At 44.9% G+C, this 118491-nt stretch overlaps 1 protein-coding gene across 2 annotated transcripts; it reads left to right on the plus strand.

Annotated features, from left to right (window-relative positions):
* The first annotated feature begins 10253 nt into the window (after positions 1-10253).
* Cfdp1 (chromatin remodeling protein CFDP1) lies at positions 10254-97498 on the plus strand. Of its 2 annotated transcripts, XM_021170342.3 has the most exons (7): positions 10254-10458; positions 19474-19591; positions 22737-22944; positions 24328-24455; positions 33922-34041; positions 86184-86342; positions 97187-97498. In XM_021170342.3, exons 1-7 carry the CDS (start codon positions 10395-10397, stop codon positions 97275-97277), a joined length of 888 nt encoding a protein of 295 aa, XP_021026001.1. In that variant the 5' UTR covers positions 10254-10394; the 3' UTR covers positions 97278-97498. The 2 variants fall into 2 exon arrangements, with proteins under 2 accessions (XP_021026001.1, XP_085699689.1); XM_085843563.1 differs by lacking the exon at positions 33922-34041.
* Positions 97499-118491: the final 20993 nt, after the last annotated feature.

A 118491-nucleotide genomic window follows, 5' to 3' on the forward strand; every position in this document is an offset into this window, starting at 1 on the left:
TAAATGTTCTGTGGCTTGAAATGTTTTCAGGAAGAAACCATTTGAATGATAAGAGAGTGTGTTCCACTTGGATGCTGTTTCTGCTGTCTCTCTTGCTCTTCTTGTCTCAAACTCGAGTTGTTTGCCACAGTTTATTTTGAACACATCACCTTGAAGAATTTCCTCCCACTAAGGACTTTCTTGGACCCTGCTTCCTGCATCTGAGTCTCCCTTCTCATCCTCTTTTAAGTTCTGAGATAGAGAGGCAACCTCCAACCAACAGCTGATTTCTTGATGCCTTAGTCGGCTTTTGAGGTTAAAATTAAGTTCCTGTGTGAAAGCGTAATGATTATGAGCAAGATGCGTCTCTGGGCTGCACACTTCCTCTGCAGCAAGACACCACTTAGGAAATGCAGGAAGTGGCAAGCCAGCAGTTCATGCAAGTAATGGTGTCTGTCCTTCCTGTGTCCTTTAGGTTTTTAAATTGTATGTCGGCTTTTGATTCCAATGTCTTTTGTGACTGCCCTGGTTTCCTGTAAGTTATTGTGACAGTCAGGACATGCCAACCTTCCCTGAGAAACTCTTTCCTGGAATGTGAAGCCCTGGTGCCATTAATGGTCCATGCGCAGAAGGTTTTGTGAACCTGTATTTCTTTCTTGTGTACTGTGTAGGGCTGGTTATGACCAAAATCAGTTTAACTTTTTATATTAGGTTATTGCACTTAACTGCTATAGTCAAAATGATCAAATCTTTGTACATTAGAGATTTATTTAAATATTATTTTTCTACTGACATTTCTAATGCTAGTATAAATGTTTATTATCAATAAAGAATTACTTTAAATTCTTTGAGTTGGGAATCTTGATTTGTTTGTTTGTTTTTAGATTTCATTTGATGCAATGTCTTGCTATGTATCCATGGCTAGCCTCCATCTCTTCATGAAGCCCAGGCTGGCCTTGAATTTGTGGCAGTCTTCCTTTCTCTGCCTCTGAGGTACCGGGGTTGCAGGCGTTGCCACCACACTCGCCTCTGCAGTTGCTTTTTCTTTTTTCTCCCGACTCCCACCCCCCACCTAGTACTACATTACTACTGTTACCACCACCTCCTCTTCCTTCTCCTCCTCTTCATCCTCTTCTTCCTTCTCCCTCCTCCTCCTCTTTTTTTTTTTTTTTTTAGTTTTTTTTTTTTTTCGAGACAGGGTTTCTCTGTGTAGCCCTGGCTGTCCTGGAACTCACTCTGTAGACCAGGCTGGCCTTGAACTCACAAATCTGCCTACCTCTGCCTCCCAAGTGCCCTCTTCTTAACTTTAGTTTTTTTCTCTATTTATTTACTTCTAGACAGGACGTACTAAGCAGCCATGGCTGGCCTGAAACTTGTTTAAGGCTGTTTTGGAGCTGAAATCTGCTGGCCCTAGCTTCCCAAGTACTAGGACTAAAGGCATGAGCTACCATGCCTGGATTCCTCCCCCCACCCCCCAACCCTCCACTTTTAATTTATTTACTGGTCGGAGCATGGGCATGTGCTTGTCATGGCCTGTGAGTAGAGGTTAGAGGACATCCATTTTTAACCACTTGGCCATCTTGCCAACCCCTGGGATTATATTTCTATTACAATCTTTTATAATGAAATTTTATATGTTTAACTGTATCTCTCTTATGTTCAACTTCATAGCTCAATTATTTTTCAGAAAATGTGGTTATTCTGTGCTTAAAGTGAACATCACTCATTAACTCTACTAATCATGTCGTTTATTCACATCAAGCAGCTTTATATGGGGCCTGGAAAGATGGCTCTGTGGATAAAAGGTTTGCTGAGCCAGCACGAGTCCCAGAGCTCAGATTCCCCTGCCTCACTAAATAAATATCGCGTGAGGAAGACAACTAATGTCAACTTCTGTCCTCCACATGTATGCCTAGCGCACACTAGAACATCCATGTGCACCATATATGTGATAAAAAAGCTTCTGTATGACCCTGTGGTAGGGTAGCTGAGTAGTATGCAAATAATTTACAGTTTCAGTGGTTTACTGGAAGAATGCCACAGATTTCTATAATTTAATGTCCTCAGTGACTAGTATACCTCTCCTATTTTCAGCAAGTTTGGTCACTCAGTTTGGGGTAATTTATCATCCATTCTTTGGTTTGAGACAGGGTTTTACTATTTTCTCTGTCTTCAAACTCGCTGTGTAGACCAGATTAGTCTCAAACTCAGAGATCTGCCTACCTCTGCTGAGATTAAAGGTGTATGCTACCACACTCGGATGTAATGTGTGTGTTTGTTTGTTTTGAGACAGGGTTTCTCTGTGTAGCCCTGGCTGTCTTGGAACTCACTCTGGTCTCAAACTCAGAAATCCTCCTGCCTCTGCCTCCCAAGTACTGGGACTAAAGGCCTGCATCACCACTGCCTGGCCCAGATGTAATGTTTTTAAGCAGTACATTTGTATACAGTAAGTACAAGAATGTTGGCTTACAGCTTGGTAATTTTTTACATGTGTGCACTATGTGACTACTGGTCAGATCAAGAAACATGTGTCTGCCGTCCTGGGAGGATACAGAGCATCACGTATGGACCATCAGGGTTCAGCCAGAAATCCCCAAGCGTCTGCAGATCTGAGACATATTAAAAGAGCTTCCAGTTTCCATAAGTGACAATCCACACTTGAAAGTGGAGTCTGGAAAAAAAAAAAAAAAAAAAAGCCAGGCGTGGTGGCACACGCCTTTAATCCCAGCACTAGGGAGGCAGAGGCAGGCGGATTTCTGAGTTCGAGGCCAGCCTGGTCTACAGAGTGAGTTTCAGGACAGCCAGGGCTATACAGAGAAACCCTGTCTCGGAAAAAAAAGAAAAAAAAAAGTGGAGTCTGGAAGATGAAGAGCTGAATTTGGCAGGATGATCCCTTAAATTATTGCCAAGATACCAGGGAGCCCAGCATCTTACAAGAGTTGGAGACTGAGCACTGATCTAACAGCATTACCCCTGAGTAGAGGGACCCTTGTCACTTGGCTCTAGCCTATTTTTGTTCGGCTGGATGCTGACCTCCTGTCATATTTAATCATTTTTTAATGAGAAGCTGAGACTCTAGACTGTTTGAAACCTATCCATTTTAAGTGCTGACACCCCTCCCTTTTTTTTTTTTTTAAATCTTTTTTATTTTTGTTGCTAGAGATCAAACTCAGAGCCTTGGACTCATACTACCCCCTTGAGTTATACACACTTGAATGTAGAATGCTTCTAGATGGACCAGTGCATGTTTTAGACCTGCCAAGAACCACTTTTAAAAAGCATCCAAAAGCCAGGGAGGGGCTTAGTTGGTAAAACGCTTGCTACACAAGCACAAGAATCCAAATTCAGGTCTCCAGCATCCATCTAAATGCTGAGCAGGCTCAGGAGATGGAAGGAGGGAGTTTCAGGATAAGGTAGCTAGCTCTGGGTTCGAGTCAGACCCAGTCCAAAATAAGATAGTGAGATTGAGGAAGCCATCCAATATCAACCTCTACTCTCTACAAGTGTACACACACACACACACCTGCACACCCAGACTTATGTACACGTGTACATGAGTATACATAACACAATAAATAGCGAGGCATGGTGAATCAGGCCAGTGATCTCAGCATTCTGAGCCTGAGACAAGAGTATTGTCAGGCCAATCTGCCCTGCAGAGGCTCTTTCTTTAAAAAAAAAAAAAAAAAAAAGACGTTATTACTTGACACTATGCAATAGTTCTCATACTGGTTGGGAATTTGACTTCCATGCAGTGTTAGAAGAAATGGGGGAGGATTGCTGGCAAATTTCAACTTTTCTTCTTTGGAGAGTCCCTGTGTGATGGGCTACACACCCTATTAGTCACAGGAGTCGGGTTTGAGATGGGGTTTATACTATCCAAGGAAAGTAAGACCAAGAATAGTGAAATTCAAAAGGCTAGGTTTAAATTTTGCTAATGTCTATTACTTTCAGATAAAGTTTGCTTTTAGGACCAGCAAAGTATCTCAGTGGGTAAGAATACTTGCCACCAAGCCTGATGACCTGAGTTCAGTCCCTGGGACCTGCAAGGTTGAAGGAGAGAACTGAGCCCTGCGCTGCAGATTGTCCTCTGATCCTGCATGTTTATGCTGCAAGCACAAGCAAGGGGCACACACACCAAATACGTTTTAGACCCAGTGGTGGCCATGTATCTTTAATCTCAGCACTCTGGAGGCTGAGGCAGATGGATCTCTGTGAGGTCCAGGCTAGCCCCGTCATAGTTCCAGGACATCCAAGGCTACACAGATAAACCATTTCTCCAAAAAATACAAAACAAGCAAACAAAACGTTTGTAAAGAGCTGGAGAGATGGCTCAGCAGTTAAGAGCACTGATTGCTCTTCCGAAGGTCCTGAGTTCAAATCCCAGCAACCACATGGTGGTTCACAACCACCCGTAATGAGATCTGATGCCCTCTTCTGGTGCATCTGAAGACAGCTACAATGTACTTAGGTATAATAATAAATAAATCTTTTTTAAAAAAGTTTTTAAAAAGGAATGTCTGTTTCAAGGAATCATAGGCCTAAATGTAAGAATGAGCACTCGGATCCCAGAAGGATACTCGGGGAAGAGACATGATAGTGGCTTAGGCAGCTTTGTTAGAACACTAAACAGACACAATAATAGACCAGACTTCATCAAAGTTAAAAATTCATGTTCAAAAGGAATTACCAAGAAGTGCAAGGAGACCTAGGGAGATTGGAGAAACTATTCTTTAGATACAGGGTGGGGGTGGGGGTGGGGGTGTGTGTGTGGACAGATACACAGAATACAGAAAGTACTTATGCTGTCAGAAAAACCAGTTGTAAAATAGTCTAAGACTTTGAGGAGATTTTGTGTGCGTATAAGAGAAAGACGGTCTTGTTATGTAAATCAGACTGGGCCAGGAACTCACTATGCAAACCAGGCTGGCCTTGGAGTCACAGAGATCTGTCTGCTGTGCTGGGGTTAAAAGCTTGTACTACCGCACCTGATTAAAAAGGCTTTTTAAATTTTTTAAATTTTTAAATTTTTTTTTAGAGCATATACAATGAGCATTAGGGACATGATATTTAACATCTTCTGTTATTGAGGAAATATATACCAAGATGCTATTTCATAGTCTATGAAGACAGCATAGGGTGTTGGCATGGAGGCAGACAAATGACATCTCATACGTTGCTGCTGCTACTGCTGCTACTTGTTCTCCCCTTGAACAACAGCCTGGAAAGTTCCCCAAGAGGTAAAATATTATTGTAGGAGGGCCCAATTCCACATTGGGACATGCCATGCTAGTTATAAAAAGGCAAGTACCACAGACCACCTACTGTATGATTCTGTTTGCATAAAATGTCCAGAACAGGCAAATCCATAGATACAGGTGATTGGGTGGAAGCGGGGGTGACTGCTAACGGAGAAAAGGGTCTTTGCTTGGGTGTGGTGAGAGCTTCCTAACACTGATGGGGTAGGGGCCTCTCAAATGAGCTATATGCTTTCAGCGGGTAAGATTTTGATGTGTAGATTGTGTATGTCTATAAGCCTATTTTCTTTAAAAGTTTGCTGGTACCAGATTACCCTCTAATCGCAGCTATGCCTTTAAATAATTCTAGAAGTGGGTGACCCAGACTCTGTAGTCAAGAGCACCAGCATAAGGGGGCAACTTGGGGCTGGAAATCACGTGCTGCTTCACTCAAATAGCCAATAGTCCTCAATGTCTTGCCTGTGTTTGTCTCTGGGTATCGTTTCCCATAGTGGATCATGATGATATTTTAATCTGAAAAGTGGGGCTGGAAAAATGGCTCATCGGTTAAGAGCATTGACTGCTCTTCCAGAGGTCCTGAGTTCAATCCCTAGCAACCTCTCACAACCATCTGTAATAAGATCCAATACTCATTATCTGGTGTGTCTGAAGAGAGCAATGGTGTATTCATATACATAAAATAAATCTTTAATCTGAGAAATGGCAGTTTATATACAGTTTTATGGACTCAGCTGAAGGAAAAGACTGATGTGCCCATGTGTGGTCTAGAACACGGTAGATTGAAGTTACTTACAGGTGAAATGGTATAAAGGGTTATCTATCTAACGTTGAATTAGAAAATACTGAGTGCCACTGGGTCAGGTCTCTGAGTCTCTGGTCACTTGTCAGGGGACCAACACACAAGTGTGTGTTAGATTGTTTTGTTCAGAAGCCTTATAAATACAGGGCACTTTCTAGTAAATACATTTTACTCGCAGCATTTAGATGTAAGACACTGTCCTGTGCTGAAGCTGTACTTTTTCATAGTCATGAGGTAATGAGAAACAGTATAGAAAGCATGACACAGGCTGGAGAGATGGCTCAGTGGTTAAAGAGCACTGTTCTTCCGGAGTTCCTGAGTTCAAATCCCGGCAACCACATGGTGGCTCACAACCAACTGTAATGAGATATGATGCCCTTTTCTGGTGTTTCTGAAGATAACTACAGTGTACTTACATATATTAAATAAATACATTTATAAAAAAAAAAAAAGCCGGGCATGGTGTCGCATGCCTTTAATCCCAGCACTCAGGAAGCAGAGGCAGGCAGATTTCTGAGTTTGAGGCCAGCCTGGTCTACAAAGTGAGTTCCAGGACAGCCAGGGCTATACAGAGAAGCCCTGTCTCGAAACAAACAAACAAAAAAAACCCCAAACAAAAAAGCACGACACACTGTGCAGTCCTCACAGTAAGCACAGTGGTGTGCACAAATGAATTCCAAGAAAAAAACAATCCAAAGAGTAAGCTCTTAAAACGTCCATTGCATGCACCAGCAAACGTTTGCTGCAAGGACCCTGATAGAGCTGTCTCTTGTGAGACTATGCCGGGGCCCAGCAAACACAGAAGTGGATGCTCACAGTCAGCTATCGGATGCATCACAGGGCCCCCAATGGAGGAGCTAGAGAAAGTATCCAAGGAGCTAAAGAGATCTGCAACCCTATAGGTGCAACAACATGATGAACTAACCAGTACCCCAGAGCTCTTGACTCTAGCTGCATATGTATCAGAAGATGGCCTAGTCGGCCATCACTGGAAAGAGAGGCCCATTGGACACGCAAACTTTATATGTCCCAGTACAGGGGAATGCCAGGGCCAAAAAGTGGGAATGGGTGGGTAGGAGAGTGGTGGGGAGGGTATGGGGGACTTTTGGGATAGCATTGGAAATGTAATTGAGGAAAATACCTAATGAAAAATATTTAAAAAAAAAAGAAGAAGAAGAAAAAAAACGTTATATATAATAATATTGAAAGCTTCTGTTTGCTGGCTCAGCGGTTAAGAGAATTGGCGGCTCTTCCAAAGATCCTGAGTTCAATTCCCACCAATCATAGGGTGACTCACAACCAACCACCTGTAATGGAATCCGTGACCTCTTCTGGTTTGTATGAAGACAGCTACAGTGTACTCATATACATTAAATAAATAAAAAGATTTATTTATTATTATATGTAAGTACACTGTAGCTGTCTTTAGACACACACCAGAAGAAGGTGTCAGATCTCATTACGGATGGTTGTGAGCCACCATATGGTTGTTGAAATTTGAACTCAGGACCTTCAGAAGAGCAGTCAGTGCTCTTCCCCACTGAGCCATCTCACCAGCCCCCAAATAAATCTTTTATCTTTGTTTGTTTGTTTGTTTTTCGAGGCAGGGTTTCTCTGTGTAGTCCTGGCTGTCCTGAAACTCACTCTGTAGACCAGGCTGGCCTTGAACTCAGAAATGGGTCTGCCTCTGCCTCTGCCTCCGCCTCCCAAGTGCTGGGATTAAAGGTGTGTGCCACGACCGCCCGGCTCAAATAAATCTTAGAAAAAAAAAAAAGTAAGACAAGAGCAAAAACAAAAAAAACAAACTTGATGCCGATGTTCGGCCGTACTGCAGGATGCAGTGGGTCAGCTAGCCCACTGTGGCTAACCTGCTCAACTTTGGCTTGCTTCCTGAAAGCCAAGGGACATATAGGTGGTGCTTATTCTGGTGGAGAGGAAGAGCCGGACACGTCAGCTTCCAGCAGTTCTACCCGAGGTGTTCGGTTTTCGCGGCTTATGAGGTGACATGATGACGTGATGACGTAAGCATTTTCCCCTCCCTCCCAGTCCTGCCTGAAAATTTGCACCATTCTTTTCTGCTTTGTTTCCTGCCTCATTCCTTTATCTTTTCTTTTTAAATTATTTTTTAAAAATTGAGTATCACAGCGAGGCACAAACCCAAGTCTTTAATCCCAACACTCAGGAGGCAGAGACAGGCGGATCTTTCAGTTCACCGCCAGCCTGGTTTACATAGTGAGTTCCAGGACAACCAGAGCTGCACAGAGAGACCCTGTTTCAAAAACTCCTACCCCCTGCCCCTCTAGAAAGAGTATTACTATGTAGTGTTGACTGACCTGGAACACTTTATGAAGATCAAGCTGGCCTTGAACTCACAAAGATCTCCCTGTCTCTGTCTCCTGAGTGTTGGAATTAAAATCGTGTGCCATCACCACACAGGGCTTTCTGCCTCATTCTGTTAAGCATCTCAGCATAAGGGCCAGAGGAGGTGACATGCTTAAATTTGAGGGCACAAGTAAGCATTGGGTCACATTCTTTTACGTCACCCTCCCCAGCCCCCTTTAGATGTATTCCACACTGATATTTTGATGGCTGTGAACTTTTAGGCTGATTCCCATTGCCATCCCATTGGTCAACTCCCACCAGGTTTTACCCACTCATCCAGAGCATTGGTTGGTCCTCCTGATGTCTCTGCTAAGATTTCCTATTGGTTGTTCCTACCGATTTCTCTGCTAAGATTTCCTCCACATCTTCCTCCTTCATGTGCTCCAAGAGTTCGATTATTCTCAGTACAGTATGCATTACATTTTCATCACAGTTTAAAAAATAATATAATAATATAATAATAATCCCGAGTGCTGGGATTAAAGGCGTGTGCCACCACGCCTGGCAGAAGGTGATTTCTGAGGGACTAGGGGCATGGCTCAGTGGGCGAAGGTGCCTGCTGCACCTGTACTACGTACATGCCTGGTGCCCATTGAAGTCAGAACCAGAGCAGTAGTGAACCGCCATGTTGGGGATGCTAGGAACCGAACCTAGTTTTGCTGCAGAAGCAACAAGTACTGTTTTTTGTTTTTTTTTTAAACATTTATTTATTATTATATCTAAGTACACTGTAGCTGTCTTCAAACACACCAGAAGAGGGTATCAGATATTTTTATGGATGGTTGTGAGCCACCATGTGGTTGCTGGGATTTGAACTCAGGACCTTCAGAAGAGCAGTCGGTGCTCTTAACCACTGAGCCATCTCTCCAGCCCGCAACAAGTACTGTTAACCTTTGGGCTGTCTCGCCAATCCTCACATACAAATTTTATTTTATTTTATTTTATTTTATTTTATTTTATTTTATTTATTTATTTATTTTTTTTTTCTGAGACAGGGTTTCTCTGTGTAGCCTCTGTAGACCAGGCTGGCCTCGAACTCAGAAATCCGCCTGCCTCTGCCTCCCGAGTGCTGGGATTAAAGGCGTGCGCCACCACGCCCGGCTTCACATACAAATTTAACTGCTTTTCCATCCATCTTTCCCGTTGTTTCAAATGTGTCAATCTAGCACTTTGTGTAGTGGCTTCCCTCACAGATAAGCGGATTTCCTTTTGTCTTTTAGTGATTATCGGATTGTTGATTCATTAATGTTGAACTTACTGCCAACAGTACTTGTAACTCAGGCCTGAATGTAGCATACTTAACAGACAGAGTTTCTCAGGAAAGAGCGTCGCAGTCTTCTTGCACTTAGAATATTAGACAGAGTTTCGGTAGTGTTCTTGGGAGCAATTTTAGGCAGCAAAATCACCCAGAAAAAAAAAATGCAGGGGAAAAGGCACTAAACTGCATTAAAGGATTCGATTCTAGCGAGAGAATTGAATCAAGAAGGCGGAGCCTCAACTTTGCTCAAAAGTTGATGGGAACTTTAGCATCTATCTCTTCAGCTCTCAGTTTTTACTCGCTGAGCATATCCGGGAGCGACATTTTAATCTCTGATTTTAGAGTTTCAAAAAATATTAGCTTGTGAGCAAATTTCAAAATAAAAAGACAAATATAAAGAGAAAGAACTATTTCCGCAGATAAGCCATTCTCCATTAAGGATGCACGGTACGGTTGAAAACTACAAGCCCCAGCATGCATCGCTTCTGAGAGGTGGGGGTCCGGAATCCCACAAGGGCCGGGTGAGTGTAGACTGACCAATCGCACCAGCCGGAAGTGTCGTCTCTGACCACGTGGCACTGCCTGCGCATGTGCGCTCGCCTCTTGGGCGGCCCTAGCTGCTGGTCCTGTACCCCTATGGTCTCGCTCTATATCTAGCTTCGCTATTTGGGGGCAGTGGCCGCAGTCGTGTGGGTAGCAGGCCCCAAGTGACAGCAGCATGGAGGAATTCGACTCGGAAGACTTCTCCACATCGGACGAGGATGAGGACTACTTGCCGTCCGGTGAGCGATTCGGCCTGAGGCGAAAGGAGGGTGGTTCCCACGCTTCACACCTCACTCGAGACTCTCCCGGACGGTCCCCAGGGCGTGGGCCTCGTGATCGCGAGGCCCCCGCGGGGCGTGGGCTCCGGAGTTCCGGAGGACCCGGGTCCTCAGGCGGCCTGGAACACGCATGTGTCGGTTCTGCATAGCTGCTGTCCTGGGCCGCCGCCCCCTCGGAGCGCGGGAACAAGCGCGTGAAGCCCGCAGGCTGAGCGTACTACCTACCCGCTGGTTCTGGAAGCCGACCCGGACATTGGAGATTGTTTTTAGGGAATTGCCAGCTTCCTCCTCCAAGTCCGAAACTCAGTTGTCCGCGTCTGGGTTCGGAAGGGATCGGCTTGTTAGAAAATCCATGTGATAATGTGTTTTGCCTCTTTGCAGGAGCTACCCATCGCCCTCTTTTAAGAACTTTTTCAAACGTTTTATTTTTAGAGATTTTATGGCACGTATATCAGTGTTTTTCCTGAATGTCTGTCAGTCTCTGTGCATCATGTGCGTGCCTAGGGCTTCTGGGACTGGAGTTACAGGTGGTTGTAGAGCTGAGCCATCTCGCCAGCCCCTTATTTTTGTGTATGTATGGTGGTGCATTCAGGTGGCCAAAGAGGACAGAAGGGAGTATCGGGTCCTCAGGTGAAGGAGTTACACTCAGTTGTGAACCGCCCAACTCTGGAACCAAAGTTCCTTTGGAAGTGAAGCGCACACTCTTAATGGCCTAGCTATCTTCTTTTCTTGGGGTGGGGTAAAGGTGAACACTAAGAATCCAGCTTATGCGAGGTCCAGACAATTTTTTTTTTTTGGTCGTTTTGAGACAGGGTTTCTCTGTATAGCCCTGGCTGTCTGGAATTCACTTTGTAGACCAGGCTGGCCTCGAACTCCAAAATTCGCCTGCCTCTGCCTCCCAAGTGCTGGGATTGAAGGCGTGCACCACCACCACCCAGCTCAGACAAATCTTTTAAACATTTATGTGTGTGTGAGTGTTTTGCCTACATGCACATCTATTTGTATATATCTACATGTATATTTAGTGTCTTCAGAGCCTAGAAGAGGGCATAGGATCCCCTGGAAGTCGAATTATAGACTATTGTGGACCCTTGAATCAGGGATAGGGATTGAAAGTGGACCCTTTGAAAAAGCAGCCCGTGTTCTTAACCTCAGCCAGCTCTGCCAACCAGTATATCTTAATACCAAAACGTACCCCCTTCTCATCTTGTACCTTGCCCTGGCTTAGGCGTTTCCATAGTTATTTATTCCAGTATAGTTGCTTAGGCGAAAAGCAACTCTAGGAGTTGTGGATGAGAAAGCTAGCTGTACAGCTTACGATCCTGAGTTCAGATGCCCAGCACCCACAGAAAAGCTGGAGGTATCTTGTGGGTGCCTCTAACTGTGGCCTTTTGAATGTTGACAGGCGCAATCCCGGGATCTCACTGGCTTAGTGAGCTTCTGTCCAGTGAGAAACACTGTCTCAAAAACATTAGGTATAGAAAGTTCTCTCACCAGGGTGGCCTAAGACCATCCAGACACAGATGTTTATATTACAATTCATAACAGTAGCAAAATTAAGTTATAAAGTAGCAACAAAATAAAGTAGTAACAAACAAGTTATAAAGTAGGCAGACAACTGAGTTTTGGAAAGCTGGCAATTCTCTAAAAATCTATGGTTTGGGGGGGGGGGGGCGGTCACCACAACATGAGGCTATTTATTAAAGGGTGGCAGCATTAGGAAGACGGAGAGTCTAAAACAAGATGCCTGCCCACATCTTCCTTAAGCACCACAAACACATACATATCACACATCATTCTTATTTATCCATCCAATCAAAAAGTTATGTTGTGCTAGGTATGGTGATATAAGCCTCCTGTAACCCAGAAACTTGGTGGGTTCTGAGGCAGGAGGATTGCTGTAAGTTTGAAAATAGCCTGCTCAACATTGTGAATTCCGGGCCCGCCAAGATAATGTAGTAAGACCCTGTCCTGGGAGAGCAAATGAGTCTGGGGAGATGCTTCAGTTGGTAAAATGTTTGCCTTGCAAGCATGAAGACCTGAATTCAATTTATAGGATCATGTGGTAAAAATGCCTGCTGTAAATGCTCAACACTTACGTATACTATCAGTGCTGGGAAGAAACAGCCGGGAGGATGCCCTCCTACCAGCCGTCCTAGCCTAATCTGTGAGCTCCAGCCCAGTGAGAGACCTTTCTCAAAAGAGGTGGACAGCTTTCTTAGGAATGACACTCTAGGTTGGCCTCTGGCAGCACAGGAAGGCATGCACATGAGTGCCGCAGGGTGTGGGGTGTTCAGTAAGAACTTAGATTCCTTCCAGGTGGTTGTCATGGGTTGGAAATGGAACTCCAGTTCTTTCTGTAAGAGCAGCAAGGGCTCTTGACTGCTAAGCTGATTTTTACATTGCATTTTATGTTCGAGTGTTTTGCCTGCGTGTGTGCCTGTTGAATGTCATGTCAGATATTTAAAGTCCGTTTAAGGAGACTGCTCTCTCCTTCCGTAGTCTGACTTTGCTAGTTTCTTTTGACTTTATTCCTACTTACTGAGTTTCTTTTTTTTTTTTTTTTTTTTTGGTTTTTCGAGACAGGGTTTCTCTGTGTAGCCCTGGCTGTCCTGGAACTCACTCTGTAGACCAGGCTGGCCTCGAACTCAGAAATCCGCCTGCCTCTGCCTCCCAAGTGCTGGGATTAAAGGCGTGCACCACCACGCCCGGCCCACTGAGTTTCTTTTTAGCACTCAGGGTTCATTCTCCTGTTTCCACCATCCATTCTCCAACCTTCAGGCCCTCTCCAGTTCTCCTACCTGCCATTGTCCCTGTTTTGATTAGATAGGTAGTCCCTGTTTATCTTCTTGCTGCTTCTATGGGCGCCTTGGTCATTGCTGACCCACGTGATTGCTGTAACTGGACTACCTTTCTCTGGTATTAATGAATGTTTTGTTTTACAAGTTGTGTGTGTGCTCTAGCGTGTGTGCCGGGGTGTGCATGTACGAGTTAGAGGATAACATGGAAGGATTGAGTCTCTCCTCCCACCATGTTGCTTCCAGAGCTAGAGCTGTGGTTGTCAGGCTTGGTGGCAATGCCTATTGGTATATTCTCTGTTCCCGCTTTAATTTAGCTGCCCGTGCACTTAGTGTTACTTTGACTCTAGGCTTTCAAAATTGCCAAAGTCATCTCCTAGCATACTTAGATTCCTTGGGTTTTTAATCTCCATCTCTTGGAAGTTGATCTCTGCCTTGGCCTTGCTTTATCTTGGTGTGGTTTCTCTCTGCCTTTTGGAACCTTAAACCTCGGGTCTTTCAGCGACATGACTACTTTTTTGGGTCTCCTTTATTCCTTCTCTGTATTCTCATGTTCTCTGTCTCTCTGTCTGTGTTTCTGTCTGTCTTTGTCTGCTCTGTCTCTGTCTCTCCCTCTTTCTCTCAACAAGGTGTCATATATGCCAGCTGGCCCTGAAGTCCGTATGTAACTGGTGTAACTTTGAGTTCTGATCCTCCTCCTCCACCTTTGCAAGGATTCTAGGTGTGTGCCACCGTGCCAGCCTCAGATCTCCTTGTGTTTACTGTGCCTGGTCTTGGTTTTTGCTGTGTTCCACCAAGATGAGAAGAGAATATGTAATGGCTTCCTGAGGAAGGATGCCTGGCAGAGACATTATCCAGAGACCTGGAATGTCTGAACGTTACCTCAGGCCTGTTTGATGGTTGGTTGATAACAGAATTCTAGGTTGGAAGCAATTTTCCATCAGAATTGTGACCGTGTTGCTTCACTTGCTTGATGCCGGTGTTGCCATAAGTCTGTCTTGTGGGCTGGAACTGCAGCTCAGAGATGGAGGGCTTGTCTCACCTGTGCAGTATCTTGGTTTGATATCTAGTGGATCTGTATCTAGTGGATCTGTTTGTCTCAGAAGAAATCTCCCCTTTGCTCCCATTTTCCTGATGCTAGAGATCGCTATCATCACCATCATTAGACACTGGCATGTCTTTGCAGTCAGGGAGCCAGATTTGCTGCTCCCCAGACTTTTGTTTCTGTTTAGTTTCTCTGGAATCTTAGATTTTGTTTTTTTAAAGATTTATTTATTTATTTCATGTATGTGAGTACACTGTCACTGCCTTCAGACACACCAGAAGAGGGCATCAACTCTCATTACAGATGGCTGTGAGCTACCATGTGGTTGCTGAGAATTGAACTCAGGACCTCTGGAAGAGCAGACAGTGCTCTTAACCACTGAGCCATCTCTCCAGCCCTGGAATCTTAGTTATTATGTTGAGCTGGGTTAGACCTCCTGCACTATGGTAGTTACTGTCCCCTTCTCCCGGTACTTTGCCTCCACCCAGAGAGGTTCTCTTAGGGCTCACCTGGCCCCAGTTGCTCCACAGATGCTTGCATGGATTTTGTTGGGCATTGTACCGAGTCTGTAGGCCAGTTTGGGGAGAATTGATAACTTAACAATCTTTACCAGTCTGTGATCAGTGTCATGTCTGTGTAGGTCTTTTATTTCCAGTTGCTTATTGGTTGTTAAAACATGAGAACACACTACTTTGGCATGCTAAAGTATTGCATTCTTCAAACTTGTTAAGCTCATACGTCAGGGTTTTGTAGATTCCACAGGATTCTCGAGGTAGATAATGATGTCAAGGCTAAGTTTTTTGTGATTCTTTTACGTTTCTTTAGCTTGACATGCTGTACTTGACACTTGTGATGTTGAGTAGGAAGGATGAGAAGGAACATTCTTCTCTAGCTCTCTGCTCTCAGTTGTGAGGAAGCTCAGAGAAGGACCTCAGTGATTTACCATTTAGTAAGAGGTTAGCTAGTTCCCATTCATGAATGCCCTTTGTGTGCACATACCTTTTAAACCCTTCACTGGTAACTCACTACTAACTCACACATTGCTTCAGGACGTGTGCTTTTGCATGTCCATTTTGAAAAGGCTGAGGATCAGAAAACATAAGCAAGTCTGGATGCTCAGCGTGGTGGCACACGCCTCTGATTCCAGCACTTGGGAGGTAGAAGCAGGCAGACAGAAGGCTCAGAGATGAATTTGAGGCTAGCCTGGTTTACATAGTGAGTTCCAGACTAGCTGGGGGTGCTTAGTGAGACTCTGTTGAGAGGAAGGAAGGAAGGAAGGAAGGAAGGAAGGAAGGAAGGAAGGAAGGAGCAGCTGAGCTAGCTGAGCAGGCGTTACTTGGGCATCTCCCTGTAGCGCTCCTCACAGGTACCTTGCAAAGTTTGGGAGGTGAGCAGCAGCTGGAGAAGGCCTAGCCGCATGTGCCCAGGGCTCCTTTCACCCTCTCCCTCCTGCTCCATGTATACCCTGTGAGCCACAGCCATAGCAATGGGTACCACAGCAACAAGATGAGAAAGGAGCGGAGAAAGAATACTTGTCATAGATGACTGCAGATGATGAAGATGGTTTATGGGCCATGCTCCTCTGAGCCCCATGCTTCCTCTGTTGTGGAGGGACGAGATGAGGGATGAAAGCTAAACCTTGGGCAGTAGAAGCGGGAATAATGGCATGGGAGAGAGAACCTGAGGATCCTTGCCTGCATCACATCATGCAGCAAAACTCTTACATCCAGTTTTTAGTTTAATAAGTCCCATTGACGACATATTGAGAAGATTCTGTCGTGAAAAAGCTGGGGCCAGTGTTACTTGGCACCTGGGTGTGATCCCACATTTCTGTAATCTTATCATAGAGGTGGGAAGATCAGAAGTTCAAGGCCAGTCTCAGCTGCATTGTGAGTTTGAGGCCAGCCTGGGGTACATGACTGTCTCAAACAAGACCAAACCCAAACAGAAATACTCCTGGAAAGAAGGGAAAGGAAAGAAAGTGTGTAGCTAGAAAGGTGTATTTTATGGTTCCAGGGCTTTTTGTTCTCGTCTGTCTCTTCATTTGTTCTCTCTGAACAACTTAGCCCCATCCATGCTTTCTTGCTTGCTGGTTGTTTTTGTTTGTTTTTTTTTGGTTTTTTTTTTTTTTTTTTTTTTTTTTTTTTGGTTGTTTGAGACAGGGTTTCTCTGTATAGCCCTGGCCGTCCTGGAATTTACTCTGTAGACCAGGTTGGCCTCGAACTCAGAAATCCACCTGCCTCTGCCTCCCAAGTGCTGGGATTAAAGGTGTGCGCCACCACCGCCCGCTTGCTGACTGGTTTTATGTCAACTTGACACAAGCTAGAGTCATTCGGGAAGTGGGAACCTCAATTAGAAAACGCCCCCAGCAGATCAGTCTGTTGGCAAGCCTGCGCTCTTTGATGACTGATGGGTGAGGTGGGTGGTGGTACTCCTGGGCTGGCGGTCCTGGGTGCTATAAGGGAGCAGGTGAGTAAAACGCATTTTTCCATGGCCTCTACATCGGTTCTTGAACCCAGGTTCCTGCCCTGACTTCCTTCATGGTGGACTGTAAGTTGTAAGATGAAATAAGCCCCTTTCCTCTTCAAGGTGCTTTTGGTCATGGCGTTTTATTTATCACAGCAATAGAAACCCTAGTTAAGACAGCGTCCAGGATGAATGAAAATATGTCTGTCAAAACCGAAGAAGTCTACGCTGAGTCTGGAGAGATGGCTCAGAGATTAGGAAAGTGAGTTGCTTTTGTGGTAGACCCAAGTTTGGTTCCCAACATCCACACAGGGCAGCTAGCAATCCCTGGTACCTCTGGCATCTGCACTCACATATGCACATAGCCCTACACCCCCCCCCCCCCCACACACACACACAAGCACATAACATTCTAAAACGTCTTTTTTTTTTTTTTTTTTTTTTTTTTTTTTGGTTTTTCGAGACAGGGTTTCTCTGTGTAGCCCTGGCTGTCCTGGCACTCACTTTGTAGACCAGGCTGGCCTCGAACTCAGAAATCCGCCTGCCTCTGCCTCCCGAGTGCTGGGATTAAAGGCGTGCGCCACCACGCCCGGCCCTAAAACGTCTTTTTAAGAAGTAATGTGTATGGTACTACCTCTAGAGCTTTTGATGTGCCCAAATGCCAGCAATGCTGACTTTTGTCAACAATAAATTTGAAAAATGAATATAATTCCTATTCATATTATCACTTTTCTGATTTGTTATCTGACAGCTTGATATAACTGAAGTTTTACTCCTCTTTTTTAGAATGTTTGTGTGTGTATATGTGTGTGTGTTTCTCTGTCAGAGTTGAGGTGTATTCACAGGAGTGTAGGTACCCACATGGGCCAGAGGAGTTGGATTCCTCTGCATCTGCACTTACAGGTGGTTGTGAGCCTGGACAGATCTTGGGAATTGAACTTGGGCCTCCGAAAGAGCAGTCTATGCTCTTAGCCTCTGAGCAGCCATCTGTCTCTCCAACCCTCTGTTTTACATAATTATGGAATCTATGATATGTGATCCTATGATTTTGTTTTCCTTGAGATGTTTTGTTTCGTTTGACACAGGGTCTCTCTAGACAGCCCTAACTGTCCTGAAACTCTCTCTGTAAGCCAGGCTGGCCTCGAACTCACAGAGGTAACACCTGACTCTGCTTCCTCGGTGCCGGGATTAAACATGTGCACCACTAGGCCCAGCCCTGATTTTTAAGTTTCTGTTTTGTTTTGTCTTTTTTAGACAGGGTTTCTCTGTGTAGTGCTGGCTGTCCAGGAACCCACTTAGTAGTCTAGACTGGACTTGAACTTAATATGACATAGTTTTTTTTAGTTTTTTTTTTTTTTCCAAGACAGGGTTTCTCTGTATAGCCCTGGCTGTCCTGGAACTCACTCTGTAGATCAGGCTGGCCTCGAACTCAGAAATCCACCTGCCTCTGCCTCCCAAATGCTGGGAATAAAGGTGTGCACCACCACTGCCGGACTAATATGACATAGTAATTTGACATAGTTTTAACTAGTGTCCTGACTTCTGATACAGCTGGATGTTGTCTCCACCTTTTTTTACTTGCCTGAATTAAGCTAACTTTTTTCCTCCCCTCCAGGAAACCCTTTATATTGTAAATCATATTTTGAAACTACCACTTGAATTTCAGTGATGTTCACTGTTACTTCAGTGACATTGCTTCTGCATTATTTAATAAATAAATATTTATCTTTTTTGTTTTGTTTTGTTTTTCAAGACAGGGTTTCTCTGTGTAGCCATAGCTGTCCTGAAGCTCATTCTGTAGACCAGGCTGGCCTCGAACTCATGGAGAGCCTCCTGCCTTTGTGTCCAGAGTGCTAGGATAAAAGCCATGGACTACCACACCTGGCCAGAAATATTTATCTTAAAAAGGGGATGGAGGGTTTTTTTGCCCTTTTTAAAGGTTTATTTATTTATTTATTTATTTTTAAGATTTATTGATTATATGTAAGTACACTGTAGCTGTCTTCAGACACTCCAGAAGAGGGAGTCAGATCTCATTACGGATGGTTGTGAGCCACCATGTGGTTGCTGGTGAACTCCAGACCTTCGGAAGAGCAGTCGGGTGCTCTTACCCACTGAGCCATCTCACCAGCCCTATTATTTATTTTTATGTATATGAGTACACTGTAGCTGTACAGATGGTTGTCAACCTTCATGTGGTTGTTGAGAAATGAATTTAGGACCTCTGCTCACTCTGGTTGGCCCCACTCTCTCTGGCCCAAAGATTTATTTATTCCTATAAATAAGTACACTGTAGCTGTCTTCAGATGCACCAGAAGAGGGTGTCAGGTCTCATTATGTGTGGTTGTGAGCCACCATATGGTTGCTCAGGACCTTTGGAATAGCAGTCAGTGCTCTTACCCGCTAAGCCATCTTGCCAGCCTTTGTTTTGTTTTATTACTACCGTTGTTTTAGAATTTTTTGTTTGTATGTTTGAGACGGACTCATCGAGCCCAGCTGGCTTCAGCCTCTCTTGGTAACCAAGCACAAGTCTGAACTCCTGGTTCTCTTGCATCCACCTCCAAAGTTCTGAGCATCAGGTGCACATAACTGGCTCAGACTTCATTCTTAATATTTTGTGAAAAATCTTCATTGCAATTGTCTGACTGCCCTGTTCTTTGATTTCAGGTGGAGAGTACAGTGAAGATGATGTCAATGAATTAGTAAAGGAAGATGAAGTGGATGGTGAAGAGCAGGCTGAGAAAACCAAAGGGAAAAGAAGGAAGGCTCAGGGCATTCCAGCCAGGTGATGCTGCCCTCCAGAGAGTGCTCTCATGATAGATAGCTGTCTGTCTGTCTTTTTTGTTTGTTTTGTTGTTGTTGTTTGAGACAGGGTTTCTCTGTGTGGCTCTGGTTTCTCTTTCTCTGGCTGTCTTGGAACTTGCTCTGCAGACCTGGCTGTCCTTGAACTCACAGAGATCCATCCACCCACCTGTCTCTTCCTCCTGAGTGCTAGGATTAAAGGCCTATGTCATCCCCACCCCTCTCTTCCTCTCTCCCTCCCCTCCTCCCTTCCTCCCTTCCTCCCTTTCTTCCTTAACATTTTATGTGTGTGAGAGCTATAGCACAGGCTGGTCTGTGTAGCCTAGGCTAGCCTCCAGCTTCAGCCTCCAGAATTGTAGGGATTATAGGCATGAACCATTTGCTCCTAGCTTTATTGCCAGGGTTTTAACCCCTTTCTGTATGAGGGAAATATTTGTTGATACTCCAAAATTAAAATCAAGGCCTTCAACCAGTTTTAAAAAGTTTTAGGCCTTAATTTTAAAATCACTAAGTAAAATGTGCATGTGGTTAAAACAGTCTTGTTGCTATAAGATATAACCTCTGGTCTTACCCTGATAAGCTGTTACCTTAGATGGTATCATACTCAGTGTGGGTACATAAATGGCAGCATACTATAAATCATGCTCACGCTCACTATTGGACAGGTCTCACTATGTTGCCCAGGTTGGGCTACTCCTAAGCCTCTTGTCCAGGCTGGCCTCGAACTCGTGATCCTCCTGCCTCTGCCTCCTTCAGCAAATCCTACCGGCGTGCGCCACCACTACCGGCAAGCCTCTTGTCTTGTCTTCTGAGTAGGAGTGTGATTCCAGGGAGGCCTTACTGTGGCAATTCTCACTTAGCCCATTGTTTTAAAGGCAGCATGGCAGTCCATTCAACACACCCTGTTCTTTCAGGGACTTTATGAATAGACCTGATTTGACTTAACCATCCACTTACTGAGGAACAATTAGATGGTATAGTCTTGGGCTGGAGAGGTGGCTCAGCGGTTAAGAGCACTGACTGCTCTTCCAGAGATCCTGAGTTCAACTCCCAGCAACCACATGATGGCTCACAACCATCTTGTAATGGGCATCCCATGTCATCTTGTGCTGTGTCTGAAGAGAGTGACAGTGTACCCACATATATGAAATAGAAATGGCCGGAGCAGGGCTGGAGAGAGAAGGGTCGGAAAAAATAAAATAAAAAGATTGTATAGTCTTTGCTACAGCAAAAGGTTGTAGAAGACACTGTTAGAACATGTTATTACATACTGGTACAAGTTTTTTTTTTTTTTTTTTTTTTTAAAGATTTATTTATTTTCTGTATATGAGTGCACTGTAGCTGTCTTCAGACACACCAGAAGAAGGCATCGGCTCCCATTACAGGTGGTTGTGAGCCACCATGTGGGTGTGGGAACTGAACTCAGTCAGTACTCTTAGCCACTGAGTCTTCTCTCTAGCCCATGGTACATAAAGTCAGATTTAAAGGTGTAGAACTGTTTGATCTAAGGCTATATAAATTATATTCTTTTCAGTTGAACTTTTAAATTACCCCCTATTCCCAAACAGGCCATGTTCGGAATCACAGACCCACAACATTAGAAAATCATGATGGGTTATAACTCAGATGAAGGCATCTTCTATAGGATGCCTGTAGACTCTTGTGTTGCTCTTGTTTCTGTCTTGGGCATTGAAGCAAAAGCAGATTGCAGTTTTGAAAACAGAGAAAGTGAACATTAAGTGCTATATAGTATATCCACAAGTTGAAGTAGTAGAAATGTACTTTTTATAAGCCCCGGGCCCAGTTCTCTTTCCCTGTGTTAGGATTTTCGTTTCTTTTGCCAGAGACATTGTAAGTGCTGTATTGTTTAGGGTGTTTGGGAGAAAATGGTAACAATGAACTTGAGAGTCAGTAGACTTTGTGTTTTAAATGGAGTGGCTTTTAGAAGTGAAAAATATTTAGCACATACGTTTGTAAAACCCTTTTTCTGAAAAGATTAATGAGGTAATCTTGGGTAGCTGTTGGGTTTTTTGTTTTGTTCTGTTTTGTTTGTTTGTTTGTTTGTTTTGTCTGTTTGTTTTTCTTCTTAGTATGTAGTTTGGCTATCCTGGAACTTACTATGTAGACCAAGCTGGCCTCCAACTCACAGAGATATTCAAGCCTTTGCTTTCCTGAATACTGGGATTAAAGGTGTGTACCACCATGCCTACCTCAGGTGTTTCTTAGTAAAAATATCAGTCTAGACACAGGATACTAAAATTTAAGTTTCAAGTGAACTCAAACCACCCCATTTTATTTAATATGGGAGCAGGTAATGAAAAGACACTGCTTGCTAAAGAGTTCACACACACAGTGTATATATATGCTGTATGTCATGTAAGTACTTTGATTGCTCTCAAAGTATACACTTGCAATGCAAAGTAACTCCTTAATGGGGAGTGTCCATGTATGAGTTTCTGAGGGGCTGTTATCTACGGGGAGACCCGAATTTTAAATTTTCATTAAATATTCCTGCAGGATATAGTTAAACTTTGTAAGTACTACTAGACTCAATGTGTTTTATTATTTAAATAAGAATTTCAGCTATCCAGATTATAGAGTGAAGATTGAAATATGTTTAAAATATAATATTTAACACTCTGAGAATGCCTAGGGTATTGATTTATTGTTCCTGAGTCTCAAAGAGTAACATCCCAAGAACTTGAAAACACAGAAATGTGTAGGTATTCTTTTCACTGTATGGTATAGTTCTAAATTGTAACATTGTTGCTGAAAAAACATACTTAAAACCAAATTTAGTCAGGGCTGCAGAGATGGCTTAGTAGTTAAGAATAGTTACTGCTCTAGCAGAGGACCTGGGTTCAGCTCTCAGCATCTCCATGGTGGCTTGCAAGTACTAGTGACCTTAGTTGACTTCCGCAAGCTCATGTACTTACATGCACACAGGAACACAGACATACACATAAATAAATGAATAAATATCTCCGTCTCCGTCTCTCTTACTGTGTTATTAGTAATCCCAGATGTAAACTTTGAGATGTGTAAGGTGATCCATGGATTGGGGAGAGGCAGTGAGTGACTTGCATTCTGTCTTGTCTTCCTTTTTCTGGGTGGCTGTTGGTGAGTAGGAAAAGGAAACAAAGTGGCCTCTTGTTAGACGAAGAGGAAGATGGCAAGGAAGACTCTGGAGGTAGTAGCAGTGAAGAAGATGAAGAGGAGAAAGAAGGAGGCCTTGGGTCAGAGAATGCAAGGAAGAAGAAGGAAGATGAGTTGTGGGCCAGCTTCCTTAATGATGTAGGACCAAAGTCAAAAGCAGCCCCAGGTTCACAAGCTAAGGTAAGCTTAGAGATTGGTGGGATAAACACCTCTCCAGAAACACCCTCACTTCCCTGGGAGCTTCCTATTGTTTTAATTTGCAAACTGACTTGAGATTTGAATCTCAAATCAAAAAGCAAACTAGATGACTTCACTAAGGGAAAAACAAAGCCTTTCTTTCTTTCTCTCTTTCTCTCTTTCTCTCTTTCTCTCTTTCTCTCTTTCTCTCTTTCTCTCTCTCTCTCTCTCTCTCTCTCTCTCTCTCTCTCTCTCTCTCTCTCTTTCTTTCTTTCTTTCTTTCTTTCATTCATTCTGTTTTTCTTTCTGTTTTGTTTGGTTTTCCGAGACAGGGTTGTTTCTCTGTGTAGCCCTGGCTGTCCTGGAACTCACTCTGTAGACCAGGCTGGCCTCAAACTCAGAAATCCGCCTGCCTCTGCCTCCCGAATGCTGGGACTAAAGGCGTGCACCACCACTGCCCGGCACAAAGCATTTCTTTTTTTTTTTTTTTTACAAAGCATTTCTTAACAGTTGAAAACACAAGCTGTTTTAATCAGGTAAATTTCCAGCAGACCAGTATAAACCTTTATAAAAATTTATTTGTTGGGCTGGAGAGACGGCTCAGTGGTTAAAAGCACTTATTGCTCTTTCAGAGGTTCTGAGTTTAATTCTTAGCATCCAAGTCAGGTAGTTCACAAAAGCCAGAGGGGATCTGATGCCTTCTCTGGCTTCCAAAGGCACCAGTAAGCATGTGGCTCACCGACACACATACATCTAAATAAAAATGAGTAAAAATTTAAAAGAATTTACTTGTTATTATTTTAATTATGAGCATATGTCTGGTTATGAGTTGCCGGACAGAGGTGCTAAAAACTGGGCTCAGGTTCTCACTGAAAGCTCTTAGCTGCTAAGCCATCTCCCTCTCCAGCCACTCCACTATATCTGTTTTATTTTATATTATTTTTTATGTGTATAGATGATTTACCTGCTTGTATGTCTATGCACATACACCATGTATGTAGTACCATGATAGCCAGAACAGGGCATCAGAGTTTTTGAACCCACCTATAACTTATGGGTCCTGGAAATCTAACCTGTGTCCTGGAAGAACAGTCAGTGCTCTTAATCATGTCATCTTCTCAGGCCTTCCCATAGTGTTTGACTGATTGGAGATGAATCGTGAGAACAGCCCTAAGCAGCATGTTCATGCAGTTCTTTTAGCCTTATACTTTGGTGAAAGTGATCTCTGGCTGTCTATCTTTTATTTTATTTTATTTTTTTCAGGTATGGTTTCACCGTGTAGCCCTAGCCAGTCTGGAACTCTATCTCAGAGTCTCTGTCTCCTGGGTGCTGGGCTTCAAGGTGTGTGCTACACAGTCTTGCTTCCATTTCTTATTCTCTTTTTAGGTAGCCAAGGAGACTGAAGAGATTAGTTCAAATAGACCGTTGGTCAAAGCCGAGGAGCTAGATAAGCCTAAAGAATCAGAAAAGGTGACGATTACCAAGGTGTTTGACTTTGCTGGCGAAGAAGTAAGGTAAGAGGGTTCCGTGGTGGAAACGAGTGCTTTCTCGAGGCAGAGCTTCAAGTCCTGCTTCCCATCTGTCCTTATCCCCACCCGGCTTCCTGCTGTTTTGGCTGCGTATGTGCATTTGGAAGTTTGTGTTTCCATTGCTCATTGCCATGCTTTGTGCTTCGAGTGACTCGTTTATCTCGTTCCATTGCTGAGAGTTAGCAGCCTGGTGAGCTCCCTAAGGCAGCCAAGGATTGAAAGTACTAGGAGAGAAATCTAGTGTCTGTATCATTTTGTCCCCTTAGTATGGTCTGAGCTGGTTAATGAGTTTATTTATCTTAGTTTATAAAAGCAGCGTATTTTAGAGGCTTCTGAGTCATTCAGCCTCCTGGATGCTTTGTTTAGAGGTAGGATCTCATTATGTAGCCCTTGCTATCCTAGAGTTCACTATGTAGACCAGGTTGGCCTCAAAGTCACAGAGATCCACCTGCCTCTGCCTCCTGAGTGCTGGGATTAAAGGCGTGCGCCACTAAGACCAGCTTGTTGGTATTTTGTTTGATTGGTTTATTTTGGGGGGAGTTATTTTGGCTGTTTTAAGTAAGAACCACATGTCTAGAATTTTCAGACCCCTCATTTATTTAAAACTATAGTGTAAAAGCAGTAGTGCTATAATTTAGAGGCCCTGAGAACAGAATTCAAGCAATAATTTTGTAAGTTTATTTTCTTTGACAGTAACAGGTTAGATTTAGATATGCTCTGATAATACAGTTTCCTCTGTGTTTATTGCTTTCAAAAGCAACTCCTGTTTCCCAGTTGTTGTATTCTTCCCTCTCTGTGTGTGGTATAGATCATAGAACCTCTCGATGATGCTGGAGTCCTCAGATTCTTATATCCCATATATAAAATGACATGGAGTCAGTATATAACTGTCTTAGTCATGGTTTCTATTCCTGCACAAACATCATGGCCAAGAAGCAAGTTGGGGAGGAAAGGGTTTATTCAGCTTACACTTCCATACTGCTGTTCATCACCAAGGAAGTCAGGACTGGAACTCAAGCAGGTCAGGAATCAGGAGCTGATGCAGAGGCCATGGAGGGATGTTCTTTACTGGCTTGCCTCCCCTGGCTTGCTCAGCCTGCTCTCTTATAGAATCCAAGACTACCAGCCCAGAGATGGTCCCAACCACAAGGGGCCTTTCCCCCTTGATCACTAATTGAGAAAATGCCTTACAGTTGGATCTCATGGAGGCATTTCCTCAACTGAAGGTCCTTTCTCTGTATTGGTTGATCCATAGAATATAATCCACTAATACACAGTGTTGCCTATTTATGTCCAGTGAAAATACAGAGCAGACTTTTGAAAAATTGAAGTTTTGGAGTTTTGGTTTTATAAATAGTATGGAGCTTGTACAACTCTTTTTTTTTTTTTAAGATTTATTTTATTATTATACATAAGTGCACTGTAGCTGACTTCAGACGGACCAGAAGAGAGCATCAAATCTCATTAAGGGTGGTTGTGAGCCACCATGTGGTTGCTGGGATTTGAACTCAGGACCTTCGGAAGAGCAGTCAGTGTTCTTACCCACTGAGCCATCTCTATAGCCCCGGAACACAGCTCTTAAACTTTGTTTAGACTGGGTCTCAGTGTAGCCCAGACTGTTCTGGGAACTTACAATGTATCCTAAAGTGGATGAAGTTGTGATAATCTATCTGCTCAGCCTCCTAAGTGCTGAGACTATGTGCATAAGCTACCATGCCCAGCAACACTTACATTTAATTCTTTTATGTGTGTGGGCCTTTTGTCTGGGTGTATATCTGTGTGCCGTATACACACCTGGTGCCTGAAGGTGTCAGAAAAGGGTGTCAGAGCCCCTGGAACTGCAGTCACAGCAGTTCTGAGCCACCGTGCAGGTGCTGGGGATAGAACCCAGGTCCCCTGGATGAACATTCGGAGCTTGTAGCTTCGGAGTCATCTCTCCAATACCAAAGTCACTCATTTGAAAATTTTTCTCAAAAACATTTTCTTTTTTGAAGTATCTTTAGAGCAGTGTTGTAAGAACAGGATTACAGTGAACACCCACATGGTGAACACTCTCACTCAGGTTCATTCATGTTCAGTGTTCTGCCTGTCCTTATGTGAAGGTGTGGGCATGCCTGTCACAGCGTGTGTATGAAGGCCAGAGGACAGCTTGTGACAGTTGCTTCTCTTTCCTCCACGGCGTACTCAGGAGTCAACTCAGTTTGCCAGGTTTGGCAGCCTTTACCTACTGAGACATCTTGGCAAATCTTGATATAAATGATTCACCTTGACAGTTGGACTGTCCTTTTTAATGCAGTGATAATAATGGCTAAGTGTGAATAATGTGACCTGTCCAACTGATGTCCTGGTGCTCATAGTTACTGTACCTCCTGTCTTAAGTCAATAACAGGTGGCTTTTGTTTAACACATAGTTTTGAAGGCCGTATTTTGAGTAGAATGATTATGTTACAGCCTTTTAGGCCTCAGTTTTCCCATTGATATTCTTTCTAGTTGTTCTTACATAATCAGGACCTAGTTCAAGATTAAATAGTGCATTTGGTGTTTTAAGGGTGCAGACCATTTCTGTTGGAGAATCAATTTAGATTATTGCTTGCCTGGTGTGTTTAGTTTCCAATTAATCACCTTAGATTAGAAGTTCTCCACCTTCCTGAATATAGCTCCTCATGTTGGTGTGACCCTAACCATTGATACTTCATAACTAATGTTGCTACTGTTATGAACTGTAACATAAATATTTGATATGCAGGATACCTGGTAAGTGACCCTGTGAAAGGGTTGTTGACTCCACCCTCCACCCCCAGGGGTTGTGACCCACAGGTTGAGAACCACTGCATTAAACAGAACTGCGCTGGCAGCACTAGCCATTCTTCAGTATCCCAGCATTAGTGTTGAGTTGAAGAACATGGGCAGCATCTGTGAGAACTCCCCATTGTAAGGCACTCCCAGTAATTAGTCACTTTGAGATCTGTCACATAATTATTGATGATATGAATTAGTAATGGATTTTGCCTTTCTTTTTTTTTTGGTTTTTCGAGACAGGGTTTCTCTGTGTAGCCTTGGCTGTCCTGGAACTCACTCTGTAGACCAGGCTGGCCTCGAACTCAGAAATCTGCCTGACTCTGCCTCCCGAGTGCTGGGATGAAAGGCGTGCGTCACCACGCCCGGCTGGATTTTGCCTTTGAAAAATCATCCTGCAGCTATCCAGTACGGAATTACAGAACATGAACAGAAGACCATCAATGTTTAGCAGTCGGTCCCAGAGGCTGTGATGTGCGCCTTTAATCCTAGCATTTGGATGGCAGAGGCAGGCGGATCTTTGTGAGTTCGAGGCCAGCATGGGGTACAGAGTGAGTTTCAGGACAGCTAGGACTATGCAAAAAACCCCTGTCTCAATAAACCAAAAAAGAAAAAGAAAAAGGAATGAAGCGAAACTTTTTTGGACACGGCAGGGCATTTGCACATGAGAAGGCGCAGCAGCTGTGACAGCACGCACACGACCTGCACAGGACCATCCAGTCAGAATCCCAGTGTGGGAAGTGGGTCACAGAGTTGAACTAGCTAAGAATCTGCTGGCCGTTGATGGCTGCTGAGAGAGGCACGGCCAGTTTTCTTTAAGGATGTGGCCCCTGAGAGACTACCTATTTTTCAGTAGGTTCCCTATACCCGGGCTTACATTAGCAGCACTGAGCGGGCTCTCTGGGTTTTAAGAAAGAAAAAAAAAATACACAAGGAAGTTGGGAGTGGATATGATAGAGCGGTGGTAAGAGAGAGTCTGGAAGAGAGGAAGTGGGGATAAACTTAGTCAAATCACATTAAATGCCTGTATAAAAATATAGAGAGTGTATTAACATACCACAGAAAATACAAGTTAAAAGCCAAGACATTTAGAGGCAGAGTTGAGGACCGGCCAAGTCTATAGAGCAAGTTCCATCTAGGACAACAAGGTGAGACTATCGCAAAGCCTGTATTGGCTTAGATCACTTCCCACATGTAGAGATCTACAGGACGGTCTTCATAAAGAACAAAATCAACTGAATTACTGTTGCTTTGAGAAATCAGTAAATTTCTCATGAAATTATGAATTTCATAAATTTGTTTATAAATGTTAACATTTAACATGTCCCTGATTATTTTTCCTTCCTTCCTTCCTTCCTTCCTTCCTTCCTTCCTTCCTTCCTTCCTTCCTTTCTTTCTTTCTTTCTTCTTCTTCTTTTTTTTTTTCTTTTTTGGTTTTTCAAGACAGGGTTTCCTCTATGTAGCCCTGGCTGTCCTGGAACTCACTCTGTAGACCAGGCTGTTCTCGAACTCAGAAATCCACCTGCCTCTGCCTCCCAAGTACTGGGATTAAAGGCGTGCACTACCACGCCTGGCTTGATTATTTTTCTTTTTTGAGACAGAATCTAATGTAGCCCAGGCTGACACTGAACTGAGTCTCTGGCCTGTGGCTTCCCAGGTGTTGGGATTATATTCATGTGATTCTACTCTTGACTTTTTTGTTTGTTTTTTGAGACAGGGTTTATCTGTAGCCCTGGCTGTCCTAGAACTCACTCTGTAAACCAGGCTGGCCTCACTCAGAGGTCCACCTGCCTCTCTGCCTCCTGAGTGCTGGGATCAAAGGCGTGCTCTCAATCTCCACTTTTGTAAATATTGAAGTACTCAGGGAGCCTGCATGTGTACAGTTTGTCAGAAGAGGGCAGCACCATCTGTCAAATAAAACAGGATAAACAGAATAAAAGCACTTTGTTTTCATTAAGTACACACTCAGCACATGCATCTTATTATAGTTCTTAGTAAAACATAGTCATTTAAAAACATTATATATTATTGAGATTTGTAACAGAACAAGTGAGTGTCTTCTCAAACTCCTTCCCCATAAAGAATACAAACGCAGGCTAGAGAGAAGGCTCAATGGTTAAGAGCACCGACTGCTCTTCCAGAGGTCCTGAGTTCAATTCCCAGCCATGTGGTGGCTCACAACCGTCTGTAATGGGATCCAGTATTCTTTTCTGGTGTGTATGAAGACAGTTACAGTATTCTCATATACATAAAATAAATAAATCTTAAAAACAAACAAAGGGGGCTGGTGAGATGGCTCAGCGGGTAAGAGCACTGATTGTTCTTTCGAAGGTCCTGAGTTCAAATCCCAGCAACCACATGGTCGCTCACAACCATATGTAATGAGATCTGATGGCCTCTTCTGGAGTGTTTGAAGACAGTTACAGTGTACTTACGTATAATAAATAAATAAATAAATAAATCTTTAAAAACAAAAACAAAGGAATAAACAAAAAGACTAGAAAAGCTTGCTTAGGCCTGTGGTGGTGGTACACTCCTGTAACACTAGCCCTTAGGAAGGGGAAGCAGGACGATCAAAGCCAACCTGGGGCATGCATATATAATTGTTCATATACAGATATAGTATATACAATCATTTTATTATATGTTATATATGTTATACATATTGTATATATTTAAACCTGTTAATAGATGCTGTGTTGGCCAGACTTTGTTCATTTGGTTTTTTTGAGACAAGATTTTTTTTTAGGCTGGCCTCAAACTCAGATCCACCTGCCTCTGTCTCCCAAGCACCAGAAGTCAAGATGTGTGCCACCACTGCCAGGCTATTGGCAACTTTTTTAAAAAGCACATTATTTAAAATACCATAAAGAACTTTCTTGAAGGATCTTAGGAGATTTGAACTTTGACTACCCAGGCACAAACTTGGTGTTTATCTTTGAGCATATCTTTTAATTTCTTGACATCTGTTTCTTTCCTTTTTTGTCTTTGTCTCAAGAGCATCACTGCACATTAAGAAGTATGAGAGGGCTAATGGGAGAAGTGTCTCAGTGTGAGAGTGAGGGAGTGTGAGCTTGAAGTTAGTCGCTTACTTTCCTTGACTTTGTTGTCATGTTTTGTTTGTCTTTCTTCACTGAGAGCTATGTAATTTTTTCAGCCTTGGGGAAGGGAGGAAGATGACCGTTCTTACCCTTTTCTCTGGCAGAGCCAGCTGACCCTGTGAGCTCAGATTTTCCTAAATGATTCACCTTTTGGAAAACTTCAGTCATGGAAAAGTTCCATCCAAATAAAGACTTTTCAGGAAGTTGAGTGAGTGAAAATGAAGTTAAAATGGAATTTCTATAGAAAAACAGGTGAATTAATTATTGCTAATAATAGCCTTTTCCTATCAGGAGTCCCTCTCATGCATGAGATGATGATAAGAACCATTTTCTTATTTAAAAGTACTGTGATAGCTAAATCCTTTACTGTTTCCTAAAAGTGAAGTTACTTTCTGGCCCCTGGGGAGGCTGAGCACAAGAGAGGGCCAACTTGGAGCTCTCTGGGAGAGCCTGTCTTGGAAAACAAAATGGCAGAAAGAGTGGAGTTGCTCTGGGGATGTGACCAGCAGAGAGCAATCTGCTGTTTCTTTGTGTCAACTCTCAGGGTCCTTAAGAAGTACCTCAGGCCACACAGTGTTTCCCGGTTGGTGCTGTAGACACTGGCGGGGAGATGAAGAAGGGCAATCCCAAGGCTTAGATTTCCCCACGCCTGCTCTGGGGCTTGGTGTGTGTCATGGATTGTCGCATTGCTTTTGTTGTTGCTGTGTTTCTGGACTCTTGAGTTTCTAGTGGCAGAAGCCAGATCATGTTTCTTCATGTGTCCTGTTGTATCTGGAGTGCTTTCCAGAACTTGTTTACCTTTGAAGTTTGCTGTGTCAGTCAGATATTGTGTGGCTCTCTGCTGAAGCTCATCCTTCAATTCTAGACTTTTTTTTGTTATATTTTTCCCTTTTCCTGAAGTGTGCATTATTTGAATTTAGACTAGGCTGTACTACAGTTGGGCAACAGCTGTTCCTCAGTAGCAGACAGTCAAGTGTCTATTCCTTGGCAGTACTATGACCACTATGGGTTGGTTAGCACTTGGCCTTGTCCCTCAGCCCTCTGGCATATACAGCCTGTAAGGGTGGTTTTGTACTTAATTCCTTTAGTTTCAGGATGGGGCTTTATTCTTCATGCCTGTCCTCCTTTGGTTCTCATTTTCTCTGAATGTACCGGATCCCTCAGGATCAGCAGTGGTGGGACACGGCCCGTGTTTTGATGTAAGAAAGGCTTTGTTGTTCCTAATGCAGACTTTGAGCTGATTGTGGCTGCCTGCCTCCTCTCTTCCACCTTTGATCATTAAATTTAATTAGCCTTTCTAGGGTTCTGTAAAACAAATCGGCTTTCTTGTTGTCATCCATCCCACATGGCTACAAGCTCCAGAGATCAGAGGAAGCCGGTTAGTACTTCCAAACTTGCTGCTCTCTTTTTGAGTCAGAATCTCATTTGGCTGAGGATGGCCTTGACCTCCTGCACTGCTGCTCACTGTCCTAGTGTGAAGATGTCACAGGCATGTACCACCATGCCCAGCTGTCTTTCTCTGTTGTTTCTCTGCTTATTACTGTTGTGGAGTTGGCCGCAGTAAAACTGTGTTAGTTCTTCATTAATCTCTCCAGTCTTCTGTAGATTCTGTACAAGACAAGGAAACCTAAAGGATCTATTCTGAGTCTGGTATTTGGAGTTCAGCATTAATCCCAACGGTTTTGATGCAGGTTTACTTTGGGTATTGATTTAGCAGAATAACAGATGACCCTAAAATTTACTGGCTTGCATGAAGCAGCTAGCTGCTCTATTGCAGTTTCTCACAGTTCCAGAGGCCTCTAGGTCCAGCTAGGCAGTTGCTCAGCCTCTCTTGTTCCCTTTAGCCAGTGTTGGGACCATCTTAAAGAGCACTTCCTTCCGGTCCTGATGCTTAAGAACTCAGATACCTTTATGCTAGGAGTGGTTCCTCAGACTTCCGGGTCTGTGCCTTTCCATGCGATCTGTGCTGTCTAGTGGATGGAGTTCTAAAGATACATTCTCAGGGAAGAAAGGCTGCATGCCTGGAGTACAGAGTCACTTTACAGCCACTTGCACAGAACTCCCTTAGGTGACAGTCATAAAACCCCATCCAGTTTGAAGGAGTTTGCTTAATGTTCTGGAGGAGCACATGGGACAGGAAATGTGTGACAGCCTGTTTGGAAAATAAATACAATCTGTTGGCAGAATTTTCCTAGCATTGCTGTGTAGACTCTGGAGAGTTGAATACGTCGAGTAACTGCTTAGATTTCAGTTTTAATCCTTAGGGATGTAAATGAGCTTCCTGTCAGGATGACAGTGCTGTAGGCAAACCTTCCCAGTATCAGCTATAAGCAGCGTAGGTGGTAAGCATTGGGCTGTTGCTGGTGTGTCTCCGCTGTAGCTGGACATTGGCTTGTCTCAGCTTGGCTCCACACTTAACTTTGTGGCACTTACAGAACACACAGTATTAAGTACAGCAGAAAGGTAGCCTTTGTTAGGAAATTTATCCTTGAAGGTGGTAGAGACTCTCACAGATGGATTTTATAGGGTTTATTCTGTCATTTTTGGCTAATCTTTGGTTGCATATTTATAATACATTAACTGTAGTTTTGGATCTGCCTACTGGTAGATTGGAATTTAAGGAAAATTCCTCAAATGTTTTTGTTGCTCTGGCATGTCAAAACAGGCATTACATATTTCTCCTCTTTACCTGGAATATGGGGCACCTTAAGTTTGTTTGTTTGTTTCTTTCTTTCTTTCTTTCAAACTTTTTGTGGGATACAGTGCTTTCAGTTTGAATTGAGGTAGGATTGTATTACATTCGGACACTCCCTAGGCAGTTCTACTTTGCCCAGTTTAAAGAAAGTGCGTTTTTGTCTTGGAGTTTTAGGTGCAGGGCAGGAAGGCGCTTCCGTGGGATATTTCCATTTGTTTGCCTTTCTTCATGAAATGATGGCAGTGCTTTTGTCCCTGTGTTCCATCTCCATCTCACTGTTCATTGGCTGTCTGAGTCAGTGCTGATCTGGGTAGTGAGGGAGAGTGCAGGCAGAGAGTGCAGGCAGGGTCTCTGTAGATCCTTGTTAGTAACTAAGTGACCTGAGATGGGGCTGGGGTGTGTGTGGAGGGAGTCTTCATGCTGGCAGGTAGAGTGGGAGATTTGAAGGTGAACATTGAACACATTGTTGTTTTGTTTGTTAGTGTCAGTCTGGGAAAATGCCTATTTATAGAACTGTTTGAGTGAACTTTAATCATAAGACTCAGTGGCCACAATTTATTGAAAACTCAGTGGTATGTTCCTAGTTTTCATTTATTTCATTTGCTATAATTTTTGCTTCTTTTTAAAAAAAACTATTAATTTTATGTACATTGGAATTGCCGGCATGTATGTTTGTGTAAGGGCGGATCCTTTAGAGCTGCAGTTACAGACAGTGGTGAGCCGCCATGTGGGAGCTGGGAACTGAACCTGGATCCTCTAGAGGAGCAACCAGTGCTCTTAACTGCTGAGCCATCTCTCTATCCCCCCAGTTTTTGTTTCTTATCCCATTTGTAAGTTTGTTTCTCTTTCCTTGAACTAGGGTGACTAAGGAAGTAGATGCTGCGTCGAAGGAAGCCAAGGCTTTCCTCAAGCAAACAGAGAAAGAAAAACCACAGGCTCTTGTCACTTCACCAGCGACACCACTCCCTGCTGGGTCGGGGTGAGTATGTGCCTCAGTCCCAGGTGTAGTTGGCACACTGGGAAAACTGTTCGCTGTGCGAGGACTGGCTTCTAACTGCGGCTGTCTCTACGTCATTGTGATTTAGGGAATGAAACTCTGCCTTGTTGGAAGTATTTATTTACCCAGATGGAGTTTGCTAGAAAAATTAGCATGGATTACTTATGTAATAATCCCAGCCTGAAAGAAGCTAACCATAAAGCTGAACATGTAAATGGCATACCTAAAAATTATTACTTCTGCATGACAATATGAGCAGTTCATCAGAAATGTTTAATACATTTTGAATTGAGTACTTAGTTCCAACCCCCCTGATGGCAAAGGAACATCAGAAGGTCAGGTGGGCTCAGAGATCTACATCTGTAGTCCCAACTACGTGGAGACTGAGATAGGTAGATTGCCTAGGCATCAGAGTAAGCCCCTATCAAAGAAAACAGTCAAAAAATTATTTTAAAAAAAAAAGTTCTTTTGATCTTTCCATACGGTATTTTAGTTGAAGATTAGAATTCCTTTCTCTTTGAGAAAGTGAAAGTTCCTATCTTAACATCTGTAAAAAGGAAATAAGAGGCACCAAGGCTGTAGGCTCTAAGGAAATGACCATAGACTTCATCACAGGGGCATCTTTGACCAGCCAACAGAGAGTTCTGAGTAGGCCAGGCTCCTATGTAAGCTGATTTCTGTGACCTTTTAGATGGGGACTGTCACCTCATTAAACATAGTCACCTTTGCTTTGAACAGGAAAGTTGGTGTTTGTTTGTTTTTAAGACAGAGTTGTACTGTATAGGCATGGCTTTGCCCAGAATTAACTATGTAGAACAGGATAGTGCCAAACTTATCAAAATCTATCTCTTCCTCTTGAGTGTTAGAATTAAAGGTGTGGGTTACCATACCTGACAAACAGGAAAGTTTTATTTTACATTTTTTTCCCTCCCATTAAAAATCCACCAGATTTCCTGTTAAACTGTGTAGGTAAGTTTTCATCTCTTTAGCCTGGCTCTGATTAATGGTGTTAAAGTGGTGTACATTGTAAGAGAGGGTACACTTACTTAGCAGAATTCATGACAACGGTATATGCAAGTCATTTATTTATATGAGAAGTGGTTCCAGGGGGAGGGGGAGGAGAGGGAGAGGGGAGAGTGGGGTGAAAGGAAGAAAGGCCTCTCTTAGATACTGCTAACTAACTGCCTTTTTTGTTACATATCAGAGGTATTGATTGTCCTGAAGACTGGCTAAGCGGACTCTTTCTAAACAAATCTGGGCTGACTGGTTATCATCAGCATAGGACAGTCTCTTTAAATTGAGGAGGATTCCTCCCAAACCTGAGCTGTACAGTCCTGGCATAGCCAAGGGTCAACATGGAGGCTCTGCTGACAAAAGGGCTGAGAAGAATGACTACAAGAGGAGGGAGCAATCCTCAGGCTGCACGGAAGAGCTCCTGGGGTAGAGGGCAGCTGGGGAAAGGTGCTGTCACTGGCAGCTATTCTAGTGACTCTCTTACACAGGGGGCAAATGAGCTCTGTGCTAATCAACTTCTGTGAAAGCTATAGTGGAATATACCAGAGTATAGAATATCTAAGTGTCTGAGTAAAAGCGCAAGAGTATGGGACATTTAAAATCTCAAGTGGCCCTTCAAGGGCAGTCTGCTTGTTTTTCTCACCTGTGTCAGAAAACTGCTTGAAATGATGCCAAAGGAAGTCATCTGCTTTGGAGATTGAAAGTAGACTCTTTTTATCCTTGAAAACTTTAGACTCTGCAACAGATCCCACATGTATGGAAGGTCTTTTCGAGGGAAGAATTTTCAGGAGTCATCTAATATATAAAAAGAAAAGTAATACAGTAAAATGTTTGCCTCCCCCACCCCCTTTGGGAATGGCTTCAGTTTATAGAAACTGTGTTTTCCTTTTCTCTAAACAGATTTCAGCAACACAGGAAAACCAATGCAGAAGAGTAAAACATCCTGTCGCACATCCTTCAGTAACAAATAAGGACAGATGCAGGGGGCAGTGTTTGTAACTGAAAATGCATTTCCTCTGCATGTTTAAAATAGCCTGCTGCTTAGGCTATAAAAAGCCAGCGTTTGTGTGTCAGGAATGGAGCAAACCCTCTTTTAATTAGAGGACAGTATCAGGCTGTTACATTTGGTAGTGCAGTGCACAATGCTTACTGTGTCTAAATTCCTGTGGCTTCATCATCCAAGCCTCTTGATCTCTCTCTTCCTCTGTGCACTGAATTCTGCATCTAGCTTACACCAGCTGGTAGCTGGCTGGGCTTCAACCTCACACTTGCTCTTTTCTTCCACTCTAACATGCGTTACTCACCCCGTTAGTCTCATCGGAACTCATAGTCCTTGCGAAAAGCACTGAGTTGTTTTTCTCATGTGGTTTTATCTTGTCTTGCTTCTTGGACATAGAAAAAAAGACTTTGTTGTTGAATCTCAAACAACCTCCTGGTGGTATCAGATTAGGCAGTGTTTGTCCCCAAAACAGAAAAGATTTGTCATAGAGCCGTATGAAGATTTAAGTCTCAAATTGATAAGCTGGGTAATGGACTGTAATCCTAGTATCTAGAAGTGAAGGCAGTAGGATCTGGGAGTTCAAGGCCAGCCTTGACTACATGGTGAGTCTATGGTCCATCTGGACTACATAAGATTTTTTCACTGAGCCTGGCAGTGGTAGTGCACACCTTTAATCCCCAGCACTCGGGAGGCAGAGGCAGGCGGATTTGTGAGTTCAAGGCCAGCCTGGTCTACAGAGTGAGTTCCAGGACGGCCAGGGCTACACAGAGAAACCCTGTCTCGAAAAAAACAAAAAAAGAAAAAAAAAGTGTTTTGTTTTGTTTTGTTTTGTTTTTCACTGAAAACCAGCAGTAAATAACACTTGATCCAGTGGTTTGTCAGTTGTCGGTGTCCCTGACTCTCCCAGGAACCTCACATTTGTGGATAGTTTTCTGTCTAAACAGCTAATGTGATTTTTTCCCAGAGCCCTCAGAAGTTGGTAATTATGAACTTAGCTTATGTTTAGCTTTTAAATAAGCATAATCATTGAGTTTTGATAAAGAGCAGTGACCAGTTCTCTCAAAGTAATAGAAATCAAGCAGCTACAATATTGGGAGGAAATGTTTCTAGAATTTGACTGTCTTAGTTGGCTTGGTTTTTGTTTTAGTTTTGGATATGTTCATATTTTTCTCTCCCATGACATGTTTACAGTTGAATGTATATTAAAAGCCTGTATACACTCTAGAGCTGAGTCCCTTGAGTGGCTCAGTTCAAGAAGCAAGACTTCCAGCAGGGTCCCAACAAAACTGTCTAAGATATCATGAATAAGAATTTATTGGTACTTACTAATAATAGAGGAAAATAGATACTTTAGCAAACATGACCTCGGGTTATATGAGAGATCAGAAAGTGATTTTCTGTAAGAAAACAATGCATTGTTTGTTTAGAAGTGTGTACTTGGAATCTTTGTTTGTTTTAATTGCAGAATCTTACTGTATAGCTAGGCTGACCTCAAGCCTGTAATCTTTGCCTCAACCTTTGAGTGCTGGGTGACAGGTGTGTGTTACCAAACCTGGCCCAAAACAAAAACACCTAAAAGCTTTAATGAGACTAAGTCTGACACTATGTAATTTATCAATTTGAATTTTACCACTTATTAGTTTGTGGCATACACACAGGATATATTCATTGTAATGGGGAGCTACAACCCTAGACCTGTTACCAGTTACTCTGTCTTCATCCTCAACCCACTCATGGACTTTTGGTCCAGGTTTGTTTACTTTAGCGTTTCATGAGTGGAATCCCAATATTTCCTTGTTCTTTTTAGAAGGTGTATTTATATATTTTATATGTATGAGTGTTGGCCCGCATGTATGTCTGCACGTGTGTGTATCTGTGGGAGCTAGACTGTTAGATTCCTTGGAACTGGGTCTAGGTGGTGATGAGCTGTCATGTGGGTACTCAGAACAGACCCTCGGGGTTCTGCAAGAGCAGCAAGTCAAGCCAGGTGGCGGTGGCAAACCTTAATCCCAGCACTCAGGGAGAGGCAGGTTCGAGGCCAGCCTGGTCTACAGAGCATGTTCCAGGACATCCAGGGCTATACAGAGAAAACCCTGTCTCGAAAAACCAAAAAAAAAAAAAAAGAAAGAAAAAAGATTATACTCCAATTTGTTTATGTGGGTGCTAATTAATGGACTTAGGGTGGTTTTTATGTTTGGCTATCGAAAATGTTTTGTGGACATTTATGTACAAACTTTTGTGTTATTGGGTGTTTTCATTCCTCTAGGGTATATCCCTACAAGACTTTGTGGATTAGACAGTAGCTAGAACAAGCTCTATTTTTCTAAACATTTTAATCTGTGTGTATGGGTGTTTTGCCTGTATGTGTTGTGTATCATGTGCCTGGTGCTCAGAGAAGGCAGAAGATGTTATGATTCCTTAGAGAGTGGAGTTAAAGAGATGGTTGTGAGCCACCCTGGAGGCTCTAGGAACTGAACCTGTGTCCCCTGCAAAAGCAGTCAATGCTTTTAACCACTGAGCCATCTCCAGCCTCCTTTCATGCTTTTTTTTTTAATTTTTAATATTTTTTATTACATATTTTCCTCAATTACATTTCCAATGCTATCCCAAAAGTCCCCCATACCGCCCCCCACTTCCCTACCCACCCATTCCTATTCTTTTGGCCCTGGCATTCCCCTATATTGGGGCATATAAAGTTTGCAAGTCCAATGGGCCTCTCTTTCCAGTGATGGCCGACTAGGCCATCTTTCGATACTTTCATGCTTTTAAAATGTTCTTTTTTTTTAAAAAAAAAAAAAGGACCTCTAGCTGGATGTGGACACTCAAGTCTTTAATCCCAGAGTTTGGAAGCTCGCTTGATCCACACAACTAACTCTAGGCGAGCCAGGGATGTTAGCAAACCCTGTCTTAACAGAACAACACAGGAACAAAAGAACTGTGTGTGAAATCTTTAAAGTAAAATTAGAGAGCCGAAGAGGTGTGTCTGCATTATAGACCATGTTTGTTGTGTTCTTATGCCTGAGCTGTGCTACCCTTCTCAGGGTATAAAAACAGCGCAGTACTTTAAAGGAGCCTTTTTGCATGTGTAGAGCAGGCATAGAAAGTTACTGCACTTGCAGAATTCACCCAGCTTAAGGGTGGGAGTGGTTTGTGAAGAGGAGGTGAAGACCTTCAGTAAGAGCTCTGTGATCATCTAGAGAGGACTAAAGTCTGCGGGTTAGTGACGGCAGTGAGCGCTGAACGTGCACCAGAAGTCACCCTGAGAAAGCAAGCACTCAGGTGCACCAAGCCGTTCTAAGACTGGATGGTGCTATTTATTTTTCTCCGCCTAATTAGTCTTTGATAAGAGATTTCTTTGTTTTCTTTGTTTAATATATCTAGATATATTAAATTACAGTTTGGTTTATTTTCAGCTCTGCTTTGGAAAATTATTTTTCCCTCTCATTTTTGTAACACACAGTTTTATTTGTGGAGATTTTTTTTTTGTTGTTAATTACAAATAGACCTGCTAACAGATGGCACAGCCGTGAAGGTGCTTGTTGCCAAGCCTCATGAGAGAAGTGTCCCTCAGGAGTTGTCCAGTGACCTCCACACACAAAGTGTGGTACTCATGATCGTCTCCCTCTGCCCCAACATAAATAAATAAATAAATAAATAAATAAATAAATAATTTAAAAGTTAAAAAGAGAAATTGTGCGCAAATACTTTGCAAATCCTTTGCAAATACTCTGCTGCTCATCCCCGTGAGTTTGTGTGGAAGTTACTCTTCTCATCTGTTCTTTTTTTTTTTTGGTTTTTTTTTTTTTTTTTTTTTCGAGACAGGGTTTCTCTGTATAGCTCTGGCTGTCCTGGAACTCACTTTGTAGACCAGGCTGGCCTCGAACTCAGAAATCCGCCTGCCTCTGCCTCCCGAGTGCTGGGATTAAAGGCGTGCGCCACCACGCCCGGCTTTCTCATCTGTTCTAATGTCAGGAAAGCACACTGTTCACTTGGATCAGACATTCTGTGTCTATGTTCTCATCAAAGTTCTGGTCAAAGAGTCTTGGTACTATTTTGTGGATGGTTATGAGTATACATTTATTAAATTTGTAATTTCAATTGTGGATTTTTCTTACAGGAGAGGCTGAGCAGTTGTATTCTAATTATTTTGGTTGAGGATGAAAACCAGGCTGACCTGCATTTGTTATATCTAGTTACATGGTCCGGGGTTCTTGCCAAAACCCCACTATTCAAGCAAAGCTATTGTAAATGCAAGGTGAAATAATTTTTTTTTTTTAAAGATTTATTTATTTATTTATTTATTTATTATATGTAAGTACACTGTAGCTGTCTTCAGACACTCCAGAAGAGGGAGTCAGATCTCATTACGGATGGTTGTGAGCCACCATGTGGTTGCTGGGATTTGAACTCCGGACCTTCAGAAGAGCAGTCGGGTGCTCTTATCCACTGAGCCATCTCACCAGCCCCGCAAGGTGAAATAATTTAAAAAAAAAATTTTTTTTAATTTATTTAATATGAATGCTCTGCTGCATATACACCTGGAGGCCAGAAGAGGGCATCAGATTCCCTTATAGATGGTTGTGAGCCACTATGTGGTTGCTGGGAATTGAACTCATGACTTCTGGAAGAGTAGCTAGTGCTCTTAACCGATGAGCCATCTCTCCACCCCGAAATAATTTAAATAATTTAAAACTTTGAAAACAGATACGTAGAAAAGCCTACAGAAGAGGCAGGCAGATTTCTGAGTTCAAGGCCATCCTGGTCTACAAAGTGAGTTCCAGGACAGCCAGGGCTATACAGAGAAGCCCTGTCTCGAAAAACAAAGCAAAACAAAACAAACAAACAAAAAGGAAAAGCTTACAGAAGCCGGGTGTGATGGTGCACGCCTTTAATCCCAGCAAGCACTCAGAAGGCAGAGGCAGGCAGATCTCTTGAGTTCGAGGCCAGCCTGGTCTACATAGTGAATTCCAGGACAGCCTGCTGGGCTACACAGAGAAACCCTGTCTTGAAAAACCAAAAATAAATAAGTAAATAAATAAATAAAAGCCTACAGAAGTGGGAGGGTGAGAAGGTGACAGCGTCTAAGAAGCCTGAGTGTTGAAGACCATGAAGCACAGCAGGATTATAAGCTGTAGCTGACACTGGTTCAGCATTGGCTGGCGTGAGGATGAGTGGGAAGCCGGTGCCTTGCCATGCCTTCCACGCCAGCTGTGGAGAAGAAAAAGGACTTCACCCCATGGTCAAAAGTTTGAGGAAAGCTTCTTTTACTATGGTTAATTTAAGTGTCAAGTGGGTCCCTTACTCCTTTCTCTTCATCAGGTGAGTCCTGATGTTATACCAAAAGCCCCCCACCCCCAATTAAAACTTGTACTGAGGACCAGTGAGGTGGCTGAGTGACTGAGCAGGTAGCTGTGCCTGCCATGCCGGCCTGACCACCTAATCCACAGTGGAAGGGAGAACTGCCTCCATCCACAAAGCTCCCCGGCCTCCTACTGTGCACTGCAGTGCTACACACTTACACACACACACACACACACACACACACACACACACACACACACACGGGACTAAGTAAGAACCATAGAAGAAAGGCGTCATTAAGCTGGACAGTGATGGTGCACACCTTTTATCCCAGCACTTGGGAGGCAGAGGCAGGTGGATTTCTGAGTTTGAGGCCAGCCTGATCTACAGAGTGAGTTCTAGAACAGCCAGGGCTACACAGAGAAACCCTGTCTCAAAAACCAAAAGCCTCTTTCCATTCCAGCAGTTCTCCATGCACATCCCTTCTCTGTGTTCAAGGGCAAGGGCCATGTACACTCTGCTCTTAATCACGCGGCCCAAACCCCAGAGTTCTTCATCCTCTCTGCCTCACTCTGCACCAATCAATAAGTTCTTTTAATTTTGTTCTTTTAAAAAATCATTTTGTTGCCGGGCGTGGTGGCGCACGCCTTTAATCCCAGCACTCGTGAGGCAGAGGCAGGCGGATTTCTGAGTTCGAGGCCAGCCTGGTCTACAGAGTGAGTTCCAGGACAGCCAGGGCTATACAGAGAAACCCTGACTCCAAAAACAAACAAACAAAAAAATCATTTTGTTTATTGCCCTCCCCCTTCCCAGTCTCCCTCCCACTGTTCTTCATTCCATTCCCCATCTTCTTTTCCTCTGAGAAGGTGCCTCCCCCAGCCCCAGGGACCCCCCTTCCCTGGGACCTCAAGTCTCTACATGATTAGGCACATCCTCTCCAATTGAGGCCAGACAAGGCAGTCCTCCAATACATTTGTGTTGGGGGCCTTGGACTGGCCCATGTATGCTCTTTGGTTGGTGGGTTAGTCTCTGGGAGCTCCCAGGGATCCAGGTTAGTGGATGCTGTTGGTCTCCCTATGGGGTTGCCATCCTCCTCGGTGCTTTCGATCCTTCTCCTAACTCTTCCATAGGGGTCCCCGACCTCAGTCCAATGGTTGGCTGTATCTGCATCTGTCTCAGTCAGCTGCTGGTAGGTCCTTCTCAGAGGACAGCCATGTTAGGCTCTGATCTGCAAGCACAACATAGCATCAGTAATAATGTCAGGCTTTGATGCCCTCCTCCCCACAAGGAGGGCATGGATCCCAATTTGGCCCAGTCACTGGACAGCCTTTCCTTCAGTTTCTGCTCCATTTTTGTCCCTGCGTTTCTTTTAGACATAAACAATTATGTCAGAAATTTTGACAGTGGGTTAGTAACTCCATCTTTCCATTTGGGCCCTGTCTACTGGAGGTGGTCTCTTCAGGTTCCCTCTCCCCACTGTTGGGGATTCGGCTAAGGTCACCTCCATTGAGCCCTGGAAGTCTCTCACATCCCAGGTCTCTGGGGCTTTCTAGAGGGTCTCCCCACCTCACCCCCAGAAGCTGTATATTCCATTCATTCTCCTGGCCCTCTGGGCTTCTCTCCTGTTTCCATCCCCATCCCTTTTCCACTCTCCTTCCCCAATCCCACCCAGGCTTCTCCCTCCTTTTGCCTTCTGTTCCCTTTCTAAGTGAGATCCAAGCATCCTCATTTGGGCTTTCTTCCTTTCTTACGGTCTGTGGATTGTATCATGGGTATTCTGTACGTTTTGGCTAATAGCCACTGGTCGGTGAGTATGTGCCGTGCATGTCCTTCTGGGTGTGGGTTAGCTCACTCAGGATGATACATTATTACCTTTCAGCTTGGGTGAAGATTTTGTTTTGTTCCTTAAATCTGAGATTTTTTTTTTTTTTTTTTTTTTTTTTTTTTGGTTTTTCAAGACAGGGTTTTTCTGTGTAGCCCTGGCTGTCCTGGAACTCACTCTGTAGACCAGGCTGGCCTCGAACTCAGAAATCCGCCTGCCTCAAATCTGAGATTTTATAACTTTATCTGACTAGAAAATTCTCTGGCATTCTGACTATTGCATCTTTTGTGTTCTGTCTCCTGGAATTCCTGTTAGGCAAGTAGGTTTCCTTTCTGTCTGTGAATCGGTTAACTTCTCTTTGACGTCCAGCTCATTCTTTCTGAACTGCTTTTTGCTTGTTTCCTGTGTCTTCACTGTTTCTTCAACACAATATAAACTTAATTTCAGTAACTGAGTTTTCCATATTTTAGAAATCCCTGTTTAGTTTTCACATTTGCTTTTTCATGGGATCGTAATCTGTTTGTTTTTGTTCAAGACAGGGTTTCTTTGTGTAACCCTGGTTGTCCTGGAATTCTCTCCATAGACTAGGCTTGGCCTCAAACTCAGAGATCAACCTGCCTCTACCTCCCGAGTGCTGGGATTAAATGAAGACATCTGCCACCATTCCCAGATAGGATCTTACTCTTAAAGTCTTGTTTTCTGTGTGCCATCATTTTAGTATATTTCCTTTGTGACGTCTAGCTAAGGGGTTTGTATTAGAAGGTAGTTTTGGGTTACGCTGCTATTCTGATTTTTCTTTTATGATGGTGCTCTTTAAGGTGAGGCGTTAATCTGCATTTTTCAAAACTGGGTATAAATTTATGTCTCTTTGATGCCCTGGCTTGAACCTTGGCTTAGGCTAATTTTGAATGTAAATTTGTGGTTCAGAATCCCTAGAACCCTGAGGTGCTGTAGTTAGGACTATAGTCTGAATCCCCGGTTCATTGCTGACACGGTGCATTGTGTCAGAAGAGACGCCACCGTCCTACAGCCCAAGCAGGGGAGCTCTTTCCTGTGTTCCCTGCGACATTACATGAGCTCTGTCCTCAGTCCATCTTCTCCATGTCGGCACGGCTTAGGCTTGGCTCTCCGGCTCTGTAATACCAAGGCAAGTCATGCTTTGATTTGGCTTACAAAACCCAGGCCCGGAAGTTATTAAAACCCACTCCCAGCCCTCAGTCATTCTGTCGGGTCATGGGCACTGCTGTGGTTTCTCACTTCCTCCCTGAAGTGTAGAGGTTCCCTTTCTTTTTGGTGAAGTTTTTTTTTTTTTTTTGGTTTTTCGAGACAGGGTTTCTCTGTGTAGCCCTGGCTGTCCTGGAACTCACTCTGTAGACCAGCTGGCCTCCAACTCAGAAATCCGCCTGCCTCTGCCTCCCAAGTGCTGGGATTAAAGGCATGTGCCACTACTGCCCGACATTGGTGAGGTTTTAAAATAGCAATATGGGCTGTCATTATGTGGCAAGTGTTTAGTTGGTCTTCGCCATCCTTCCCAGATGCCCTGCTGGTGTTTTTATGTTTCTGAGTGTCTTAGGTTTCTGTTGCTGTGATGAACAATGTCATGACCAAAAGCACCTTGGGAGGAAAGGGGTTGTTTGGCCTCTACTTCCATGCCACTGTCTGTCTGTCCTGGAGAGCTACTTCCATGCCACTGTCTGTCTGTCCTGGAGAGTTACTTCCATGCCACTATCTGTCCGGGAGAGCAATCAGGAAGGAACTGATGGCAGGAAACTGGAGACAGGGGCTTTAGCGTGAGTCATGGAGCTCCTTGCTGGCTCATTCTCCATGCCTTTCTCAGCCTGCTTTCTTACATACCCAGAGCTCCCTGCCCAAGGCAGCACCATCCACAGTGGTGTGGGCCCTCGCATCAGTCATTAATTGAAAATGCCCTTCAGTCTTGCCTACAGCCTGACATTAGGCATTTTCTCAGTTGACGTTCCTTCCTCTCAGATGTCTCTGATTCGTGTTGACATAAAAACTAGTCAGCACACCGAACAACTAGTACACAGTTGTGAATTGCATTTGGTGAAATTTGAGGTGATCAAAACAATCAATCTCTCTCTCTCTCAATCTCCCCCCCCCCCCCATCATACATATATACATGATCTTCAGCATGGTGTTTACACAGAAGCAACAAGTCAACTTTTGCCCCTGGAGACTTGCCATCCTTTATGAGTGTCTCTTGTCCTCCGACAGCAGGTTGGTGTGGGTTCACAGCTTGCAGTGCCAACAGTGCATCGGGATGGCACTTGAGCTGAACCGCATAGGTCAAGCGTGGGCATGTAGGCCTTTACTCACTCCACAGGCTGATTTTGCAATCTCCGCTGTTTCCCTTCTTTCATGTCAACTCGTCGTGGAAGTGTTTCCACGGTAATTTCAGAGTGCACATCCTTATTGGAATTCGCAGAAGCCCTGCCATGTGCCTAGCAGCCTTGTTTCCTAGCCAGGAAACACATGGTATTCCATCAGCCTTTCCTGTGCTTAGCTCGGGCTGTCCTGTGGACAACAGGAAAGCCCTTAAGTTGTTTTCTCCCCTGTAGCACAGGTTCCAGATTAAAGTGTGCTGAAGGGATTTTAATACGTGGTGCCCCGTTACCAAAGTGTTTCGGCTGTGATGAATAAAGTCTTTGGGTGGTACAGCTGTTAGGGACATGAGCTAAAACACTGTGCTGCTTGGTGTGACAGTGGGTTTTGCTAAGGCACTGTAATAATATAAATAATGCCTGTTTGTAGCTTTGGGGAATGTTTCTGAGAAGCTGGGACAGGGAGGTGAAAAGTAGACGCATAACTTTTTTTTGTTTTCTTTTTTGAGACAAGTTTCACTATGTAGCCCTGACTGACCTGAAGCTTGCTATGTAGCCCAGGCTGGTCCCTAACTCATAGAGACTCGCTTTCCTCTGCCTCCTGGGATTAAAGGTGTGAGTCACCATGCCCAGGGAAACTTCTCTGTTTTTTCTTTTCAGTTCAAACGTGCTAATAGCTTCACATTCTGTTCTCTTGAGATTCGACTGGGGAGATTCTTTCCCTAGCCCTGTGTGTTCTGTATCTTCTCATAGCTTCTCTCGCATACTTCATTCATTCTCTCTCTCTCTCTCTTTTTTTCTCCCTTCCCTTCCCTTCCCTTCCCTTCCCTTCCCTTCCCTTCCCTTCCCTTCCCTTCCCTTCCCTTCCCTTCCCTTCCCTTCCCTTCCCCTCTTCTTTTTCTTTTCTTTTTTTAAATTTGGACATTGATTGAAAATAAGGTTTCATCCTTATTTTCTCCTCATCTGTACGTAAACTTATTCATGGTGGACTTAGCAGCATCTGCTGATTGTTGATATTTTGGCCTTGTAGCTTTCAAGACAGGAAGTATGTTCCTTATCATAGGGACCCTTCACTAGTTCAGCTCAGTGGGTTTTGACAGTTGTGTATATCAAACCCCAAGTGTGATGTTTTATGCCATCACTCCAGAAAGTTTCCTCATATCCTGTCCTGCACCTCTGCACCCAGCACCCATGTTAGTTCTCCCTATTTTATAACTTTATGTAAACAAATTGTACATTATTTTGCAGTTTGTCCCTGGCTTCTTTGACTTGGTATTTCTGAGATTTTCCTTGGTGGTATATTCGCACTTGTGGAAGTCATAAAACAACTTTAGGGATTTGGTTCTGTCTTGCTACATTGTGGGTTCCAGGGATGGTTCTCAGATTGTCAGGCTTACTGGAAAGTGCCTTTACCCACTGAGCCACCTCTCCAGCTCATGGTTATTTTTAAATCATTTTTGGGATGGGGTGGGGAATATTGTGTAACCTTGGTAGGACAGGCTTTGACTTGCTCTTAAGCTCCTGGGGCATGCATCGCCACACTCAGCCTCCTGTCTTTCATAGTCAAACATTTTTATTTCCTTTGGATAAATACTTAGGAGTGGGCATGCTAAGTCCGGTTAAAAGTGTTAAATGTTACAACAAACAGTTCTCTAGGATGGTTGTCTCATTTTATTTTGCCATTGGCCCATGAGAGCTCTGACTGGCCATATCCTGTCTACATTTGGTGTGGTCTGTCTTCTATTTCAATAAGTATGCAGTGGTATTTCCTGTCATTTTAGCTTGCATTGCCTTGAAATTTTGTACTGATAATGGCTTTTCACATGACTCTCTGGCATGTGTTCATAGGTACAAAGTCTGTCTTCTAGTCTTACTCATCTTTTTTTAATTTAATTTTTAATTTTAAAAACATTATTACATCTTAGTGTTATTTTATGTGCATGAGTGTTTTTCTCCGTGTATGTATATACATACACCATGTGGATGCCTGGTATCCTAGAGACCAGAAAAGGGGTCAAGCAAGTCCTTGGAGCTAGAGCTGTAGAAAGTTGGAGGCTACCTTATATTAGGCCTCTGCTGTCTGATATAGTGGTCTCTAAGCCATGTGTAGCTGTGGAGCGGTGGGAAGAGGTTAGTCTAAAAGAGAGAGAGCCGCTGGAAGCATAACACATATAATGAAGCATAATGAGAATAAGCAAGTCTCAGTTTTTATAATGATGAGATTCTTGATATATCATTTTAGTTGTATTAGGTTAAGTAAATAATTAAAAATAAGGTTGTTTAGAATGGCTACTGTAGAATTTTAAGTTACATTTCTGTTGTACATTTCTATTCTAGACCTTCTGTGATGATTTGAATAAGTATAGCCACATAGACTCATGTGTTTGAATGTTTGGCCCATGGGGAATGGCACCATTAGGAGGTGTGGCCCTGTAGGAATAGGTGTGGCCTTGTTGGAGGAAGTGTGTCACTGTGGAAGTGGGCTTTGAGGACTCCTATGCTCAAGCCTCTGCTGCTGGTGGATCAAGATGGAGAACTCAGCTCCTCTAACAACATGTAAGCCTGCTTGCAGCCATGTTTCCCAACACCATGATAACGGACTAAACCTCTGAAACTGTAATCCAACCCCAATTATTTTCCTTTATAAGAGTTGCTGTGGCCAGGCAGTGGTGCGCACGCCTTTAATCCCAGCATTTGGGAGGCAGAGGCAGGCGGTTTTCTGAGTTTGAGGCCAGCCTGGTCTATAGAGTGAGTCCCAGGACAGCCAGGGCTACACAGAGAAACCCTGTCTCCAGGGGGGAAAAAAGAAGAAGGGGAAAAAAAAAAAGAGTTGCTGTGATCATGGTGTTTCTTTACAGCAATAAAACCCTAAGGCATCTTCCTGTAAGCATTTAGTAATTAATTAATATATGTCTGTATGAATTATTTTTATTTCTCTTGCATATTTAGGAGATCATCCAGCCACTTTATTTGGAGACGGATCCATAGGAGTATGGATATGTAAGGATAAGCAAGAATAGATGAGGTGAGGGCAGGAAGATGGCATAGCAGGCAGAGGTGTTAGCCACAAAGCCTGTCAGCCTGAGCTCTCTGTCCAGGGTCAGCGTGGTGGAAGGAGAAAACAGAGTCCTGCAGGTTGTCATCTGACTTTCATGTTTACACCATGGCTTGAGCACAGACAGACACATGCATGCATGCACGCAAGTATATGATCAAAGAACGAATACAATGAGATTACTTAGATGTTAAGTGGGACCTGTGACCTAGGAAATGTGCTTGCTTTTTCTCTCAGCAAGTGTAGCTGAGTAAACCGAGGTCTGAAGGGGCTTTTAGAGCAAGCCGTGTATGTGGACAGCCGAGAGCAGTGGCTGCAGAGAGCTGCACTCAGTAGGCTGTCACTGTTTCACCTCCAAGCCAGAACTGTGTGTTCCTGGACGGGGAATTAAGCCTGTGATCTGATTTAAACAATGAGGTCATGAGGTGTTTTCTTTTACTTAAGTTGATAAGGTTAATTTTCATCTTTAGTTAGCAGTTGGCACATATATTGGAAATAACATGTCCTTGCTGGAGATTGTGTTCTTTCTAACGTGTGTTCTGATTCTGGTTGGATCCAGTAGGTAATTGAGCATTACTTCCTTAGAGAACTTATCTGTGTATTTTAAGCCAGCTGACTAGTCTACTGAGGTTGATCAGCAACCATCGTGTAAGCACAGGTGTGTTGGCAGCCCTCAGTGTAAGACAGCCATGTGCACACACACAGCTGGTGCTGCCACTGGAGTGGTGAGTCTTACTAGGTTCTTAGTCCTTGTCGCTCTCTAGACTGAAATCTTGGAGCTGTTGTTATGGGCCTCTTGGATTTTACAGTAGAGGGAAGAGTATGGTGTTGCTGCTTCCTTTGGAAGAAGGGAGAGTGTAATTTTTGTACTTTGGACTGGATAGACTTGGCTGGTTCAACTTTGCTTGATTTCTTAGATGAAAAGATGAAATCATAATTCCTAGCATCCTAGAACTGTTGTGAGAGTAAAATGAGATAGAGTATCTTAATATACATTTTGGTCCAGAAGAGCTCAATAGAACTTACTTTTCTGGACCAGCAAGATGGCTCAGTGGATAAAGGGGTTTGCTGCCAAGCCTGACAACCTGAGTTCCGTCCCCAGGAATCACATGGGAGAAGGAGGGTAACTGACTCCTGCCATTTGTCTTCTGATCTCTACATATTGCTGTGGTACGCACATACACACTTATGTGCATGCACATACATACACACAAATAAATATAACTATAGTTTTTTTAAACTATAAAGAATTATTTTTGTAGTTGGGCGTGGTTGTACACCTATACCCCCAGCACTCAGGAGGTAGAAGTAGCAGGGTCAAGAGTTCAAGGTCTGGGCTGGTGAGATGGCTCAGTGGGTAAGAGCACCCGACTGCTCTTCCGAAGGTCAGGAGTTCAAATCCCAGCAACCACATGGTGGCTCACAACCATCCGTAACGAGATATGGCACCCTCTTCTGGAGTGTCTGAAGACAGCTACAGTGTACTTACATATAATAAATAAATAAATCTTTAATAAAAAAAAAAAAAAAAGAGTTCAAGGTCACTCTAGACAACATAATAGCCTCTAGCCTGGGCTAAAGCTGGGCGCAGGAGCTAACTCAGTGGGTCAGGTCAGGGCACTTGTTCCTTAAGGCTGAGGACCTGAATCTGAACCCCCAGTATCCATATAAAAGCTGGTGCCATGTAACCTAGCATTGGCAGGCAGAGACACATAGACCCTGGAAGGAAGCCTGCCTGAAGTTGTGAGCTTCAGGTTCAGGGAAACCATGTTCTAAGGAGATAAGGGGGTGTGGGGGTGGGAGCTACCAGCACACACATCATATACCACACATACACATTTTTTTAAAAGATTTATTTTTAATTTATTTTATGTATATGAATGCTCTACCTGTGTGCCAAAAGAGGGCATCCATCAGACCCCCTTATAGATGGTTGAGAGCCACCATGTGGTTGCTGGGAACTGAACTCAAGACCTCTGGAAGAGCAGCCACTGTTCTTAACTGCTGAGCCATCTCTCCAGCCCCATACGCATTATTTTTAAGAAAGAATTTTTCCCCCTAGTTTCCTGTTTTCCTAGTTAACATTAGATCACAAAACTGGGAGCAGAGTTAGCATGTCTGTGGGACTTAGATTAAAACCCACATGTTAGTGTTTCCAGCCTCTTCCTACTGGCTTGGAACACGGAAACACTCTAAGGAGCCCACACTGCTTTCCTTCCTCTGTTCATTTGTAGCCTTGTTTGAGTTACTTTACTGGTCCTCCACTAGCTAGCGTTTATATTGTCTGAGAGGGCAGTCCAGACAGATTACTGTGGTCACAATCACTTCTCTCTGTACTCTCCCATCATAGAATTACATTTGATCTTGCTTTTCAATCACATAAGCTACTGCTTTATGACATAAGCTCTTTTTGAGATTAGAGTAACTCTGCACATTGAAAAACTGAGTACTTGTAAAGATAGTGTGGGAAAGCAACACGGCAGCCTCCGCCTTACAACTTGTGTTTACGGCCAAATAATGCACAGCACTGTGTAGCTACGGGTAAAAGTGGTTTCCCTCACAGCACCTGTTAAAAACCCTCATCAACAACACTACCAAAACGAGGCAGTAGGCACTACCGAGTGTTTAGCAGCATTAAAAATGACCAAATAGCCTGGCTTGATGGCGCACGCCTTTAATCCCAGCACTTGGGAGGCAGAGGCAGGCTGATCTCTGAGTTCGAGGCCAGCCTGGTCTACAAAGTGAGTTCTAAGACAGCCAGGGCTACACAGAGAAACCGAGTCTCAAAACCAAAACTGAAACAAAAATCCAAAACCCACCTGACCTGTTGTAACTTCCTGTCTGGTTCAGTGTATGATACGATGTGTGCTCGTGCACTTATGGCACTCAGAACAACCTGCAGAAGTCGCTTCTCCTTCCACCTTCACATGGGGCCATCCTCAGGTTGCCAGGCCTGCTTGTAATGCTGAGCCGTCTTGCCAGCCTGTCTTGGATGGTTTTGTTTAAGGCAGAGTCTCACTATGTAGATCATGCTGTTCTTAAGCTCACAGAGATCCACCTGGGTCTGCCCCCCAGTGCTGGAGTTAAAGTACTGCTCCACCATGCTCACCTTTTGTGTTTTGACACAAAGTCTCTTGTAGCTCAAGTTAGCCTAGGGCTGCTGATCTTCCTGCCTCTACCCTGAAGTGCTGTGATTACAGGCAGGTATGAGGCCTCTTGGCTTAGCATACATGTTGTCAGTACTTAGGGGCTAGGGAGATGGCTCGGCAAGCATAAGGACTGGAGTTGGGGGTTCACAGGAAGGAAGGCCTGGTACAGTGGCATGCTTTTATAATCCCAGCTCGTCTGTGGCTGGGAGACAGACTGGAGAACCCGCAGAAGCTGGCATCCAGCCTGCCGGAGGTATTCAGCAGTGAAGGACTGTGCCTCAAAACAAGGCAGAAAGATAAGGACAGATACCTGAAGTTGCCCTCTGACCTGTATATACAGGCACCTGCACTCACACGCCACACACACTGTGAGTGAATGAATGTGTGTATGCACATATAAGTGCTTAGGTTACTGTTCCCAAACTGTTCTTAGGTCTCCTTTGTATTCATATTCAGATTGTTAAGGACGCCTATGAGGACACTTACTATATTAAGTTAAAATGGGAAAATTTAAAGGATTTTTTTGTAATAAAACGGTAAACTCATCCCTTGTTAATGTGGCTAGTATAATTTCGTGTATATTTTGTAAAGCAAAAAGGACTCTAGTATGAAATGTGGAATTTTATATTTTTAAAATCTCCTTAGTATCTGCTTGCATAGAGGATGGCTCATTCACATCTACCTAGCAGTTCCACTAGATGTCAGAGTTATAGTAAATGCTCTGTGAAAAATGCCAGCACAGCTTGTAAGAGGAAAGGGGAAATATTGTCTAATTGTTGTCACAAAAGGGATTTTAACCTTTTCAACTCCTTGGAAAGATGTGAGGTCTCTATAGGTCCCTGCAACACGGAGTACTGTAGCAGGTTTAGTGATAGCTCTTGGAGGCCTCATTGAAGGCAAAGGATCCTTTGCTGGTTCAGAGGCAACAGAGAGTAGAGTGCAGACTCCCTTTCAAATACCTTTTGAATATTTTGCTTTGTGTATTAATGGCCATTTTAGGGTTAGTTATTAAATAAAACCTTTATCTCCTGGCAAGCAGGTGCTTTAAGTGATAGAGTGACGCTTGGGGGAGGGGGTGCTTTGTTGATTTGTTTGATGCTTTGTTTCGTTTCGTTTTGTGAGCCAGCATCTCTCTCTTTAGCCCAAGCCAAACCAGTAACTCACTGTGTAGTTCAGGCTAGTCTCAACTGTGAGGAAGTCCTCCTGCCTCAGCCTGATAAATGCTGAAATTACAACATTGCATCATCAGGCTGGCCTGCAGCCCTTTGTGTGGGTGGGTCACAGTGCTCCCAGCCTTTGTTCTTGTTTCTGCATAGGTCCCAGATGAGCATTCAGGTTAACTGTGGAAAGTGGCTTCTCGGCTCACTTAAGGTGTGATGTCTTCTGTTCTAAAGATTGTGCAGTCACTTTGGGAGGGGGGGCACAGGCGCATTGAAGTGGTTTTTCCTAGATGAACATGGTGAACATCTTCCTCCCCTCCCTCCCTCCCCACTTCCCTCCCTCTCTTCCTTCTCCAGACTTGAGCTTTGTCGGGGCTGTTATGCAGAACATTTTACCAAGCACTGTATGCCTGGGTACAGGTGGCCTGATGCTCTGTCTTCTTGTGATTCTTGAGTATTCTAGCTGACATGCCACTGGATTGCAGAAGGCGAGTGGCTGGATTTCAGAGCCAGCAGTTTGCACATAAACTGTAAGACTGTCCATTGCCTCAAGATCCATGGCTGTCATAGTAACAGAATCTCAGCTGGACCTTTTGCTGCAGCCTTTGAGGTCCATTGAGAAGGCTCCTACCCTTGCCTCTGCTTCCATGTAGTATCTTTGTTTAAAAGAAGAATTAGTTAGCACTTACCTATAAAACAGCCCTGTGGGATAGAAGGTTTGCTGTCAGAAGTAAGTGGGATTTGTGTCTAATGACTCAGGCCCACAACCCCAGCACTCTGGAAGCCCCCCCCTCAGTGGAGAACTGACCTGAGTTGGAGGCAGCCTGGGACACAATAAGACCTTGCTTAAAAAAAAACTAAACATCAACAACAACAACAAAATATACTCACATGAAAGTATAAAGGTCCACAGCAAACTACTGTTTCCTAGTAAGTGATTCTTTTCCTTTTGACAGAGCAGCACTGTAGCATGTAGTTTCTGCTGCCCAACTTTAAGCTCCGGGCACACTGCACTACTAGCCACAGCCCAGGAGCCACCCCAGATGAAACACACACACACACACACACACACACACACACACACACACACTAACTTATTTTTAATATGCTTTTTTAGCTCAATGGCTGGGCACTTCTAAGCTTGGTGTCCTTACCTCCAGTGCCAACTCAACACCTCTGAATCTGCCCTCGGTTTAGTTGCCGGGTTCCCTTCTCCTTGCTCAGAGGCGCCCTAAATCTGCCCTCAGCTTAGTTGCGCTTCTAATTTCCTGTCTGCTACCCCAGGCCTAGTCGAGAAAGCAGCCAATGGCCACTCCACCTGAGATCTCTCATGGCTGGTGGCTCGCTCTCTCTCTCTCTCTCTCTCTCTCTCTCTCTCTCTCTCTCTCTCTCTCTCTCTCTGAAGCATGGCACATCCTTTCTCCTCCTGCATCTTCTAGTCTTCTAGCCTGCCTGTGGGAACCTGAAAGCCCCTCCTCTTCTGCCTGGTCATTGGCCATTAGCATCTTTATTGATCGATCTAGAACCAATTGAGGAACAGGACCTTCAGCTCCCTGCTCAAAGCATCAGAGCCACACCCTACCCAGTACCAATACAGGTTTGCTTGAAGGGAAGAAATGAAGAGCTACAGGTAGTCTTATGGATGGTGCTCAGGGTTGTGCTGTGGGCGAAGACTGGCTTTTGTTCTTGTGCTGCACATTTTCTTGAACCAAATGAGCATATTTTCTAAAGCAAAACCATACCTACTTTAACAGTGCCTTTCCCCCATACTGGGATTGAATCCAGGCCTTACTTAGACTAGGCAAGCATGCTACTTCTCAGCTATACCCACAGCTCTTATTTTAGAGTATAGTCTCACAACACTGAGCCCAGGCTGAGCTCACACTCAGATCAGTATGCCATGCAGCACTATACATGGCCCAACCATATCTTTACTTGTTAACTTACTTCCAAATATATATTAATATCAAAGAAATACTACTTAATAATATAAAAACAAGTCAGCTGGGTGGTTGGGATGGCATACACTTGTAATCGTAACACGCAGGAGGGTGAGGCAAGAGGGTCATACATTTTAGGCCAGCCCAGGCTAATTCCATGAGATCCTGTCTCTAAAACTTTGTGCTGTTGATGCAGTTACTAACTACTGGATAAAATTCTACAAGCACAACCCATTCTTAAGAAAAAGTTAGTTTGGGTTTGGAGTGATGGAATGTCAGGTAAGAACACTGGCTGCTCATCCAGAGGACACAGTTTCAATTTCCAGAGCCCGGATGACAACAGATACCTGTCTGAAACTCTCAGTTCAAGGTTCTTTGTATTTCTTCTTTAAAATGACTTCTTTGAGCTGGGTGGAGGTGGCACACACACATTTAATCCCACCACTTGAGAGGCAAAGGCAAGTGGATCTCTGTGAGTCTGAGGCTGACCTGGTCTACAGAGTGAGTTCTAGGACAGCTAGGGCTACACAAAGGAATCTTTCTTGAAAAGATAACCTCCTCTCCGAAAACATCTAATATTTGATTTAATAAGAGGTGTGGGAATGATCAGGGGCTGCAGCTCAGTGATGAGTACTTGCCTAGCTCACAAAACCCTGAGTTGAGTGACCCAGCACACCAAAGTGGAGCATGGGCTGGCGGGGTTGGTGGGAAGAGAGAGGTAGGTTAACTACAAAATAAGTATTTTAATATTTTTGATGGTGTTTGCTGTTTTTTGAGACAGGGTCTCAATGTAGCCCAGGTTAGCTTCAGATTCACTGTGGTGGTCTGTTTGTTTGTTTGTTTGTTTGTTTTCTTAGATAGTCTTGCCATATCTCCTGAACTGATCTCCTGCTGTGTGCTGGGATTAAAGACACCACCACTGCCTGGCTGTTTTTCTTTTTTAAGACAGGCTTTTACTATTTTTCTCTTGGCTGTCCTGGAATTAGCTCTGTAGACTAGGCTCACGAAGATCCACCTGCCTTTGCCCCCAGAGGGCTGGGATCAAAGGTGTTAGGCCACCACACAGAGCTCCAGCCAATGCTCTTCACCACTGAGCCATTTCTCTGGTCCTGCAAAACATAATTTTTAATGGTCCTGACTGTCTAGATTTGCTGGCTGTTAACCCTTGTAGGAGAATCTGGCAGAAGGTGAGCGCTAGAGGTTAGTCTTGGTATAGTGATGACAGCTTATAGGTTATAACTCCGCTGATATAGCAGGAAGGACTGGTTGAGTGGTTTTCAAAATGGCCATTTTGTCCTTCCCATCTCCCCCTCCCTCTCCTCTCCTGGGTCTTTTTGCAGAGCTTGGTGCTAATGCACTGACTAGAATCTAACACTTAATCAACAGCATAGTTGTTTCCACAGAGCTTTGCTATTTTAGAACCACGGGTGTGAATTATTCCCTGTTAATAGAACCTGGCTTCCCCTGCTAATGTGTGAGAAGCTAATGTGCACATTGCTCTAAATCAGCAGTTCTGATCTTTTTGTTCTTCAGGCCTCTTCCCACTCTTCAGAATTACTGAGCAGACTTTAAATATTTTATTTGTATTATTTTTATGTATATGTCTGTGGGTGTGTGCAGGTGTGCGTGGAGGAACCGCCCAGGTACTGGCAGACCACTGAACCCTCTCTCAGCCTTGGCTGAGTTTTAATCTGTTGTTTATTGTAAATAAAATTAGACTTGAGAGAAAATGTAAATATTTGATAACTTTTTCTGTTTGTTCATTTTTCTGTGACAAGATCTCACTGCACAGCTCTGGCTGGCCTGAACATTATACTTGTAAACCAGGCAGCACTTGATTTTACAGCAATCCTCCTGCCTCTACCTTTCAAGTGCTGTGATTATAAGGATGTGCTTCTATGCTCAGCTTGCAGTTCATTTTTTAATTATAATAATAAGGATAAGTCTGTTGCATGTTAACATGATATATTTTTATTAGAAAAAAAAACAGCATTGTTGTACACCTCTTTAATGTCTGGCTTACTATGGCATAGCTGGCTTCACATCTGTGTGTGCATGGGATCTGCACTGACAGATTGCTCTCTGCGGCCAGGTAGTCGAGAAAGGAGCGTTTTAGTGGGTTGGATGATGATGTTGGCTGTCCTGTGCTGCTCTTCTGAGGCTGGCCGACATCACTGGATAGCTTCAGTAAGTAACATTGATTATTATACAGCCAATTTCCTCAGAAAACTGAAGTGCTGGGAGGCTGTCCAGTGCACAGTTGTATGTACAAAGTTTTCAGAATGCTAAAGCTCACAGTTTGCCATTGGCAACCAGTGCTGTCAGTCATTCTTGAAGTGACAGACTTCGTTCATTTTTGAGAAATGAGAATATGTCTGTCACGTCTCCAACTGTGAATGAGTATAGATTATCTGCCAGTCACTCTTTAAAAAGAAATGGTGTTCCATTACCTCAGCAGGTAATTCAGCTTACAACTCTCCTTGGAGACCTCTGTTAGCAGCAGAAATGCTTTTTGGTTACTTTCCATTTACAAATATATATATATACACACACACACATATATATACACACATATACATACACATATATATACATATATACATACACATATTTATTTATATATATATATATATTTTTTTTTTTTTTTTTTTTCTGAGACAGGGTTTCTCTGTATCGCCCTGGCTGTCCTGGATTTCTGAGTTTGAGGCCAGCCTGGTCTACAGAGTGAGATCCAGGACAGCCAGGGCTATACAGAGAAACCCTGTCTCAAAGAAAAAAAAAAAGAATCAAGGTTAAGGGCCTGGAGAGATGGCTCAGTGTTTAAGAGGCAGCCATTGATGTTCTTGCAGAGGACACAAGCTTGGTTTCCAGCACCCATGTCAGAAGCCCAAACCCAGCAGTAATCACTCTGGCTCCAGAGGCTTCACACCCTGCTTTGGGATTCCACGGGTACTCGCTCACATATGTACATAACACACGTAACATGAATCAGAATAAAAGAAATCTTTAGAAAAAGAACTGTGGCAGAGGTGAGTGGAGTTTTGTAAATTCAAGGCCAGCCAGGGCTACGTGATGAGCCCTGTCTCAAAAACAAAAATAAGTTGAAAGGTTTGAAACAGGCATTGTGGTGTAGGCCTTTAATCCCAGCACTTGGGAGGTGGAGGTGGTGGGTCTCTTGAGTTTGAGGCCAGCCTGGTCTACAGAACAACTTCCAGGCTAACCAAGGCCTTGACTCAAAACAAAACCAAGGTTTAACTAATTGCTTTTTTAAATTTATAAATTTATTTTCTTACATATGTATAGTTTGTTTTATTTATCTGTTGTTCTTCATTTCTTATAGAAACAAGATTTCTATTTCAGAATTATTTTGAGTAAGCATCATAGGTTTTATCAGAAAAACATAAAATAAGAAAAGTTCCTGAGTGTGTTTACTTAGCTTCTGCATCTCAGCACCTCAGATGGCCTCAAACCTCAGAGATTAACGTTAGGGACAGTACTGTTACGCTATCAGGTTTTCACAAGCATCCTGTTTTTGTTCTAGTGTAGGTACTCTTGCTGTGGGAAGATACTTTGATTTTTTTTTTTAAATCAACTTAATTTGTGTGTGCATGGAATATATGTGGACACCTGTGAGGCGACATGCAGGAATAGAAACCCTGACTAAGACAGTCTCCATGTGAATTGTGTTCCTCTGGTCACGTAACAGCCTGGTTCCTTTTAGTAGGAGAACTTTGAGACAGTAGGGATAAGGAGCCGTTTCCTAGTTGGTTTTACTTCTAGGGCTTATCAATTGACTGAAAATAATACCACTCCTGGCTTCGTTTTTATTTTCTGACTCTAAAAGCAGTCCAGCACTTCTAAACCAGGTTTGGTCACATGAATGAGTCTTGTCTTCTCCCTTCTTACCCCGGGAAGAGCAGCAGAAAGGGTGGCAGAGCTAGATACACGTTCACTTTATCTTCGGACACTCAACCTCAGGGTGACGGCTTCAGCAGCATCCCTGTGTGACCAGTCGGTATTGGCTATATATTATTTTTGCAATTCTGTTTGTCCTTGAAATGTATTTCACTAGAGATGTACCAGGGACTATGAAAGAGCTTTCCCCTCTTTGTCTGTAGTACACTGGATACAGATTAGACTCCGTGGCTGTAGTTTTCCTTGTAGAGAGAGGTGGCTGTTTCCATGTAAGCGTGGCTTGTATTTGCCTCCACAGATGACCCTCCTTGTGTTACAGAGCTCCCCCCACTTTGTTTTCTCTTGTGTACCCTGAAGTCACGTCACACGTTTTCTTACCCGTTGTTCTGCAGCCAAGGCGACTGTGGATTCTGGTAACTTTCTTTGTTAAACTTGGGTCCATTTCTCATCTCTTTAAGACAAAGTAAAGTCCTGCAATAAGCAGACTTATGCGGTGTGTTTCAGTGTGATTTCAGTGTGATTCAAGGTTATCTGGTACTTAAAATATGGCCAGTTAAGATAATAATACTTACTTAAAGAGCTTGCTGTATGTAATTAATTAGGGAAATGCAGATCAAACCACAATGACATTCACATCACTCCCACCAGGATGGCTCATATAATAATTGGGGGGCTGACAGGCTAAAAGGCCCTCTCCCAGCGGACCTGGGCTGGATTCCCCGCACCCACATGGCAACTACAACATGTGTACCTTTCCCTGGCCCCGTGAGGCCCCACAAGGTACTTATGTGGTACGTAGATGTGCATGCTGGCAAAACACCCATGGAAAATAAAATAAAAAGTAAATAATTTTTTAAAAAGATGAGCCAGGAGTGGTGGTTCAGTACTTGTAATCCCAGTGTGCTGTAGCCTGAGACAGGAGGATTGTGTTTCAGGCTAGTGTACACTACAGAGAGGCTGTGTCTTAAGGTGAACATAGCAAGAGTTATCCATCCTCAGAGTGGAGATACTGAGCTGCTCATTATATACTGCTGATGAGATGCCAGTATTTTACGGCCTTTTAGGAAAGAAGCTGGAGTCCTCAAAGCCATAAGCAGAGTTACTGTCCTAGTTAGGGTCACTATTGCTGTGATGAAACACCATGGCCAAAGTAACTGGAGAGGAAAGGGTTTAGTTTAGCTTATGAGTCCAGGAAACTTTCCATCACCGAAGGAAGTCAGGACAGGGACTCAAGTGGGGTTGGAACTTGAAGGCCGGAGCTGCTTTGAGTCTTACTCCTCATGGCTTGCTCAGCCTGCTTTCTTTCAGAGCTAAGAGCCACCTGCCCAGAAGTGGCAGCACATACAATGGGGTGGGTCCTCCTCTCACCATCACTAGTTAAGAAAATCCTCTACAGGCTTGCCTAAAGCCCAATCTATGGTGGTCTTTTCTCAGCTGGGGTTGTTCCCTTCTCTCCGAGGACTCTAGCCTGTGTCAAATTAACATAAAACTGGCCCATGTGGCCCAGCAGTTCCACTCACTGTCCCTGTGAGAAACTAAAGCAGCCACACAGAGACTTGGCGCACCAGATGTGCTGAAAAGTAGTTTGTAATTATGACCATTACTGGTCATTGCCAACTGATAAACAAGTGCTGTATGTTCATGCATAGAAGAATATTTAGCCATAAGAAGGGTGAAGTAACTGGGGACAGAATAGACCTTCTTCAACCTGATGAGGCCTGTGTAGGAAAATCCCATAGCCAGCACATGTACTGAGAAACTGGGAGGGTACCTTCCAGTGAGATAAGAACACGGACAGCATGTCCCCTCCTGCCACTCCTCGTCTGCTTCATTCTAAAGCCTCTGGTGCTCTAGGATCCACTTGAGTTCAGTCTTGAAGTAAGTTTTCAGATCTCCTGAGTCGTCTTTTTTATTCAGTTTTCTATTTGTAATTAAGATATATTGCCTTGTGTGGTGGTGCATGTCTGTAATCACAGCATTTGGGAGGCTGGGGCAGGCAATTTCTGCAAGATTGAAGTCAGTCTGGGATTTATAGTGAGACCCTATCTCAGAATAAATACTTAGTCTTGTTAATATGCTTGAGCTCTTCAGAATCCAGGAGACTGTGTGGCTAAAGAAAGCTCTTCAGCCTTCTCTGTGGCTTGACCACTTGCTGTCAGATGAAAGGAGAGACGAGGCCGGGTGCACTTTTCCAAAACAAACTAAGCTATCTTTCAGGGTAGGACGTCCTGTTGACTGACAGGACTTACAGTGCCTTTTCCAGCAGTGGAACAGGGGCCATGTTTTACGTTTATTGAACTACACTCCTTGTAAGCCAGCTGTAACCCATGTTGCTCCACCTCAAGCCACTCACCATAGGGAAATGACCTTGTTCTACTATTGTACTGCTCTGCTTGCGGTGGGGGTGCTTCCTCCTGTGTAAACCAATCGGAGACATTGCAGTGCAATCTGTTTTGTTCTGGGATGAAAAAAGACTCCTGACCTTAAGCCCAGACACCTACCCTCTAGAGCAGAGGTCCTCAACCCATGGGTTTGTACCCCTATGGGGGTTGTATGACCCTTCTCCAAGGGTCGCATACCAGATATTTACATTACGGTTCATAACAGTAGCAAAACCACAGTTATGAAGTAGCAATGAAAGTTTTATGGTTGGGGATACCACAACCCGAGGAACTGCATTAAAGGGTCACAGGGGTCTGTGCTATACAGGAGGGGCCAGGCAGAAGATGTAACCCTGTTCTTGCCTTTGACTCCCACCGAATGGAAAGTGATGAGAGCAGTGAGTCCTGCCACCTGCCCTCCTCCCTCCGGTAGTCTCTGTTAATAGCTGCCAGTAGAAAGGAGCTGTTCTGCTAAAACTTTGAACACCAAACTTGCAGCTGTTCTCCATGGACGAGTAGGAACGAATACCAGGTAAAAAGAGGACCAGCAAGGGCAGTTACCCTAGGAGAGAGCAGTTTCTCAGGACGCCTAGGGTTTTCCATATAATAAGTAAGGAAGTACTACTTTTCTGTGTCTTTATTAAAATTAAGCATCTGCATAGGTATGTGTGGCGTGTGCACATGCATGGTCACATGTGTGAGAGCACATGTACATATGTGTCCTTGTGGTAATGCAGAGTTGACCTCATGCAGCTTCTTCAGACAGACACTTTAGTGAGTGAGTTCTGTTGTTGAATGTGGAGTTGCTAATTCTATCTCGTCTAGCGAGGCAGTTTGCTCTGAGGGATCGGTATTCTGATTCCCAGGCGTTGACATACAGCCACACCCGCCTGGCCTTTACTTGGGTCTTGAGATCCAGACTCCAGTCCTCACATTCCCACAACAAACAGCTCAGTCATGGAGCCTCGGTTCTCAATGTCTTATAGTGAAAAATAACTCTGGTGTTAACCACGGGCTGGAAAACCTCTAGCACACAGATAGAGAGGAAGCCTCCTAGCAGATGTTGCAGCATGCTGGAGAGTGGAACCCTCCTGCTGTGGGCTGGGACACCAAGGCTCACGGTGCATCTGAAAGCTCTAAGCTAGAATGTCTGTCAGTTAAAGGCCACGGGACTTGAGGTGTAAAACAGACCATGGCAACTGACTTTTTGTAGGGAAATGAACCTCAGCAAGGCCAAGAACCAAAGCAGAGAGGAAAGATCGAGACAATCTTCCAGCCAGAGCTCTTCGCCGTGGGTCCCTGGTGCCTTTTTATTTGACTGCTTGAGAAAAACATAAACCAAGCATGGGGAGAGAATCTTAGCCATGAGGGTAAAGGAAAAGCGGGACGAGAAAAAGAACTTGCATTCTCCAGAAATGCTGAGTCCAAAGCCAGGAAAAGTATAGTATTGTTGGTCAGTTTCCCACAGCCACCCCGTCCCCCGTTTCCTGCCCAAACGGCTATGGATATAAAGTTGAGAGAAAGCTTCCTGCCTGTGAGTGTCAGCACCATGCTGAGTTCTCTGTGTTCTGTCCAGCACCGAGAGCTTTGTCTAGGAGTTGTGTTCTGGAGTCCTCTGTCTACCTGCCAGTCTCTTACTCCAGAAAGAAACACCGGGCTTTCTCTCAACAGCATGGTGATTGTGCAGTCCTGAATGGCTTTCTCAGGTTAGATGTTGAGATTCAACAGTATAAAACAAAGCATTTCTGAACGAGATAGAAAAACCAGTTGGGTTTCCTGACTAGCCTTGAATCTCACTTTGGAGTAGGAATAGGAGGGTCAAGAATGGTAAAGAGAGCCGGGCGTGGTGGCGCACACCTTTAATCCCAGCACTCGGGAGGCAGAGGCAGGCAGATTTCTGAGTTCGAGGCCAGCCTGGTCTACAAAGTGAGTGCCAGGACAGCCAGGGCTACACAGAGAAACCCTGTCTCGAAAAACCAAAAAAAAAAAAAAAAAAAAAAGAATGGTAAAGAGGCCGGGCATTGGTGATGCACGCCTTCAATCCCAGCACTCGGGAGGCAGAGGCACGCAGATTTCTGAGTTCGAGGCCAGCCTGGTCTACAGAGTGAGTTCCAGGACAGCCAGGGCTATACAGAGAAACCCTGTCTCAAAAAAAAAAAAAAAAAAAAAAGGAAAGAAAGAAAGAAAGAAAAGAAAGAAAAAAATGGCAAAGAGAAGAGTGGCTGAGCTGTGCTGTAACAGGAGACTAGGACGCAGTTACTGCAACACTTCCTAATTACAGCTGTCAGCATGTACACACAATTCATTAAAAGCTGGTGAAGTAAACACAGCCTAGTCAAAACATAATTAACTGCAAAGAGGAGCGTTAGAAAGTGCCCTGGGGTAGAAGCCCTGTGCTTGCCCATGATGTCTTCTGGCCAAATGTAACACCAGCCTAAGAAAAGAGTAGTCATCGTGAAAGTATTTTCTTTCCTTCCCAGTCAGGAAGCAGACTCACAATGGAGACCAGAGCTGTCCTGAGCATTTTGAGATGTACAGGAAACAGCTAGCATTACCAGCGGAGCTTTTCCTGCTGCTGAATGAACCCTGAGGCCACAGTGACTTGTCTCGTTAATGAGTTCATGAAGAATCTGGTCCTTGCACTGACCCTGTCCTTAAAAGCTTTCTGTAAAGCTGGAACAACGTTCCTTTAATGTACGAGTTAACTCTTACTGAGCAAATGAGACCCAAAAGTGAGAAAAGAATCGACGGGCAGAGAGGTGAAGCCTGCTGAGGAGCCTCTAAGTCTTGGGTTTTCTATTTGAATTTTGAATCCATTTGCAGGGAGATTTTTCATTCCACTTTTTCTCTTTTTGCAGGACCATAATAAAATGGACTTGTTCTTTTTACTATGCAGTGTGTGTGGTGATCAGATCTAAATGTTGGAGAACTCTGAGGCTAGCACCTACCACTGAGCCTTTTCCCCAGTCCAAACGGCCTTCTATTTTATATGGTGCTTTAATCCCATGGCAGTGATTTTTTTTTTTTTTTAATTATTTAAGAGTGTCTTACAGTGTGTTTTTTATTATATTCACCCCTGTCCCAGCTTCCCAAATCTACCCCTCCTTACAGACCCATCCAACTTCCAACTTCAAAAACAAAAAACAGATCTAGCATCAAGACCAATTTGTGCTGCCCAAATACATTGGATGTGTGGTCATCCACTGGAGAAAACTCCTTCTCTCCCTGCAGCTAACACATGCCAACACAGCTAGGTGTGGGATTCTGTGCTCAGCTCCCCTCTCCATGCTGGTATCTGGTCTGGTTTGAGCTTGCACAGGGCTTTTGTAGGCTGTCACAGCTACTGTTAGGTCATATGTGCAGCTGCCCACTGTGGATGGAGAGGCCTGCTCTTGATAGTTATCTACTGCCCTTAGTTCCTAGACTCTCTCTTCCTCTCTCCCTCCATGGTCACTGAGCCTTCGGGGAGGGGATTGTGGTACTTGTTCCACTGAGGGCTGAGCATTAGTCTGTCTCTTGTTCTCTGCCCTTTGGCCAGTCCCCACCCACTGCAGGTAGAAGTTTCTCAGATGAGGGTTAGGAGGTGCACTGATCTGGCAGTACTCATGTTGAAGGATTTCCCTCTCCCATCATTCAGACAACAAACTTTCCAGAAGAGCAATAGAAGTGATTTGTGTTTTATGTAACTATTTGAGTACAGAGGAGGAGGAAAAGAAAGCATTATTTAACTAGGTAACTTTCCCGTCCGACAGCAGTCTCCTTTAAACCAGGTTATAGTCGAGGAACCAGAAATTATTTCTTTCCCCAAATCATTTCTTTCTCTTAGGGTATCTGGTCTGGTTTGAGCTTGCACAATTGAGCTTGATTATTGGTGGTGTCCTGTGATTTAAAAGAGGCCATGGGGCTGTCAATGCTGTCTCTCATCTAGGGTCATTTCCTAGTCCTACAGATGGAGAAAAACGACAAGTCACTTAGCTTCTAATAAACTGATTGTGCTACTTGTAAGGCTGGTGTTACAGATCTTTAGAAACCCAAGTAGAGTTGACTATGACTCTGTGGCTAATGTGTTTGCCTCCAAGTCTGACAACCTGAGAGTTCAGGCCCCACCGCCCACGTAGGAGAGAGAGAAGCCAGCTCCCACGGTTGTTCTCTGACCACACACACCCATGCTGCACAAGGAACAGCAACACAGAAAGAGAAACCCAGATGTTTGGGGCTGTGGATTTGCTTCATATTCTAGAATATTTGCCTAGTGTATACACAGTCCTGGCTTTTAAAATAAGCACTAAATAAGCCAGCTGGATGTCACATGGTTGTGATCCCAGCGCTGGGGATGGAGAGGTAAAAGGATCAGGGTCAAGGTCTTTCTGGGCCAGCTAGCAAGTTTGAAGCCAATGTGGAATACATGGGACCTTGTATAAAAAATAATACATAAAGAAATGGTAAAATAACTAAAAAGGAATACAGTGAGGACTCTCATTTCAGAAGTCCCAATATCCAGGCAATGTGAGCTATGGGCGAGTCGGAACGTGGAGAAGAGCAAGAACTCCCTCCACAAGAAGAAAAGTTCCGGGCATAGGAAGAGCTGGACATGGTGGTGGTGGTCACTTGCCATCCTAGCAATGAAAGGGTGGGGTCGGGAGTGCAAGATTATCCTTGGCTATGTAGGAAGTTGTAGCTGGAGGAGGGGTCGATCGGGGGAATCTCTTTTGGGAAGATGAATGTATCCTGAATTGTCAGTGAGAGTTAATGAAGCACTGAGACCACACTAACAAGCCACTGGATCATACCGTTTAAGGTGTAAAAAGTGGGCCAGGAACGTGCCTTAATAAGTGCTTGCTTGTTCAATGGTTTTTTGCTGCTTACATATCATCTTCTGAGAACTGTTCAGCCCATTATCATGTTTAATTAATTGATTAATTAATCTGATTAATTTGATTCCTTGCTATTTTTTTGTATTGTGTTTTTTATATATTACCATCTGTCTGATGTATAGCTATATGTATAGATTTTTGTCCCATTCCGTAGGCTCTTCACTTGATTGTGCCCTTTGCAGTGGAGAAGTGTTTAAATTTCATAAGTCTTGTCAGTTATTGGCATTATTTCCTGAGTGGCTGACCTCCCATTCAGAAAATCCTTTTTCTGCTTTTCCTCATCCTGTTTTCAAGGGTTTTTCTGGGATTCACTGAGGAGAAGGAGGAGGAGCTTTTAAGTCGAGTGACTATAATGCTATAGAGGTGACGGGTGCTACACACACGTGGGTGGGTGGGGCCCACAGTTCTGGGCTTTTCCAGGGGGTCTCCAGGTAACTGATAACCCAGTACTTCTGTTCTACACAGGTTCTTGTAAAGCCTTAATAATTAATAAAGCTCTCAGTGTCTCCTGAGGTAAATTGGTACCTCAGCCACTGAAGGGGGACCTGTGCACCAGAGCTTTCTCTAGGTGGGGCAGTCCACAGAGCAGATGAATTAGGAGCACAGCCCAGATCCTTGTCATGGTCACAGCTTTCTCTAACCACCATAACATTCTTCCCATGCACATGAGCTTGTGTGTGAGAAGAGCAGTGTGCGAGGTTATAATCAGAGTGGTGCGAAGGCTGTGAGCGCTTCCTTACCTGGCTGGTTTGGCTTTTAAAGCCCCACCTCTGTGGTTTGGTGGCTCTCTCAATACCATTTCAGGGCTTCCTTTTTTTTTTTTTTTTTTTTTTTTAATTGGATATTTTCTTTATTTACATTTCAAAGGTTAGACCCTTTCCTGGTTTCCCCCTCCCCCCCCCCCCCGAAAACCCCCCACCCCCTAGCCCCAGGGCTTCCTTTTTGATTTTTCGAAACAGGGTTTCTCTGTGTAGCCCTGGCTGTCCTGGAACTCACTTTGTAGACCAGGCTGGCCTCGAACTCAGAAATCCGCCTGCCTCTGCCTCCCAAGTGCTGGGATTAAAGGCGTGTACCACCATGCCAGGCTGTTTCCTTTCTTGATTCCTGTCTGACAGAGGCATCTCCCCCATGTAATCACCTCTTAGGGGTACAAACTATTTGGCCTCCATTGGAACAAGACAGGCCCAGAGACACACAATACTGCTCCTTTGACATTTCCTTCTCCTTTTGTTTGGAGGTGGAGTTTCACTATGGAGCCAAGGCTGGCCTTGAATTGATCATCCTGCCTCAGCCTCCTAAATGCTGGTAGTACAAGAGTGAACCATCACATCAGTGGTGAGTTTGATTTTCAAGCTCCTGTCTTCTGGAGCAGCCCTCATAGATGCAGCAGGCACTCCCCCATGGCCCACTGAAGTAGCCCAGCCAACAAGACCAGCTTTGTGTCAAAGAGCTGGAACTTGTTTCAGTTTTCTTGGAGACTGAATGGCTTGCCTGAAGGGCAGCCTTCAAAATAAGAGCAAATGGTGTGCTACTTGTATACAGTGGACTTGAAGTGGACCCGGGTAGTTGTAGGAGGGTCATTGCCACAGATAATTAACCCCTCATGCTCTGGTGGTCAGTTATCTAGTATGCAGTCATCTACTAAGAAGTGACATCCTGTAAAACCTTTTCTGTCAGGCACTGAAAGAATAGTCTAGCTTCTCACTGTTCTTCATTCCAGCACTATACTCAGTGAGAGTATTTCATCCACTTTTAATGGAGAAAGAGCAATAAGTTGAGTGAGTTTTCCCTAAAAGTGGATTCGAAGCCAGATATAGAAGATGAGCTATCCATCCTGGCCACTCCTGAATCTATACATTCATTGTTTTTTTTTTGGTTTGGTTTGGTTTGGTTTGGTTTGGTTTGGTTTTTCGAGACAGGGTTTCTCTGTATAGCCCTGGCTGTCCTGGAACTCACTTTGTAGACCAGGCTGGCCTCGAACTCATAAATCCGCCTGCCTCTGCCTCCCGAGTGCTGGGATTAAAGGCGTGCGCCACCACGCCCAGCTCACATTCATTGTTTTTAACCTGCCTCTTGCTGGCTTTATGACCACAGCCAGTTATGGCCATTTCCGCTTATGTCTAGGCTTTAGTGTTGGGTAACTACTTGTGTTTCAGCAAAGGAAGCAAGATTGTGCTTAAATGCTGGTCCCCACGCTGTAGTATATTCCTAGTGACGTGTGGCTGCTGGTGCTTTCCTCCTAAAGGATGGTTTAGGGAGGAAGAAAGGGACCCTAGAGGGGTCACGTTTGAGAATGTTTCTACTTGTATGCACACAGATGAAGGGAAAGGGACAACTTGTGAGGTCAGTTTTCTCCTACTATGTGGGTTCTAAGAATGAAACACGGGTGGTCAGGCTTGGCAGCCTTCACCCACACAGCCATCTTTTGGGCCCCAAGTCTGTGTTCTTACTAACTTCAGGGACCCCAGAGCTGGTCCTTAGACTTCTGAGGAACACTAAACAATATGTAGCCGTGTTGGAGGGAGAAGCAGGCAGTAGACATTCTGGGTATTCTATTTATCATGCACTGTCAGAAGCCAGAGCTCCCAGGAACAGGAACCTGGGTACACTGTGTCCCTGGCTTCAGCATGGCTGCTGGCACAGTGGGAAGGAATGCAGGACATTGTGAATGAGCAAATGAACTCATTGAGAAGTGACAGGCACAGATGCCGTGAAAACATCTTCATTTGGGAACTTTGTTTGATGCTGTGGAGAGAATTGCAGATCTGTAAGTGTGATATTTAGTAAGATCGAGCAGGGTGCTGAGTACTGTAGCAGGAGAGGAGAAAAGGACAGCCTCACATTAGGAAGATGATGAAAACACATGGGGCTGCCTCCCTAATTGTTCTCTTTTGGTGGATGTTAAATTGAACTCACATATGCCTGGCATAGAATATACCATTGAGCCACACACTGCAACTGTTTTCCCCCCAAAAGGGGGCATTAAGGTTAATCAAAATTGGCTATCAATGATTTTTTTAAGTTTGTTTTAATATAGGTAGGGTCTTACTATGTAGTCCTGGCTAGCCTGGAATTCTATAAACAGGCCAGGCTAACCTTATAGATAACCATCTGTCTCTGCATTTTGGGTACTAGAATTGAAAGTCTGTGCCACAAACTCTACACACACTCCAGTGTGTGTGCGTGTGCGTGCGTTTGTGAGAGAGTGTATGCTATGCAATGGTAGGTTAGAAGGCATAGTATCTTCTGGAGCTGAAGTTATAGGCAAGGTAAGGCTGAGTCCCTGAACTTGGTTACTGAGAAGAACAGCAAATATTCTTGAGAGTGGAAACATCTCTCCAGCTTCCACTGAATTTTTTTTAAATCGAAATCATATAGTTGTATAGTTTGAAAAGCCAAAATATACCATACCAAGTCACCTGACCAAAACCTGCCTTCTGCTTCCTAGAGGCAGCCACTTAATTAAGACTTGTTATTTCTACTGTGTGTGTGTGTTCTTCCATATTTTAAAATAATGTGCTTCTGAAGTTCTGTTTCTTGTTTTAGAAGTTTTACACATTCTCTGTTATTTTCCTCTAGTTTTTAAGAAGCTCCAACTTGGCTGGATGTAGCTCACTGGGTAGAATGCATGTTTAGCATGCAGAAGGCCCTGGATTCCATGGTCAAGGTAGATGAAGTAAGCAGCTGCTTGCCCCTCCCGTTTGAGACAAGGAGGTTAGATATTCTTGCACTGGCTTCCTCCCTCAGCACCTGTTTTCATAATAGTCATTGTGTGAGTGTTGCTCAGTACCTAAAAGGGTATGGACTGTGTTTCTTTTCATAAGTAATGTACACTTTATTATTTGGTTGGTTTTCTGTGTTTCAGTTTTTCCATATTCCATCAAAGCTGAAGACAAGTTTCTTCTAATGTCTACTGTCTCGTATACTTACTATAGTCTTATATTCTCCTACATTAGATGTTTTAGGTTTTTATGATGGAGTATCAAAGTCAAGTCCTCACAAATGCTAGACAGGTATTCTGATGGAGCCATAATCCTAGCCCCTAGGTTCTGTAATCTGTCCGTCTTTCTCCACCCTTCCTTGTTCCCTTTCGAGTCTTTCCTCCTCAATTCTGAGGTCTTTGTTCTGTCAGCCTTCCTTCTGTGCAGCTTTGTCTAGGCCTGCCTTTTCCCCTTTTGTGGACCGGGGGCCTTTCCTACTCCCCTGCCTGTAGCTTCCTCCCTTTAGGTTTGTTTCCCGGTTGTGGTAGACCTCATCCTTCTAGTGACTTCCTGAGGCCCAGGCATGTGGGAGGTAAAGCGTGCTGGGTGACTGCTCCTTTCACAGCACTGTTGCCGCCCTGCCGGTGAGAAGCCCGTCCTTCCTTCCTTCCTTCCTTCCTTCCTTCCTTCCTTCCTTCCTTCCTTCCTTCCTTCCTTCCTTCCCTTGAGAGTGGAGGGAGGGCTCCTCTGCTAGCCTTCAGTCTTCTGGCTTCCAGGGCTGCCCTTGAGTGTGGAGGGCAATTCAGAATTCCGGGGGTCTTTGTATATGACCTCACATCACCCCTCCTCCTCCTCTGAAAGTTTCTGTTTGCCCTCTTGTTTGTTTCTGAGACAAGGTTTTGCTGTGTAGCTTGCCTAGCCTCTAAGTCATGATAATTCTCCATGTTCGGTCTACCAAGGACTACGATCACGGATCTGAGCCACCATGCCTGGCTCTTAGGAAGTTTTCAGTCTTCTTTTTATCCTGAGGCCCTTACTGGGCACCAGGAACCCCACCAGTGAAAAACAGCAGTTTCTTTTTGCACCTCTTCCTAGCTAGTGTCATTACCTTTCTTGTTCAGCTGTGCACACAGCTCAAGTCCCCAGGGAATAGGAAGTTAGTGTCTGCAAGAGACTCTCACTTTGATATGGCTGGGCATAGCTGCAGGGAATGCTTGCTTTTCTGCATGAAAACTTGAGTGATTCTTTCTGGCAGATTCTGACAAATATTATACAATTGTCTAAGGATTGAGTTAGCTCATTGCTCTGATTATATCCATCAAGTTATATATAACTTTGAAAATAGCCCTGCTTCTCAAAGGCTGGAAGATACAATGTTAGGGACAGAATGCTTATCTAGTGTCATATTGCTAGCAACGCATTCTTATACACATGCCCACATAGAACACTCACCCCATAACACACATACTCAAGCCCTAGTGCCCCTCCAAAAACAAGTAGTTCAGCTTGAAAGACCCACAACGTGAGGACTCTCCCCACGTTCTGACTCAGGAGAGGCGACACCCCAAAATCACCCACAAGAAACGATCTTGCTGCAACTGCAAGAGGATTTTTATTCGAGAGCGTTCTCGGGCCCATGGTCATACACCACGCAGGGGTAGAGGACTATGGCGCCCTGAGTAGCTGAGTAAGGGGGTATTTAAAGGAAGAAACCACAATTCATGGAGGTGGGGAGGGCGTTGTTGGAAAATACCAAAAATACCAGTTAAGAGTCACAAGGAAGTATAAAGTCACAAGTGTCAGGTTATCTCTCAAGACAGTTTCTAAGAGCCCCTAACAATCTAAGAGCCCCTAAAGATAGCACATTTGCATTGCAGGTTCCAGTAATGGTCAGGGTGCCATTCTTTGAATTGAACCCAGGAAGCGGGTAGGTGGAGGAATGTCGCTATCTGTTTTATGACCAGTACCTGGAGCACTAAGCCACAAAGGCTACACTCCCAAGCCTGGGCCCAAAAGCCTCAAATTTTGTTTTTACTTTGCTATACTTTTTTAATACTTCTTCAAGCTGTGTTGTCAAAGTGAAAAAGGCCTGCTACAATAAGGAAATGCTCAGTTGGTTTTATGATTGTTATTACAGAGTTCCATTTTCACATAAAATGAATCTACATTTCTTTCACTTTCTGTAAATTCTGTCCTAGAAGAAGGAAAAAGATTCATGGCCTTCCTTTCTACTCTTCCTCTTTAGTTATTGTCACTTTTGGGACTGTAACGAAGCATCTAGGGTTAGAGTTTATGAAGAGATGGTAGAGCATTCTGCAGACCTCCGGGTGGCACAGGCCAGCTACAGTAGATTCCAAGCTGCTGACAACTGTGCAAGAATGTCTGCCATACATTACAATAAACAAATGGGTTTCCTCTGCATATTTGAAGTCCACAGCTGCCCTGGAAATGGCTAAGGATGGACAATTGCTAAGGCCCTAACCAATGCAGTTTTTCTTAAATGCATTTCACTTGTGAGAGTTTATGCAGATCTACAAATTTGACATTATTTCCCAAGGTTCTTACATTCTCTTAACAAATATTTATTGAGTGCATAGCAGAAGTGGGATGTGTGCCAAGTGTTTAGGTCACATCTGAACAGAACTCACTGAGGACTAGCACATTAGTGCACCATTTATCTCTAGTGCCTAGCAGCATAGTTTCTACCCTCAGCAGTGAGTTGGGCAAGGAGAAATTGGTTCAGCCCTTGTGGAATTTCCAGTCCTAGAGGGAGATAAAAAGTATGCAGTAAATATATACTGACTAAGTAAATATGTGCTGTATAAGTAAGTTGTAGGCTTTGCAGTAACGTGCTTCATGTGTGGAGAAATTAGAAAATGAGAAACGGTAGATCCGGAGCATGAGGATGAAAGCTAAGAGCTAACTAGCGTGGTCAATGTTCTCTCCGTGAAATGATTTGAACAGAGACTTTAGCGGAGGTTAGGAAGCTAACCAAAAGGATGCCTCAGAGGAGAGGAGCTGGGCTGAAGGAGTGGTTTGAGACCTGGCCCATGTGGGCTGGTACCTGAAGTAGAAGTCAAGGAAACAAAAGACAGGGTTTTAGCTAAGATGTGGAAGGTTCCTAGTAGAGCTTGTCTTGGAGATTGCAGTGGGCAGTTGGGTGTGTGATACTAAGTTAGGGAGAATAGTTCAGAATGACATCGCTTCCAAAGCTCTCATGACACATAAATAATAGTACTTATGCCTTGGAAGTGATGTCATCCATTGAGTTAGGGAAAAATGTCCAAAAGTTGACTGTCAGAAACTACCAAAGATCTTCAAAGAAACTAAAATTAACAATCAGACCAAGTCCACATAGAAAGCCATTCTTGGGAATTGGGGGCTGTTACACAATAGATCGACTTTTCTTGGTTTGAAATTCAAGATTTTCTCACAGGTTAAATATACTTAGGGGTTAAATATACTTTGCTGTCAGAGTTGACTTACCTCCAAACAGCAGAGCAGGCAACTCGTAGATACCAAGTCCGCTAATGTTCCTAGCGGTAACAGTTTCAGTCTGGGGACCGGGAAGACGCTTTATCACTTAATACACTTTCTGCTCTTCCAGGGAAGCAGGGATTGGTTCTTAGCATCCACATCAGGTTCACAGTTGCCTATGACTCCAGCTCCATGGGACCCAACACTCCTTTTAGAGTCCCTCAAGACCTACCCAAAATGTGTACAAATACACAGACATATACATAAAAATAAATATTTGAAAAGTTTCAAATTTGTGTGTGTGTGGATTTTAGAGTGCAGTTTTTGAGGACACACGGAGACACCTGGAGTAGTGTGCTGAGCGTTGTGATGCGACCAGTTCTCAGCCACCTCAGATGTGTTGACCTTGGTCCTTCTGCTGCCTCTAGCACATTTCTTCTTGCCCTTCTAATGAGACTGCTGCTGCTTCTCCACAGCCTGCCTGCCTTGTCTCTGCCATCCCTGTCCTGCTCAGCTGCACTTCCTGTGCTCAGTTTTTTAAGAAAGCGACTGCTTGTTTGCATATTTGCCTCTATGACTGAGTTAAAGGAGAAGAACTCTGTCCAGGGTTTGGCTCACCGAAGACATCCCATAGATAGGATTTATCAGTGTTGTATCTCTGGGTTAATTGTCACCCTTCAGTGTAGTTTTTACTCTCATTTTACTATTTGGTTACTAGAGATTCAAAAAAGTTAATTTATCCAGAGTACAAATAAATGAGTAATTACGGGATAGGGTAAACAGTTTTCTTCCTTAGCATAGTAACCAGTGTTTCAAAAGTATAGATCCAAGGTAGTATTGATAACACCTAGAATTACACAAATAGTCCTCAGGCATCGTGCCATCCTATCCATACTCACCATGAGAATTTTTGTGGTGATGACATTGTATTCTAAAATTTGATTATGATAATATATTAAAAACAATTGTGTGTAAGCCTGTGTACCAGAGACTTTCCACGGAGATCTCTGTCCAGGCCTAGTGCGAGAGTTCGGCAAAGTGCAGTGAGTGTGAGCAGGAAGTCGTTTCCGCTGCCATGCCACCCTGCACTGAGTCAAGTTAGGTTGGGCTGGGCCAACAAGAGGCCAACTAGCAGGTGAGGAGTGTGGTGGCAGCGGTTTGGGAGAGCAGAGCTCTTCCGAAGTGTGACAGCTCTTAGGACAGAAGCTCTCAGAGTAGTTCTTGCACACCTTTAATCTGGGTATGATTCTTTTTCTGTTGTTTTTTTTTTTTTTTTTTTTGAAACAGGGTTTCTCTGTGTAGCCCTGGTTGTCTGGAACTCACTCTGTAGATCAGGCTGGCCTCGAACTCAGAAATCCGCCTGCCTCTGCCTCCCAAGTGCTGGGATTAAAGGCAGCACTGTCTTGAACCCCTCCCCACCCCCACCCCACCCCACCCAAAAAAAGCTTTGTGCTGACCGTGGTGGTGCACTCCTTTAATTCCAGTACTTGGAAGGCAGAGGCGGACAGATCTCTGAGTTTGAGGACAACTGGGGCTACATAGGTACACCACATCTTGAACCTCTCTCCCATCCACTCTCCCAAAAGAACATATTGAATTGTATGCCTTAAGTGGGTGGACTCTTTAAAGTATTCTCTGAGAATAAGAATGGCTGGGGGCTGGGGAGATGGCTCAATGGTTAAGAGCACTGACTGTTCTTCCAGAGGTCCTGAGTTCAATTCCCAGCAGCCACTTGGTGGCTCACAACCATCTGCAATGGGATCTGATACATCTGAAGACTGCAACAGTGTACTCACATATATAAAACAAACACATCTTTAAAACCAAAACAAAAAGAATTGGCTGGTCATCATTTCCTGGCATGGCTTCATAGCATAAGGATAGTAGCTTATATTTGGATGATTGCCATCGTTTTTATTCCCAGGAGAACTTTGTTCAGAGTTATCGCAGCTACGTTTGGGTTGGGTTCTGGTTTTCATGAGTGCCCATGTTGAGCTGTGTCATTCAGGTCACTGTGTCAGTGGCCATGCTCAGGCTCCTTCCTGTCTGGACTGTGAGAACATCCATCGATGGCGCTCGCCCAGGTGATCCTCGCAGTTACTACCTAGCCTCATGGTGCCAGGGAAAGCAGGGAGCACAGAACCACTGGTCCCCCAGGAAAGGGAAGCAGCCATAGTCACCTTCAAGGTGCACTGAAGCTTTGTAGTGAGAAGCCATGAGAGCCCCACTCCCTAAGGGGGAATGATGCCACGTTCCCAGAGCAGGTGACAGGTTCATGGGCACAAGTGGAAAACTGAATGCTCTGTTCTTCTTTTTGCTTTTTTGTTTGTTTTCAAGACAGGGTTTCTCTGTGTAGACCAGACTGGCCTCAAACTCAGATCCACAAGGCATGTGCTGCCACTGCAGGGCCAATCACACTTGAATTTTTATAGCAGCCTCTTAGTTGACTTAGTTGTCTGGTGGGTCTGCTAGCTTTGTTTCAAGACCTGCCAGCCAGTGACAGCCTGTGATTGTCAACACCTTTGGAGATGACCATGAATACTAAAGCAGATGCCCTGAGGTATCTAGATGCAAATGGGACCATCATTCAGTACATAGGATTTGTAATGAAGCCTCAGAGAACCATCTAATTTGTATAAGAGAAAACTGCTTTAAAATCTAATGATTGGTAGAGGCTGTGTTTAATCATTTTCTCTTCCTTTAAAGATGGGAATTTGGGGGAGGGGGTCACTGATGCAATGAGTAAACTATCTTCCATTCATTAAAGAAGCAATGTTGTGGTTTACAGATGGCCTGACTGTAGCTATCATCTATGAAAACCATTCCCGCATCCGACAAAGAGGGGAGTGGAGAGAAAAAGGGCAGTGAGGGAGAGGAAGAGTTTTCTCCTGCCAGAACCAAGCTCCATGAGATTATTTCTTTGTTTAAAATCCTTTGCATTTCCTTAGCTGAGTGACTTGGAATTCCAACTACCTTCCTGGAATCACTTGCATAATAGATCTTTGCTCCTCAGGGATCCCTTAAATTCTGGATTAGCAGGGGTGGCATGACAAAGCAAAAGCTGTTGATGGAGCATTTGGCTTTCTGAGGAGACATGGGAGCTGCCCTGGGAGGTAGAAGGATAGGTTGAGGTGAACTACATTACAGTTTTCAACTAGGTTTTAACAGGATTGTGGCTTCTCAAATATACTCACTACTCTAGCAATTGAGTAAGCAAGGCATGTTGTAGGTGCTGGCAAAAAGGGATTTCAGAGTTGGGCCCCCATAGGAGGAGGGCCAGGCGCTTCCTCATCTAATAAAAGGACTGGGTGGTAGTAGTTCACACCTTAAATCCAAGCACTCTGGATGCAGAACCAGGTGATTTCTGTGAGTTCAAGAGCAACCTGGCCTACAGAGCAAGTTCCAGGATGGAACAGAGAAGCCCTGTCTCAAAAAGAAAGAAAGAAAGAAAGAAAGAAAGAAAGAAAGAAAGAAAGAAAGAAAGAAAGAAAGAAAGAAAGAAAGAAAGAAAGAAAGAAAGGAGGGGGGGGAGGGAGGAAGGGAGGGAGGGAGGAAGGAAGGAAGGAAGGGCGGGGGAGAGGAATGAAGGAAGAAAGAAAAAGAGAGAAGGGAGGGTAAGGGAGGGGTTGGGGGAGTCTAGCAAAGATTTGGGGAAATGTCTGCAAAGTGTATTTGAGTTAGGACATAGGCGTTTCATTTCATGTAGTGCCATGCGGTTAGTGTGCCTCCTGTTCCTAATAAGGGGCAGACTGACCTGTTTTAAATGAGGTGTCTGTGGTATGGAACTGAAGGGATTATTTCCACACTGAGGGAGACCACCTCGTGTCCTGACATTTAAACATGACCTCAGCCTTGGAGATGCCTATGAATTTTAAATTTATCTTATGTTGACATCTAGGTTTTTCATGTTTTTTTCTGAGGATACTGCAGTTTAGGCTGCCTCAAGCTGCCTTTATAGATGGGTAAAGCTGCTCCTCTCTCACCTCAGCATCCTAACCCTGAACTATGGGCGCGTACCACTAAGCCTATCTTTTAAAATATTGGCCAGAGGTTGGTTGTTCAGTGTTGTGTTTGCTTTGAGACAGGTCTCATGTATCCCATGCTGAGCTCAGACTCGGTGAGGCTGAAGATAATCTTGAACTTCTGGTCTTTCTGCATCCACTTCCCGGTGCTAAGATTATAGGCATGAGCCGGCCGGCATGCTTGGCTTACTTGATACTGGAAGTTAAACCCAGGGCTTTCTGCATTCTAGGCAAGTGCTGTATCAGTTGAGCGTATCTTCAGCCTCCTCAGGGTTAGTTTGTTGTAAGGAGACAGAATTGGGGGAGGAAGGGATGCTGAAAGTTGTGGAAAAAGCAGAGCACCAGGGCTTAGGAAGTATGCCGAGTCCTCAGTAAGCAGACAGGCAAACAACCCACCATTGAGACACATAGGTCTTCTGTTTTACCTCTCACCCTAGCTAGTTTAGAGAGGTGTGTTCAGCCATGTGGTCCTAACAGGAATAATGACTGTGTGAGTCTATAGCTCTGTCCCTCAGACCAGCACATGCCTGACCTTCATGGGCTTGGCAGGGTCACAGCAGAAAGCTAGGCACTGTTCTCCTTGAGAGATCATTGCCTTTTAAACGCCAGAGTCTGGGCTGCCTGGGCTCCTCTTAGCTTTGTTGCTCGGATCAGCTGGCAGCCCATAAGGAATCAGTATCTGGAAAATGAGTTATGTCTCCCTCCACTGAGCTCCCAGGGCTGTGCAGAAAGCAAAATGTCATCATGGTCTTTCTTAGAAGCTGCCTTTAATAATTTGTTTAAAATTCCATCTCAGAAGTGTAGCTGGTGTCTGTTGTGTTGGTCAGCAAGTCATTGTCCAGTTTAATGTGATAATGCAAATGAGGGCAGCGGTGGTTTGCACCTCAGGGACTAAACACCCCCCCCCCTTCCCATTAAACTGAATGTTTCCTCTCCAAGACCTCACCGCGCCCTCCCGTCCTGTCCTTTCTTACTGCCAGGAAACAGCGGCCTGCCTTTCCCTGTTACCAGGAGGCGTCCGTACCCCTCCCCACCCCAATGACTCCAGGAAGGCAGCTGCTGGAGCAGAGTCTGGAATGGCAGTGGGATTACCTTTTCCTGGGAATGAGTAAAACTGCATTGGAATGGGACTGGGCAGGGGAAATTTAGGCAATGTCCTAGATGTCTGAGAGTCAGAGGCTCTGCCTTCCCAGCAGCTTCACGTCCTTCACCCCTCGAGGTTCATACATGTTGGTGCGTGCGTTCCTCTCGTGTGGCCTGAGAGGCCCTGGCCTTCCTGCTGCACTGTTGGACCTGATCTCATAGTCCTCTGTACTGCTCTCAGGAGGCTGAGAGTTTCTCATGCCAGAGCCTGCTACCCTGGAGGTCGTCAGCTTGTTATCCTACTAGGACCCTGTACGAGTCAGTGTACCACGCCTGCATTCAGACATGGCTGGGCATTACAAGATGAGGTACTAGAAGAAATACGCAACCAGGACTTTCTGGGCTTCTGAGAACATTAATCCTCAATAGAGGGAGGAAGTGTAACTCCAGTCATCCCTGACCATAGGAGCCATACTTAACATCTTCAGTCTGTTCTGACCTTACATCGTGCACTAGAGTGGTGCAGCAGCATAGCAGCCTTACAGTAGCACGCTCGGCACAAATGTTTAACCTCAATCTGTCCCCGAGAGTCAGATAAACCCAGTGAGCCTACAGTCTATGAGACAGCCAGAGTAGACTCTTAAAAATTCATAGTGACACCAAGGCCAGGAGGCAGAAGACTGTTGGAGATGGGAATTTGAAAGGAGATTAAGACACCTCCAAATGTGCTGTGCTGCAAAGCTTATAACCAGGGATTGTAGCCTTGTTAGAGCTTATATCAGCATTAAATTTCTTCAGAATAAATGAGGTGTTGAGTTTATGTAGGCGTGCCTTAGGTGCAAACTGACATATTGAGAGGTGCCGTGGTGTAATGATTATTACTTTAAAATAGCTCCATACTATCCCCCCAAAATAAATGTATACTTAAAAAAAAAAAAAAAAGCATACGTGGCAAGATGTTAATTAGCGAATCTAAGTGAGGCTTATTCAGATGGCAGTGCTGTGTCTCTCGCTTTGACATTTTCAAACCAGAAAGTTTTATAGTATTTCCCATGACCTTTCTAATTATCTTCTTCTTGTTATAAAAACAAGCAGTGGTGTGGAGGTGGAGGGCAGCACCCAAAACTGCCAGCTGACACTGGTTCCCGTTTCTTCCTTCTAAGAACTAACTAAACCCGGCCTCCTTAGCTCCTCAATCTAAGATCGAGGTCAGGGAACTAGGATAGAGACTGGTGCCCATTTCCTCATTAAGTACCATTATAAACAGTGTGCCAGAAAGCCTTTGTTTCTTTGGTTGGCTGGCTGGCTGATTGGTTGGTTAGCTGGCTTATTTTTGGGACAGGATCTTACTATGTAGCATTAACTAGACCAGAACTCACTAGTAGACCAGGCTAGCCTTGAACTCATAGAGACCTGCCAGCTTCTACCTTCTAAGTGCTGGAATTAACGACATGTGCCACAATGCCTGGCCTAAACGCCTTCTGATTGGCCACATGATAATTCAGTTTTAAGAGACTTTTGTGAATCTGAGTAACATTTTTATTTTAAGAAGTTTCTTTTTGTTTCCTTTTATCTTTCCCTGAATGGTGAGAAATTAATTCGGCACCTAAGTTCAGTGTGTAGAGAAAAGGTTACGTTGTCCAGAATAGCTTTACTGAAGGAGACTGTCCCATGGAGACTAGAGCTAGCTGGCTTCTGGCAGCTTCTCAGGCTTTGCGTCTGGCTGCACAGTTTTAGAACCAGAATCTGGAAAATGAGCCATGTCTTCCAACAGCTCCCACAGAACACTCCAGGGGAAATTCCATTATCCCAGAAAGGAATCCTGCACCCTTTGCTCTATTAGCCAGCTTTCATCGCTGTGGCATACCTGAGAGAAATAGCCCCAAGGAAGAGAGGTTTATTAGCTAAAACATTGTTTTACCTTTATGTTTTGTGTGTGTGTGCTCAGGCTGATAGATCTGTTCTTTCTTTCCACCATCTAGTGTCTAGTTTCCCCTGCTTTATCTATTGAACAATCTTCCCTTAGTTAACTTTGGTGTTTTGTGTTTCCCACCATGGTTTCAGTAGTTCAGTCTGTGGTCAGCTTACTTTCAGATACGTGACACTGACACTTAGGTTTCTATCTCTGTGAGAAAACACTATGACCAAAAACAGCTAGGGGGGGAAGGGGTTTATTTCCTTCATACTTCTACAACACAGTTTGTCATCCAAGGAAGTCAAGGGAGGAAGTTAGGACAGGAACCTGGAGGCGGGAACTGGGGCAGAAGCTGTGGAGGTGTACTACTCAGTGTCTGGCTCCTGCTTTCTTATACCATCCAGGACCACTAGCCTGGGGGTGACACTTCCCACAGTGAGCAGGGCCCTCCCACATCAACCATCAATCAAGGCAATGTACCACAGGCTTGCCCACACAACAGTCTGGTGGAGACATTTCTTAGTGGAGGCTTCCTCTTCTAAAATGACTCTAACTTGTGTCAGGTTGACATCTTAGCCAGCACACTGGCAGAAAGGCACAGTGAGACAGGCTGCTCACCTCAGTAGCCATAAGCAGAGAGAAAAGAAAAGGAAGGGTCCAGGGGCAAAAATGCATCTTGAAAAGACACGCCTGTCGCTAGATGTGGTGGCACACAAGAGGCTGAGCAGGAGGAACATGAATTTGAGTCCAGGCTGAGCGACATAGCAAGTCTGATCAGGTTTTTAAAGTAAATGAAGAATATGCCTCCAGTGACCCTCTTCCTCTGACTGGGCTCCATTTCCTAGTAGCTCTTTCAGCTACGAATAGATTGACCCAATATTAGGTTAGTGATCCACTTATCTGCCAACAGCACCAATCTGGAAACCCAGTCCTTTTAGTACTTGAGCCTTTGGGGGACTTGAACTGTTGAGAGGGGCAGTTCACATAACAGCAGCCATTGACTGTCAGCTCTCTAGCCCTTTCCATTCCCCTCTGTCATGGAAATTCTTAACCTAATAATATTTTTAGTCTGCATGGATTTGCCTGGTTTGGACGTTTCCTATAAATGGAATCATGTAATCTGCAGTCTCTTAGACTTTTTCTTTCATTTAGTGCAGTACAACATGGTTCATCCATGCTGAAGCATGCATTTAAGGATTCTCTCCTTCCTTTTTTTGCTTCCTTTTCTCCCTCTTGTCCCATTCTTAGTATATCCCAAGCTAGCTTGGAACTCATCCTGTAGGAGATGACCTGACCATCTGAGTCCTGCTAGGATCATAGGTGTGGGCCACAGTTCTCGGTCTCTTTAGTTATTTGGCTTGAATGCATCTCATTCAAGTTAGGGTTTGGTTAGGGGCAAATTCAACAACTCAGCTTTGAAGCTACAACCCACATCTGTTTTATACATTTCAAGCATCTGCATGCAAACAGAAACACTAGCTTAGTGGAATCTTGATCTTTGAAGAACCAAGTCGTCCTCTGTCATAAACTTGATCAGAAGTGGAAACAGCAGGAAGGTGAAGTGCCATGCCTTACAGTTCACACTCTTGCTGGGAAGTGATGTCCATTTGCCTTTTGCTTTTTGCTCCCCACCCCCACCCCCCGAAAAGAGACTCACTGTGTAGCCCAGGCTGGCTGTCTTCTGCCTTGGTTACTCAGTGCGGAACACAGGAGCATTCCATCTCCTGGCTTATCCTTCTGTATTAAATATGTGACACAGGCATGACAGGCGCTGTGTGTACCAAGAAAGAAGCAGAAAGGGGTCCAGTCTGCTAACACTTGGTCAAACTGAGACTCCCTCTAAAAGCTCTAAACTAGGCAAGTTAGTAAGCACAAATAATAGATCACTCTTTGTGTCGATGCAAACCCACTGAGTTGGTTGGTCTCAGAACAGAAGATCAGCTGAGGACTCCTCTGCACTGAGGAGAGGGGCATTAGCTGTCTTCTGGAGTATGGTGACAATCCAGCAGGCCACACATACTGGATCACTTGAGAACACCCAGGTCCAGGTAAATGTCCCCAAATTAACGGCCTGGTTACAGCAGAATCCCGGAGACTGTGTGGCTAAAGAAAGCACTTTTGCTGCTTTGGGGAGGGTGATTCATGTCTTACTGGCTGTAATTGGATGGCTCTTCCTAGGGGGAGCTCTTTATTCCAAATGATCACCAGCCAGCTACAATGACATTGTTTGTATTGCCAGCTGAGAGTCCACAGCAGGACAGAGCAGACCTCCACACTTAGCCCATGGAAAAGGGCTCATAGCATTGTTTTCTGAAGAGATGGGAGTTCAAGGCTTTTACCATCAAAATAATCACATATTTTAAAAATCTGAAGCCAGCCTGGACTACAGTGCAAGACCCTATCCCAGGGAGAAAACCAATCTGAAATCAGACCACACCAACAAACGCCTTCCCTCTTGGGTTACCACAGGGCAGGCAGTCCATCTGTGGACCACGGTGCTAGTGTGCAGCCAAGAAGCTGCAGCTGCATGCCAGCTTCCTTCTCAACTGTCTGCTGATGGGAGCCACGCTTTTCCTGGTGTTCTGTCAGCATCAGTAATGCAGAGGGCTCTGGGGGTCTGAACCCATGAGGTTCTTTAGGGCTTCCTCCGGACTTTCTGCTTTCCAGCTCAGTGGTGAGGGAGACTTGTGACACTGGCTCCGGTCCTTTACGTCAGTGCTCTGCTCTGATGCTGGGCTTTGAGGAAATGAGTTACCAGGCGGGTAGTAACATCAGCCAGGGATTGGGTCGTACTTTCACTCCTACAGACTTCAGCTAAATCTAAGAAAACCCAAAGGACCAGCAGCCCCAAGCCCTCAACGGGGGATTCCCAGCTTGAGCTTTCTTCACCTTTGTACAAAGTGCCAGACCTGTGCATGGCCCTGGGAATAGTTCATGTGTGTCCCTCCCTTGTAAACAGATGACAGACACTAAGGAAAACATAAATCTCTGCCAAAGAATCTAGTTGCAGATGATTTGTGTATTAGTGGTTCTGCCAGTTTTGATATGAGAAGTGGAGACTTGAGCCCAGCTCTGAATGAGGAAAGGTCACTAGTGCTCTCAAACACAACCCTGTCCTTGCTGGTCCAGTTTTGGAATTAATTTCCTAATCTCTCATTTCAAGCATGCTATTGAGTCTTTTTGTTGTGAGGGGAAATTGTTTAACTGTGCTGTCAAATCTGGGCCTTGGTCAATTAAAACTCTTAACACTCCTTTCACTGTGAGTAAGCCTCCCTGTGGGTGAGACACAGTGAGTAAGATGGCAGGGCGTGGTGGCTCACACCTTTAATCCTAGCACAGCCAGGTAGATCATCTCTTGAGCTCCAGGTCAGCTCTGTGTACAAGAGCAAGTTCCAGACTAGCCAAGGCTACGCTCAAATAGCAAAGGGGAAGGCATGGATCCTGTACGCAGTGAGCTCTAGGGCAGGTAGCCACTTCTCCCCAACTGAGCAGTAGTAGAAATTGGAGTGTGCGCAGCTACAGGGTTTGTGTCCCTGTTCTGTGAGGTCCAGCACAGCAGCTGGGTGTGGAGCACTGGACTTGTCCCAGGCCCACCACTGTGGACTGTGGCAGGTTTCTACCTCCCTGAAGTGGAGTTTGATGAATGCAGGTATGAGATAGGTTACACAGCCCCTCCACAATGTCTTCTTTGGGGTCTTTGAGTAAATGGTCACAGTTTGTCTATTTGTTACCCTTTTTGTTAATTTCTTTCTCATAGCCAAAGAGCAGGCCTTGTGGCTCTTTTGTGTTCCTAATCCGAGCACAGTGGAGCTGCTGTCTCTGTTGAATGATTGTAATCAGGGGATGAAAAGATGATTCTAAATACCTTTTCAACCCAAAAACTCTTCTGTTGGTGTCTGGTTATTGAAATTGGTGTTAAAGATTACAGGGAATGACGGTCTTGTGCCTTCGCACAATCCTACTGATAAGTTCTACCAGCCACTTCGTTAGGAGCCTCCTCTTCAGTTCCTTTCCAGGCTTCTTATAAACAGACAGGTAGCCCAGGGCCTCACAGGATATGCAGCAGCAGACTCTTTCTACAGAGAGCAGTGAGTCAGAGTCCCACTGAGGGCACAGAGCAAAGTAGAACATGGAACGCGTGTATCCTTAACCAGACAGTAGTTACCACTCAGTTGTAGTGAACTCTGTCATGATTACAGGTCAATACTGCTGCACACAGAGAACTAGGATGTTGCATATAGTGCATTTGGTCTAATTTAGAATTATCTTAAGCACAATAAAATTGCTCATAGAAAACTCAAACAGCTTCTCATCTTGAAGATACTCAAGTCCTGCGGTCTCACTTTGTCCTGAGTCTGTATTTTCTGCTGGTTTGACCTTTGTTGTATTTTTTGTTTAGCCTCTCTGAACTTTGCTTATTTATCCAGCTCAACACAAGGACAGTGATACCTACCTAGCCATTCAGAATTGATTTAATAGTTAACAAGTCCAGTGTATCCTAATACACTGGATGTGACCTAGACAGGGACGCTAACATCTTCTGGACCAGTGTCACTAGAGTGAGAATTACCACTCCCACGTCTTATGTCTGGTGTGAGCACTGACCTGTTGGCCTAGGACACAAGTAGCCCATGGCCCATGGTTTCGTGATGGGTTAGAATGATACCAGATCAGCTCAGAAACATTTAACCTGAGCAGGCCAAACTCAAGTCAGATGCACAGAGGCTGGAAAGTTCTGTGAGAGTAAGCATGGCATTGCTAGCGAGCACCACTTGAGTGTCTCAACTCTTGCCTATCTCTGTGAAGCAGAAAGGAACCTGGTTTCTTTCAGCAGAAAACTAATTTACTTTCATAAAGCCAAAAGCAGGCTGTCAAGATGGCTTGGTGGGCAAAGGCCCTTGGCACCCAACAACAGAAGCCTATAATTCTGGTGATGCTGAGAGAGAGAGAGAGAGAGAGAGAGAGAGAGAGAGAGAGAGAGAGAGAGAGAGAGAGAGAGCGCGCAAGCCACAAAGTTGTCCCATGGTCTGCATATTCCTGCCCCCAACCCACAAAAGATAGGGGTTTTGTTTGTTTGTGTGTTTGTATGTTTGTTTAACCCATGTTCTTTCTATGGCTTCTCCTCGTGTCACCTTCTTACAAACTCTAACCGCCTTCTCTTTCCCTTATCTAGTTTGTGTAACATTGACTGGAAACATTTGACCTGCCAAGACTTGACTTTGGCATTTGGGGTTTCTCACACAGCCCATGGTAGATAGCATCACCAGCACGCAGAGCCCAGGCTGTACAGTCTCTGCTTTCGGGATGCTCTCCACCTTCTGGGAAAAACCAGGCCCCAGCTTACAGGAGTTGAAAGGCAGTTGCCTTTAAAAGTCACAGTGCTGTGACTCCTTGCTCATCTGTTCTGGAAACTGTTTCTTACTCTGTGGAAGAGTCCCCTGGGGCTTCAAAGCACAAACGAGGACAGTGACTCACAGTGGCCAGCAGTTAACTGCACCTTGACCCTATGCCGGATGCTGTGTTGGCTGTTTGCATGGACAGTTCCTCGCCATCCATGAGTAAGCATTGAGTGTAGGTTGAGAAACCAAGGCACATGCACTTGAACAGCTAGCCTTGAGTCATTGGGGCAGAGCTGGAATTCGAGCTTGTGCCTGTGTGATTTCAGAGCCTTGCCTGAACCCCTCCATTCTCCTCCCTCCCTGCAAGCAGAGACCTGCCACCCAGTACAAGGAGGTCTGAAGGGGTGAGGGCTCCCTGTCAGCTGTGCAGCTAAGCAGTCATGTATATTAGGCAGGAAAGGCATAGTAGGATAATGCCCTGTCTATAGTTGCTACACAGCAAAGAACATACCCTAGGTATAAGCATGGTTTCTGTTGAGACAAATGGCTTCAACCTGGGACCCTCATGTACACATCAACAACACACACAGTCAGTGCAGAAACCAGAGTTCTCACAGTCATTTTTCTTCCATAGGATAAAAAGAGCAAGTGGTATGAGCAGCCTCTTAGGGAAAATTGGAGCCAAAAAACAGAAGATGAGCACCCTTGAGAAATCCAAACTGGACTGGGAGAGCTTCAAGGAAGAAGAGGGGATTGGTGAAGAACTGGCCATCCATAACCGAGGGAAAGAAGGGTAAGAAGCGGGTCTGTCCTCCACAGCCTTAGAGCTCTGCAGCGGCTTGTTTCAAACTGTTTAAGCAAATAGGGCTTCCTGTGCTTCAGTTACTGGTGAAGCTCTGCTCTAAGATGCGGCAGATCCCATCCGTGAGCAGCAGTGTTCCCAGGACTGTTAGTGAATTACAGCTTCAGTGAACTGTAAGTTGCCTGGTTTACCCACAAGATGGGGTCTGGCTCACCGAGACTGGCTTGTTCTAATCTGAATTACTTGGCCGTCAGATAATCTGGGCTAGTTCAAGTGCCAGGACACTGTCACATTATCATGAATGGTGTGGTGCTAGTTTGTTCCATTGTGTTACTGTAGTCCTGTGCGTGGTAGGACTGTTTGCTGCATGCAGCCTGTGTGACACATAAGAGGCCATTGCTATGCCATTTCCCATCCACTCCAGAATACAGAGGATATTCCATAAGCCAAAAATGATCATTCCTGTTAGTGTTTATTTTGTTTTGTTTTCCCTGTGGGGTTGTTGAGAAAGGATCTCACTCTATAACCTAGTCTAGCCTCACAATCATGGCAATGCTCCTGTCTCAGTACTCCCAAGTACTGGATCACAGACAAGAGCCACCACATCCAGCTCTCATGCATGGGGCTGGTTGTTTGTTGTTTGTTGTTTGCTTTGTTTGTGATGAGTAGAAGAAAATGGAGCTCATTATGTGCTTAGGGAGTACAAAAGAAACAAGCCCGTGGCTTCAAGGCCGCATTTCTCACCCCTGATGTGTGTGGCCCTTCATATGGTTTGGGCCTCTCATCAACCCTGCCTCTCACCAATAAGATCTTCTCTCTCAGCACAGCAGTTATCTCAGCTCCTTTGCCAGTAAAGCTGGGATAATCTTAGACCTTCACTCCAGATGTGCAGATCTTATGAGGTAGTGCAGAGTGTATATATTATGTATAGGGATGCAATGTGCATAAAGCACTTTGAAGAACACCCTTCACTCACATAATAAGTACATGTCATTCAAGTTGTTAATTAGCCTAAGTTAGCCTTTAATCTCAGCATTTGGGCGGCAGGGGTAGATAGGTCTCTGAGTTTGAGGCCAGCCTGGTACATAGTGAGTTCAGGGTAGCCAGATGAGACCCTGTCTAAAAAATAAACAAATAAAGATTAAAAAATCTAAATAAATACACAAGCAAACAAGTTGGTGGGTGGGCAAATAAATGAATGCACATCCTAAGTTATAGTAAGAACAGTGGAGGGGGCTCCTCTTTTTCATAGAGTTCACTATGTAGCCCAAGCTAGCCTGTACAGTCCCCTGCCTCCTCCTCCCTAGTACTGAGTGAGATTACAGGCATGCATATTATACCCAGCTCTTAGTCTCCCTAGTACTGAGTGAGATTACAGGCATGCGTATTATACCCAGCTCTTAGTCTCCCTAGTACTGAGTGAGATTACAGGCATGCGTATTATACCCAGCTCTTAGTCTCCCTAGTACTGAGTGAGATTACAGGCATGCGTATTATACCCAGCTCTTAGTCTCCTAAGTAAGACCTTAACATTATTTGAAGCAACTTAGGAGCATTTTGTTTCCGTGTTTTGCTGTTTGGTTGTTGGTTGATTTGGTTCTTTTACATTTATTTATGGGGAAGGGCGGGCACATGATGGGTTTCAGGCCGTTCCTTACATAGTAGGTCTCAGGGATTGAATTTAGGTCATCAGGCTTGGCAGCAAGCATCTTTACACATTGAGCCATTTTGCTGGCCCTGGAAGTATTTATTTCTAAATATGTCTTAATATTATTTAAATCAATCTGGGTGCTATTTAATATGTTTTTATGAGACATAAAACATATTAAATATGTTTTATTTTTACTTTATTATGAGGTTGCTTAATCACTAGATCCAGGTTAGACTATTTAAACTGTTCAATTTTGCACAGGGATCTAAAATAGCAGAAGGACCAGAGTGCACTATACTGGCTTGCCTCTCCTGAGAATTGATTATGTGGGTTGAAAACATTCGCTGTGTTCAAGCAGATAGAGGTCTGTTAGAGATGAGGGAGTGTTGGTAAAATACAGTGAAAGAGAAAAGAAGATTTAAAACTAAAAGATTTAAAAGACCTACACAGGGCTGGAAAGATGCTTCGTAGTTATAGCACTGGCTGGTCTTCTAGAAAACCAGTTAAATTCCCAGGTCCTGCACGGCAGCTTTCAACAGTCTGTAACTTCAGTCTCAGGGGATCTGATGCCCTTTCTGGCTGCCACTGGCACCAGGCACACATGGTGCACAGATAATGGTATGCCCAATTTGCTAGACCCCCAAGAAGACCACCAAGGACTTGGGATTCAATGCAGACACACAAGAGAATTAATTTGTGAGCTCAGGCAAGCTTGGACTGCGATCATCCCTGAAACAGCAGGGTAGGAGAGCAGTGGAGAGGTTCAGGCTCAGGGTATCAGGGTTCATAAAGGAAAAAACCTTAGCCGGGCGTGGTGGAGGCAGAGGCAGGCGGATTTCTGAGTTCGAGGCCAGCCTGGTCTACAAAGTGAGTGCCAGGACAGCCAGGGCTACACAGAGAAACCCTGTCTCGAAAAACCAAAAAAAAAAAAACCTTGGCTTTATGTGATTGGGAAAGTAGGAGGGGGGAGTGAGCCAAACCTCAAGGGGTATTTCTTTTTTTTTTTTTATTTTTTTAAGATTTATTTATTATATGTAAGTACACTGTAGCTGTCTTCAGACACTCCAGAAGAGGGCGCCAGGTCTCATTGCGGATGGTTGTGAGCCACCATGTGTTTGCTGGGATTTGAACTCTGGACCTTTGGAGGAGCAGTCGGGTGCTCTTACCCACTGAGCCATCTCACCAGCCCTCAAGGGGTATTTCTAAATTTAAAAAAAAGAATTACAGAATCAGGTATTGATTTTCTGGCTGATTGATCAGCTACAAGTGCCGCCGGTGCAGTGGATTCAATTGGGAACATACATCTTGCGGTTGTTCTTTAAACTGGAACATCCAGGTACCTGAGGGGCTGGAAAACTGGAGGGCCATGATAACCACCAGTTTCCTCTTTCATTCTTCTTTGAACTGGGACTTCCCCTGTACCTGGAACTGGAGGGCCATGACAACTGCCAATTTCCTCTTTCAGTATACTTTTTATTTTATTTTATTTTATTTCGAGACAGGGTTTCTCTGTGTAGCCCTGGCTGTCCTGGAACTCACTCTGTAGACCAGGCTGGCCTCGAACTCAGAAATCCGCCTGCCTCTGCCTCCCAAGTGCTGGGATTAAAGGTGTGTGCCACCACGAGTATACTGTAGCTATACAGATAGCTGCTCACTCCAACCCTGCTCTCTCCAGCCCAAAGCTTTATTTATTATTATATGTAAGTACACTGTAGCTATCTTCAGACACACAGGAAGAGGGCATCAGGACCTTTGGAAGAGCAGTCAGTGCTCTTAACCACTGAGCCATCTCTCCAGCCCCTTTAATATACATTTAAGCAAAACACATAAAATAATGATAAAAAATTAAAGTTGTCTACTTAGTGAGGTTGTTTCAGAAACTGAGACGGGATGTAGCTCATTTGGTAGAGATTGGCCTGTTTGGCATGAAGCACTTTGGACGCTGAGCAGAAGGATCAGAAGGTCAAGGCCAGCCTTGATTACTTAGGGAATTCTAGGCTAACCTGGGACCAGCGAGAAAAATAGCGCATAATAGGATGGATAAGTTTAGGGTTTTCGTTTTATTTTTAATTATGTCTATGTGTGCCTTTTGGATGTGTGCACATGTTTCAGATCCTCTGGAACTGGAATTACAGGCAGTTGTAAGCCACCCAGTGTAGGTAGAAACAGAATTTGGGTCCTCAACAATAGCAATACTGGCTGAGCCATCACTCTAGCACGTAGGATGGTAGATTTAAGACTACATTTATTAGATTATTCACATTTTTATTTAATGTGAATAAACTAAATATTCCAATTAAAAGTCAGAAATTAATGGATTAATTTTTTTAAATCAAACCATAATTTGCTGTTTTAAAAAGATTGATGTGAGGCCGGGCGTGGTGGCGCACGCCTTTAGTCCCAGCACTCGGGAGGCAGAGGCAGGCGGATTTCTGAGTTCGAGGCCAGCCTGGTCTACAAAGTGAGTTCCAGGACAGCCGGGGCTATACAGAGAAACCCTGTCTCGAAAAACCAAAAAAAAAAACAAAAAAAAAAAAAAAAAAGATTGATGTGAAATGTGGAATGAAGAAATGTTGAAAATAAAAAGGTTAGAAAAAAGATGAACTATGCAAGTACTAACCAAAAGAAAACTGATACCCTGACATTCATGTTAGACAAAGTAGATTTTAAACAAGAGTATTACCGGTTATTAAAGAGGCAGTCTCTTCATGTGTTAAACATCTGAGAGGTAGATGGTTAAACTGGGAAGCACCACTTACTGTGGTCAGCTCAGGATTCTTAAAGTTAGTCACATCTGTAATAATGGTAATGTTCATAATTCAGTTCACTTTTAATTTTATTCCCTGGAGAACTGCAGGTATGTACGAACAATATGAACACCATCCAAAACAAGAAACAACCCAAAGGTCTGTCAGTAGTGTTACGGTTAAATCAAATATCATCTGTCTACACCATGGGCTACTGCCTAGCAATGGGAACGGACGTAGAGAAATCCCAGAAACATCAACACATAGAGTAGGAAGCAGGCTGTGACTCTACTTAAATGAAGGTCAAAGCAGGCAAAACCAGTAGATGAGTTTTGAAAAAAGCATATCACAAAAGAGTGCACAGAAGAGAAGTCTATTTATGTCAGAATCAAAAATAGCAATAGCAACAACTAGAGGTTAATGGAGATTCCAAAAAAAGGATGTAAGTAGGACCAGAGCTGTTTCTGTGGTTTAGAGTGCCTGCTGCTCTTCCCGAAGACCGAAGTGTAATTCCTAGCACACACACTGGGCTGCTTATAGCTGCCCACGGGGCCACGCCTAGTCCAACAAGGCCACACCTAATAGTGCCACTCCCTGTGGCCAACCATTCACACACAGTGAGTCTGTGGGGATCACGCTATTCAAACCACCACCTCTGTCCCCACCCCACCCCAGTGTGATACACCTTTATCCTAGCCTTCTCATTCAGATCCTGCCTCTCGGTGCCTGCCTGGAGTTCCTGCCTTGGCTTACTCTGTAATGAATTCATACTTGTAAAACAAACAAACCTGCTGCTGTGGTCAGTGTTGCCTCAGCAACAAAGAACTAACGAGGACAGGCCCTGGCCCCAGTTTAGTCAACTGTACAGAGGGAGCCTTTCCCTGTGCCGCTCAGGGTATTAGGGGAGTGGAGCAAATGGGCAAAATGCCTGCCTCCTCCCAGGCCTCTGCTTATAATTCTTTTCTCCCACTTAACTGATCATCCCCAGACTCAGACCCTACTGGAAAGCTGGACGCGTTATTCATTTCTGTCGTACCCAGCTATTTGGAAACATTTTCCACAGTGGTGTGCAGGAGAGCTTGGAGGTATCCCCAAGTCTCTCAGGTGCCTTTTCACTTCCCCAGCCTCCAACCTGGGCGTGGGCCCCTGTTCTCTTCTTTCTCCCCAAGCAAACACTGGTTCTGAGACTTACCCACCATTTTCTGCCAGTGACTCAAAAGAAAAGGGCCTTTCCTGCCGACCTCTGTCAGCTTCTCCAGCTGCTTGCTGCAATCCAGCCTTAGAGCCCCTCCCTCTGTAGTGTACCTCCCCTAAGAAAGCTAATCTGGAATAGCTCCACCCCCTCAGTCATATCACCACTGTTAGGTTTTATTACTGTGCAGTAAGCCCCCAGAGAAGATACCACACCACTGCAGTGTCTAAATGCCCGGTGCACTAGCTAGCAGATGCCCGGCTTTGTCCTGCAGCCTGGCAGTATCAGAAAAGTCCAGCGTAACAGATGAGAATAGGGTTTGTGTAGCATTTTTAGTCAGCAGGATGAAGCGCTATCCCAGAGACAGGTTGTTGTCTGAGTTTGTTCAAGTGTTGAGCATGGCTTTCTCCAGCTCTGCTAACTAACCACACAGGTAGCTTTCCAAATAATGCCAAGGCAGAGGCCACACATGGAAGAGAGAGAATGGATATATAAAATGCACAGTGACGAGAACCACTGGCTGGGTCTTGGCTGCTGCTCTCTGTCCAGTTAAGCCGCAGGTCACAGAGCTCGGTGATTTGGAAATCAAGTATTTGGTTATCTGGACAATGTGAAGGAGTGACTGCTAAATTCTTTTATTCTCGGAAGACTCTATCAGGAGTGTGTCTCCCAGGATCACTGCAGCCTTGCAGTGATATGAGATATGTTAGCTTCAGGGCCAAGCCCAGGCCTGGCAGTTTGCATCTTTCAGTTGCATTCCCAGAGTGGAGGAATCCTGCCTTGTCAGGGCTACCCCAGGATGTGCTGAGTCTTAGCACTACTGTTACCCACCAAGAGCTGAGGTTGATGGATACTGAGCCGTTTGTGTGGCACCAAATACACGCAGGCGCCAGCACTACAGCACAAGTAACAGTGCCAGCCCTGACACTGGCCAGGCGCGGGTCTCTGACAAGAGGTGCTGACATCTTCGCTGATAGTGCTCCCTGCTCTTCCTACCCAGGGTCCTGAATCTCGGGGAAGACTGGAAAGAGGGCAGAGCCTACTGTGTATAACCTGGCTCTGAAAAGGACAACTAGAAAACCACCTAGGGTTTTGATGTTATTAGCATCTTTTGTTAATGATAATAAAGATTGCTTGCTTTGCCAGGTGTGGTAGCCCAGACCTTTAATCCCAGCACTGGGGAGGCAGAGGTAGGCTAATCTTTATGAGTTTGGGGCCAACCTAGTCTACATAGGGAATTCCTAGACAGCCAGAGCTATACAGAGAAAGCTTTTCTTTTTTCTTTTTTTTTTTCTTTTGAGAAAAGTCTTTCTTGACTGACAGACAGATGGACAGGGATTAGAGAGATGGTCCAATAGTTAAGAGCACTGGCTGCTGTTCCAGAGGTCCTTAGTTCAATTCCTAGCACCCACATGGTGGCTCACACCCAATGGGATCTGATGCCCTCTTCTGTCATGCAGGCATATGTTCAAATAGAGTGCTCATATGCATAAACAAGGAAATCTTTACTTTCGGGGGGGGGGGGGATTTGTTTTTGTTTGCTGCTGCTGTTGTTTTTGTTTGTTTGGTTGGTTGGTTGGTTTTTTGGGTTTTTGGTTTTTGGGTGTTTTTTTTTTGTTTTGTTTTGTTTTTGAGACAGGGTTTCTCTGTGTAGCCCTGGCTGTCCTGGAACTCACTTTGTAGACCAGGCTGGCCTCGAACTCAGAAATCCACCTGCCTCTGCCTCCCGAGTGCTGGGATTAAAGGCGTGCGCCACCATGCCCGGCTAAGTAAATCTTTAAATTGATTAATAAATCAATAAAATAAAAAAAAAATCTGCTGCTACTTAAATGGGCCATAAAAGCATAGCAGTAGAGGACGCCCACCCCTTCAGCCCTAGGTTTCCTTGTAGGTCAGTCTGATTGAGGGTTGGGCACGGGCCAGAAAGACAGCAAGAAACATAATTCCCATCGTGCTTGTCAGCCAGCGGGGCTGTTCTGGAACTGCGGCCTAATTAAAGTTCCTGGAAACCCCTGTGGCCCAGTTGAAGTAGGTGAACCCTCAGGTGGCCTTCAGGCGGCCTTGGGAGCATTTCCAGGCTTGGTCTCTATTCCAAATCTCCTGTCTGAGGCCTTGCAGGAAGTGGGTGTGATTACATGGATGAGAAGCAAGAACTAAACCCAAAGCCGCTCCCGTGGCTGCCGCTCCCGTGGCTGTCGTCTAAAGCACTTCTCAGGTTCATTGCATCCACGGAAGAGCATTTACATCTTTATTTCTGCTTTATAGAAAAGAAAGAAAAGCCACAATAAGTTCAAAAATTAACACCTCTCCCAAAGCGCCGATAGTAGATATCAAAGTCAGCCTCACCCACAGCGCCTTGTCGGCTTCTGTACTTCAGCAAGTCCATGTCCAACGAAAGGTTTGTCTCTGGTTCACCTCTTGGATATAGACCAAGCTGTCACAGGATCCTCTTAGCAGCTGCCAGTGGCTGTCTTGATCTTCAGTGGACTTCCTGAGAACTGAGTTGCATCTGTGATTGTAACTTGTTGCTGCCGCCCCTTTAGCATCTATTCTGGACTTTGCTCTTGGTAGATAGACTCCAGGTCCTGTGGACACACACAAGCCCTTATCCATACATGGTAAACATCCCAATATAAGGATCTCTTCTTCTCTGTCCTGGTCTCCTAGCAGATAGCCTGAGAGCTCTGTCCTCAAACCCACATGTGATACTTACACAGCACGGCCAGTTCCTGTGGGTCCAGATCCAGGGTAGGAAGTCAGTGCGGCCCTCAGTTCATTTTCTAAGCAGCCATGCCTGACGGCCTCAGGCTGCCACATTGTGTTGTTTGTGTGTCCACACCTCCTCACCCAGGTCCCCATTCTGTGCCTTTATCTGAAGGAGCATATACAGTATCTGCCCCCACTCTCTGCGAGGGAATCTGAATTTCAGATCTAACTGGGTCTCCTTTATTTTCACTGACTAAATATGACAATTCTGACCCAAGAGACTTGTGTCAAACCTAAGTGCAGCATTATTGTGTGTTCCTGCTATTCTGGCCTTGTTGACAGTTTTGACACCACAGCCTAATTCCTGATCCAGACCAGATGGTAGTTACTAGTTTCAGACGGCACACATCCCAACTTGGGCCATCTGCTGTCCTCAGGACCCTGATGGAAGCTGGCTGCCTAAAATCAGAGTGACAGTCTTAGCTGCCGCTTCATTGGATCATGGTCCCTACTAAGCATTGTTAATATACTATTCCATTTACTCATCATAGCAGCCCTTCGCAGTCAGGAGGATTGGTCTTTCTGTAGCTTTCTGGGTTTGAGTGCTTTGTGCTGTTTTCCTAAGGCAGTATTTTGGGATCTGGGGATATGGTTCGGTTGGTATAAAGTTTGCCTAGTATGTACAAAAGTCCCAGCATCACATAAGACAGGCACAGGGGTTCATACACATAATCTTAGCCACTACGAAGGTAAAGACAAAAGCTTGTGGCCTGAAGCACATGCAACCCTGTCTCAAAAAATAAAAATGTAGGAGTGGTCTCTAGCCCAGGCTGGTCCCAAACTCACATTGGTCTTATTATCTCAGCCTCATCAGTACTGGGAAGTGTGTGTGTGTGTGCAAACACTATACATACATATCTTTGTTAGAACTGCTAAGTTTATACTGCACAGACAGTGAGTGACAAGATTCAAATCTAGCTCCTCTGACCTAAGAACTGTCTTATGACCAGTCCTCGTGTGGGTTGTTAGTAGCCACAGGCTCAGCTGGCAAGCAGATGGAATAGACTGTGCTTTCTTCAGGGTGCTGAAGGGCAGGCAAACAGGGCCTGAACTCGGTGAAGAACACAGGTTCCGGAACTGGTTACACTCTCACTGTGAGTGTGATAACCTTGTAGTGACAGATGCACAATTTCCATGGTGCAAGGAAGGAAAATTAGCATAGAGATTCAATTATGTCTTCCATTTTTAATGACAATTGTGTTCCCTCAGTAGATTAATTAGAGGATAGAGTTCCTCCCTGCAAACAAATCACAGCACACTTTATGGCAAGAAAGGTACATTGAAATGCAGCTGTGTCTCACTAAGCAGCCATGCTCCCTTCTGACCAGCGTGCCTGCCAGCCTAGGCTGGCTCCCTCCCACCCTGTCTGGGAAGACTGAGGGAGACCTCAGGAGAGAGCCAGAGCAGAACCAGAGCTCCCGCTTCCAAGCAGACCCTGTGTGTGGCGTGGGTGCAGCCTGGCCCCAAACTGGGTAGATACCCAAGGGAAGGAGCAGAGGAAACAGTCTAGCCCTGCAAACCTCAGCTGCCTCCCCTCTCATGGCGGGGCGGCCCTTGGAGGTCCTGGAACTCTGTAGACTAGGCTGGCCTCAAACTTCCAGAGCTCCACCTGCCTCTTCCTTTCCGGTGCTGGGATTAACTGTGTGTACCACCTTCTCCAGCTCAGCCTTCGGCCTGCTTCTTCTGTTTTTAGGGGTAGTTTTTTTTTTGTGTGTGTGTGCCTTTTGAGATACACAAAAACAGAGTTTTTGCATAGGCACAGAAACTTTGTGAGACACCTGCTGTGTGAAGCTCAGCAACCTGCGTTCCCAGTCCGCAGGACCCACATGGCGGAGGAAAGCAGCTCCCCTGCAAAACAGTTATCCTGTGCCCCCGCCCACACACACACACACACACACACAAGCACAAAACACATTTCTTAAAAAGAATATATCCTTTCACCTGCCAACTCAGTATGCCTGTGAGGCCAGAAAACACAGTCATCCTGTTGCTGTGGACTGCTGTGAGGCTCAGAAATTCAAGCTTTGACCAGAATTGCCCAGGCAGTGTTTACCAATGTAGGGTGTGAACTAAGACGGCATTATTTCTGGTTTCCTCCAAGTCCTGTGACAACATTGAATGCTTTGCTAACTCTCGTTTACTTTCTCCTTTTAAGATGTTTTCTCTCCTTGTGTGCTAGTGCACACCTTTAATCCCAACAGTGAGGAGGCAGAGGCCCTGAGTTTGAGGCCTGCCTGGGCTACAGAGTGAAACCTGTCTCAAAACAAACAGAAAACCCATCCTTTTACGGTGTAGTTTCATTCCTGGCTGAACAAAATCATCCTTTTGTGGACAAAACAGAAGTGGTTTGGATAGAGTGAGAGAGTCTAGAGTAGTCACCTGAACACCAGCCTGGCTCACCTGACTTACCCTGGGGTTGGAGCCATGCCGGGAGGCCTCTCCTGCCAGGTTGTACTGACACTGTTTTTTCTTTATCCAGGTACATTGAGCGGAAAGCTTTTCTGGATCGAGTGGACCACAGGCAGTTTGAAATTGAGCGAGATCTCAGGCTGAGCAAAATGAAACCTTGACATTCTGGGGAGGATTCCTAGCAGCTGAATCCTATTGACAATGTGAGCTCCTCTGTGTATCTGTGAAATACTTCCAGTGTTCCTCATCATGTTTCCAGCAAGTCCCTTTTTCTACGTTGCAGTTTGTTTAATGTATGTTAATCTCACCTGGCTTCATTCATTTTCCTTTTTAAAATTTGTCTTTAAATAAACAAACAGAACCCTCTGTGAGGTTGGTGAGAGTAAGGGTGCCCTGCTCCTTCCCTGTGCTCTAAGGCTGAAGGCCAGCGGCCCAGCCATCACATCTCAGACCTGTCTGTGATGGTCACAAGCCTCTTTAAAGTCAGTCTTTCCTGGAGACTCCTCAGGGGGCTTCCTGGGGTGACAGCGAACTCTGGGTCTCTGGGCTTTTGTTCTCAGTGCATTCAGCTCTTCTCTTGTGTGAGATTCCTAAGGTGGGGGACATTGGGATAAATTAACGCTAAGTGGCTTTTTTGTTTTTTCCTATACCCCTTTCTCCTTAAAAAAAAAAAAAAAAAAAAAGCCGGGCGTGGTGGCGCACGCCTTTAATCCCAGCACTTGGGAGGCAGAGGCAGGCAGATTTCTGAGTTCGAGGCCAGCCTGGTCTACAGAGTGAGTTCCAGGACAGCCAGGGCTATACAGAGAAACCTTGTCTCGAAAACCCCCCCCCAAAAAAAAAGTCTACTTCAGATATATTTTCTACCTCAGTAGTTCTTCAGGTTTCGGTCAAGGGATATTCTTTCCAGTAATGCTGCACACACCTAGAATCCCAGTGCAAATGGAAGACTGGCAAAGAACTGCTACAAATCTGAGGGTAGCCTGGGCTACATAGCTCCAGACCAGCCTGGACTGGAGACTGAGAAATGGGGATGGGGAGTATATAAAGACCTCATGTTCTTTATGCTCCTTAGGAGACTTCCCCACGCAGACTTCCTGCCTAGGAAGCATTGAACACATTGAATTCCATCGCTTGTTCCAAGAGCATGGGGACTGGGGAAAGTGGGCTTCAAAGACAACATTCTGTTTCCTGCTCAGACCCAGCTCTGGCCTGTGGATGGCATGAGTCACATCAGTCTTTCAGAGGGCTGAAGTGAGCTGATGCCAGCCTAAGGCCAAAGAACACTAGGTCTCAGTGGGCTTCCTATCTAGGCCTTGGATGTGGGGGCAGTATTTGTAGTAACCAAAACTGAATTGGTGACACCAGATGGCTAGCATCTCATTACCCAAAAAGGAAGTTTACAAGCTACATTTGAACTCCTGGTCTGCTCACATCCATCAGCAAAGGACAGTACAGGTGACACAGAGTATACCAAGCTGGCATCGCGGCAGATGGTCTCTTCTGAGACTTAGATGATGAAGGAAGTCCTTTAACCAGAACCAGCCAGCACCCCGTTAGGATAGAACCTCCATGCCTGTAAGACAGGGGCCCACCTGTGTTCTGCCTGGCATGTCACCTGCTGCACTGGCCTGATGCTTCTCATGCTGTGTTGTGGTTCTGTGTACCCCAGCATCCCATCTCTGCAGCCATGGCATCAATAGCTCAAGAGCCAACTCTGCCCATATATGTAGATGCTCTTCGACCCTTAGGATAAAGGGCCATGCACTCATGGTAACTTGGGTTTTCCTCTCAGCAAAGGCCTAAGAGATTAGGAAGTCAGTGGATCAGTGAAACTTGTCTATGAGTGTCAGCCCTGCCAGCCCCCAAATAGTCTTTTCCATTGGTGGCCTGTTTTCAGTGTTCGTCACCTCTCTAGAAAAGGCTGTCTCTTTCTCCTGGGTGTGTCTGTTCCCAGCTGGGCATATGCAACCCAGGTGACACTGGTTGGACTGACTTAGGCACACGCACAAATCGAAGTGCATGTACCAATGTGTGTTAGCATCAGTAAGACGTAAAGTGGCCCCCCAGCAGACCTGGGTCATCACACCACTCTGGCTGCAGGGGAGGCTACAAATGTGTGCATGTAGTCTTTCCTACACTGACAGTCTTTTCTAAAGCTGTCCCAGGAGAGTCGGGAGGTCGGAGATGAAAGCAGGTGGCCATGTTTGGTGGTGGCTGAGCCTGGGAGAGGAGTGTGTACAAGCCTTCTGTTCTTGGATATGGATTTCAGTTTTTCATAATAAAACATTTTCTAAAGTTGTCCAAGAGACACAGAAATGTGTTCTGTATAAGGAAGGATTTTGAAGTGCTTTAGGCTGAGCGAAAAGAGGGTGTGCAGGCTCCCAGCACACAGCCATCTCTCAGGCCTGCAGGAGTACAGGAGAGGGGCTGTCTGTTGGGGAGAAGGCCCTCTCTGCTTTAACAGCTGAGAAACCACGCTCTGCCGCCTCTGATGGGGAAGAGTCATAGAAACTGCCAGCAAGACAGACAGCCTGAAGTGGATGTAAAATTCCCTAAACAAGTGATTATTTCTCATAGGCATAAGCCACAGAGGAGCTAGGAATCTTTTCCGCCCTGCCTGGCTACACACTGGGCTGAGTATGAAGACTGCAGAATGGAGGCAGAGAACTACTACACAGGCGGGCACCTACAGGGACCCCTGAGGCAGACGTGGGCCACTTTAAGCTTTTTCTCTTGGTCAGTATGTACTCCCATGAGAGCACATCAGAGTTCTTAGTGGGAATTGCTTTCTCAGCCACATTGTTAACTGCCCTGCCTCACTTTCAAAAGACTAAGCCACCTTGGCCAATACCTGGCCTTCCTCTGTGGTCCCTTGGTTCTGACCCCAGAACCTCTCTTCCCCACCAAAAAAAAAAAAAAAAAAAAAAAAAAAAAAAAAACAAAGCCCTCTCTTCTGACAATTTGTTTGAACAATGGCAGAACTTGGTTTGCATAGGAGGTGGTGCCCTTTGTTCAGGAATTAGGACTTGTTAAGGAAATGCTTGTGGGGATGCATAAAGAATGAGTCCTATTGGTGGATGGTTTGGCGCCCTTTGTGGGTCTAATAGTCCAGCGTTCTCCTGGGCCCTCACCATGGCCCCGTTGGCTCTGAGGTTTAAGAGCACTCACTGTCCAGCTGCTCTCCTGGAGCTAAGTTCTCTGACCCTGCCCTGGCCTATCAGTCCTTTGTCTTCTCTCTGTCCCCAGTGGGTGTGTCAGAATTCCCAAGTCCCTGGTACCTTCTATCTGAGGGGAGGGGTGGGCAGAGTGCCCTAAAGTAGTTTGAGATCAAGCAATAAAACAAGCCTCTTTCTGTACCCTACTCACCTATTCCTTGGGGAACCTGGTGCTCTAATTAACAGTTCTGCATAGGGCCTCTAGGGCCTTACAGACACACATTGAGAAGTAACCTTGAGTGTGATATACACAGCTAAGGCGAAAGGAAGACATTGAAACCCTGCCACCATGTCTCCAGGCCTGTCGAGCATGAGAGCTGGGCCATGCAGCCAGTGAGCCAGATGGCCAGCACCACAGCAGGACCAGGACATCTTTGGAGAGAAGTGGAACCAGGATGCTTCCTCCGGACACAGTTGGGCCTGGGGAGATGACGACATGACAGGCTCTCCAGATACTATGCTGTCTTGTGGTCCGTGTGACAAACTGAATGTGTATAGCTCGATTGCTGTGGTGTCTCACAAGGGTAGGTAGGACACAGTAGAATGCTCTAGCATGGGGGCTGGAGAGATGGCTCAGCAGTTAAGAGCACTGACTGCTCTTCCAGAGGTCCTGAGTTCAATTTCCAGCAACCACATGGTGGTTCACAACCACCTGTAATGAGATCTGATGCCCTCTTCTGGTGTGTCTGAAGACAGCTACAGTGTGCTTACATAAAGTAAATCTTTAAAAATAAGAAAGAAAAGGGGGTGTGGTGGTGCATGCCTTTAATCCCAGCACTTGGGAGGCAGAGGCAGGCAGATTTCTGAGTTCGAAGCCAGCCTGGTCTACAAAGTGAGTTCCAGGACAGCCAGGGCTACACAGAGGAACCCTGTCTCAGAAAAAAAAAAAAAAAAAAAAGTTTTGGAGTATAGTATTCTGCCTTTTGGCAAGTTCCTCATAACAGCTAGAAGTACTTAGGTGTGCTGATAAGACATAGCTCATAGTTTGCAGCACACAGAGCTGGACAGACAGGAGTGATTTGAAAATGATGCACCAGCAGACCAGAAGGACCCAGTGTCATCAACAAACCATTGATGGTGCCTTACTGTACCATCTCAGTCACCTGCTCCAACACACATGCACACACACATATTTATTTGCACATGACCTCTTAGCGATGCCCCATTTTCCACAGGAGGAAATTTGCCTGAAGTCACCAGGAAACTGACCAGGGCGCATATACATCACATGGCTTCCCAGCACACTGAACAGCCTCTCGGTTCATACAGCTCCTGCAGCCATGTTGTGGGTGCTGGGGAATTCCTACTGGGAAAGGAATAGTGTCACAGGGCCAAGGAAGCTCTGAATGTAGGCATGTCTGGGGTGAAGGGGACTGGCAGCTGACACTGCAAAGTCAAGAATGTAGGAGTCACTTCCCTGGGGCCACCCCAGCCGGGCCAGCATCTGAGACTGCTAAGGAGGTGTGTTGCTGTGATTCCTGAGTCTTTGCCTGGGCTAACTGGTAGCCAGGTTTACTCTCATCCAAACTGCGCTATGCTAAGGGTAGGAGTGCTCCTTCACTCCTGGATGTTGCCTGGCTCTCAGGAGTCAGGGGAGTGAGACTGGGAAGCTAAGGAGAGTATCTTAGTGCAGCTGCATCCTGCTTCCAGCCTAGTGGCGAAGGCCCTTAGCCTTAGAGTCCTCCGATTCAAAAAGTTGTTAGGAATGAGTATTAACTCTGCTCTGCCCACCTTATACGTTGTATTGAGTGAGACCCTCCCTCCAAGAACTGAGTTCCTGCAGTTAATGTACCTGGCCCCTCCTAAGAAGGCCAAGATTAAGGGGATATCAGTTAACACTGCTGGGAAGAACACTTGAGCAATGCCTAAGTCTTGAGCAGAGCTGCCTTTGATATGTGACTCTTTGTTTGTTTGTTTGTTTGTTTTTCGAGACAGGGTTCCTCTGTATAGCCCTGGCTCTCCTGGAACTCACTTTGTAGACCAGGCTGGCCTCGAACTCAGAAATCCGCCTGCCTCTGCCTCCCGACTGCTGGGATTAAAGGCGTGCACCACCACCCCCAGGCGATATGTGACTCTTTTGGGTTTCTAATCCCAGACAAGCACCAGCATTGGTGCAAGAAGCCAGAAATACTGATAATCATAAAAACTTAGAAATTGTGAGCTTTCTTCTCTACCTTCAGGGTCTGCCACTAAACCTGTGAAACTAAAGTAGACTAGATTTAAAGGAGGGCAGAGGAGGAAGTGCGTTCAAGTTCTAGATGCTATATTTACATGAATATGGAAGTCCTCACAAGAAATGTGTAAGATGCCCCAGTGTGTGAAGGAATTTACCAGCAAACCTGATGACCTGAGTTCGATCTCCAGGAGTCCACATGATAGAAGGATGAGAACTGATTTCTACGAGTTGTTTACCGACGAGACACATCCACACATGTTATATGACACATGCATCATGCACAAATACAAATAAATGAGAAAAAATGCCTTAAAATGTGACTTCCCAAGAAAGTGCTTAAGTATTGAGTTGGAGCAAAATTAAATTATGACCGTTGTCAAGGCAGAGGGGCCTGGGTTAAGTAGAGTTGGGTGGAGAGTGATGGAGGGTTAAGGGTTTGTCCAGACTTGGTCTATACTGATGATAAAAAATGGCTTCTTCTCATATAGGAAGGATACATTTCACAGAGACTCTCATCTCCTGCTTTTAGGGAAAAGGACAGAATTGGGTGTGGAGGCATACACCTGTGATCTTAGCACTCAGGAAACTGAAAAGAGAGCTGGAGACATGGGGAAGGAGGATGGGAGAGAGTTCAGGTACCTCGACTGAAAGTAGAGAATGCGCCACAGCGAGTATATTTAAATTTTCTTTTCTAAACTCCACTACCCAGGCCTCAGCCAAAGGATGGACTGTGGTGAAAGAAGCAATGACCAGTGATTCAGTAGAGTGAGTGGGCCTCATGTATGTACCTCAGTACACAGTACACAGGGGCCTTGCACAGAGAAGGCAAGAAGAGACCTAAGGAGGTCCCAGTGATGATGGTTGAAAACACACGTGTTCATGTTCATCATCGTGAGGATGTCACATGTCACATAAGAAGGAACTTTGATCCCCATTATCAAATAGTTTTCTGTTCTGTTAATTTCACCTCAATTTTTTTTTGTTTGTTTGTTTTTGTTTTTGTTTTTCGAGACAGGGTTTCTCTGTATAGCCCCGGCTGTCCTGGAACTCACTTTGTAGACCAGACTGGCCTCGGACTCTGAAATCTGCTTGCCTCTGCCTCCCGAGTGCTGGGATTAAAGGCACACGCTACCACTGCCCAGCATAAAAGTTAAAAAAAAAAAAAAAAGTTATATAGCTAGGAGCCAGTCAGTGGCTGTGCACACCTTTAATCCTAGCACACCCAGGAGGCAGAGGCAGGCAGATCTCTAAGTTTGGGGCCATTGTGGTTGACAGTGCAGTATTCCAGGACAGCCAGGGCTACATAGAGAAACCCTTATCTTGAAAACACAAAAACACAAAAAGGGTAGCTAGATGTAGTGGCACATCCCAGTACTGAGAAGGCAGAGGCAGGTGGCTCTCCCTGAGTTTGAGGCCAGTCTGGGATTTGAACTCCGGACATTTGGAAGAGCAGTCAGGTGCTTTTACCACTGAGCCATCTCACCAGCCCCGGGAGTGTCAGTTTTGCTGCTCGGATTGCTTGCCTGCTTCCAGGCCCTGACTTCAGCCGCTTCTTTAGGGTCCTGAGAACTAAGGAGGTTTCTGCTTAGTTCTCTGCTGGACCTCCAAGGATTTAGGAAAGGGCCAGATCATCTTGAGGATAAGTCTCAGCGGAGGTAGGAGGGACCAGGGATAAGTTTCAGTGGAGGTAGGAAGGACCAGGGATGGCTGGTTCAACTCACTGTGGTTTTGCTGATGTGGTAGGAGTTTAAGAACATGGATTATTTAAAATGGTAAGGGTAAAAGGAGATGTCATTTTCTCAAATACATAGCCGAAGGCTTTGAGCTATTTTATACAGGCAGTAAGGCCATAAGGCCATAGGTAGTGTTTTACATGGCAAGTTCCAGGACAGCCAGGGGCTATATAGATAGAGAAACCACGTCTTTAAAACCTAAAAGAAAAGTGACCTATCAGGTTACACACGTGCACATACACACACACAGAAACACACACACTTCAGAATGCAGATTTGAGGGGGTAAGGAGATGGCTTATCAGCCCTTGCTGCTGATCAGAAGCCCCAGATCCAAATCCCAGCACCCACATACAGGCTAACAATTGTCTGTAACTCTAATTCCAGAGGATCTTATGCAGGCACCAGCCATGCATATGGTACACAGGCATAGCGTGCAGATAAAACACTCATACACATAAAATAAAAATAAATTTTAAAAATTTCAGAGCCGGGCGTGGTGGCGCACGCCTTAATCCCAGCACTCGGGAGGCAGAGGCAGGCGGATTTCTGAGTTCGAGGCCAGCCTGGTCTACAAAGTGAGTGCCAGGACAGCCAGGGCTACACAGAGAAACCCTGTCTCAAAAAAAACCAAAAAAAAAAAAAAAAAAAAAAATTTCAGAAGCAGACCTGAGGGGCTAGGGAGACAGCTCAATGGGTAACCATAAGGACCTGAATTTGGATCCCAGCACTAACATAAAAGCCAGGTAAGACAGCTCATATCTGGATCCCAAGTATGACAGACAGGGAGGGAGGGAGGGTCAGGCAATTTCTGGAGCCCAGTGGCTAGGCTGTTTTTAAGTTGGCAACTTCAGTGAGGCTGTCTCCAAAACTAAGGTGAGAAGAAACTGGGGAAGAAAATGTTACATGTCAGCCTCTAGCCTCCCTACAACGTGAGTGCACACTAGAGCACACGAGCACACATGCACGCGCACACAGGCAGGTTTAGGGCTGACTGAGGATGCTGCAGAGACTGGGCCAGTCCAAGTGCCCCTTCCCAGAACAGCTGTGTTAGAGCGTGTGCTAGTCAGTGGTGTGAATCCTGCCGAGTTGGCCTCCCCTTGCTGACAGCCGTGACAGATGTACAGAGATGGGTCATGAACAGCCCATATGTTAGAAAGATGCTGTAGCAGGCCCCGGCTTGTTAGATGCAAAAACAAATGGTTCCTGACCTGGATAAATGAGTTTCAAATTTGCAGATGCCAACACGAATCACAGTCTGTCCAATTTTTTTCTAGCAGAAGTTATGTATGGAATGGTCTATATGCAAACCCTACCAGGTATCCTAAGCTGTCCCCAGGCCCCTAGGCCACCAGTATGACCTGAGGCTTCAATGGGTGCCCCCTCTCAATGGGAGGTATGGCAGAACTGACTGAGGGGACAGAAATGTCGCTGTCCTTTGTCCCAGTCCTATATAGGAGGGCGAGACGCTGCGCCCCTCCCCCACTGAACCCAGTTGCCCTGAGAAACGGACCAACCAATGGAAGATGCTTCGTGTTCTCTTCTACTTTTGCTTGGGTTTTATTGTTTTCTGTTTGAAACAGGATCTCCTGTAGCCTAGGCCAGCTTTGAACTTGCTATGTAGCTGAGGGTGACTTTGAACTTCTGATCCCCTGCCCCCACCTCCCATATGCTGGAATTATAATTATGTGCCACCGTGCCCACTTTATGTGGGGCATGCTCGTCCCACCCAGGGCTGCATGCATGCTAGGCTAGCACTCTACCAGCTTGAGGTACAGTTTCCTGTAACTCCCAGCAGGCCTGGACCTCTCTGACTGTGTAGTCAAGGGTGACTTTGGACTCCTGGTCCATTGGCATCTACTACCAAATGCTAGGATTACAGATGTATCATCATGCCTCATTAGAAGGCATCTTAAAATTCTGGGTGTCTGAAGGTGTCATCTCAGATGACCCCTTTTTTTCTGCAGTTAAAAGGTCTTGGATGGCCCTGCAAGTTAACATCATCATGGGATTTCTGAATGTGAAATTCAAGGGGTGAGATACAGCCCTTCTACCCTTCTTAAATCAATATGGTCTGCGGAGTGACAGAGCCAGCTGTAAACAATGGGCCACGGGAGGGGCTTGGTTATTCTTTTCAAAGCCAGTGGTGTTTATGAACACACACAACCAGCAAAGAATATCCCTAAGTGGCATAAGAAAACCAAACAAAACAACAGGGTTTGCTTATTACTTTCCTATAACTAGAGTTTCTGGAAAACCTTGGAATTTGCCCTCTTCTGTATGCTAATGAAGGGCCCTTGTGATTGGAAAGTTGGAACTTTGAACCCTTCTTTGATCTCCAGACAAGAGAAAGCGCCTCCCCTTAGATCAAGTGTAGTCACCAGTGACCTGCCCAGTCCTAACAAAGTAATGAGAGAAGAACATTAAAACCCGTTAACAAGGTTCTAGAAGTTGGTGACCATCCACATGCCAAGAGAGCGTCGTACTCCTAGGTGTTTGGGGAGAGACTCTTGTGCTGATGACCTACCAAACCCTTACCTCCTTTTTTTGTTTGCCTTTTTTTTTTAAAGATTTATTTATTTATTATATGTAAGTACACTGTAGCTGTCTTCAGACACTCCAGAAGAGGGAGTCAGATCTTGTTATAGATGGTTGTGAGCCACCATGTGGTTGCTGGAATTTGAACTCTGGACCTTTGGAAGAGCAGTCAGGTGCTTTTACCACTGAGCCATCTCACCAGCCCCGGGAGTGTCAGTTTTGCTGCTCGGATTGCTTGCCTGCTTCCAGGCCCTGACTTCAGCCGCTTCTTTAGGGTCCTGAGAACTAAGGAGGTTTCTGCCTAGCTCTCTGCTGGACCTCCAAGGATTTAGGAAAGGGCCAGATCGTCTTGAGGATAAGTCTCAGCGGAGGTAGGAGGGCATCAGATCTTTGTTACAGATGGTTGTGAGCCACCATGTGGTTGCTGGGATTTGAACTCCGGACCTTCAGAAGAGCAGTCGGGTGCTCTTACCCACTGAGCCATCTCACCAGTCCCCGAAAACTCAATTTTTAAGGACTACATACGGTAATTTATTTTATTGATCTTCTAGTCTTAACCATTTAGGTAACATGTTTTATTTTTAATAATGGTTTTTTTTTTTTTTTTTCGAGACAGGGTTTCTCTGTATAGCCCGGCTGTCCTGGAACTCACTTTGTAGACCAGGCTGGCCTCGAACTCAGAAATCCGCCTGCCTCTGCCTCCTGAGTGCTGGGATTAAAGGCGTGCGCCACCACGCCCAGCTTTTAATAATGTTGTATGGGACTGTCTTGTCAGCTCCTTATGTGCCCACCTAGTTATTTCTAGGTGGCTTTTACAGGGTGGTATTTTGTCAGGGAAGGGATGTATTTTCAAGGCTTTGAAATAGAATGTCCAGTTCTTTCAGAGAAGGGCCCCACTGCACCCCCTACCCTGACCCCCCTCTCTCTCTCAGCATACATGACACTCACTGTATATGTCAACCCTCTAATAAAAAAAAAAACAAAAACAAAAAAAACCTGTCTGCCTGCCTCTGAGCATGCATACATCCAGTGACTTGGGTAAGCCCTACAATGATCTAGGAAGATAAAGGCCACCCCAGCAGCAGACTAGACTGTCCAGCTTGGAGTTCCAGAAACTTCTGCTGCACCAGCTCAGGTCTGTGTCTTTGACCAGCGTGGGGTTCTTTACAGCTTGGTTGTGTGGCCCATTGCCCAGACCACACCCCAGAACAGGCAGAGCCAGACTTGACCCAGCCTTTCCCCTAAGGTTCAGCTTTTCTAAGCAAACACACTCAGGTCACTGGCCTCTGGGAGGAAAGGCACTCCCTAAACTGGCTTTCTGCCCAGGGAGGACCCCCCCAAACTCACACACTCTCGAAGCTCCTATTGCAAGGCTGCCCCCTCAGGAAACCCCTGCCACTTCCAGCAGGCCAAGTGGAAAGCACAGGCATCTCTGTTTCCTTCATCAGGATCTATCGCCTCCTATCTAGACCTCACATTAACAAAGTCAGTCGCCACTCCAGAGATGCAGGATGCCGTCCAGAACCAGCACCCTGGGAAACGTGTAGCTTTCTAGGATCTTTCCTGGACATTCCCTTGGTTAAACTTTGAGTGTTATTTGAAGAAGGTGCTAGAGGTCACCCAGGGATGCCTCTGGTCCTCATTAGCCTCCCTCCAATTAGCCCATCAGGAAGCACAGGGCATCCTTCCAGAACACAAGAAGAAGGAGCGCCAACTGTTCTTCTGAAGGTCGTGAATTCAAATCCCAGCAACCACATGGTGGCTCACAACCATCCGTAATGAGACCTGATGCCCTCTTCTGGGGTGTCTGAAGACAGCTACAGCAAACCAGTGGGCCAGAAAGAGAAGAAAAAAAAAATGTCTGAAGACAGCTACAATGTATTTACATATAATAAATAAATAAATCTTTAAAAAAAAAAGAACACAAGAAGTGGAAAGTTGGGCCAGGCGTGGTGGCGCACACCTTTAATCCCAGCACTCGGGAGGCAGAGGCAGGCAGATTTCTGAGTTCGAGGCCAGCCTGGTCTACAGAGTGAGTTCCAGGACAGCCAGGGCTACACAGAGAAACCCTGTCTCGAAAAACCAAAAAAAAAAAAAAAGAAGTGGAAAGTTCATGGGGGCCACAGGGCAGCATAAACAGAGAAACTGAGTCAAATATGATTCTGATAGTATTTCCTGCTGTCGTGCCAGCCATGCTCACTGTGTCCTAGTGGTTCAGAGTGAAGCAGACACTGACCTGGGCCACCATGTCCCTTGTTATCACAGAGTACATCAAGGATGGAGCCCCATGCACTGGTGACAGACCTGGGTGATTTATGAAAAACTCGTCTGAGAGAAGGGAAGAAAATAGCCTTTGAAAGTAAGATACCATGCAGGAGTTCACAGAGAGACCAAAACCCAGGCCAGCCCCACCCCATCCTGCCCTGATAGTGGAGGTCAAGGCTGACAAGCACCACTGGTTCTTGCCAAAATACAGACCTTGCTCTCTACATCAAGTTCCTTCCTGTTTTCACAAAGCAGTCTCATTACTTGGGAGGATCAAGACTTTCCCAGTACCCTACCCCCTTTCTAGGGAAGACCCTTGGCCTTGGGCAGGATCACAGAGCCTCTGAAGGAGGTGCCTGGTGATCTGCCCTCACTGACAACATGACACTGTGGCTTGGAGGACCAGTGACCCCAATGTGGCAGCTGCTGCTTGGGGGCCCTTTAATTATTTAGAGAATGTATACTATTCAGCTCATTGGCTCCATTTCTGAGTTCAGAGAGGCAATGCCCCGGGGACTGTTTCCAATGAAGAATGAAATTCCTACTTGTCCCGGTCACTGAAGGTGAGAGCTGTTCCTGGAGGTGGCTGTGGTCACCCGGCGTTTGCAGACATTGTAGAAGGGTAGGAGGCCAGCAGACAGTGCTCTGGGGGTCTGCTCAGTGAACGTGCTTCTCCCATCTCCTTAGGAGTGAAGAGGGTTGACATGTTGAGTCCACATTTCATGGCTCAGTTATATTCCCTGTCTTTTTATCAGTGTTAGCCCGGTGGGGGGTGGGGGTAGAAGACCCTTAGACTAGGTCCCAGAGGATTGGTGGTCTCTTCCCAGGGCAGCTTGCAGTTCTTAGAAATCAGTAGTTTCATTTCTCTCAAAACTTGTTCAGAATCATCTGTTTGTGATGGTGCACCTCTGCTGTAATTCCAGCAGCACTCAGGAGATGGGAGGATTCGGAACTTAAGGTCATCCTCAGCTACGTAGAAAAATCTGAGGCCAGCCTGGGCTACATGAGACCCTGTCTCAAAAATAAGCTGTTTTAAAGCAGAGGCCGAGTATAAAAGTAACTTTTATTCTGTAATAATTGTTGTCTCCAAGGCTTACTGACTCTTGTCTGCTGACCTAGGTCTAGCCCTGGAAGCTTCTAACCTCTGTACAATCTAATCTAGGCCTAGAATGTTTTCAGCCTCTGAGACTTGCTGCTGTAGAAGCTCACCCTTTCTTGTTCTTTCTGATCTCTGGCTGGCTGGTTCAACTCAAGCTGGTCTGGCTCAACCTCCTCTTCCTGCTAACTGATTCAACGTAGCATCTCTCTCTCTCCTCTCTCTCTCTCTCTCTCTCTCTCTCTCTCTCTCTCTCTCTCTCTCTCTCTCTCTGTGTGTGTGTGTGTGTGTGTGTGTGTGCGTGTGTGTCTTGAAGTGTTCTGCTTGAGGTAGGCTTGGATTTTTTAAAACCTATTTTTAATAAGGGTTTTTAAATGCCTTGACACCACCCTTCTCGACCAACATCCAAAAGTAGGAGAGAAAAGAAGGTAAATAGGACCAAGGGGTGTGGGCCTGTTTAGAAGTCGTTTCTGGGGGCAATTCCAATCTCTGTCAGGAAACCAAACACGAATCAGCAGCAGCGGCAGTCCTCTGCTGCAGAAATGGCACACGTCCAAGGCTGCAACCAGGTCCGGCCGAGGCGACAGAAAAAAGTTCTCTGCCATGCCTCTCTCAACAAAGTAAAGATCAACGAAGATGAAGACACGAGGCCAATGAAGCGTCGTGACGCAGGCTACGCAAGCACACGGCCGCTCCAAACGCTCCAGACATCACGTGTCCGCCCACGTGTCTTGCCTCAGCAGAACGAACGCCACGTGAGTCTGTATCACCTGACCTATCCAGAAACGCCCCCTTCTGCTTGACCTCAAACTAACTCTGACAAGCTATGCTAATCGATCTCCTGGCTCCTTCAGGTTCTCTGGCTTCTCTCTTCAACCTGTCTCTATAAAACTCTCCCGGTGAAACTGCCTCCTTCTCTCCATCTCTCTTCTCCTGAGAGTTGGGTATATCCTATTCTGTCAATTCTTTCTCTGATTTGTCACTTTGTCTATTGTAATAGAAACACCCGTCTAGCTTACAAATAAATGAGACTCACACTGTGGCTTTGACAATTACTGGGGGCCACCCCTAATCTACTCTTCTAACTGCAGGCCTGGCTACCTCCCTAGCAGTGTATCCCAGATACTTGCTGTTTCTCCTGGCCATGTGCTCCTGGCTCCTCTCCCCTCATGGCAGCTTCCTCCTCCCTCTTCCTTTATCCTCCCTCCTCTTCCAGCCAAGCCACTCCTAACCTGCATACCTCTAATCCCTCCAGTAATTGGCTGTAACCAATTTTATTTAACCAATAGTTTTAAATCAAGGAACAAGGTTTGTACACAAAATTGAGAAGTCACTCGTAAGCCTAGACCTTTGGGTATAGAGTTTAGCATTACCATACATAGCAATAGACCAAACCCCGACAGTCTCCCTCTCAATTAGACATTACTTTCAAATATAGGTGCTTCCTTCTACAAACTAACTTTACCTCCATTGTTTGGGATTAAAGGTGAGTACTAAAGGCGTGTCTGTATTCTAGCCAGAGGGATTAGTGGTATGTGCTAAGGGTGAGCCACACCACACTAGAAACAGTTTTTTTTTTTTTTTAGTAATAACACAATCTCAGGGTTCACAGAGTGATCAAATATCCTGCAACAGCAGATGGATCTCTGAGAGTTTAAGGCCAGCCTGGTATACATATCAAATTCCCAGGCAGCCAGAGTTATGTAGTAAGACCTGACCCAATCTCAAAAAAAAAAAAAGAAAGAAAGAAAGAAAGAAAGAAAGAAAGAAAGAAAGAAAGAAAGAAAAAGAAAAGGAAGAAAAGAAAAGAAAAGAAAGAGGAAAAGGAAAGAAAAGAAAAAAGAAATTGTCTTTAGAAAGTTAAACTTGGAAGCCAGGTGTGGTAGCGCACCCCTTTCATCCCAGCACTAGGGTGTCAGAGGCAGGCAGATCTCTGTGAGTTTGAGGCCAGCCTGGTCTAAAGAAAGAGTTCCAGGACAGCCAGGGCTGTTACACAGAGAAACCCTGTCTTAAAAAAACAAAGTTACACTTGGGGGCCCATAACTCAGGGGTTGAAACCATCTTCTGCTTTCTCAGGTGTGGGGCTAGAGAGATGCCTCAGTGGTCAAGAGCACTGGCTGCTCTTCCAGTGGATATAGGTTTGAGTCTCAGCACCCACACAGTGGCTCCCAAGCATCTGTAACACCAGTTCCATGGGATCAGAAGCATGGGCACTAGGCACAGATGAGGTGCACAGAAACTCATGCAGGCAAAATGCACAAAAATAATAAAAATAATAAACTGCATTAAAAAAAAAAAAAAAAAAAACAAGGGCTGGTGAGATGGCTCAGTGGGTAAGAGCACCCGACTGTTCTTCCAAAGGTCCAGAGTTCAAATCCCAGCAACCACATGGTGGCTCACAACCATCCGTAACGAGATCTGGCACCCTCTTCTGGAGTGTCTGAAGACAGCTACAGTGTACTTACATATAATAAATAAATAAATCTTTAAAAAAAAACAAAAACAAACAACTTACACTTGGGCTGGAGACTTGGCTCAGTGGTTAAGACACTGGGCTGTTCTTGGTGAGAACTAGGATCAATTTCCAAAGCCCAGAAGGCAGCTCACAGCCTTCTGTAACTCTAGTGCCAGGGGATCTGACCCCATCATCTGACCTTCTTGGGAACCAGGCACACACGTACATGTAGGCAAAAATATATGTGTAAAAAAGCTAAAACAAACAAACAAACAAACAAACAAACAAAAAACATGTTTATACCATTACACTTGGAGAGGCCAGAGAGCCAGCTCAGCAGTGAAGAGCACATTCTACCCTTGCAGAGGGTCTGAATTATGTGTTCAAACATAAACCACACACACACACACACACACATGCACACACACACCAAATTGTGAGACAACCACCATTGGCCATTTCCAGATATTTTCATCATCATGAACAGAAGCTCTGAGCTCATTAAACAGGAACGACCTCTCTTTAGCTCCTGGCAATGACCTCTGCACGTTCTGCCTTTTTGGCTTTGTATATTCTCATTCTCAATAACATCATACACTGTTTGTCTAAGTGACATCATATACTATCTTTTGTTGTGCTTTGCTTGTTTCACTTAGCATTGTATTTTTTATTTATTTATTTACTATTAATCATAAGTACACTGTAGCTGTCTTCAGATGCACCAGAAGAGGGCATCAGATCTCATTAGGGATGGTTGTGAACCACTATGTGGTTGTGGGATTTGAACTCAGGACCTTCGGAAGAGCAGTCGGTGCTCTTCACCATTGAGCCATCTCTCCAGCCCCGCATTGTATTCTGAAGTGTAATTTGTGTGTGTGTGTGTGTGTTTGGGGTTTTGTTTTTGTTTTTATGGTTTTTCGAGACAGGGTTTTTCTGTATAGCCCTGACTGTCCTGGAACTCACTCTGTAGACCAGGCTGACCTTGAACTCAGAAATCTGCCTGCCTCTGCCTCCCAAGTGCTGGGATTAAAGGCATGTACCACTTTTATCCCAGCTTTTAAGTGTAATTTTTAAAAGATTTATTTTTATTATTTTTAGATGTGTATGTGTGAGTACCTCTGTGCATGTGTACGTGTGTGCACGTGTGCGTGTATGCGCGCATGCTTACGAGCACTGTGCCTGTGAGTGCTGGTGCCTGCAGAGATACTGGATTCTCTGAAGCTGTAAAGTTGTGAGCTGCCTGGAGGAGGTGTGGGGATTTGAACTCGAATCCTCATGCTTGCACAGCACACACTGACTAAGCCATCTCTCCAGCTTTCAGGGTCCCACAGAGATTTGGAATGTGTTTAATGCCACTGAATTGTATGCGCTTAGCACTGATGAAAATGGCTAGCTTTGGATTGTTTATATTTTGCCATAATTTTTAAAAAGTATTTACTGAATTAAAAAAAAAGCAGCATAGATAATAAATGAGCCCAAGAAAGATTAGAACACAGGAGCAGGAGAGACGCGGTGGTTAAGAGCATATGCTGCCCTCCGCCCCCCCCCCAAAAAAAAGCAGGGCAGTGGTGGCACACACCTTTAATTCCAACACTTGGGAGGTAGAGGCAGGCAGATTTCTGAGTTCCAGGTCAGCCTGGTCTACAGAGTGAGTTCCAGGACAGCCGGGGCTACACAGAGAAACCCTGTCTCAAAAAAACAAGCCTTTGCTGCTCTTCCAGAAGACCTGAGTTCCCGAGTTCCCATCAGACTTCTCTCAACATCAGCTCCAAGCATTCTCTTTGTCTCTCATAAGAAAAAGTTAAAAAAACAAAGTAAAGCTACAAAGTAAAATAATTATAGTTAGGAAAGATGCCTCAACGGTTAAGAGCATTTGATGCTCTTGTGGAGGACCAGGTTCAGTTTCCAGCACCCACATTATGGTCTTCTGAATTCCATGGTGCACATACACATTCAGGCAACACACTCATAGACAGAAAAGTAAAATTAATCTAAAAAACTTGGAAAAAAATAGCGAGAGTTACCCAAACTATTTTCCACCTCAATAGAAATCAAACAAACCAGGCAGTGGCAGCACGTGCATTTAATCCCAGCACTGAGGAGGCAGAAGCAGGTGGATCTTAGAATTCGAGGCCAGCCTGGTCTACAGAACAAGTTCCAGGACAGCCAGGAACACAGAGAAACCCTGTCTCAAAAATAAAGTGAACTTGTCAGTGAACATTGAGAAAAGCCAGAAGCGACTCCCTTTCTGGGCTAGCGTGGTACCCATTGCCCACCCCCACCATAACCACAGTTGGTCTCTTCTTGCTCCTCCTCTACCCCCAACCCCCCACCCCCACCCCCGCACAAATGCAAGACGCAAATGTCAACTTTGTGCAAGCATGGGAGCTCATTTCCTTTTTCTCCTGCTACAGAAAGCTGTCTGCATAGTTTCCTGCCATGCTGCTCTGTGCTCAGATTCCAGAGGTTCGGTGTGTTCCCATGGTTGGAACATGGTCCACGAAGCTGTGTGAGGTTTCTGAGACCCTGTGAGAAAACTCCAAGACAAGAGTCCTGTGGTCTCCATTCCTTCACAGCATGGGGTTTTCTTGGAATGAGGTTTCGTGCCCTTCCCAGGTGTAGGGGACAGGAGTGAATTTACTTTGACTGTTGTTATTAAGATTCCTCTATGGAAAAAAACATGTTTTTGCCACCTGTGACTTGTTCTTCTGGATTTAACACTCTACTCTCTTGGTCAACTCTTCTTTTTTCTTTTTTTTCTTTTTTTTTTTTTGGTTTTTTGAGACAGTGTTTCTCTGTGTAGCCCTGGCTGTCCTGGAACTCACTCTGTAGACCAGGCTGGCCTCGAACTCAGAAATCCACCTGCCTCTGCCTCCCAAGTGCTGGGATTAAAGGTTGGGTGACTCTTCTTAGCCCTCAGAATATAGATAGTTTGATGCTCTCAATAAAGTTGGCTGTGGTGCCGGGCGTGGTGGCACACGCCTTTAATCCCAGCACTTGCGAGGCAGAGGCAGGTGGATTTCTGAGTTCGAGGCCAGCCTGGTCTACAAAGTGAGTTCCAGGACAGCCCCAGGGCTGTACAGAGAAACCCTGTCTCGAAAAATCAAAAAAAAAAAAAAAAAAAAAAAAAGTTGGCTGTTGCTTGAGACTTTAGTCCACCTCCTTTTTAGGCTCCAGGTTCCCATTGCCAGTTAGAGCAGAAAACAGCCACGCCCTAAACTGATACTCATTATTGAACATGCAGGTGCTAAAGTTTCAATGTTCATATCCAATGGCTTCTTGACAACTTGTGGTGGGAATTTCTTAAATGTAATAATTCCTGGAATCTGGGTGTCAGAAGACTGTTCAATGGGAAGTCAAGTCCGGTCTCTCGTCAGATTACCCATTACAGCCCTTTCCTTTGTGGCTATTTCCATTAGAAGGGAAAGAGATACTCAAATTAAGCAAAGGACTTTTACACTCGCCAAACCAGGGTAGGAGTTCAGGCATGCTGCCTAGTGAGGGAGAAAGGGTTGCCCTGTGCCTGCCATTGGGGCTGCTTAGGAGTGAGTCATCTGTCCCTTAGTCAGAGAGTGACATGTGCCTGGGACAGGTTTTCTGGGGGGTGCATGGGTGACACACTGAGTGAAGATTGGTCTTCGTCTCCAAGAACAGCAAGGGCAAAGCCTAAGTCCCTGTGCTCAGCTGAATAGGACCCTGGAGTTCATTCTCAGTCTAATCTCTAGAATCTATTACCTAAGAAGGGAAAAGGCACTTTGTGTACGTGACTAAGGATTCTGACATGGGAGGAATTTCTTGAATTATTGAGATGAGTTCAATGGAACCACAAAACACTGATGAAAATGACTAGTTATTCATACTTTGCCATAATTTAAAAAGTGTTTACTGCCAAAAAAAAGCCCAGCATAAATAATAAATGAACCCAAGAAAAATTAGAAAATAAGATGGGCGTGGTGGAGCATGCCTTTAATCCCAGCACTCGGGAGGCAGAGGCAGGTGGATTTCTGAGTTCGAGGCCAGCCTGGTGTACAAAGTGAGTTCCAGGACAGCCCCAGGGCTACACATAGAAACCCTGTCTCGAAAAACTCAAAAAAAAAAAAAAAAAAAAAAAAGAAGAAGAAAGAAAAGAGAAGAAAAGAAAAGAAAAGAAAAGAAAAGAAAAGAAAAGAAAAGAAAAGAAAAGAAAAGAAAAATTAGAAAATAGGAACAGGAAAGATGTGGTGGTTAAAAGCACTTACTGTTCTTCCAGAGAACCAGAGTCTCCAGCAACCTGTATAATCCCAGCCCTTGGGAGGTGGCAGCAGGAAGATCAGAAGTTCAAGGTCATCACTGGCTACATTGCAGTTTCAGGACCAGCCCAGGGAGACCTTGTCTCAGGCAACATTCATGGGCCCACATGATAAGTGACTGAGGTATATAAGAGAAGAGGCAAACTCTCTCACATGGAAAGTAAATTCCAAGTGATTTAAATAAGAGGCTCTAAAGGAGGTGGAGCATAACTAGACACTCCTCAGTGGGGGCCAGGGCACGCTGGCTTCCTTCCAAAGACCTTGCAAACACCATGGTGGAGCATGGCCTCCGTCAGGAGATCAGAGCCCATTATCAACAGCAGTGAGCCACGCTGACGGTATGATGTAATAAAAATGGCATTTTACCTCTGTGGTCTCCTCATCAAAACTATGACCCCAAGGTAACCATGAGAAAAATGTCACGTGAATACGGAAGAAGGGGGTGGGAGGGTGTCTACAAACTCCCTGACCCGATACACCTCAAAAATGTCAAGGTTATCAAAACAAGAAATGTCCAAAAAAAAAGGGGGGGAAAAAACCTTGTCCCAGCTTGGAGGACTTACAAAACATGACAAGTCTGATGTGAGGTGCTGGATAGGGCTCTAAAACAGAAAAGGACACTGGGGCAAACTAAGATCTGATTAAAGTGTGGACGCTGGTTAATAATAATATGCAATACAGGTTCACTAATGGTGACAAAGGTACCATGCTAAAGTAAAATTGTCGCACAGCGTTTGAAAAGACTCAATGGCCAAGACTCAATGCATTCTCTTGGACCAGAGGCTTCTCTGGACCACAGGTGGGAGAAAGAAGCTACCTCCGGGCCCTCAGTCCCTAGTGATGTGGCAAGGTCCAGGGAACACAAGTGTCTGCACAGGGCTGGTGAGATGGCTCAGTGGGTAAGAGCACCCAACTGCTCTTCCAAAGGTCCAGAGTTCAAATCCCAGCAACCACATGGTGGCTCACAACCATCCGTAATGAGATCTGACTCCCTCTTCTGGAGTGTCTGAAGACAGCTACAGTGTACTTACATATAATAAATAAATCTAAAAAAAAAAAAAAACAAAAAACAAAACAAAACAAAAAAAAAAAGTGTCTGGACAGCTGGGTATGTTACATCCTCCCTGTGGTCCAGAGGGAGTGTCCTCCACTGAGGATCCTGGGCAGCCCTCAAGGACCCTCTAGTATGGCGCCTTCGTCAGGCAGCCCAGCTGCTTCTGGTCTGGACATCCCCACAGGCTAGTCTCTGAAGAACTCGATGAGTCATTCTGGAATAATTTGTCTGCAAGGTTTAGCGAGGGAAGAGCAGCTCCGGCCTCTAGGGATACAGGATAGTCAGATACCCGAGGGAGCCTCCTCTAGTTGCTTCACACCCTATACCCAAATCCTTGATCTCTGCCAGAAGCAAAGATCTACCAGGGATATGCCCTTTCCCTGAGTTTGCGCGCCACGCTGGAGGACTAGCTGGCTTCCAAAGCCAGACCCCACATGCACTATCCTCTGAGACCCCATTTCTCTGTACCCAGAGTGTGGAAGGTATATTTTACCTACTGCTCACTCACCGTCTTCTAGCCTGGACACCTAGAATAAACAGAAGCTAAAGTCCTGC

The sequence above is a fragment of the Mus caroli genome, unplaced genomic scaffold, assembly GCF_978045245.1.
Source record: "Mus caroli unplaced genomic scaffold, Mus_caroli_1 scaffold_10, whole genome shotgun sequence".
Classification (NCBI taxonomy): domain Eukaryota; kingdom Metazoa; phylum Chordata; class Mammalia; order Rodentia; family Muridae; genus Mus; species Mus caroli.

Excerpts from the sequence above, each read along its gene's own strand:
- Cfdp1 (XM_021170342.3), top strand. The coding sequence starts at position 10,395 with ATGGAGGAATTCGACTCGGAAGACTTCTCCACATCGGACGAGGATGAG. Across the intron at positions 22,945-24,327 it reads CCCCAGGTTCACAAGCTAAG|GTAGCCAAGGAGACTGAAGA; the intron begins GTAAGCTTAGAG and ends TTCTCTTTTTAG. Across the intron at positions 24,456-33,921 it reads TTTGCTGGCGAAGAAGTAAG|GGTGACTAAGGAAGTAGATG; the intron begins GTAAGAGGGTTC and ends TCCTTGAACTAG.